At 41.3% G+C, this 123,712-nt stretch overlaps 2 protein-coding genes across 5 annotated transcripts; one reads left to right on the top strand and one right to left on the bottom strand.

Annotated features, from left to right (window-relative positions):
- The first annotated feature begins 16,349 nt into the window (after positions 1-16,349).
- Positions 16,350-58,971, top strand: LOC140731800 (BICD family-like cargo adapter 1). 3 transcript variants are annotated; one of them, XM_073053615.1, is made up of 11 exons: positions 16,350-16,654; positions 16,905-17,160; positions 22,201-22,416; positions 37,026-37,142; positions 40,538-40,684; positions 43,550-43,729; positions 43,863-44,021; positions 45,719-45,841; positions 47,713-47,843; positions 52,657-52,777; positions 56,610-58,971. In XM_073053615.1, exons 2-11 carry the CDS (start codon positions 16,942-16,944, stop codon positions 56,790-56,792), a joined length of 1,596 nt encoding a protein of 531 aa, XP_072909716.1. In that variant the 5' UTR covers positions 16,350-16,654; positions 16,905-16,941; the 3' UTR covers positions 56,793-58,971. The 3 variants fall into 3 exon arrangements, with proteins under 3 accessions (XP_072909716.1, XP_072909715.1, XP_072909717.1); XM_073053614.1 differs by having other exon boundaries at positions 16,350-17,160; XM_073053616.1 differs by lacking the exons at positions 16,350-16,654; positions 16,905-17,160 and adding an exon at positions 19,144-19,200.
- A 13,775-nt stretch (positions 58,972-72,746) lies between these two features.
- LOC140731799 (caspase-1-like) lies at positions 72,747-116,711 on the bottom strand. 2 transcript variants are annotated; one of them, XM_073053613.1, is made up of 9 exons: positions 116,473-116,711; positions 109,336-109,511; positions 108,528-108,800; positions 106,142-106,254; positions 100,144-100,320; positions 94,668-94,902; positions 87,033-87,161; positions 81,774-81,883; positions 72,747-76,234 (listed from the first exon to the last, which is right to left on the bottom strand). In XM_073053613.1, exons 3-9 carry the CDS (start codon positions 108,721-108,723, stop codon positions 76,142-76,144), a joined length of 1,053 nt encoding a protein of 350 aa, XP_072909714.1. In that variant the 5' UTR covers positions 108,724-108,800; positions 109,336-109,511; positions 116,473-116,711; the 3' UTR covers positions 72,747-76,141. The 2 variants fall into 2 exon arrangements, with proteins under 2 accessions (XP_072909714.1, XP_072909713.1); XM_073053612.1 differs by lacking the exon at positions 109,336-109,511 and having other exon boundaries at positions 116,473-116,701.
- Positions 116,712-123,712: the final 7,001 nt, after the last annotated feature.

The following is a 123,712-nucleotide window of genomic DNA, read 5'->3' as shown; positions in this document are numbered from 1 at the left end:
TGTAGGGCAGTGACTCTAAAGAAAGGGAGATTAGATGGAGTGGTGGAGGTAGGAGGTGACATTAAATAGTCTAGATAAAAGAACTGGCTGTGAAAGTATCAGGGTGATTACTACTGAGTGGTTTGACAGGGTTGTGTATTCGGGCTAGCAAGGCTGGAAAGATGTGCCAGCATCAGTTTAGACTAGCATGGCAAGGATGAAATGGAAGATGGAGCTGTGGATGAGGAACGAACAGAGGTCTTGGGATGGAAATGGAGGGATTGATTAGGAATGAGTGATCAAGGATAAGGTGGTGAAGTTGTAGAAATCAAAGGAGTAAAAATGACACCAGTTAATTGTAAAGGAATACATAAAGATAATGTTGGAGACTGGATGTCAAGAAAGAGATTAAGTGTGAGGAGGGCAATGACAACAAGGATACCTGCTGATTCTCTTTATACATCAGCTCCTGAAACTTTAAAATAATCTGAGAATGATAATTGCAGGGGTCCTCATTAATTAACATTTGTTAATGCCACACAATTAACCAACAGGAGTACTTGCAACAATTGTTGGCAGCCCTAAGGAATCCAGCACTATGCTTTAACCCAAGCACCACCAATTTTAACATTACCTTGCTGCTTTTGTGATATTCTCTCATAAAATTACATTACTTTGATATTTGCTGTCTTACTGTGAGGGCCAAAAGACGTGGAGGTAAATTGGCAAGTAATGGGGATATTAACAGAATTGGGTCACGGGCAGAGTTTAGGAAAGAGAAGAGACGTGAGTGTATTCAACAGGTTTGATGTTATTGAAAAGACCTAGTTACAATAGGTAATGTGAGGTTTTACTTAAGCTTGTGGATGGTTCATTGACTTAGAGTGAGTTGATTATTTGGTCAATAAAAAGACTTAAGTTTTAAAAAATGACAAAACTAGCAATGAAATTGGGTTAAGAACATTTCATTGAGCTGTTTGTTTTACTTGTCCATTAATCACTAGAAGCTCTTTGCAGGCATTTTCGTGACTACAAAGCTGGAGAATGGTTGGGGATTCAGAAGCCCTGAGCAAGGCTGCTAAATTAACGTAATATATGTGTAGAGTAGATGGCCTGATGCAAATTGCACTGCAGCAGCCATTTGTGATATGATGAGGCAACATCAGCAACCTGAGGGAGATGTAATCACGAGGGCTTCTCACTTCACTGACCCTAAAACTAGAGGCAATACAAAGGGCCGGTCCTCCCCCACAGTGTTTTGAATGCTGTTCATGCTGGGCCATTTGCTCGGTAGTCCAGAGTTCAAGAGATCTTGTTTGCCAAAGTGACTTGTTTTGAGAAACATAACTTATTGAGTGCTCACAGACGTAAGGGAACTACTGGATCATTAAAATCTAGCACTGCTCTGAATTCCAGGAGAGGTGCAGGCTGTCGCACAGGATGAGCAAGGACGTGTCAGCTATGCTGGTCCATGCACTGATAAAGCTTTGGAAAGTTTACACATCCTCATCAGAATTAGTTTTAATATCAATGATTATTGTTGTGAAATTGGTTTTGCAGCAGCAGTACAGAACACTGCATAAAATATGAATTACAATAAGAAATATATATATATATGATTAAATATGTAGTGCAAAAAGAGAACAATAATAGTGAGGTAGTGTTCATGGGTTGGTTCATGGTCCATTCAGAAATCTGATGGAAAGGGGAAGAAGCTGTCCTAATATGTTGAGTGTGTGTCCTCGGGGTCCTGTGCCACCCCTCTGGCACCAATAAGAAGAGTGAGCATCCAGGTTGATGGAGGTCCTTAATGATGGATGCTGTCTTTTTGAGGCATTGCATTTTGAAGATGTCCTTGGTGCTGGGGAGGTTGCTGATTTTGCTATCCTCTGCAGCTTTTTTTTGTGATCCTGTGCAGTGGCCCCTCCATACGAGATAGTGATGCAACCAATCAGAATGCTCTCCACCCAACATCTGTAGAAATTTGCTAGTGGCTTTTGTGACATACCAAATCTCCTCAAACTCCTAATGAAATATAGCTGCTGTCATGATTTCTGTGTAGTTGCATCAATATGTTGGTCCTATGATACATCTTCAGAGATGTTGACACCCAAGAACTTGAAACTCTTCCCCCATTCCACTGCTGATCACACCCCACTCCACCCCCCAATAAGGACTGGTGTGTATTCCACAGACTTCCCCTTCTTGAAGTTTGCAAGCAATTCCTTGGTTTTATTGACATTGAGTTCAAGGTTGTTTTTGTGACACAACTCAACCAGCTGATCTATATCACTCCTGTATGCCTCCTCACCATCTGAAATTCTGCCAACAAAACTTGGTACTGGCAAATTTATAGAGGGCATTTGACCTTTGCCTAGCCACACAGTCATAGCTATAGAGAGAGCAGAGCAGTGAGCTAAGCACGCATCCTTGAAGTGGGCTGGTGTTGATTGTCAGTGAGGAGATGTTATTTCTCGTCTGCATTGACTGTGTGGACTCCAGATGAGGAAGTCAAGAGAGGTACAGAGGCCCAGGTTTTCAGCAATGTTTTGAAGCCTGCATTGTAATTAATGGTTTGAAATCCTATTCCCTTCAGTCTCGTCTCTATTTTCCTAAAGGCAATGGTTCTTTTTGGACAGCACAAGGTCATAGAGTTATACACTGTGCTAACGGGCCTTGTTCATGGCAATCAAGTTGTCAAGTTCAACTAGCCGATTTGTCTGCATTTCTCCCTATCCCTCTTAAGATTTTCTAATCCATATACCTGTCTAAATGTCATTTTAAATGTAATTAAACCCACCTCTTCTGACAACTGATTCCATATATTCTTTGTAGGAAAAGTTGTGCTTCAATCTTTTAAATCTTTCCCCTCTCATCTTAAGTTTGTACTCTCTAGTGTTAGACACTGGGAAAAAGACTGACAATTCACCTTGTCTAAAGCCCTCATGATTTTATATACCTTTATAAAGTAATGCCTCAGTCTCCTATGCTTTAGGGAAAATAGTCCCAATTTATCAGGCCCCCTCCTTATAAGCCAAGCATTCCAGTCCTGGCAGCGACATTGTGAATGTTTTCTGCACACTTTCCAGATTTATGACCCCCTTCCTAGAGTTGGACTCTGATAATGTGCTGAAATATCCCTATTTTCTGGATATGCCAAGATAGAAAATCAGCAGGTAATTCCGTGGTTAGACTAACATGGCTACACCTTATGTTTCCAGCCAGAAGTACTTGGGCAGAAGCATACATCTTGGACTGGATGATAAAATAGTTAACTTCTGCTTGACATCTTTTTGCCAATGTTTAATTCACTACATGTGAGTATAGCAGTTAATTCTAGTGAATATCTGTCCAGTAATCATCTCAAGTTAGAAATTAGATGATATTGAGCTGTCTTTTTTTTCTTGTCTGCACTTTGCAATTGAACCTTAATTTTACTTGAAGCAGGCCATGTTTGTGTTTATTTCTGAATGAACATGGTACAGATTGTGGAATTGTCATAGGCACTTCCAGCCCCAATCTGTGTTGTGTTGCGTATGGCTGAAGCTTTCTTGGTGTCTGTCATCATTTATTGCAAATTTCATCCCACAATCACATAAATTGGAGCTGATACTCCATGTATCAACTTTCATGAAACAGTTTCAAGAGTATCAAGAGCACTTTTATGATATATTTATGCTTTTCTCCAGATACTTCACTGGATAGCTCTAATGCTGACTGCAAACATTCACATTCCAAGATGCGCAATGTGCAATCAAGCTTTAAATACATTTTGTAGACTATAAGACAGAAGATGTTATATTTGACTCCATGATCATCACATGGGTAAAACATGCATTGAGCAGAGTGTGGGCTGACAATTTTTCCTAACTTACCGCATAGCAAACTATTGGCAGCTGTTTTATAATGATACTGCACACCTTGCAGACTGCAGATCATGGTTCAACACCATTTGGGGCGGAAGTCAGGCTAAAATTGTTTTATGTTTGCTTTGTCCAATTCCAAGTTTTCTCTTTGTGGGGGACTATATTACCAGCAGAATTATATTCAATGTTTTAAATCATTTGGAAAGTGCGTAGCTCAGGTGGTTAATGGTTGTGTTGTTCTCTGATCTAGGCAATTTACTTGCAAACATTTCAAGACATCATCAGTGTGTTGTTAATTGTGGGCTGTCCTCTGAATGTTTGGCCTTTATATACATATCATCAGCTGATTGGCTGTCATTATGGATCCTCCCTGCATCACAATTGAGTTTCCATAATGACGATCAATTGGCTGATTGATCTGTATATAAAAGTCAAGAATTTGGAAAAAAGTGCATCGATATCTCCTCGTATAGTGATGAAACATTTGCCAGTAAATTTCCAAGATCGGAGAACAACTGAACCCAACAATGTTTTAACACAAAAGCAAGCACAGTCTACTTCCTAGCCACTAATGTTCATTGTAATGTATTTCAGCAGAGATTTTGAATGACTGTTAAGGTTAGTACAAAGAAATGAAGCTGTCCTGTGTAATTTGGTTCTGATAATGAAAATTAAAGGGATTTATAGAAGTTGGAAGGCAAGTAATAACAGTTTTATGGATAATCCAAAATGAACGTTTCTTTGAAAAACAAAAATACCCTTCATAGTCCTGACGAAGGGTCTCGGCCCGAAACATCGACAGCACTTCTCCCTAAAGATGCTGCTTGGCCTGCTGTGTTCCACCGGCATTTTGTGTGTGTTGTCTCCATAGTTAATAATGAACCAAGGCCCTTTAAAGAATGACTATTTCAATTTTCCCACACTTCACTCTGCTTGCTGTCACTGAGTAACAAATGGGTTCTGTTTTCACCGATTCCTTAAGTCAATTTTGTCCACGAGTCAGAAAATACATAAAACTCATTCAATAGTATCTATACCTCTCACCATAGTGTTGTAATAAATGGCATAAGAAAGAATAATTACTAGAAGTGGACAGAGGGAGGAAACTCGTTCTGCTATCCAGAGGGATGAATGTCTGTACATACATTGGACTTTTGAATTTAATAATATTATGGGAATTTGTATGTAAGACAAGTTGTAGGTCTGTCATCTGTATCTCAGAGACCCTTGCACTAAATTAGTACAAGATATCAAAAATAAATTTCATATACTCTACATTTTAAATTTTAACCAGAAGGGGGCAGCCTTGACTATTGCAACAAATGAGAGACAACTGGTTTGATTTGTGGATTGACAAATTCACCTCCAGCACGGAACCAATTTGGTCTGAAACTGGTACACAAGCTAGGGGATAAGTTGTGGTCTGCTGTACACCATCATCTGCTACCCTCAGTAGCCTGATGTTCATACGTGATTAGTGGCAGAGTGTGGAAGCTTTTACTGCTGTTCCGTCAGACTCAGACCTGGTTTGATTGTAACCTCAGGCGCTGTCTGTTCAGTGTTTCCTTCTTTTCTGTGACCACATGGGTTTTCTTCAGATGCTTTCATTACCCCCTCTTTCCAGTGGTATGCTGATAAGTTAATTGGCTACTGTAAATCATCCCCTAGTGTAAATTATTGCCAAAAACAATGAGTTGGAGGGCATGTGTGAGGCTCAATAAAGTATTTTTATATGGAAAGTTTGCAACAAACAAATAGGATTTGCTGTGCCAAGAGTTGGCATGGCCTTGATGTGCCCAATGTCCTGTTTTAAGACTAATCACAGAACTACAAGCAGACAAATCATCAGGACGCCAAGGGCTGAACACAAGGGTTTGAAACGAATTGGCTGCAGAGGTAGAGGACTCATTGGCTGAAAAATTTTTTAGAGCTCACTAAATTTTAGGAGGGTTTTAGAAGACTGGAAAGTAGGCAGCGTGGCTCCCATGTTCAAAAAGAGAGGACAACAGGGAGCAGGGAACAGTCGGCTAGTTAGTTTAGCATCTATGGTAATCGAACAATGTTTTATAAAAGATAAATTATGTCTGACAAGTTTGCTCATTCTTTGAGTTGAGCCGCTGAGAGTTAATAGAGGAACCTGTTGATGTAATGTTTTTAAGTTTCCAAAAGGCATTTGATAAGATGCTACATTAGAGGCTGGTACATAAATTGAGAGCCCAGAGCACTGGAGGAAGTGTGTTAGCAAGGGTAAAGAGCAAGTTGTCACGTTGAAAACATTGAATTAGAATAAACTGGCCTCTTTCCGATTGGAGGCGTTTAATTAGTGGAGTATCTCAGTTCTTAACGCTCAATTATTTAGTATTACATTAATGACCTGGAGGAGCGAATAAAATGTAATATTTCCTTGCATGGTAAAGGTTCCTTACACGCTAATGATAAAGGAGATAGATGGAATAGTATAAAACATTGTGATTCTGAATCATGTTTATTATCACTGTCTTGCATGACGTGAAACTTGCTGTTCTGGGAAAGCAATAGAATGAAAGGACATAAAATTACTATAAGTTACAAAATAAATAAATAGTGCCAAAAAGAATAACATGCACAGTTCAGAAATCTGATGACAGGGAAGAGCCTCTTGAAGATGTTCTTTATGGGGTGTGTGTGGGTAGGGGGCAGAGTAGGGGTTGTGCCCATTATGTAGCTGGCCGAGTCTTCAGTTTACGTGCCATCGAAGGCAGAAGTTAAGCATGCACTCGATGTATTGAGTGCCATGATTAGCCTACAAGAAACAACCTACACCGACACCTTTCACAATCATCAGGAGACCACAGTCAGTACAGATGGGAAATAACATCTCCTCCTGACTGACAATGGTGATGGAACTTATCAACTCCTGCCTGAGAAGCAACTTAGTCCTGCTCCAATTTGCTACCAGAGCAGTAGGTTCACAGCAGATGCCATCTCCTTGGCTCTTCACTCAACCCTGGAACATTTGGACAGCAAAAATGCATATATCAGGATGTTCTTTATTGACTACAGCTCAGCATGCAATACCATTACCCTCTCAAAACTAATCAATAAGCTCCAAGACCTTGGCCTCAATACCTCCTTGTGCAATTGGATCCTGGATTTCCTCACTTGTAAACGCCAGTCAGTTCAGATTAGTAACAACATCTCCTCCACATTCTCCATCAGCACAGTTGCGCCACAATGTTATGTGCTTAGATCCTTGCTCTGCTTGCTTCACACTTATGACTGTGTGGCTAAGCACAGCTCCAATGCCATATCCAAGTTTGCTGATGACACCACTGTCATAGGCTGAATCAAATGTGATGAATCAGCATATAGGAAGGAGATTGAAAATCTGGCTGAGTGGTGCCACAACAACGACCTCTCACTCAATGTCATTGAGACCAAGGAACTGATTATGGATTTCAGGAGAAGAGAACAAGAGGTCCATGAGCCAGTCCTCATTGGAGGATCACAGATGGAGAGGGTTATCAGCTTTAAATTCCTAGGTGTTATTATTTCAGAGGACCTGTTCTGGGCCCAGCATGTAAGTGCAATTACTAAGGAAGCATGGCAGGTCTCCATTTCCTTAGGTGTTTGTGGAAATTCGGCATGACTTCTAAAACTTTGACCAACTTCTATAATTGTGTGGTGGGGAGTATATTGACTGGCTGTATCACAGCCTGGAATGGAAATATCAATGCCCTTGAATGAAAAATCTAACAAAAAGTAGTGGATAAGGTTCATTCCATTGAGCACGTTTACATGAAAAACTGTCGCAGGAAAGCAGCATCATTATCAGGGATCCCCACCACCTAGGAAATGCTCTCTTCTCACGGCTGTCATCAGGAAGAAGGTGCAAGAGCCTCAGGGCTCACATCATCAAGTTTTGGAACAGTTATTACCCCTCAACCATCAGAATCTTGAACCAAAGGGGATAACTTCACTCAACTTCAAATGCCCCTTTGAAATGTTCCCACAACCAATGGACTCACTTTCAAGGACTCCTCATCTCATGTTCTCAATATGTATTGCTTATTATTTATATTATTGTTTATTTTTGCATTTACACAGTTTGTCTTCTGCACCCTGGTTGAAAACCCTAGTTGGGTACTCCTTCATTGATTCTGTTATAGCTACTGTTCTATAGATTTGTTGCGTATCCTCACCAGAAAATGAATCTGAGTTGTATATGGTGATATATATGTACTTTGATAATAAAATTTACTCTGAACTTTCAACTTCTTTCTTGAATCCCACAAAGACATTAGGCAAGGGTGTTCAATGTTTAGACACAGCAACCATGAAGAAATAGTGGTACATTTCCAAAACTCAACTGTATGTGAGTTAGAGGGGAGCTTGAGCGTGGTGGTGCTCCTCTGCAGCTGTTGCCCTTGTCTCTCTAAGGAACAGATGCTCAATGCTTGGGAGGTAGTTTCAAGGAAACTCTGGCAAGTTACTTCATTGTGTGTTGGCAATGTGCAAATTGCTACAAGTGGAGCTAATGGACAAGTAAAGGCAAACCAGACTTCCCACCTTGGATTGCGTTACGCTGCTATGTGGCTGGGATTGCATTCATGCAGTGATGTACTACACAAGCACCTTGCTTGTGGTAAAAAGGCTTTACTAAATCAGGTGAGTTACTTGCCTTTGAGTATCAGCCATTAGTTCCTGCAACTACAGCGTTCATTTAGTTTCCTGCACTGGTCTAATTTAGAATAATTGTGGCCTCTATGCCAGGGATCAACAGTCCTTTCATTTTTCTGTAATTTCATTAACATCTGTTTCATTATGCCATTTGGTCCACCAAGTCTGGTCTGCCAAGTCTGCTACATCAGACTTATCTGTTACATCAGACTTATCTTCTGAGAATCCTGCACTAGGACCACTAGCCCCTTTGTACCTCCCATTTCTGGATTCTTTCCCCATTTCGAAAATAATCTACACTTTTATTTCTTCTACCAAACTTTTCCCTATACTGTATTCCATCTTCAACTTAATTGCCAGTCATCCACCTGCTTCCTTAACAATAGCTGCCTTTGTATCATCCACAAATGTGGCCACAAAGCCATCAATTTCATAATCCAGGCCATTATTCCCCTTCCTGTAATAGTATGCACTCTACCCTGTTTAGCAGTCTCATGTAGAGCACCTTATTAAAGGTTCTCTGAAAATCCAAGTAAACATTGGTTTTCCTTTGTCTATCCTGCTTATTACTTCCTTAAACCAAACCCAAGGTTTGTCAATCAAGATTTTCCCTTAAGGAAACCATGATGACTTCAGCTTATTTTATTGTGTGCCTCCAAGTACCTGAAATCTCATCCTTAATAATGGACTCAAAAATCTTATCAAGCACTGAAGTCGGGCTAATAGGCCTATAATTTTCTGTCATTTACTTCCCTCCCTTCTTAAATGGTGGAGTGACGTTTGTGATTTTCCAGTTGTCTGGAAACATTCCTGATTCTAGTAATTCTGGAAAGATGACTACTAATGTTTCCATGATCTCTTCAGCTACTTTTTTCAGAACTCTGTAATGTAGTCCATCAGGTCCTGGTGATTTGTTCACTCTAAGACCTTTCAGCTTCCCAAGCACCTTCTCCTTAGTAATAGTGACTGCACCCACTTCGTTCCCATGACATTCTCAAGTTTCTGACATGTTGCCAGTGTTTGCAACAGTGAAGACTAATGCAAAATGCTTATTCAGTTGGTCTGCTGTTTGTTTGTCTCCATTATTACTACTTCAGGTTCATTTATCACCACTCTTGCCTTTCTTTTACTCTTTATATATCACAAAACACTTTTGGTATCCCTTTTATATTATCGGTTATATTTTTTCTCTTTTCTCTCCTTTTTTTAAAAAAATTGCCTTCTGTTGGTTTTTAAATGTTTCCTAATCCTTTAGTTTCCCACTAGTTTCTGCATATTGATTGCCTTCTCTTTTGCATTTGTTTTCTTTGACTTCCCTTGTCAGTCACAGTTGGCTACCCTTCCTTTAGAATGCTGCTTCTTTTGGATGAATTGACTCTTCCAAATTACTCCCAGAAACTCCTAGTCTACTATCATCTCTGCTGGTGTCCCCTTCCAATCAACTTTGGCCAGCTTCTCTCAAATGTCTCTGTTGCTACCTTTTACTCAACTGTAATATCAATACATCTGATTTTAGCTTTTCCCTGTCAAACTGCAGGGTGAATTCTATCATACATGATCACTGCCTCCTAAGGGTTCTTTTAGCTCCCTAAACAAATCTTGTTCATTACACAACACCAGATCTAAAGTTGTCTTTTCTCTAGTGGGCTCAACCATAAGCTGCTTTAAAAACAAACATCTTGTAGGCATCCTACAAATTTCTTCTCTTGGGATCCTGTGCTAACCTGATTTTCCCAGTCTATCTGCATATTAAAGTCCCTCAACTACTATAACATTGTCCCTTTGCATGCCTTTTCTATCCCCGTTGTAATTTGACCCAATAAACTAGCTACAATTTGTTATTCTGCATTTAACTTTCATCAGTAGCTTTTTACCTATTCCATTTCTTAACTCTGGTTAAGAACTCTACATCTTCTGATCCTATGTTACTTCTTAATAAAGATTAATGATCTCCTTCCTGTCATTTGGTGGTATGTAGTAAACACCAAAAAACACAATAGTTCTTCAATTAATGATTACTTCTGATCAAATAAGTATTTGCTTCACCCTGTAACTCAATCATTCATTCATTTCCAAAATCAGAAGCAGGTTGACATCACTGGCACGTGTCATGAAGTTCGCTATTTACCTAGTGGCAGCAGAACAATGATAAATATAGAAAAATGATTGAATTACAGTAAGTATATTCAGTATATACGTATAGTAAATAGTTAAATTAAAAATAGTAGTGCAAGACAGAAATAATAAAAGAAAGGTGAGGTAGTGTTCATGGGATCAATGTCCATTTAGGAATCAGATGGCAGAGGGGAAGAAGCTGTTCCTGAATCACAGTAAACAGTGTGCCTTCAGGCTTCTGTACCTCCTTCCCGATGGTAACAATGAGAAGAGGGCATGCCCTGGGTGGTGGGGTCCTTAATAATGGACACTGTCTTTCTGAGGCACTGCTCCTTGAAGGTGTCTTGGATATTATGTAGTACCCATGGTGGAGCTGACTGATTTTGTAACTTTCTGTAGCCTCTTTCACTCCTGTGAAGTAGCCAGTCAGAATGCTCTCATGCTCTCCACAATACACCTGTAGATGTTTTTGAGTGTTGTAGGTGTCAAACCAAATCTCCTCAAACTCCTAATGAAATATAGCCGCTGTCTTGCTGCCTTTGTCGCTACACCGATATGTTGGGACCAGGTTAGATAGTGCTATTATGATTTTTAAATCATTACTGGTGCTACCCATACTTTATGAATATCTCATATGAAAGAATATTAGCATCCTAATCTTCTTTGATGTAACAAGAGTAAAAAGCATAGTTCCACAAAAAGTTGATGGCAGAGATGAGTAAATAACTGCAGTTACTTTAAGTGCTTAGATTAATGTGGCAGCACCAGAGAATAATGTGCACTAGTTGTGCTGTCCAGGGCACATACCTATTCATTCACAAAACACAAATGACAGCAGGCATGCATCTAGAAAGCCACACACCTTTATAGGAAATTGCATAGCTTCTTCACAAGGTAGAATTGTGTAATAAATCTTTTTGTTAAATACAATATAAGTATTCATTTAAAATACTGTAATATAAGTAACTTAAGTTGAGATGGTTCCTTAAGGTTGTTATAGCAGAGGTGGCAATGGGAATAAGCTCCTACTACCTATTGAATGGTTTCTTAAGTTTGTTATAGCCAGAGATGGTAATGAGGACAAGCTCCCAATTGAACGCTCCCAATGGTGTACACCTCAAGTAGCCTCTGACAACCAAGTCCAGCTCCTGGCCTTCACATGAGGCTTAGCACCTAAGCCTGGTGGAACCATTTCTACAGACAGGGGAAGGGGCAAAGGCAGGTTACTGGTGCCTTAAAACCAGTTGCTTCGGGCAGATTGGGCTCGTCGGCCATGCTCATTGAGAAGGAAAACTTTGATCTCAAACCTCCGGTATCTTGTGGGTATACCACTCATGAGGAGGGCTTCAGGAGTAAACCCCAAGGGAAAAATCTGGAGCTGGGGTCCCTAAGGCAGTGCTACATTGAGTTCAATGTAGACTGGCAATTCCTGTGATGAAGCTGGTACCAAACTGTATTGGTCTCTGTTAATCCTTTCGTGTTTATCAGTTGTGTGGAGAGGGGGAGGTTGCTACATGGGCAACAGCTTGCTCTCCATTTTGTACTGCCCAGCCTTGCATATCTAGACAGCTAGGACACAATATCCATCATCAACTCTGAGTGACGGAGGCCTCAGAGAAGTTGAGATGGCAAGATGCAGGCAGTTTCCAGTATACGAGTTCCAAAATCCCATTTAGTCTTCATCTCCACTTCTCCTGGAGAGATCTTAATGATCATATTTTCTTTTTGCCGTCCAAGATATTTGGCCAAAAGTATTATTGATGTGTAGTTGTTAGCCAAGAGCCCTGCTCCTGCTTTTAATAACTATTGAAACTATAGAATATTATTCATTCTTCCGTGAATGAGTCACAGCATTGTGTATACCTTTAGCTTGACTCATTGCTACTTGTCCACATGGGATTTGGCTTGCACCATGTGTGAATCTGCTGACTGAGATCCCAAATATAGGCAGGGATGTTGTTCTCCATACTTTATGATTGTGTTTCCTGAGTGTACACTGACAGAGTTGACTATTTAAATTAGGTTGTTTCCTCCTCAAAAATTTTGAACAACTTTAACCTGGAATGTTAAAATTGAAGATATATCAGAACAACAGTTCTATTTGACTCACTGGCCAATTTGACTCTTGATGAGTTGGTTAACCTTAGAGAGAGCTACTTGAAACTGGAAAAGATTATATTCTAATTTTAATAGTCTGATATGACATGAATGAACTCTATATGACCAAGTTATAGTTTTAATTAGCATCAACAAGTCAGAAACAAAGGATGTTTCTTCAAATGAACAAGTAAAACAAAGAAACCAGATTACAACAGTGAAAGTTCAAATTAGCCTTCAATAATTCCTCAGATATTCCCACCTCAAAGGAACATAAGCAATAGAAGAATAGAGCATTAGGCCTCAAGCTGGGAAAGAGTGCAAAGAAGATTTACAGGAATGTTGCCAGGACCCAAGGGTTTAAGTTATAGGGATAGGTTGGTGGGCGAGGACTTCATTTGTTGAAATTCAGGAGACTGGGGGGTGGGGGGGGGGAGGTGAGCTTACAGAGGTAAGTAAAATCAGGAGAGGCACAGTAGAGTGAATACACTCAGCTGTTTTCTCGGGGAAAGAGAACCCAGGTCTAGAGGGGAGGGATTAAAGGTGAGTGAGGAAACTTTTAAAGGTACTTGAGAGGCATCTTTTTCACTTGGAAGGTGGTACATATGTGGAACAAACTGCCAGAGGAATTGGTTGAGGCAGGTAAAAGTTATAATATTAAGAGCCACCTGCATGGCTACATAGATAAGAAAGATATGAGCTAAACTCAAGTACATGGGACTAACTTAGATGGGCATCTTGGTTGGCATGGGCCAAGGGCCTAGTACCATGCTTTATGACTCATGCCCAAGCTGCTGTTCAGTAAAGTCAAGGCCAACTCTTTGGTGAAACTTCCCTGCAGTAAACCCATATCCCTGGATTTTCTTAATATGTAAAAATCTACCAATCTCTATCTTAAATAAACTAAGTGACTAAACTTTCTGTGGAGAGAATTTGTAATAATCACTGCCTAGTACCTGAGGATATTTCTTATCCCTGTATTTGAGACTGTGACTACATCCAGCCAGGGAAAATATCAACGCTGTGAAAGTAATTGATGTGGAGGTAGGCTAAAGGCAGGATATCATAGGGCAGTTAATCTGTCTTAAGTGATTGGTAAGATGTTAGAGTCCATTATTAAGGACAAGTTTTCAGCTTATTTGGAGGCACATGATAAAATAGGCTGAAGTCAGCATGGTTTCCTTAAGGGGGAAACTTGCACGACAAATCTTTTGGAATTCTTTGAGGTAACGATAGGCAGGATAAACAATGGAGGGTCAGTGGATGTTGTTTACTTGAATTTTCAAAGGCTGTTGACAAAGTACTGCACATGAAGCCACAAAACAAGAGTCCAAGGTATTGCAGAAAAGATACTAGCATGATAAAAAATTGGCTGACTGGCAGAAGGCAACGAGTGGGAATAAAGGGGGCCTTTTCTGCTTGGCTGCCAGTGACTGGTGGTGTTCTGCAGGGGCCAGCATTGGGACCACTTCTTTACATGTTATATATCAATGATCTGGATTACAGAATTGATGGCTTTGTGGCCAAGTTTACAGATGATCCAAAGATAGGTGGAGGGGCAGATAGTGTTGAGGAAGCAGGGAGTCTGCAGAAGGCCTTGGACAGATTTGAAAAATGGTAAAGAAGTGGGAGATGGAATACAGTGTAGGTAAGTGTATGATCATGCACTTTGGTAGAAGGAATAAAGATGTGGACTGTTTTCTAAATGGGGAGTAAATTCAGAAATTGAGGTGCAAAAGGACTTGGGAATCTTCACGCAAGGTTCCCTAAAGGTTAACTTGCAGGTTGGGTTGTTAGCAAGGAAGTTAAATGCAATGTTGGCATTCATTTTGATTGGACTGTAGAATATAAAAGTAAGGATGTGATGCTGCAGCTATATAAGGAACTGGTCAGACTGCAGTTGGAATATTGTGAGCAGTTTTAGGCCCCTTATCGAAGAAAGGATGTGCTGGCATTAATGATGGTCCAGAGAAGGCTCACAAGAATTATCCTGGGAATTGAGGGGTTAACATATGGGAAGAGTTTGATGGCTCTGGGCCTCTACTCATTGGAGTTTAGAAGAACTGGGGTGGGGGGCAGGGATGATCTCATTGAAACCAATGGAATATTGAAAGACCTAGACTGGATGTGGGGAAGATGTTTCCAATAGAGGGGGTGTCCAGGACTAGAGGACACAGCCTCAGAATACAAGGACGTCCATTTAGAACAGAGTTGAGGAGGAATTTATTTAGCCTGAGAGAGGTGAATCTGTGAAATTCATTGCCATAGACAGCTGTGAAGACCAGGTCTTTGCGTATAAATCAGAACTTGATTGGATCTTGATTAATAAGGACAGCAAAGATTATGGAGAGAAGGCAGGAGAATATGGTTGAGAGGGATTTTAAATCAGTTATGATCAAATGGTGGAGCAGACTCGATGGGCTGAACAACCTAATTCTGCTCCTATGTCTTATGAACTATGTTGCAGGTATGTGGGCAAAGGATTGAAAAAATGGTTTTCAATCCAAATAATTGTGAGGTACTGTGTTTTGGGAGATCAAACTAGAATAGGACTTGTACAGTGAATGGTAGGGCCTTGGGGTGGGTAATAGAACAGTAAGATATGGGAGTACTGCTGTATAGTTCACTGAATGCAGTGTCATAATTAGATAGAGTGATAAAGAAGACATTTGGCGACCAAGCCTGCATCAGTCAGGGCATTCAGTTTAGGAATTGGAAAGTTACGGTGCAGCAAGAAGACATTGGTTATTAAACTAAAAAGAGTGTAGAAAAGATTTATCAGGAATTTTCCTGGTCCTGGGGGCCTGAGTAATGAGAAAAGGCTGCAAAGATTGGGACTTTATTCCCGAGAATGTAGGAGATTGAGGGATGACCTGATAGGGGTATATAGGTAAATCATAAGTAAAAGCACATAGTCTTTTTCACAGTGAGGGTGTTATAAAAATGAGAGGACATAGGTTTAAGATCAGAGGCAAGAGATTTTACAAGGGATATCAGGGACAACTTCATGCCAAGGGTGTTATGCATTTGTGATGAGCCACCAGAAATCGTGGTTAATGCAGTGTCACTGGCAGCATTTTAAAGCCATCTAGATAAGCGTATAGATAGAGGAGAGACTTAGAGAGCTATGGACCAACCACAGGCAATGGGACTAGCTCCTTGGGCAACACAAGGGCTAGGGTAGCTGGGCCGAAGGGCCAGTTTGACTCTAGGACAATGGTTGGAATTGGTTTGTAATATGAGGGAGATGTAGAACTCGTGCAGGGCAACGAAGATGCTGCAGAATAGGAGACACAAGAGATTCCGCAAATGCTAGAGATCTTGACAACACCCGCAAAATGTTGAAGGAACTCAGCAAGTCAGACTGCAGCTATGAAGGGAAATAAACAGTGGACCTTCAGGGCTGTGGGTCTGAAATGTTGACTGTCTATTTTCTTCCATAGATGCTTCCCGACTTGCTGAGTTCCTCGAGCATTTTCTGTGCGTTGCACCGTGGATAGCGTTTGTGCATTGTTCTGGGATGTGTTGGGAGTAGCAGAGCTTTCCACAAACTTAAGTCAAGAGACAATAACAACAACCTGTATTCTTGGTTCAATGTCCAAAGAACAAAAGTGTTGACAAACTAAACGACCGTGCAGCGATTAACATTAATATCTGACACTCGGTCAGAGTATTTCGGACCGGGCAGAGCGACCAGACAGGCTTGGGGCTTTGAACTGCCCCAGTTGCTTTCACGCTGTGCGGAGATTTGACGACTAATTGAAGGCGGGGTGCCACTAATTCGCAGCTCTGGGACTCCGTCACTTCATCTCGGACGCTCTCTGGGCGTCAGTTTCATCGGAACCGTGCGTCCTTGCAGGTGCCGAGCGCCTTCTGTGTGTTTCCGAGTCCCGAAGCGATCAGCCTCTCAGTGAGGAACGCGGAACTCCCATTGAAAGGTGCGGAGTCTGAACATCGGATATATCTCCAGCCCTGATCTTATCTTTCCTTTCCCCTCCCTCTCTCATACCACCATCTGTCTCCTGTGGGGAAAGACGCTGCTCCACTGACGCTCATTTCCATCGGCGTTAAGCTATATATTAAAGTAAAATCAAAGCCCAGCACATCCCAGAACTGGGACAGACCGGACCAACAGCTCCCGTCTCACTGCAAACTTCAGGCTAACATTTGGTTGGATCCACTTTCCAGGACTCGGAACCCGTGACCGCTTTCGGGGGCTCTGGAGATGAAATCGCCTTTGGAGGAGGATCTCTTCCCATTCGCCCGCGACCGTGTCAAGGAAGTTTCCGATCTCGTGGACCCCGCCGACCTGCTCTCTCTCCTCAGGGAGAGAGAGAAAGATGCTCAAGTGGCTGCTGAGCTGGGGAAGACACTGCTCACTGAAATCCAGGATCTGAAGAGGGAAAACGACAGGTTAGAGGAAGAATACAGCCAGAAACTAGAGGTGAGTGGCCACGCGCTTGCGTGTGAACTTATTTTAGATATCATTGAACCTAACTTCAAAAGGGTTTTTTTTTTTAAAAATCGCTAGTCTTTAGTATCGAACACGCATCAGAGTTTATGTGATATCTCACGTTAGTCCCGCCAGTCCACAAGAGTGACCCTGCGGTCAGGTTACCCACAGACGCCTCACATACTGATTGAGACTACAACTGGAGGTCCGGAGGAAGGGTCTCAGCCCGAAGCGTCGACCGTTTATTCATTTCCACAGATGTTGCCTGACTTACTGAGTTCCTCCAGCACTTTGTGTGTGTCGCTTTGGATTTCCAGCACCTGCAGACTTTCTCGTGTTTATGACCATAACCTATGCGATTCAATCTCTTCCAAACCTTGAAGATTAATACTTCAGCTGACTCCATCCCGGAGATTTGCTGATTGACCGATCCCTGGAGGAGGCTTGGGACAGGTTCATTGTTTGGACTCGTTGCGACATGGACCAATGGAATATACTGATTGATAAAGGAACTGGTGGTGTAACTTTAAAGGTGCATGATTAGACCTAATGGGTAACGTTGTTCCCATGATGGAGTGTTCCTTAAACCACTAAATACTCGTTGCAGATGCTGAGTCCACATACCTTTGACTGATCAGATAAGAGTTAATCAAATTTGATCTGGATAGGTGCCCATTTGGTGGTTAGAATATAGAACGTGACAGCACTGAAACGGGCCCTTTGGCCCATCTAGTCCATGCTGAATTGTTTTTCTGCCTAGTCCTATCGAACTACACCTGGAACACAGCCTCCCATACCACTCCCATCCATGTACCTATCCAAATTTCTCTTAAATGTTCAAATCAAACCCTCATCCACCACTTTTTCTGGTAGCTCATTCCACACTCTCATCGCCCTCTAAGTGAAGAAAGTCCCCTTAAACGTTTCACCTTTCACCCTTAATCCAAGACCTCTAGTTCTTTTCTCACCCAGCCTCAGTGGGAAAAAGCCTGCTTGCATTTACCCTATCTGTACCCCTCATAATTTTGTACAAATCTCCCCTTATGCTCTTATGGTTCTCCTACAGTTCCTAATGAGAATGTCGGCTTGTGGCTATTGTACAGTGAGAGGATTTGATTCAGCTCCTGACAACTTGTCTAATCTATGTAGCATGAATGGAGAAACAATGCAAAATGTTCTGTCATCTAACCCCATGGAGTAGGAAAATGAACTTTTAATTTCATGGAGTCTTTAGTTTAGTGGGGGGGGGGGAAGGCTTGCGTACAAAGAAGAAAATTTTACACTCCACATGGAACAAATGTTGTAACTAGGAAGCAGTCAGTGTGTCCCCAGCAAGGTCATACAAATGGAAACATGATCATCATATTGTCATCTGTTGTAAACGTAAAGTATTGGCTGGAGCACCAGGAAAATAAATCCCCCATTCTTCAAGGAAGTGCCTTGGATTTTATTTTTAGTAATACTTCCTAAAGAGCAAGGAAGTAGTTTAAGATCTGGGAAAAACTGTCATTTATTGCTATATCTGATGTGTTAATCTAGAGTTTTTACACTAGGGTTCTGGAGTGAAATAAATCCACAACCTTCTGAGCCAAAGACCGGAGTGCTACCAATTTAGGGACAGATAATAAGTCAATTTATTCCCTTGGAATTTCATTTCAGACACAATTTAAATAGATTTATGATCTATGTCCACTAAAGTTTGAAACAATAATTCATTAAACAGAGTCCTGTCCATTGAACTGTTGGTGTGTTGATAAAACTTACACCAGTGCTTTATTGGGTTTATTTTTAACCCCTTTTTTTAATGAAAAATCCAGCAAAATGCTAAAGTCCATGAAACGATTACCAACTTTGGAAAGAACCAATTAGAAAATGAGTTAAAATGTAAAAAAAAAAACTTGGCTGGAAATCTTATAATATAAAAGGAAAGAATTGCAAGGACAATGTGACCTTGACCTCCTAGCCAAAAAAAATGTTTGACATGTAATAAATCCTGATTGTGCCACAAGATGCAGGGAAGAACGAAGACGTGTAAGTAAGTGTATTGGGACTTGGAAGAAATAAGAGCAGGATGTTGACAAGAATATATGGAAATGTATCAGGTTAGAAAAGAAAAAGCTGGATGTTAGAGTTGAGTGGAATATGAGCTATTGAGCAGATATATACTTTACATATAGTATATACATATTCTGTGTATAGGAATTTGAGAGAGGAAATGTGTATGAGTAGCATTTAATTTTATTTGAAATAATTTAATATCTTTTGAATATAAGAAAATCCTTGATGTGAAAAAGAAAACATCTCTTTATTCAGACATTGTGGTGGAAGAGATGTGTACTAGGTCTGAGATGTTAAAGAATAAAGCTATCAAATAGATCAGAGGAATTTCTTAAAATGTTCCCGCTATTTTTTTTACAGCTGCATGGACCAACCATTGCTGTAAGCAGGAAACTTTAAATGCCTTTTTTTTGCAATATACAGATCAAACAAACACAAAGCACAACTCACACCACAAGTAAACAATGCCAGGCAGTCAAAATAACTGAAAGGCACAATGGCAAAAGCAAAGATGGAGTTGCCGTTCAGCAGGCCAAAAGTTTATTAGCAGTGAGCTATTGACTTCCATTCTGTGTTTATTGTTACAATTTATAACAGTGTTGTAACTTGAAAACATTGACAATGTAAATACGTTAACGCTAAAATGTTTCAAAGGTTGTGGTATGTTTATTATTTAGACAATTTACGGATTATATTCATTAGCATATAATTAATGACTGGTTATTTCACAATTATATTAACATAGATTTCAAAATTATATTATATATATATATGTAAGGGAAATGGTAATAGAGAAGCACAAATGTGGGGAAGTGTACAAGTTCATCTCTAAGGCACTGAACATACCTTGGATCTCAGAGCAGTTCATCATGAAAAAGTGGAAACATTATGAAACCATAGCCACACTGCCTTGGTCAGGCTGCCCCTCTAAACTTAATGACTGGAAAAGAATGGCACTTGTAAGAGAGGCTACTGTAATGCCAACAGTCACTCTGAGTGAGCTGCAGAGGTCAATGACTGCAATCGAAGATGAAGTACTTGGCTCCACAATCTCTAAGGCCTTGCACAGAAAGTGTATTTATGGAAGAATGGCAAGTTGTAAGCACTGGCTTAAATAAAAAGCATATTCTTGCCCACGAAGACATTGCAAAGTGTCACTTAGAAGATGCTTTAAAGATGTGGAAGAAGGCCTTATGATTGAATGAGACTGAAGTTGAACAGTTGGCCTCAACACTAAGTTGTACATGTGGTGTAAATTTAATATTGCTCTTCAGCCAGGTAACACTATCCCTACTGTAAATTATGGTGGGGGTAGCATCATGCTTCTGGGATGCTTTTCAGCAGCAGGAACTGGAAATCTGGTCAGGATTGATGGGAAGATGAATGCTGCTAAATACAGAGAAATCCTAGATAAAAACCTGCTATTCTCTGCCAGAAAACAGGGGATGCAGTTAATCTTTCAGCATGACAATAACCCAAATAAAGCTACCAGACCAACCATCAATGAAAATTGATGTCCTCAATTGACCCATTCAGGGTACTGAACTAAACCTGATCAGCCGTCTCTGGTAAGACCTCAAGGTTGCTGTACACCACTGCTCCTCAACGAACCTGGCATAGCTTGAGCAATTTTGCAAGGAGAAGGAGCAAATCTTACTCCATCACATTGTGAAAAGCTAATAGGCACTTACCCAAAATTACTAACTGGCTGTAGTAGCTGCAAGAGGTGGTTCAACTAAGTATTGAGCAAAGGGGGATGAATACTTTTGAACTGCTGACGTTTCAGTTTTTGAATTTTTAGTTTTTCATGTTTTATAAGTTTCGCTGTTTTTTGGGCTCTGCTGTGGAAAAAAAAGAAGCATGTGATTCACAAATAAAAATTCAGTTAATTTGATGAAAATCACTGGTTGTAATACTCATTTATTTTTTCAAGGCACTGTACATCTTTGTATGTTAGATTGCTTTTATTTTTCATCTTGTTTCAAAAACCACTAGAAACTAATGATAGAGCACAAAGCAGACAGCTACTAAGAAAGTAGCTGATTAGTTTAAGTAACATGAAAGTAACACCATGCTTGCATGGTGCAAACACAGTATTTAATTCACTGACGCTCCTGATTTTCCCCTCTCATTAAACACACATTTACTCCAAATAATTGAAGAGAAATTGAATTAATACCAACACAAACAATGTTGTATTTACTGAATGTAAGCATCTATGAAAATTTTTGAATTATGTAAACAATAGCGCCAAAGAAGTTGCATTAGTTCTTAGCTGGAGTTGGTGTATAATTCCACTAATCATAGCTAAAGTATCTTTCTGCTTGAGCAAATGCAAAGGAACATTAAATGCAGTTTCACATATGAAAAATTTGTATTGTGAGTTAAATTTAAGGAAGTTGAGCTGAGAATTGTGTTTATGGTTCATCATGAAGTAAAGGAGACGTTCAGGCACTGGAGGCTGTGAGCAGCAGAGACTCAACTCTGATCCCTAATGGTAAAGATCTGCAAATGAGACAAAACATGATTATCTTGTTTATCCAAGTTTTGTCTCATGTGGCAGAGATGGACTTACTGAAAACTACTTAAGGCAAAGCAAAACATAAATCCAGAATCAAAATGAGTGTGGCAAAGAATCAAATTTGCAAACTATACCTTAAAGCATGATAACAGGAGTTTTTTCACACAAGGAGTATTTAAGGTCTCCAATGGACATTCAAGTGAAGTAGAGGAATGACCCTTGCTGATATGGGAGAATGATGTAGCCTTCCTGAATGAATGGAATATAATGAGCTAAATTGTAGACCTTGGTCATAATTACTTTGTAATTAATAATTGGTGTTATGATTTGCTCATGGCCTCTTCCAATGGAAGTATTTTCCAGGAGTCGGTTAGATATGATATGGGCACCAACTGTGTTCACAATGATGTAATATAACTTGTCTGAATCTCTTCTGACTGCCTTCCCTTTAGGAGCTTGAACAGGAGAAATATACCTCGCGCATGAAGTATGAAATGAGGGAGAGTGAGTGGGAGGCTCGAGTGGCAGAGCTGGAAGGAGATGTGCAAAGGCTGCAGCTGGAGCTCCAGAAACAGCAACAATACGTGCGTGAGGTGGAGAAGGTCAAAGTAGATATGGAATGTGATCTAAGTGAACAAAACCAGAAACTCATGGAGCAACTGAGAGAAGTAAGGCCTGGATGAATTAAACACATTTCTCTTAATTAACTTCTGCAGCATAGACTAACCTAATGCTATCAACCACAGGGTTGAATTCATGAGAAGGAATTTGCTAGATCATTGCCAGTCTTCCCCAGTTCCAAGTTAAACCAAACACTATGGTTTTCAGTGTGGGTGAAGTAGAGATCCTATCCTCAGGTCTCTGTTATCCTGGAGTACATCTTTTAAACACCAGTATCTATAAAGAGTTTGTACGTTCTCCACAAGATCCACATGGGTTTTCTTTCTTTCCTGTATCACAAAGACGCACGGATTGGTAGGTTAATTGCTCAAATGGGTTTAATTAGGCAATCCAGGCTCAATGACCAGAAGGGCTTGTTACCATGCTGTATCTCTAAGTAAATAAATAAACCTCTATTGATGGGAATTGACAGGATGGATACTAGAGCCTGTGTTGAAAGGAGAATCTAGAACCAGAAATGTCTGTTCAGGATGATGACTTTGCTCAGGATTGTAGATCTCCAGAATATCTGTCTCTGGAGGACAGTCAGTCATTGAATATGTTCAGGACTGAGGTCAGTAGATGCTGTAAGGGAAGCAAACAATGTGCCAATCCAGTAGAAATGGGACTAGGGATACAGTGCCAGGCATGATTTTATTGAACAGTGCAGTAGGATCAAAAGATCAATCACTTACTTCCTTCTTCTGTCGATTATGTCCAAAGTTCAAAGTTATTATCCAGGTACATATATGACACCATATACAACCCTGAGATTAATTTTCTTGTGGGTATTCAGAGTAAATACAAGAACATGAGATAAAGAGTCTTTGAAAGTGAGTCCATGGGTTGTGTGAACAGTTCAGCGATACGGTGAGTGAAATTACCTCCTCTAGTTCAAGAGCCCATTGACTGTAGGGTAATAACTGTTCCTGAACCTGGTGGTGTGGGTCCTAAGGCTCTTGTACTTTCTTCCTGATGGCAGCAGCAAGAAGAGAGCATGGCCTGGATGATAGGGGGTCCTTAATGGATGCTGCTTTCCTGTGACCCCACTCCATGGGGAGGGCTTTACCTGTGATGGACTGGGCTGTGTCTACTTCTTTTTGTAGGCTCTTCTGTTTGAGGACATTGGTGTTTCCAGTGCCATTTCTACATTCTTAATTTTCTCTTTAAAAGCAGCTCCTTGGAGTGCACTTCTTGTCACAAATGTTTTCTTTAACAGAGCACAAAGCACAAAGGTATATGTATTTCATTAATGACGACTTAATAAAATGCTGCAAGTATTTGGCAAGTCAAGCAACACTTCTGGAATGACAATAGTTCTGTTGAAAATTCATTACCTGAGACATTAACTTTGTTTCTCTCTGTAGATGCTATCTGCCCTGTTAGGAATTAACAGCATTTTCTGGTTCTAATTTCAGATTTTCAGCATCTGCAGTGTTTTGCCTTCTGATTATGTAAATACCCGCTGTCCTCTGATCCTTCTGCTAATCCAATTGCAGTGTATTGCCACAGTTGGATATTTATTAACAGCCATCTTTTAGGCTGATGTTGTTTGTTTTCTGTTGCCCATTAGAGCAGCCTACACCCCTTCAATTCAACCCTTCCCACTTGTACGGAATGTTGTATATGCAAGATGGAAAAAAAATCTTTTTCATTGTCTTTATCATCATTCATTTCCAATTAGCCTCCCCAGGTGGTGGTTTTGTTTTGAAGAAACACTGTGCTTAATTATTCTGTATTGGTTTCGGAACATTCTGTGGGCAGACAGGAGGTTAACTAACAAGTGAAAGGCCTTAACTTGTAGATTGCACATTTAGAAAAGGGTACATAGTTTCTGTTTCTTTAATGTTCAGCTTGGTCCTTAACAGTTCAAATGGGTGAAATCATGCATGCTGCAATAACAGGAACGTAAAAAATGAGCTTTAATTAAGTACATTCCAGTAGCGATTCAATCATTAACTCCCATTAGGGAATGGACCCTTTGAAGTGAATAATTTTGCTTTCATGCTGACATCATCCTGGCAGCTCTGACTGGCCAACTAGTCTCTCACGACAATTTGTTGTGATTCCACTCGTTTCTTTTATAGATATAAAGATCACTGTTTGTAGGTTTTATAACGTATTGTTAACTAGGAAAGGTCTCTGATAACGTCACAAATCCTTTTTAGTCTTGATAATTCTTCAAACGTCATACTATATAAAGCTGCAAAGGTTGCATTCCCCCACCCACTATTGTAATGTAAACTTCCTCGAGGCAACAACCTGACTTGTTCTTTCTACCGTGCAATTTATAAATAGACATGGTGGGGTTATTGCTTGCTTTTTAATGTGTTCAGGAAGTCTCCTGAGCTGAAGAGACAAGAAACCCCCCTCGTGAAACCACAATGGCAGCAGACTGCTTCATTTTCCCATTAGCTGCTTCGCACTGAAATATTTTACTTAAACTAAACATTTCTCGGGGGAACCACCAAAGAAATGTTGAAGTAAAATATCCAAGGAGTCATAGAGTGCTAGAGCACTGAACCAGGCCCTTCAGCCTATCTAGTGCATGCTGACCTGGTCTGCTGCTTAGTCCCATCTATCTGCATCCAGTCAATAGACCTTCATACTTCTCTAATACAATTATTTATCCAAACTTCTCTTAAGCGTTACAATTTAACCACTTCCACTGGTAGCTCATTCCACACTTGTATCACCCTCTGAGTAAAGATATTTCCCTTTAGATTCCCTGTAGATATTTCACCTTTCACCCTAAACCTATGACCTGTATCTTTAGTCTCACCCAGCCTTGTCTAAACCCCTCATAATTTTGTATGCCGCTAAGAGATCTCCCCTCATTCTCCTGCGCTCCAGTGAATAAAGTCCTAACCTATTTAACCTTTCCCTATAACTCAGGTCTTCAAGTCCCGGCCACATCTTTGTAAATTTTCTCCATACTCTTTCAAGCTTATTGATATGTTTCCTGTAGTTAGGTGACCAGAACTCTACACAGTACTTCAAATTTGGCTTAACTAACGTCTTAAGCAAATTTAAAAAAAACCCAACTTCTGTACTTGATTTATAAAGGCCAACATGCTGAAAGCTCTCTTTATGACCCTATCTACATATATTGTCACTTAGAAGAAATTATCTATCTGTCTTCCCAGCCCTCTTTGTTCTACTACACATCCCAAGGCCCCACCATTTTCATCATGTAAGTCTTTCCTTCAGCTTGTCCCAATACTTTTAAAATTTTGACTGAATTTAACCTTCACTGGTTGATACTGCTTTTGGTAAAATTTGAACAACTAGCAAGGGCAACAGCAAAAGTCACTAATAGTTAAATGAATCAAAGCATAAGAACTCAAGCATTTGACTAGAACAAAGTTTGATGTAGGCTAGGAAGATCTAAACAAGAGTCTCTCATCATGTAGTGTCAGAATTGTGGAAGTATTTTCTAATGGGAGTTGAATACTCTATACCAACAGAGCTTCTGATTCCTTTTAATAATTTAACATTCACATGATGTCAGATCTCTGGTAACTTATTCATTTCTTGCACCATTGCTTTGAGTATACTTCCTGTGCACAGCAGATGGTGGACCACAAGGAGACCATAGTCCGTGCCATTTTATTGGTGCCAAGTCAAACTAGTACTCACGATTTTATTATAACACATTGAAATTTAAATGGGTTTAATTGAACAAAACTAAACATGAAGAGCTGGGACCCCAGGAAATGTCAAACTCAATATGGTATAGTTTCTTTAAAAAAAATCAGTTGCTTTTACAATCACTTGCTCATCAGGTAAACTGTGTTTAAGAATCTGGAATTGGGAAAATTCTTGGATTTTTAGTATGACCCAAAAAAAATGCAGGTTAACTTTGACAAACATTCAAAAATTAATAATGGAATAATCAAAAATAAAAGTTAAATACCCACAGAAATCAGCATTAGCTGAAAGCATATAATCAGGGATCTTTGGGCTTGCTCCTTCCTATTGGTTAGTCTAACTCTGGTATCAGATGGGTCGTGTTGAGTTGGGCTGCATTTCCACTCTGTACAATCTAGTTCTCAAGTGATACTCCTATATTTAGAAACTGCATGTGTACTCCCTTGATAAACTGCCCTTTCTGCATTACCCATGTGCATTACTTGCTGTGTTGTAGCAAGCATTTGCTGTACCCAGTACGTGTTTTACAAGTGTGTGTTTCACTGGGACCAGTGGGTGTAATGCCTTCTGTGCCGTGTCCAGTACATGGTGTGCCTGATAAGTATTAGGCTATGCCAGTATGTCCAGTACTCCTTTTTAGCTTCAGACTGAGTGCATGGTGTCCTGCTTTACTAATCCCAGCATATGCCTTTCTTTGTACATTGTATCCTGTGCTTTGTGTAACCTGCTGTACGTGTTGTACACAGAGGATGATTTATTGCCATACCACATTGTGTGTCTTTCTTAAACCTCCCTTGCTCTATTTAGTACTTGCTACTGTTATACCAGAACTGCACAATGTGTACTTAACTTGATGTTAACTGAGGTGGACTCTCTTAAAGGGAAAGCACAATTGTTAAGGTTGTCCAGAATTATTTCTTTCTATTATGTATATCTTGACCTTTGACTTTAGATATATATTTTATTGATCCCAAAGGAAATTACAGTGTCACAGTAGCATTACAGGTGCACTGATATACAAATATCAGAAGAGAAGTAAGAAAGAATAAAAAATAAGTTATGTCAAACAGTCTAACAGGAGGGGGTCATCACTTCCCTGACTATAGGTTATAGAGCCTAATGGCCGAGAGTAAGAATGACCTCATATAGCGCTCTTTGGAGCAACATAGTTGTCTTAGTCGGTTACTAAAAGTGCTCTTCTGTTCAGCCAAGGTGGCATGCAGAGGGTGAGAAACATTATCCAGAATTGCCAGGATTTTCCATTGGGTCCTTTGTTCTACCACAGTCTCCAGTGTTTCCAGTTTGACTCCTATAACAGAACTAGCCTTTCTAAGCAATGGATGCGCTTGCTTTAACATTAGCAAATTTGCTGATGACACAAAGCTGGGTGGCAGTGTGAAATGTCAGGAGGATGTTATGAGAATGCAGGGTGACTTGGACAGGTTGGGTGAGTGGGCAAATGTATGGCAGATGCAGTTTAATGTGGATAACTGTGAGGTTATTCACTTTGGTGGCAAGAACAGGAAGGCAGATTACTATCTAAATGGAGTCAAGTTAGGAAAAGGGGAAGTACAGTGAGATCTAGGTGTTCTTGTACATCAGTCAATGAAAGCAAGCATGCAGGTACAACAGGCAGTGAAGAAAGCTAATGGCATGCTGGCTTTTATAACAAGAGGAAATGAGTATAGGAGTAAAGAGGTCCTTCTGCAACTGTACAGGGCCCTGGTGAGACCCCACCTGGAGTATTGTGTGCAGTTTTGGTCTCCAAATTTGAGGAAAGGCATTCTTGCTATTGAGGGAGTGCAGCGTAGGTTCACAAGGTTAATTCCCGGAATGGCGTGACTGTCATATGTTGAAAGATTGGAGCGACTGGGCTTGTATACACTGGAATTTAGAAGGATGAGAGGGGATCTGATTGAAACATATAAGATTATTAAGGGATTGGACACACTGGAGGCAGGAAGCATGTTCCCGCTGATGGGTGAGTCCAAAACTAGAGGCCACAGTTTAAGAATAAGGGGTAGGCCATTTAGAACAGAGATGCGGAAAAACTTTTTCACCCAGAGAGTGGTGGATATGTGGAATGTCCTGCCCCAGAAAGCAGTGGAGGCCAAGTCTCTGGATGCATTCAAGAGAGAGTTAGATAGAGTTCTTATAGATAGCGGGGTCAAGGGATATGGGGAGAGGGCAGGAACAGGTTACTGATTGTGTATGATCAGCCATGATCACAGTGAATGGCGGTGCTGTCTAGAAGGGCCGAATGGCCTACTCCTGCACCTACTGTCTATTGTCTATTGTTCTATAGAAGATATAACAAAGCCCGAGAACCACTGTTCCTGAGCTATGAATACTAGTTTCCACACATGGAAATGAGGTGGGAAGCCTTGTGTAAGCATTGAGAGGAACAAGTTAACTTCAGACAGACTAAGAAGTACAGTTTGAATTCCACTTATAGAAAGGAAAGAGCATGTTATTTGTGGTTAATTATTCACCCTGTTTTGGAGAAAACCTTGCAGAAGCTCTAAAGTGGGTCTCTCTGTGACTGATCCATTTTCCGTTACATATTTGTGTACCTCTCTGTCCCTCCGTATGTGTGTTGGTGTTCCACTTCTCACATGTTAACCTCAGAAATGGGTACATGAGTGAGTCATTCTCGTGTTGCAGAGCCTCATGTGATAGAGGAGAGTGTAACAGCAAGACCGAGAGCAGTGCCAGGCTCTGTTAATTACATTGACTGAACAAACGCAGCACCGTCAAGCCGCTCCCACAGTGCTTTGTATTTCTGAGAATCAATTCTGAGGTTACAAAGCTTTCACAGATGATTGCTTCGGGTAAAAATAGTTGAATCAGGCATTGGTATTCTTTCTTGTCCAGTCGACAGGCATCAGTACTGTTGATGCTTCCTGAGTATCACATTTAATAAAAGTCTAGACCTAATTCTCTTCATTCACTGAGTTTCTTTGTGTTTTTCTTCAGTGAGTTTGAATCATATTTCAGTAAATCTACCAATTTCATTTTGCATACACAAAACCCTTTTGGAAGTAAGGCATACTGATAGTATGTCTTAGTACATTTTGCAAGGAATACTTCGAAGTATGTATCATTTACCACTATCAGTTTCTGTTAGGGAGTTAAGTACATCCATTAGTGGCCCAGAATAAGAAATACAAATTTATTATTGACAATGTTTCACGAATATTGTCTGGAAATGTCCAAGTACTTGGGTATCTTCAGTGGTCTGGAATATTTTGCCACATACCCAGATTGATGTGATATTGCCTTAAAGTATTGAGCAAAATACTTCATATCCAACATGGCAGGATTCTAGACTGGGATATCTTACTTGGATAAGAATTTTACTAACTGAGCCAATATGACACATTTGGATAAACTCTGTGTATTCCTGAAGGATTCGGCATTAATGTTCTCTCCCTAACATTGCATCAAATGAGTGTCAAAAGTAGTTATTAAAGTCAAAGGATTTTGTCAGTCTCAATCCATTGCCTAATGGATAGAGTTACACAGAACAGAATTGTTTTGTGTAAAAGAAATGGGTACTTGTTATCTCCTGTGCAGAAAGCACAGGTTAGACAACAGAAAACAGCTTCTCTGATACAGAATAGCAATTTTATATTTTTGTAGTAGGAGTACTAGTCTGTGTAGAACCATGACACAATTACATGTTACATATTACATATTACATATTTTCTTTCAAACTTATAGTCTTTTAACATCTTTGGACTATTTTTACTGTGTCCATGGTCTGTTTTTGATCAATTATGCTGTTGTTTGCACTGTTGTAACTATATGTTGTAACTATGCGGTTTTGTGCAGGTCTTGTAGCTTTATTTTTTGATCTTGTGTGTCTGGTGGGATTGGAGCTCCTTTCCGGGGAGCACGCTATTAATACGCAGCAGCCTCTCTGGACTCTGGATTGGGGATTGCCAAACGTTATGTGGATTTTCTGGTGTAGTCTGTTTTGTCATGCGTTTTTGTGATTTCATTCTGGAGGAATGTTGTCTCATTTTTTAAACTGCATTGCATTTGTGGTTTCTAAATAACAATAAACTGAATCTGAATCTGATATTACATCTAGCTACAGTGTGGCCTATGACAGGAGGGTAATGAATGAGATCCCAGTATTTAAGAAAGAAAGGAAAGGGAAAACAAGCAACATTGACCTGTTAGATAAACATAAATAGTTGAGAAAATACTATAACAAAAGGTTTATTAACAGATTATCCTGGAAAGAGTAATCAGGTTGGGCAGCTCAATATATGGTTCTGAAAGGGAAGTCAAGCTTTATCTGTTGGAGTTCTTTGAGAATGTGACTTATAGGATAGAAAAGGAGAATCGATCAATATGGAGATGAGATTGGTCGACAAAGTTAGAGCACGTGGAGCTGAGGGTGATATGTTGACCTGGACTGAGATTCCTGTCCAATACCCAGTTCTATCTCAGGATGGCAGGGTATGTCCTGGGGTGGGGGGGAGCAGGATGCATTACGACGATTTGAGTGCGGCAACCAAATATCATATTTCTACTTTTGTGCAACGAAACAGAGAAGCTGAATAATTTTTTTATATGGTGAGATATCAGGTGGTGCTGATGTTCAAAGGGACCTGGGTGAACTTGTACACATCACTGAAAGGGAAACTACAGCTGCAATCAATAATTAGGAAGGCAAATGTTCTGTTGGCTTTCATTGCAAGAGGATTTACGGACAGGAATAAAGATGTCCTGCTATAATTATGAAGGTTCTTTTGTGAGATCACACCTGGAGTAATTTGAATAGTTTTGTTCTCCTTACCTTAGAAAGAATGCACTCGCATAGAGTGGATGCAGAGAATGTTCCCAAGTTGATTTGCTGCAACAAGAGACGTTAAACAGACACTTTGTAAAATTCAGAACAAAGGGCGATGTCATTGAAACTTACAGAATCCAGGGTGTATGTTGTAAACATTTCTCTGATATTAAATGTACTATTGAAACTTACTGAGACCTTACAGGTTGGATGCAAGGAAGATGCTTACCAGAGGTCATAATATCAGAAATAAAGTTAGGCCATTTGGGACTGAGATGAGGAGATTTATTCACTCAGATGTGGTGAATCTTCTCTAGAGGGATGTGGAGTCTCAATTGCAGTCTGAACAGAAATTGATAATATCAAAAATAAGGGAAAATGCTTAAAAAGGGCACTGAGGTAAAAGATCAACCATGATCTTAATGAGTGGCTGTAGTTGCATGGGAGAGGGTGCAGAGGTTCTCCAAAATGTTGCCTGGATTGGAGGACTTTAGTTATGGAGAGAGACTGGAAGACTGCATTTGTTTTCTCAGGAACAAAGGAAACTGTGGTATGATCTGACAGAGGTAAATAAAATTATGTTGTGAGTCCTTAAAGAAGGTTCTCAGCCCAAAACGTCTACTGTTTATTCATTTCCATAGATGCTGCCTGACCTGCTGAGATCCTCCAGCATCTTGTGTGTGTTGCTTGGATTTCCAGATTTTCTCATGTTTATTAAGGATAGATTTTCAGAATCTTTTTCCCATCATGGAGGTATTTTTAAAAAAAAGAGAGGTTTAAGGCGTGAAGAAAGAATTTTTTTAAGGAGTTTTTGGGAGAAAGAATTTTCAGAGTGTGGTTGTAACCTGGAATTTGCTGCTACAAGAGATTGTGGATTCAGATACAATCACTACATTTAAGAGACTTTTAGACAGTTATGGAAGGAATCAGGCCTAATGTGAGCAAATGGGATTAGTGTAAATGAGCAAAAAGGTCATCTTAGAGCTGACACGAGTGAATCTGCAGATGCTGGAAATAAATAAACACACAAAATGCTGGCAGAACTTAGCAGGCCAGATAGCATCTATGGGAGGAGGTAGTGACGATGTTTTGGGCTGAGTTCTGCCAGCATTTTGTGTTTTTATCTTAGAGCTGGTTGGCTGAAGGACCTTTTTCTGTGCTCTACAACTCTGCGACTCTATGAATGGCAGAGCAGTTTCAAAATGGCCCACTCCTGGCCCTATTGCTTATATAGTTTTGTTGACACTGTAATCACAAAGCGTTCAATTCACAGTAAAAGTGTGAGGCAAAAAGTTCACTACAAGAAAATGTAGCTGAAAATATGCGGCATGGGCACCGAGGTACGTGGATTTCTGGTGTAGAGTCAGAGCACCATTAAAACACAGGGCAGACTCCTTAGGGCTGTGGTGTAGAGGCATAAGCCTTGGATTTGCTGCGTGGGAATATAGGCTGCATTTGTAGACGTGCTCTGCTTTGCCCCTATGACAGAAAAGTCATGGGATAGGGGAACCTTACACAACAGGGTAGCAGAGAATATCATTTTCAGGTCATCTGCCTGAGGAACAAACAATGCAAAAGAACCGGTTCAGGATGATCCGTTCCTGGTGTTGTGAAAAGACGTTCCATTGTAACCTTGAAAGAAAACAAATTTATACTGTTTAATCTGCTTCTGAAGGTGAAGAACGTTATACAGGTTTACTCCATGTCGTGTTTATGCTGTGGGGATACTGGGCAAGACGCTGGGGTTGCAATTGTGACTGTGCTGAGACTTCTGGAAACGTTTGGGTTCCAGATGGTACAGACGTGGGTTAAGTCCTGGCAGTCTTTCAATGTTCAGAGGTTCAGACGTAATTGAAGTTATTCCTAAATACGAGGAAGGTTTGCAGGTGCTGGAAAGCAGAACACTGGAAGAACTGAGCAAGTTATGCAGCGTTGATGGAAAAGAGTAAACGGTTGACGTTTTGGACAGAGGCCCTTCAGGACTGAGAAGGAAAGGAGATAATGCCAGAGTAAAAAGGTGGGGGGTGGGGAGGAGAAGGAGGCTCGCTGGTAGGTGATGGGTGAATCCAGGTGGTGGGAAAGGTCGAGGGCTGGAGAACAAAGAATCTGATAGGAGAGGAGTGGACAATAGGAGAAATGGAAGGAGGAGGGGACCCAGGAGGAAGTAATATGCTAGTGAGGAAAAAGTGAAAGGTCAGAGTGGGGAATAGAGGAAGGGGGGAGAGGGATTTGTTCACCGGAAGGTGAAATCGATATTCATGCCATCAGTTTGGAGGGTACCCAGACGGAATAAAAGGGGTTGCCCCTCCACCCTCAGGGTGGCACAAGAGGAGGCCACCGACTGACACATCGGCTTGGGGATGGGAATTAAAATGTTTAGCTACGAGGAAGCCCCGCTTGTGATGGATGGTGCAGAGGTACTCAGTGAAGCAGTTCCCCGATTTACAGCGGCTATCACCAATGTAGAGGAGGCTGCATCAGGAGTCCAGACTCAATGGACAACCCCAGTAGATTCGCAAGTGTGAAGGGTCGCCTCACCTGGAGGGACTATTTGAGGCCCTAGATGGAGGTGAGCGAGGAGGTGAATGGGCAGGCGTAGCACTTTGGCCCCTTGCAGGGATAAGTGCTGGGAGGGAGATTAGTGGGGAGGGACGAGGAAACAAGGGAATTGTGGAGTAAGGGTGGTAAAGCTGTGCTTAGTGGTAGGATCCCTTTGGAGCTGGTGAAAGTTGTGGAGGATAACGCACTGGTTACGGAGGCAGATGGGGTAGTGGGTAAGGACAAGAGGGACTATTATGGTGGGGTGAGCATGGATGTGTGGGAAATGGAGGAGATGCAGGTGAGTGCAGCATCAATAATAGAGAGAGGGGAACTCCACCTTTAAAGAAGGAGGGTGTCAGGACAGCTGTGTCCTGTGAGTAGATTTGGCAGAGGCAAAGAAACTGAGGACAGGGAATGACCTGGAGATAGGGTGGGAAGAGGTATCGTCAGGATAATCAGTAGGTTTATAAAAGATGTCAGTTGATAGTTTGGCTCCAGAGATGGAGACGGAGAGAATGAGAAAGGGGAGGGAGGTGTCAGAGATGGACCAGGTGAATTTAAGGGCAGGGTGGAAGTTAGAGGCAAAGTTGTTTAAAATTGATTAGCTCAGCATGGGTGCATGAAACAGCACCAATGCAGTCATTAATATAGCGGAGAAAGAGTTGGAGAGTATGACCGGGGAAGGCTTTGAACATAGACTATTCTACATTGCTGACAAAGAGGCAGACCTAGCTGGGACTCATGCTAGTGCCCATGGCTACCCCTTGAGTTTGGAGAAAGTGAGAAGCTGAAGGAGATGCTGGCCATGGCGAGATCCAGTTCTGCAAGATGGAAAAGGGTGGTGGTGGTGGAGGAAGACTGGTTGGTTCTTCTGTCAAGTAAGAAGCAGAGAGCTTTGAGGCCTTCCTGATGGGGGATAGAAGTGTATAGGGACTGAACATCCATGGTGAAGATGAGGCGGTCAGGGCCAGGGAATTGAAGGTTACTGAGGACATCGAGGGCATGAGAAGTGTAGTGGATGTAGGTGGGTGGGAAGGGACTGAACCAAGAGGCATAGAATGGAATAGAGATGTGAGGACACAAGTTCAGTAGGACAGAAGCAGGCAGAAACAATTGGCCTACCCCATTATTCCTATTTTTGTATTGAAATAGCAGGCTTTAAATTTCCAGCCCTAAATACCCCCTCTCCAGCTCTCCAGTAGATAATGTTCATATTTATAAAACACACTAGTTTGTCCTTCCTTCCTTCCTGAATCACTTACAATGCTTTTCATGAGCACCTCCCACACGAATCTAGCAAATAAAGGACGTGTTGTCCTGCTGATCACAATGTTTTGAATTAATAGAAAGCTAGTAACACTTGCTATTGTTGTTTACTGTTGAAAATACTTATAAGGAGATAACAATATCTTGGTGAATTGTCAAACGGATGTAATAGCCCAAAGGGAGAATAAAGGTGGGCCGTATTTTTGCGTCAATGTCACATGCTGAGATAATATCAGAAAACAGGATTGGGAGTGATTGAATCAGCACAGAATGTACTGAAAAAAGCATTCATATGGCAACTGATCACTTTGTATGCAAACATTGTGCGGCCGTAGCAACTTCTGAACAGGTGGCTTTACGACATAAGGGAATTCCTTTGCACACTGGCTATAAAGTGCATATCTGATCTCTAATCTGCTGGGGTGAATCTTACTGTGGAACTGAGCCACTGGCTTTCATCTAGTGAAATGACCCAGGCTTAACAAGCAGCCAATGTACCACCACGTACCAGCTCTAGTGTATGGATGCAGAAGCCAGTCTTGATATGATTCCCCAGAATAACAGTCCAAATTTAAACCAGGTCACAACCCACAACCCACGTGGGATCAGAGACCTCGTTCTTCTCAGTGGAGATTCTAGACCTGTGAATTATGAGGCGAAGCTGGGGGTTTGGGATTGTGGGGGGGGGGGGGGGAAGGGGAGGAGAGGTGTATGGTTACTAATTATTTTGTTTCACTGTAATCTTTTTTAATTACTTCTAAGTGTTATGTCTTAGATTAACAAAGTGTTAATTTTTTAAAAATCTTTTTCAATCATTTACTTCAAGTATGTGTGTGTGTGCACCCTTAACTCCTGGTGGAGTCGTCGGGGTGCCGTCACGACAAGCTTTTTGCACCGATCTTTTTGGTGATTGCTCATCGTACGGCGTGTCTTGGGCATCTGAAACCTGGCAGAGACCCATCCCTCTCCAGGTTTTTTTTTACGAGGTCGAGTTGCTAGCTCGACACTCAACCCAACCAGATTCAAATTTGGGACCTCTCTCCCCAGAGTCCAGCGCTGATGCCACTATGCCACCAGCCGGAACTTCAAGTATAGTACCCAATAAATGGCACAAGGACAGAAACTTTCAAGACCTATTAACAGATGAGAAATCAGTCCATCTTGCCTCTGTCAAAGGCATTGCAGAGGTAGTGAGCCACCCACAGCACGGTGGACATTCAGCAATGATGCCCCATGAGAGGGTACAGATAGCCAACAAGGTCAGCCCTCAACAACCAGCTCTGAGCAGCTGTCTGGGAACGGAGGGCAGCAACACTGGGCTGCAGGCCGCATCCAGCACAATCTAGCGTCTTTAATAGATTTTAAAATTTATTTAAAGCTTCTGCGGAAAATTTGACTTGACACATAACGGACAGAGAATTTACTCCATTGTGGGAATACATTAGGAGCTAATGCCCATGGATAAACAGCATTTATATTTTAGAATTCATATTCTTGTTTGAGAGCTTGTTACAAACAAAATCCCCTATTCTCCCTCTCAAACTGCCTCCACTAACCCTTCAATCAGATGACCTCATTTACAACATCCCCATGGCAGCCCTGGTGTCATCCAATGAGAGATATTCCATTAGACCTGTCGATTCCTACCCTGCCTTCTAACTTTGTTTCTCCTCTTCTCACTTCTGATGAAGGGACATTGACCAGAAACATTAACTGTTTCACTCTTCATAGACCTTGACCCGCTACATCCCATGACCCATGCTCCATCATCTGGGATCCCCACCACCAGGTCATGCTCTCTTCTCGTTGCTGCCATCAGGTAGAAGGTACAAGAGCCTCAGGACTCACACTACCAGGTTCAAGAATAGTTACTACCCCTCAACCATCAGGCTCCTGAACAAAAGGGGATAGCTTCTCTCAACTTCACTTGCCCATCATTCCAATAACCAATGGACTCACTTTCAAGGACTCTTCATCTCATGTTCTCATTATTTATTTCTATTTATTTATATTTGCAATTGCACAGTTTGTTGTCTTCTGTACTCTGGCTGAAAGCCCTAGTTGGGCAGTCTTTCATTGATCCTGTTATAATTACTATTCTATAGATTTGTTGAGTATGCCCACAAGAAAATGAATCTCAGTGTTGTATATGATGACATATATGTACTTTGTTAATAAAATTTCCTTTGAAGTTTTTACAGCATTTTTTTTTGCTTTTATTTTGGATTCCCAGATCTACAGTTTTTAAAATGTCCATTCAGGTGTTATTTAAACCATGGTATAGTAGCTTTGCATGTGCATGTTCCTTTGGAGAATGGTGCGCTCTTCAGTAAATACAGTACCTCTTTTCACCAGGCGACCAAAGCGGAGCAGACTCTTGCCCAGGAGATCCAAGCACTGCGAGGCATGTTTATGGGAAAGAAACTTCTGTTGACTGACAATGCGACAAGGGCTCAGAGTCTCCAGGCCGAGGTGAGTACACAGGGCAGAGCTGAAACATGGAGCCTGAGGATTGAGGTGGCTCTCAAAATGATGTGACTGCATTTTCAGAGACGTGATTTAGAAAAGACAGTAGATTGTCTAGCCTGTGACTCATTTTTTGGTCTCACCCAAGTGTTGATTTAATGATCTGGAGATGCAAGGCCTCATCTTGAGAGATCAGACCTGAGCATCTCTATTGAGTACTGATTTAGTTTAACAAATATCTCATCAGAAAAGTTATTGGCAATAATATTTAAAGCTGGCAAAGTAGTTAAACTAGAAGCTACTTTATTAGATACACCTGTACACCTTTCTAATGCAAATAGCTAATCAGCCAGTCATGTGGCACCAATTCAATGCATAAAAGCATGCAGACGTGGTCAAGAGGTTCAGTTGTTGTTCAAACCAAACATCAGTATGAGGAACAACGGTGATCTAAGTGACTTTGATTGTGGAGTAATTGTTGATGCCAGATGGGGTAGTTTAGAGTATCTCAGAAATTGCTGATTTCCTGCAATTTTTATGCACAGCAGTCTCTAGAGTTTACAGAGAATAGCATGACAAAACACACATGCGCACACACACATCCAGTGAGTGGCAGTTCGGTTCTGTGGGCAAAAATGCTTTGTTAATGAGAGCGGTCAGAGGAAAATGGCCAGATTGGTTCAAGCTGACAGGAAGGTGACAGTAATTCAAATAACCACATGTTACAACGGCAGAAGAGCGTCTCTGAATGCAGAATATGTTGAACCATGAAGTGGATGGGCTACGGCAGCAGAAGACCATGAACATACACTCAGTGGCCACTTTATTAGACACAGGCGGTACCTAATGAAGGACCATTGAATGTATGTTTCTATGGTCAGAGGCCTGAGGTCACTTCTGAGTGTTCGGGTCTCTGTAACTGAAGCACCAAATACCAACAGAGAGACAAGCCTGCACTGAGTGAATACAGGAGCGAAATTGTTCCATCATCACTCAATTTCAACAAACTGTCTTATCCAATTGCTCATTCGAGGAGGAGATGTACCAGACTGATACGCCATTACAGTTTCTAACCAAGGTAAACAGGCACACATTTAGAAAGAAGTGAGCTGGGTCTGACAAGAGATAGATAACAGAAATACTACCATCACCAACCTGGCTGGTCTTTATATTTCCCCCATCTCCGATGGAGAGGAATGTTTGCTGGAGCTTGTGTGATGATGGAACAAATACTTTCCCATGTTCACCTGGGTCTCAACTGTCTGGATCAGGTGGGCAGGGTGACCTGTAGTAGATCTGACCGATAATACAAATGCAAAAGTACTTCCCAGGTGCCGTTTCCTGCTACAGGAAGTGTATTGATCTCCAATAACAAACCAATACAGGTACCTGAAATATCTCAGAAATATTCAGCAGTTCAGGATGCATGAATGGGAGAGAAACGGAGGTCATTTTTACAGGGAACAATTTCCAGTATTTTGTATTTTATTTTGAAGTTAAAAGTATGCCAGTCAGTTAATTAAGAGAGCCACTGTGTTTTTGACATATCAGTTGTGCGCACTAATGGGAGCTATAACACTAGAGATTGGAAATGAACAATAGACATTTGGGGATTATTTTGTTAACCATTTACCAGCTGTATGTGGCCAATAGACATTAGTGGGTATTTGCCTCTTTCTGATTTCTCTCTGCATCATCTCACAAAGGCAGTATCATCAACAAATGGAGAGAGAGGCTATCGCTTCTCGTTCTTCACCCCTTCCCCACCCCCCCCAAAAAAACGGTCTTTATTATGTAAGCTTGGCAGTAACGGTAACCAAACTTTTTAATAAGGCACACATGATGGGGTTGAGGGTAGGGTGAGGAAAACTGAAGTTGCACAGATCAGTATAGGACAAACTCAGATTACAAAGTATCCCACAAAGGAATTTGAAAACAATAATAATTTTAAATTGTATCATTTATGGGTTGTTTAAGGAACCAATTTTCTAATAGTTATTCAGAAACATTGTGACAGTGTGATTCAAATTGTGACTGTCAATGTTTTAAAGGCCCCTGTATGTTCCATGGCACAGATAAATCTGTTTTCTGCTGAAGTGTGCTTTTGCAGAAACAGAAAGCTGGTGATTATTGGCAACACTTGTACCTCAATATTTTTTTTTAAATTTGAACATCTGACTAATTATGGAGTTTGAAATAGTCCTGTGAGTTCGGTGCGTCTACTGAATAGGAATCCAGCTTTATCCACTCTTCTGTAATTTTAAGTACCCTTAACTGAATAGAAGAGCTACAATTATGCTCTGAGTTAGAAAAGGGAAGTAAAACCTATGATGTATTTTACAGTAAGCTGGTTTTACTCTGGTATCCTACTCCTGCTGCCAGCTAATCTGGTGAGCCTCTGAAATTGTCTGATAGACCATGACATGTAAACTGTTTAAGGACCTGAAGTGTGAGACTGAGCCTGGTTGTCTTGTAAGTCCCGACTGCCCTATCTGAAAAATGATCCCTCAATGTTTAGCCTGTGGTATGTGATCTGTTTGGAACATAGGAGTCTTGGATGAACATGGAGATAGCCACCTAAGGTCAGATCAGTCCCAGTGGTTAATGTAAACACAGGAGTATCACACCCAAAATGCTGGGGGGTACTCAGCAGGTCAGATAGCATCTATGGAAATGAATAAACATTCAACACTTTGGGCCAAAGTCCCTTCATCAGGAGAGGAAAGAAAGTGGGAAGATGATAGAATAAGGAGGAAGACAAGCTAGAAAGTCAAGTGGGGTGGGGGGGAGGATGAAGTAAGAATCTCAGAGGTCATACTTGGAAAAGATAAAGGACTGGAGAAGAAAGAACCTGATAGGAGAGGAGAGTGGACCATTGGTGAAGGGGTAGGAGAAGGGACACCAGGGAGAGGTGATAGCCAGGTGAGGAGAAGAGGTAAAAGTGGGGAACTGAAGAAGTAGTAAGTTGATTTCTCCACCTTATGGTAGTTTCCCCCCTCCCCCACCCACCTTCCCCCTCACCTGGTCTCACCCATTACCTGCCATCTTGTACTCTTTCCCCACCCCCACCATCTTATTCTGGTTTCTAACCCTTCCTTTCCAGTCCTGATGAAGGGTCTTGGCCTGAAACTGTGATGGATTATTCTCCTTCATAGATGCTGCCTGACCTGCTGAGTTCCTCCAGTACTTTCAGTATGTTGATCCAGCAGTTAACAATTCCTTTGACAGTGCTTCGGAAGTGCTCCAGCATTTGCTAATGATACAGATCATGTAAAACTTTAAAAATACTGTGTATTTACAATGTTGCTATGAAGATGTTGGCCTTCTCTGGATTAATTAAAACCAATTCTTGCAAAGGTTTTAAGGGAGTGATCATGAAGATTTTCATTGCTTCTTGACAGATCACCCTGTTGTCAGAACAGAAACACAACCTGGAGCAGCGGATGGTTGCAATGGAAAAGGAAAACCTGTCACTGAAGAGCAGCCACGACTCAATACAAGAACAATGCTTACAGCTGCAGCAGAAGAACCAGGAGTGGGCATCGCAGGTACGATCCGTAAGATGGACTGCTGGACTCGAAACTGAAGCTTAACAGGAGTCAGTGAATAGAACAATAAGACAATCATAAAATCATTCCTTAGATCAGAGAAAATAACAAATGAGAATCTGAAATTTCAGACGTTGGCAATATAAACAAAATTTTGGGAATACTTAGCAAGTCACAGGCAGAGAAACAGAATTAACCTATCAGGTGTGAAACCGTTCATCAGAACTGGGACTGAGAGGGGAAAAAAATATTTAGTTTTCTTTTGCAGAGAATGTGGGGAAGAGGTGGGTAGATCAGTAGATCTCCGATGGGCTAGTGTCATAGTTACAGGTTATGCTTTTTTGGCTGTTATGTTTTGCTTCAGCAAGGCTCTAGATCAGCTTTGCTGTTGGCTGCCCCAATGAAGGAAGAAAGACTGTGCCAAAATCATAGTGGATAGAAACAGAGACAAAGAGCAATTTACCCAAAGTTAGAGTTCAGTTTCGAGTCTGTAAGATAATAAGTGCCCTGACAGAAGATAGTATTCATCAAGTGTGTGTTGGGCCTACTCATAACAGTGCAAAAGTACACAGACAGGCAGGCCAGCATGGGCAAGGGACAGGGGGAGGTCAAGGTCAGTCCTGAGGAAAGAACCCACATATTTTGCAAAGTATATTTGCTGTTTCCAAAGTAGAGAACACTGAATGCAGTACACTAAAGTGTAAGTGCTTTGGTGAGGTGCGGCTTCACTTGGAAAGACTGTTTAGGTGATTGTTCCATCGTTTAACGTCTGTGCCATCACTCTTGCTTTGTTCTGTAAAAGTGAAATGCCAAACTGCTATTAATGGACAGACAGTACAGATTTAGAATATATTTTAAGAAATTACATGATGTATTGACAGTGTAATAGCTTTTTTGTGAACAAATTAAGGTACATTGTAGCTATTTGTACTGTACACCTAATCTTCTGCCTACAATAGAAAGCACCAACCTCTCATGAAGAGGCAAGCAAACCCACAGCTTGTACAGGACCACACTTGCATCTGAGCATGCCGACATTGACATGGGTAGCACACAGAAGGTTATGCAGCTGTTTAACTGCTCCAGGGACGGAGTTCAATTTTGAACATCGATTTGTTGAACTTCCAGTAATTGCCCCCACTCTCCTTCACCATTCCCCATTCCCATTTCCCTCTCTCGCCTTATCTCCTTACCTGCCCATCACCTCCCTCTGGTGCTCCTCCCCTTCCCTTTCTCCCATGGTCTTCTATCTTTTTCTGTCAGATCCCCCCTTCTCCAGCTCTTTATCTCTTTCACCAATCAACTTCCCAGCTCTTTACCCCCTTCTCCATGCCTCCCTCCTGATTTCACCTATCAACTACCAGCTTGTACATCTTCCTCTCCTCCCCCTACCTTTATTCCGACTTCTCAGCATCTTTTCCGGTCCTGATGAAGGGCCTCAGTTTGACGTTGACCGTTCACTCTTTTGCATAGATGCTGCCTGGCCTGCTGAGTTCCTTTAGCATTTTGTGTGTGCTGCTTGATTTCCAGCATCTGCAGACTTTCTAGTGTTTCAATTCGACCTTAGCTGCTTGTTTAGAGCTTCAGCCTTCTCCCTGTGAGCACACAGGTCTCTCCTCCCTCATCCAGAGATCTGCTGGTTCGTAGATCAGCTGATAGGTAACCCCCAGTGTAGGTGGCTGTTGGGAGTATCGGGGGGTGATGATAGATGTGGATGAGAGACTAGATCACAGGAAAGTAAATAGGGGATGTAAATGACTGGAGTGCTCCAAGGGTTAGCATAGATTTGATGGTCTGAATGACCTTTCCCCCTGCTGTCAGAAAAAAATACACAATGGACATAAAATAACTATGCATGCACACATCTACGTTCAAACGCACACTCACACTGGTGTTGTTGATTAGTGTCAGCCAACTAATTCTCTGGAGAGGAAATGGGACTTTCAGAAGTTTCCACAGTTGGGATAGCTGCCATACTGAGAGCCTTCATTCACTTTCTAGGCAGCTCTTCATTGTACTTCTGTGAGCAAGAACATCTATAACCCAAATGTGAGGACAAGAGACTTCTCACCTGCTATGTACTCAGCATGTGGATGGTTACCTGCTGTGTGGCTGCGCAGTTATTTTTATTCAGCTTTGTGATCCTCGCTGGCTTCAGTTTTCCTTCTACGGTAGCCGGTAATACTGTGTGTGTGTTGATTAGCCCAATCAAAACAAGCCGAATTAAGCTCTAGTTAATGACTAGACATGTAACAGGGACAAACGTCGTAGTTGAATTACCTCAGTGCAGATCTCGTGCCGCAACAGTCAGTGAATTGCTTTGCTTCCTTTGGGGATTCTGAGAATATGTCCAGGGAACTCAATTTTAGGAGATGCCATGATCAGATATTTGTGGCCAATCAAGTTCCAAGTCGGTATCTACTCAGTCCCCGGTTCAAACATTCATCAGTATTTCCCACTCCTTTGTGTTTACTGCAGTTTTTCTGAGGTTCTCTGGAACTAAAAGGAAGAACAGCACTCCCAGAGCGATTCAGTAAATCCCGCTGGAATGTGAGCATTGATAAAGGAAAGCTTTGACTCTCGTATAACGTTGCCTGCGACGGAATAGCTGATCCTTGCTGGCTTTGAACATCAGGACCGGCCACTGAATTCAGGCTCTTTTCAGAGGAGGTCCTCCGTGATACGCAGTGGCTTTGGCAGGAGATTGGAAGGGAACACTGTGGTAGAAAAGTTTGTGGGAAGAAAGTGTTATCGTAGGCCAGGTGGTCCCACTTGTGTGGTTGTACCAATAGTAAATAATCATTGCTGAGGAGATGACCTCTCTCTGAATATTGCTGATACATTTTCTTTGCCTGCCATTGATAGCTAACCATGTCACAGGAGGATTACAAGGAGGTGCAAGCACTGAACCGACAGCTGAAGAGCCGACTGCAGGAGCTGAGCGAGCAGCAGACAATGCAGGAATCCACGAGCTGTAATACATCCCTGCTTTCGGAAATCGAGCAGAGCCTGGAGTCCGAGGCCTGGGAGACCGAGAAAGATCAGGTACGGATGCTCACTGGACACTTCCACGCTAACAGATTATACTGCCCTAAACTTTGCAGGAGAGCTGATAGGCAGGGAATTGCTGAACTCGTTACTTTCTTAATCAGCTGTGCTTTTCTTTGCCTCAATCCAGATAAGGACTGAAATTGAGAAGCTGCATCAGGAGTTACTGACCTTGATGGGTACGGACCGCTCTGGTAGTCTGACTGGATCTCAGACACCCAGTCTCCAGGCAGCCCTCTTGCACCTGAAAGACTTGGTATACAATCTGGTGCATGGCTCAGCTATACCGGTAAGGAAATTCTTATACCTATCAATCAGTTGATTTCACTGCAGCTGGAATTGACCAGTAGTTAAGGGTCACATTGAGTGAGGTGCAGGGAATCCAACCTGACTAAAGAATTAAAACCTTCTCTGTTTGTCAGCTGGAAAGGAATTTGAACTATTCCAATCCGTGTCCCAGTGGGGATAGGCTCATAGGCCAGAGCACTAATTCAGCAGTCATCTTACTTGGAGATGAAACTCAGAAAAATCTCTCCATTACATTGTGGAATTTTTTTTCTGTTATTGGGTCTTGAAGCATATTATTGAGAGGTGAAAGCTTTAATTCCACTTAATCTCCATGCATGGCCGGATACTGGATGGCTGCAGTGAGAACTTCCCACCAAAGGTCCCTTCCCCCATGTCTGACAGTTGTTCTGCAGGGTAAGCTGATCCATTTCATGGTGACAGCTCCAATCATGTCTCTCTAGACTATTTGATGAATCCAGTTCTCTCCACAAAGAGAATGAGGTTTCAGCTCATACCTGTCAGTGATAAAGAGCAAACTGTTGTTTTCCTTGACATTTGAGTAGAATGAATGCAGGCCCCAGTAAGGTTTGCACAGATGAGCCACTGTGTAACCTTCCCCCTCCCCAACACAGTTACATTGCATACGTTTCTGAATGAAGTACTAACGGAGCCCAAGTCTCTTCAGCTTGTCCCAAGAAGCTCTTCCAGGACATCAACCAAACCTGTTGTGAATGTTATTCTATCTAGTCCTCAAAGACCGCTTTGTTTGGTCTCGTGAAGAAACTGGGACAACTAAAACAAAGGGTTTGAGTCAGCAGGTTTTCAAAATGCAGAGTACAAACACACCTATCGCCAGCCTGTAATAATGGTCCAAAGGTGCGAGTTCAGATCGTTGGCAGCACTTTGATATAAAAATAACATTAAAGTTAACCTGCTGACAATAAGGACTTTGTGATGCAGGGCTGGGAGCCACAGAGGACATGGTGAAGCAACTGCATAACAACAACATTGACCAATAAGGCAACAGCTATAAAGGCACATTACCATAGCGAATTGTTGGATTACATAGTTCAATTCCTCTAGCCCAGCTGAGTAAAGTTAATGTCATGACTCATTTATAGGCCTCTGTTGGTTGAGGTCAACTATGGATGTTGCACCCTAGCTGGCTATATTCAATACGTAAACCAGGGCAGCACAATGTGGAGAGCAAGCCATTCCCCTTGCTGCAGGCTCCCCCTCTCCATGCAGCTGATGAATCCAAAGGAACGGCAGAGACCGACCGATACTATTCAGCACCAACGGTGTCATAGGAGTTGCCAGCTAGCATTAAATTCAATGTAGGACTGCCTTAGGGATTCGAGCTCTGGATTTTTCTCTTGTGTTTACTCCCAAAGCCCTTCCCATGAGTGGGTATAGCTGCAAGGCAGCAGAGGTTTGAGATCAGAATTTTGCTTCTCCAAGTCACACATGAAGGCCAGGAGCTGGAGTTGGTTGTCAGAGGCAATTGGAGATGCATGATGTTGGGGACATTTAATAGATAGTGGGAGCTTTTCCCCACTAACCCCACCCCACACTATGATATGCATAAGGAATTTTAATGGCACTTGTACAATGACTACCATGCTACATTTGTCTGCCTGCTGTTGGATACGTGCTCTTCCTGGGAATTGGTTAATCATTTTCTAACATTTTCCCAAGGTTCACCTAGAAGATGATCCAAAAGGATTGGAGGAGAAGCTGAAATGGCAACAGCAACAATTCCAGCAGGAGAAAGCATTGAACAAAGAAAAGCAGCAGATGATTGAGGAGCTTCAGAAACAGGTAATACTGTGCAGAAAATGACATAGTCCACAGGCTAGTTTCCACATGGCCTGATGGATGCATGAAGCAGCCGTATGAAGGTGCTTGGACATTGAGATCATTTTTGGGCAATGGAGAAGGTAGATAGAACATAGAACATAGAATAGTACAGCACATTACAGGCCCTTCGGCCCACAATGTTGTGCTGACCCTCAAACCCTGCCTCCCATATAATCCCCAACCTTAAATTCCTCCATATACCTGTCTAGTAGTCTCTTCAATTTCACTAGTGTATCTGCCTCCGCCACTGACTCAGGCAGTGCATTCCACGCACCAACCACTCTCTGAGTAAAAAACCTTCCTCTAATATCCCCCTTGAACTTCCCTCCCCTTACCTTAAAGCCATGTCCTCTTGTACTGAGCAGTGGATCAGCCAATGTTTCTATTCTTACATGCTAGTTAGCCAGAAAGTTAGAATCTACACTACTAGGAAGGATTTGCTCCTCGAACACACCAAGCTGCGAGCTATAAAGCACAGACCCTGGCCACCCAACCAGAGTCCAGCAGCGCTCATCTGTGTGCTCGGTTCAGATTGACAGGACGTTGGAATTTATATGTAAATGTAATTAGGGTGGGTGAAGTCGGGTAGTGCAACCCCAGAGGGATTATCTAGGTCATGATGATCTGCGTAATGTTTCTGCTGAACATTACTGGGTGGTCAAAACAATGAAAAATGGGAATAGAATGGGAATGAGCTCTAAAAGGAGTACAGATACTAGGAGATCTGTGGGTAGGTGTCCATAAATCATGGAACATAACGGGTTAAGGTGAGGAGATAATTAAGTAGGTAGGCTTTATAAGTAAGGTCAAAGAACAACGAATTCATGATGAGTCTTTGTAAAACACATTTGTCTTTTTACATATTATAAGAGAGATGCGAAGGGTTTGCAGCGTTTTATCAAAATGATTCCATGCGGGGCTCGTTATGAGAATAGATTGAAGAATATAGAGTTGTTTACCTTGGAAGAGAAGGTTGGGAGGCAATCCGATGAAGGCATTTAAAACCATGAATGGTTTCCTTCCATGCTCTTATCACCCTGAATTCCTGTGACTTTGGTGTTTCACCCTTTAATGGAACAATGGCATGTTTGAGATCAGCAGATTAGACAAAGAGAAGCAGTTCCCATTGGCGGAAGAATCAAAGACTAGAGGATGGAAAATGTAGATGATTGTGGAAAGAGCCAAAAGTGGCACAAGGATATGTTTATTTTTCTGTCACTGTGTGGTTAAGAGTCTGCAGACTATTGCAGACGTGGTGGAGGCAGGTTCAATTTTAGAGTTCAGACGGGAGCTGGAGAAGGAAATAATTTGCAGGGGTAAGGTGAGCCATCAGTGGAGTGGATCTGGCAGGTTTGTTCTTAGACAGCCTCAGTACAGACTCAAGAGGCTGAACGATTTCCTTCCTTGCTGTAATCATCTTGAGATCCTGTGATTTGGTGTTTCACTCTCAGACAGAACAATAGCATGTTTGAGATTATTATTGGGTGTGGCAAAACCTATAACTGCCCGGGTGTGGTTTGTGTTTTCAGTTGCCAGCAGAGCAGACCTCTGTTTGAGTGGCAGAGAGCCACGTCATTTGCAGTGAACACCCAATCAATCTCGAATGATGAAAAAAGGTCCTTTTCTGAAATAATCCTCCAGTGAGGATCATTAAAAAAGTTATTGAAGTCTCAGTTTCTGTTCAAAAGCATTTACTGGGGTTGCAGGGTGTTTCTGGGACAGAGCATGGTCCAAGGGAAATGCTCTCAATGGATTTGGTACTGCAGTTTTAGACACATGAAATGTTCGCGTTATTTTTTTCACATAGCATGATGGTATGATTGGATTTTTAGGTGCAGTTGCAAAGCGCTGATCTGATGAAGCTCAGGAAGGAAAATGACAGCCTGAGATGCAGCCTAGAGAACTCGTCAGATCATCAACCTCTCCAGCAGGCCATTCGCGAACGGGACACCGCGATTGCAAAGTGAGTGTCAGAGCATATCGTGTTTCACTAACCTTTTCTAATCTGCTTCTAGTTGTTACAAGCTTCCTATGTCTTGATGCAGCAGAAATGCACATTATAATTTCTGGTATCTGATCCCACACATCTTTCATAATTAAGACTATTGAATTCAATCCCCCTCACGCTGCAGGACTCCACCCCACCTCAGTTCCTGCAGCCAAAACTCTCATCCATATTTTGTTACCTGTGAACATGGCTCCCTTCAGCTCACACCATCCACACTGCACATTTATAACTGCTGTTGCCATCCTATCTCAATCAGTCCCATCTGCCCCTCACCAAAATGTAAACCCAGTCATCTCAGCTCCCAGTTAAGCAACATCATTACTTTAAAGTGCTAACTTTAATTTACCTGAAATTAGCGGCTGTTGAAGAACCTCAGCTCAGTTTTTGCAATACAACCATAAGAGCCATAGAGTGAGACCTTGAGTGAACAGCCTGGGGATATGAGACGGTGGATGCTGGGATCTGGAGCAATAGATTTGCTTGAGGAACTCGGTGGATCGAGCCACAGCTGTGTGAGGAAAGGAACTGTTGACATTTTGTCAAAACCCTACATCGGGACCCAAATTCTGATGCAGGGTTTCAGCTTAAAGCATCAACAATTCCTGTCCTCCCACTGATGACCCTCAACCTGCTAAGTTCCTCCAGCAGATTGCTTGCTTTTCCACGGAAACAGGATCCTCGTCATCAAGTTTGCATTGACCACCAACCATTCTTTTACACTAAGCCATGTTTTCATACTCCTCACATTCCCATCAGCCACTCCAAATTCTCCCACTTTCCCAGGCATTAGGGACAATTTATCATCGTATGTTAATATTGAGATGTGGGAAGAAACTAGAGCAACAGGGGAAAGCCTGTGTAGTCACAGGGAGAATGGGTGAACTCCATCCGGAAAGCCCTGGAGTTTAGGATTAAACCCTAGTTGCTGGAGCTGCAGCATTCTACTGACACAATGTCAACCTTGGGAATATCTGTTACTTTGCTTTAGTTATGCCACAGTGCTGATTTTAAGTTTTTTGCCAATTAAGACCATAAGGCCTAAGACATAGGAGCATAATTAGGCCACTTGGCCCATCAAGTCTACTCTGCCATTCTAGCATGGCTGATTTATTATCCTTAATCCCATTCTCCTGCTTTCTCCCCATAAGCTTTTAGATAGATAGATAGATAGATAGATAGATAGATAGATAGATAGATAGATAGATAGATAGATAGATACTTTATTCATCCCCATGGGGAAATTCAACTTTTTTCCAATGTCCCATACACTTGTTGTAGCAAAACTAATTACATACAATACTTAACTCAGTAAAAAATATGATATGCATCTAAATCACTATCTCAAAAAGCATTAATAATAGCTTTTTAAAAGTTCTTAAGTCCTGGCGGTAGAATTGTAAAGCCTAATGGCATTGGGGAGTATTGACCTCTTCATCCTGTCTGAGGAGCATTGTATCGATAGTAACCTGTCGCTGAAACTGCTTCTCTGTCTCTGGATGGTGCTATGTAGAGGATGTTCAGAGTTATCCATAATTGACCGTAGCCTACTCAGCGCCCTTCGCTCAGCTACCGATGTTAAACTCTCCAGTACTTTGCCCACGACAGAGCCCGCCTTCCTTACCAGCTTATTAAGACGTGAGGCGTCCCTCTTCTTAATGCTTCCTCCCCAACACGCCACCACAAAGAAGAGGGCGCTCTCCACAACTGACCTATAGAACATCTTCAGCATCTCACTACAGACATTGAATGACGCCAACCTTCTTAGGAAGTACAGTCGACTCTGTGCCTTCCTGCACAAGGCATCTGTGTTGGCAGTCCAGTCTAGCTTCTCGTCTAACTGTACTCCCAGATACTTGTAGGTCTTAACCTGCTCCACACATTCTCCATTAATGATCACTGGCTCCATATGAGGCCTAGATCTCCTAAAGTCCACCACCATCTCCTTGGTCTTGGTGATATTGAGACGCAGGTAGTTTGAGTTGCACCATATCACAAAGTCCTGTATCAGTTTCCTATACTCCTCCTCCTGTCCATTCCTGACACACCCCACTATGGCCGTGTCATCAGCGAACTTCTGCACATGGCAGGACTCCGAGTTATATTGGAAGTCTGATGTGTACAGGGTGAACAGGACCGGAGAGAGTACGGTTCCCTGCGGCGCTCCTGTGCTGCTGACCACCGTGTCAGACCTACAGTCTCCCAACCGCACATACTGAGGTCTATCTGTCAAGTAGTCCACTATCCAATCCACCATGTGAGAGTCTACTCCCATCTCCGTTAGTTTGTGCCTTAAGATCTTGGGCTGGATGGTGTTAAAGGCACTAGAGAAGTCAAGGAATGTAATCCTCACAGCACAACTGACCCCAGCACATCCTTCCTTATACAAGGAGACCACAACTTCTCGCAATAAGAGCAGAGTGACAAGTGCTTTATTAAGACTCAGCATTATATCCTTACTTTTATATTTTAGTCCTCTCAAAATGAATGTGGACATTGAATTTCCTTTGCTTACCATCAACTCAAACCACAAGTTAACCTTTAGGGAATCCTGCATGAAGACCCAGAAGCCCCTTTGCAGTTCTGATTTCTGACTTTGCTGATTTCTGAAGGTAGTCTATGCCTTTATTCCTTCTAACTAAGTGCATGACCGTAGACTTCCCTACACTGTATTCCATCTGCCGCTTATTTGCCCATGCTTTGAATCGGTCTAAGTCCTTCTGTGGACTCCCTGCTTTCTCACCTCCACCTTTCTTTGTATCATCTGCTAACTTGGCTACAAAGCCATCAATTCCGTCATCCAAATTATTGACATAAAACGTGAAAAAATGTGTTCCCAGCACAGAACGCTGCAGAACAGCAGCTGACCAGAAAAGCCCCCCTTTATTCCCACTCTTTGCCTCCTACCAGTCCACCAATTTTCTTTCCTGTAGTATCATGGGCTCTTGTTTAGTAGCCTCACGCGTGGTACCTTGTCAAAGGCCTTCTGAAATTCCAACGAAACAACATCCTTTATCTCTCTTTTATCTATCCTGCCTGTTATTTCTTCAAAGAATTCTAATAGATTTGTAAGTCAAGATTTTCCCTTGAAGAAACCATCCTGACTTTGACCTATTTTATCAAGTGCATCCAAGTACACTGAAACCTTATTCTCCTGCCCTTGCGGTGCATAAATACAAAGCTATGCAGGAGTTAAACACCTTCCCAAAAATCAGCCGACACAGAAGCTTCCTTCAGGGATTTTAACAAGATCTGACTTGCGGAACTGCAGAAAGTTCAGCAACATATGCAATGAATTCAATACAGAATTGTTATGCATCTGAATATATAAATACAGTGATTATTCTTGCAGTTGGTGTTAAGCAAGGTATTACACACATGCAACACTACATAACCACACAGTGTAAACATCAGTAAACTCATGGCATAACAATATCTTAATAACAATAAGAAATAAATAAATATAATACCTCCTTCAAAATACTGAATGTTTACCAATACAGTGGATTCGGGTTAATTGAGACATCAATTAATCATTGGCTATTTGGGACAACTCTTAAAGAACAAAAACAAATCAAGACAATAGGTGGGATTCCCTTAGTTTATTTGGGATAATATATCACTTAGTTGAGACCAGAGTTTGTCACCGAACATTTTCTAACTAGAGTCAGTCACATGCATTTTGTGTGACTGTTAGACACTACACATGCTTAGATTGAATTGTTTCTAAATAGCACCATTGTGTATTTGTGTTCAAAAAGCAGTGACTTTTGTCACTGATATTTGGCAAGCCATATACAGTAAGACAATTCAGAACTGTTTTGGTCACTGTAGTTTCAAGCATTCAGACTTGGAGATGCCCAAAACAGCTGGAAGTGAAAATGAAAGGATTTCAGTACTTCATAAAGTTAGGGACCATGTGGAATTTGAAGGTATTGACAATCATCTTGAAAGCCACAATTAAAAAAAGATTTGGAGGATGCAATCATCCAAAGCACTGCTTGAAGGCAGTCCATTATCTGCACTGATTTTGTTAATTTATAGACAATCATAAGAACACATTGGTGTATGTTAAATGAATTCCTCCATCAATAACATTTAGAAACTAATACAGTTTTATAGTACTGTAGTAGTCTTGATAGTATTCTGATTAATTCTGTATTTCATTTAAATACATCTGTTACTCAGTTAAATTGTAGTTTGTATTTTCTATTCCTTTTTAACTATTTCCATGAAACTTTGGCTAATTGGGGCAACTACTTGATTGGGTCAAAATGTGCTGGTCCTAATTTGTCCCAATTAACCGGAAACCACTGTATTAACAAAACTTAAGATTCACAGATATTGCTGTTTCAAGGGCAAGTAAAGAGTGGATGGAGATGGACATCTTTCCACTGTGCGCTTCAAACCAAAATCGAAATTAATCCACACAGGAAATGATATAAAAACACAGCTTACTTACCGGAAGTGATGATCATACAAATAGAATGCATACGAAACAAACTGCACCTCCACAGGCCAGAACATTCATGCTTAATAATGGACTCTGGCCTTTTCCCAACCACTGAAGTCAGGCTAACTGGTCTATAATTTCCTGTCATTTACCTCCCCCCCCCCCCCCTTTAGATGACCAATAGGATTGGATGTGGCACCAGCTCCTTTGTGTGAGGCTAAAGGAAGGATGGTTTGTTTAGCCGAACACTAGGATGAACAGCAAATGCTTCTGTAACTTTTCCCCCCAGGTATAGTAACAATGGGTTATTTTTTCCAGGAAGAACGCTATGGAAGTGGAGCTGGCCAAGTGTCAAAGGGACATGAAGTTGTTGAACTCCCAGCTTCTGGAAACTATTCAGCAGAAAGTAGATCTGTCACAGGAGCTAGAAGCTTGGCAGGTATGTTCAAAGCCATTGCAAAGGATGACTTATGTAATTACAGTCTTCAGAATCATGAAATGTTGTGATGTATGTTTTCACTAACTAATAAGGCAATAGGAAGGTATCGCTTCAGAGTTAATTGTAAAGATTATAAAACTTAGTTTAAGACAAGGAGTTTTCTACCACAAACTATTGACAAAAGAGCTAATGGAACGTAGAACAGTAAAGCACAAGAATAGGCCCTTTGGTGCTGGTGTGCTGAGTTAAGTAAGGTAGAGATGCTTAATCAACTATTTAAACTCCTAAACAAATCCCTTCTGCCTATCCAATGAACTTATGCCCCATTATCTGCACATTCATGTGTCTATCGAAGAGCCTCTTAATTGCCTCTACAGTATCATGTTTGCCTCTACCACCATTCCTGGCAGTGCATTCCCTTCACCCACCCCTCTCTGTGTAAAGATACATTTTCCCCTCACAACAACATGCACAAAGTGCTGGAACTCGGCAGGTCAGGCAGCACCCTTTATCAGGAGGTGTGATTGCCCCTCACATCTCCTTTGAACTTACCCCCTCTCCCCTTAAGTGCACACGCTCTAGTGTTAGACATTTCGACCACAGGCAAAAGGTACTGCTGTTTACCCTTTCTACGCCTGCATAATTTTATAAACTTTTATCAGATCTCCGCTGCCCCAGAGAAAACAATCCAGTTTGCCTACTCACTCTTTATCGCATATGCCCTCTAAACCAGGCAGCATCCTGGCAAAACTCTTCAGTGCCCTGTCCAAAGCCCCCACGTGTTCCCTGTATTGGAACAACTGGAATTGAATGCAATACTCCAGAGGCACCCTTACCAAAGCTTTATAAAGCTACAACATTACTTCCTGACTCAGGGTCTTGACTCAAGCATGCCAGACACCTCCTTCAGCACCCTTTCAATCTGTGCAGCAATTGGACCATCTGCTCATCAACATTAGGGACAGTAAGGGAAAATTATTTTGAAAGGAAATTTCTTGGGGGGAAAAAGGAATGCACTAATGAAAAATCAGAAATATTATGGGAAGTGAAGAAACTGGATGTCTCACAGAAAAAAAAAATCAATTTACTCTGTTGGCCCAAGGGAGCTGTTTCTTCCAGTGCCTTATAATTTCCATGTCCATTTATTCAGTGCATCCGCATTAACACACTAATATATCTAACGTGTGGAGAGTCACTTGTATAAACAAGCTCTGAAATGTTTTTTTGATAACGAAGTGAGGCTACTTTAATTGGATTAAGATGTTCATGAGACTTCTTTTCACTGCATTAAGTTATAGAAAGAAGTTTGAAGATGAGTATATTGTACATGAGTATATTGAAAGAAGTTTGAAGATGAGTATATTGTACACGAGTATATTGAAAGAAGTTTGAAGATGAGTATATTGTACATGAGTATATTGAAAGAAGTTTGAAGATGAGTACAGTACATGTACACACAGGTGCAATGAAAAGCTGACCTGTGGCAGCATCACAGGCACATCGCATCAGATGCACAACGTTCACAAGTAAAACAAACTAAACATAAATTATACAAAAAAATTTACAAGAAATAGTTGGACCTCTGTTTAATTTCTGATCCTTGGGATTCTTCCAGGAGTCAAGAATGGCGTGCAGTCTTAATTCCAAAATTTCAGTTTATTTTAAGAGTTCAAACAAACATATAAAATACTAAGCAAACTAAACAAAGAGCTGAGAGAAGATGCTAAAAGGGTGTTAATGCTAAGGGGTGTAAGACAAAGGAATAAAGATGGCTCTTCTGAAAAATCTAACACAAGATAAAGAAAATTCCTTAGATAGATAGAGATAAATTAATTATTAGGCTACATAATTAAACCAATTACATCACATGGGCAATATGCTGATAATTAGCCAATGAAAAATGAGAAAGGTGATAAACTTACTTTAGCTGCCAGTGAGTTTTCTTAAAAGTATGAATCTTATAAAAAGTATTATTTTAAAAATTGTTGTTTCCAATAGAAGTATACAATTAGAACATAGAAACAGATTTCATTATAGTGCAAAGAGTTCTAAGTGGTCACAGTGTTGCTATACTGAGGAGTTGATTACAGTTGTACAGGTTGGCTCAGGAACAAGTAGATATTACAGGTTGAAGACAAGTAGATATTCTTGATGGTGTAGGATCTTAGGCCTCTGTACCTTTGTGAAAAGATGGCATAGCCTGGATGGTATGGGTCTTTGGTGATAGATTCAAAGATTCAAGATTCAAAAACTTTATTGTCATTCTAACCGTACATCAGCTCTGCAGGGCAGAATGAGACAGCGTTTCCCAGGAGCAGTGCAATCATAACATAACAAACACAACACTAAATAATAAACACAACAATAAATAGTAAAACACAACAGCCACATGTCAGTTAAAAACAAGTTATAAGTGTCCAGTGCAAGTTAAAAGTGTCCAAAGCAGAGTCAGGTAGAGCAGTCTGACTGCCTGTGGGAGGAAGCTGTTTAGTAGCCTTGTGGTTTTAGTTTTGATGCTCCTGTAACGTTTACCTGATGGCAGAAGACCAAACAGTTCATGGAGAGGGTGTGAGGGGTCTTTAATGATGTACCGAGTCTTCTGGAGGCATCGACTCTGAAAGAGGTCTTGGACAGAAGGTAGGGAGACCCCAATAACCTTCTCTGCTCCCCTAACCACCCTCTGCAAGGCTTTTTTGTCGGCAGCACTGCAGCTGGAGTACCAGGCTGTGATGCAAAAAGTCAGCACACTCTCAACCACGCCTCTGTAGAATGTAGTTAAGAAGTTAGTGGGGAGATGTTGCCTTCTTGATGCAGCTCCTCATGTAGACAGTACAGACGGCAGGTATTGATGTGCCCATGATGAATTAGGAGTTGGGAATGGGAAGATCACTAATGGGAATGTAAGCTATTGATGGGGGAAATCAACCAAGATTACAAGGGAAAGGCTAACTTCAGTACATTATTTATGGGAGAAAAGGACTTCACTTGGACTTTAATTGTGAGCAGGTCTAAGGAGATTCAGCAATGATAAATCTGGATTGAAATAGACAGAGTGGAAAGCTGTTGTAGACAAATGTTTAATATATGGAGAGTGTAGACATAGACTGATATCTGAGGAAATGGACTGGACTAAAACACAGTTACATTTATGTATATGGCATCTTTTATGGTCCTGAATACTTGAATGCATTTCAGCTGATTCTGCACATCTAAAGTGTAAATTCTCATATTGCACTATGACATGGAAGGATGCCATGCCTATGTGTCTAAGCCAACTCTCAGAGTATTCCTGTCCATTCCACTCCCCTATTTTCTCATCAACATCCCCCCCCCCCCGATTCTCCTTCCAACCATCTGTACAAGTAACCAGCTAAGTTGAAAACTAGCACATTGTCGAGACGTGAGGAATCCAGAGCACTCAGAGGAAACGCAGAGTTACAGAGAGAAAGTACAGACTCCATGTAAACAGCACTGAACATCAGTTTCAAACTGGATGACTGGAACTATAATATAACTACAGCACTACAGTTTGTTCGTAGGGGCACACAACAACCAATTTTAAATGTAGCAAGGCCCACAAACATCAGGGAATTAATTAAATCGCGTGCTTTAATATGTGTGAATGAGAGATATTCTACCCACCAGTAGTTTAGAAAGTGCTAAAGGGTCATTTATTTCCATTTCAGCATAATATGCTGTGGCTGGTGAGTTGATGGTTCTACAGATAGCTGAATGGATTAATGGCAGATGAATTCAAAAGCTTTATAGACACGTGGATATTTGGTCAGGTTACCGGACTGACAATATTGTTATTTGTGCTATTATTCTGCAGGATGACATGCAGTTTATAATAAACCAACAACTGAGAAACCAGCAGCAAGCGGAACAAACCTGGCCTGCTTCTGCCGAAAATCCCAGCGAGAGCTCTGATTCTAAACATCATTCTTTCTTTCTCCGAAGGACCAGGAGTCAGATTCCGGAAGGAAAAAGCTTCCTTTCATTGTTTAAGAGGTGAAAACTGCCTCAGATGTCTGTTTTCCCTTGAGACATTTGTACCCAAGTATTAGATTTCATCTACTTTTGGTGCGTTAAAACATTGTTACATGCAACGTTGGTGCCACTTTAATTCCCATCCTTAATACATTGTTAAATTGTATGAAGAGAGTTTTGGAAGTGTGCTTTTGTACCTTGCCTCAAAAGATGAAAGGAGTCTTGAGCTGCAAACTTCCCAATGTGAGTGTCATGGACAGCTGTAAACTTCCGTAGTGATCTCCAGAGAGGCTCATCAGATCTTATGGAACCCTCTCCCAACAGCAGCTTTAAAGCAAGTGAGGGAGTACATGGGAAGGAGACTTGCAGTGATCCTCAACACACTCCATCCCCCATGCAAGGATCTGCTCTGATGAAATGATGTGCCGTGTGTGGCCCCTTGCTACTGTGCGGAGTGATCAGTGAGTTAGGCACTGCGGCGGACTATGCTGGGCCGCTTAAGGTAATCACCGATGGAGCAGACAGTAGTGATTTGTTAATATCTTGAGCATTGCAAAATAAGCTGGCAGATGCTGTGTACAATATCACAATGGAGTCTATTTAATCTCTATCTCAGTGATGGTTTTGGTAGGTTGTGCTTCATTATTTTCTATGGTTGTCTTCTGACATTCATTTTCTCTCTCAATAAAAGAACCAACCAGTTCCCCTCCACCACCATCTCTGGAGACAAACTGTCGACAGCTTTGATAAACCTACCAATTCCCACGGCTATCTTGACCATATTTCTTCCCCCTCTGTCTTCTGTAAAAATGCTTTTCCCTTTTACTAAGTTCTTTTGCCTCTGCTGCACCTGGTCCCAGAATGATGCTTTCCTTTCCAGGACATCAGAGAAGCTGGCCTTCTTCAAAGAACAGGGTTTCCTTTCCTACACCACTGATGCTGCCTTCGCCTGCGTCTCCTTCATTTGCTCGACATCCACGCTCACCCTGTCTTCCCACTGCCTCAACAGTGATGGAATTCCTCATGTACTTGTATACCACCTCGGCATCCAGCACATCCTTCTCTGCAACTTCCAAAGGGACCCTACCACCAAACACATCTTTATCTCCCCCCACTTTACGCTTTCCAGAGGGATCACTCTCTTTGTGATTCCCATGTCCATTCATCCTCCTCACTAATCACCCTCCCAGCATTTAACCCTGCAAGTGTCTAAAGTGCTACACCTGCCCATTCTTTACCTTCCTCACCTCTATTCAGGGCCCCAAACAGTCTTTCTAGGTGAGTCAACACTTCACCTGCAAATTTGTCAATTTCACCTGTCTATTGTGTCTGGTGCTTCCAATGCAGCCTTCTCTACATTAGTGAGACCCGTGGAGACTCGTCTCTTCTCACCTGCCTATCACCTTTCCCTGGTGGTGCCTCTTCTTCCTTTCTTCCTATGGTCCACTCTCCCCCCCTATCAGATTCCTTCCTCTCCAGCCCTTTACCTTTCACACACACATGGGTTCACCTATCACCCTCCAGCTATCCTCCTTTCCTGCCCCCTCAACAGGTTTTTTTTATTCTGGCATCTTTCCCCTTCCTTTCTAATCCTGAAGAAGAAAAAATTCAACATGATTGCTGCCTGATCTGCATGTTCTTCCAGCATTTTGTGTGTGTTGTCTTTTTCCAGTTGTGGGAGGTCAAATTGGGTTGATGGGCTATAAACGGTGAGTGCAGAAGTTGTAATGCACTTTTGACACAAAAGAAAATTTGACTACACAGACATTGATACTGACCAGTTATTAATGAAAAGCAAAATAAATGCCAATGCTAGTAACATGAAACTTAAAAAGCTGGATGTTGAAAATAGTCATGAACATACCTGTAGGGGGAAATAGGGCTGATGTTTTGAATAAATTACTTTTCAGCAGAATATTTCAAGCATCTCTTTTAATTCCCGACCAGAAGTGCCCAAAACAATTGTGCATCAATCAGAATTTCACCTGGAAATTGATTTATACTCCAGCTAAAGTCAATTTTTGCTTACTTCTAAACCAAATTTCTGGGCATTAGCCGATAGTTATTCAGGAGGTTATTTACACCATGGAATTAGTCCCTTGGAATATGTAATTTCTTATCAGAGATTATTGATCAAATAAAACAAAATGAAGCTGGGTACATGGACTATCCGTTACTGTTAAAATAAAAAGGGGAATGTTGTTTTTTAAAAAAAGCTGAACATTTACTGTATGTATAAGAAATTTTGGCTTAAAAGAGACCCCGGCTTTGCAGTGTTTTCTGTACTCATGAGCTACAGGAGTGATTAAACGGACTAAAAAAATCCATTGTCAAATAAAGAGAACAATAGAAAATAAAATACTTGACTTAATACAATTTACACTGGATCTTCTAAACTATCAACCAGCTTGTTTGAATCTGAGGTGGTGCTTGGTATTGTCCTAGTTGGTGATTATTAAAGGTTTTTAAGAATAATGTTTTTAAGAGTTATGCCATTGATAATATGTAGTAAAATGTGAATAGCTGGTACTGGGCACAGTTTCATCACCATCTGTAAAGAGAAACAATATTGATTGTAAAGTTTTATCAGAACAAGTATACACAGGAAAGGAATCTTCAATATGTACTCATTTATACAGATGTAACAAAATTATTCTGTATTTCTTATGCTTTTATTTCCAGCATTGGCATTTTTCATTTAATTTATCTGTAATGTACATAATATAATGAGGTTAGAGACACTCAACAGTTTCTCCAGTGCCTGGATGCTGCTATATTTGTTTATTAAATAAAATATTATTTATTACTAAAGAAATTCATTTCATTATAAAACAAAAGCATGAATTATTTCTAATGTATGTCTGTAATAGATTTATAGTGACATACACTGTATGTGGAGACAATCATACTTTCTGTAATAGAGTGTTACCTACAACACAAATTGATATTAGTATGAAAAGAATTTACATTTGGATCTACACTGTCTGCAAGGCTGTGTAGTGTATTATTATTTCCAATGTCTATAATTGAAGAATATGTTTACACTCACCATTTCAGACAGTCTCTACCTTGCACTATCTATAAAAAAGTTCACATGCACGCTATATAAAAGATAGTCATATATGCTGATCTTTGAAACCACTGAGACAATGCCTAGTTTGAGAAAGTAAACAAGAAATTGGGAAATATGCAGTGGAGCCAAGTTTCCATGACAAGGTGTAGGCTAATTTACCCAGGGTAAGGTTTGCCTCTGACTCACTAATTTGGGAGCTTACAAAGGACTAAAAATAGAGCATCAAAGAACTGCAAGACCTATTAAACCTTAGGATAACACTATTGATGAATGTCTACTCTGAGCTTAACCAACAATCTGTTTAACCATCCATTACTAACAATAAGTAACTAGATGCAGCAACTAACATAAGAAATAGTGCAAGAGTCAACAGGAGTAGCACCAAGAAAATTTTGAGTAACACACACAAAATGTTGGAGGAACTCAGCAGGTCAGGCAGCATCAACTGAGAAGAATAAACAGAGGGCCTCTTGGAACAAGACCCTTCCTCAGGAATGGAAAGGAAGTACAAGAGGTCAGAATAAGAAGGGGTGTGGGAGGGAGGGAAGGAGTACAAGCTGTTAGATGATAGGTGAAACCAAATGAGGGGAAAGGTAGGTGGGTGGGGTCAAGGGAATGAAGTAAGAAGCTGGGAGATGATAAGTGGAAGAGGTAAAAGGATGAAGAAGGAATCTGATAGGAGAAGACAATGAGCCATGGAAGAATGGGAGAACAAATTTATGCTGATCGTCTACCTCAGCAACTGCCCTGTCTGCATATCATTTGAATCTTCAAACATCCAGAAATCTCTCACTCTCCGTTTTGAATGTCGTCAATGACTGAGCCACAACAGTCTCCAGAGTTGACAATCCAATTCCCTGAGTGAAAAAATCTCTCCACATTTCAGTCTAAAATTGCTGATCCTTTATCTTTCCAAAAGGTTGTTTTTTCCCCTCAAAAATTGGCTGTGCTACCAGTAAAGAACATACACATTGTTTCAGCTGTAAATGAATAGTGCTACTCAGATTCCCACTGGTCAGCAAAGGAACTTGTAACTTCAGAACTTTACACACTGAAAGTCAGCTCCTTCAAGAGAGATGGAAAAGGAACATATTACAGTACGGTTCCTTCAGCTCATGATGTTGTGCTGACCTTCTAACCAACTAAGTTCAATCTAACCCTTTCCTAAGACATAATGCTCAATTTTTCTATCACCAATGTACCCATAGAAGAGTTTCTTAAATGTTGTTAATGTACCTACCTCTACCACCACCCCTAGGTGTTCCACACACCCACCACCCTTTGAGTAAATCCCTGTGGCCACACACTTCAATTCCACAGACCACTCCCACTCCGACATGTCTGTCCATGTCATCTCTACCGTCAAGATGAGACCACACGCAGGTTGATGGAGCAATACCTTATCTCCCGCCTAGGTAGCCTCCTACCTGCCGGCATGAACATTCAACTCACTGACCTCCGTTGATACTCCTGCCCCCCCTTACCCCATCCCTATCTATAATTTTAGTTTGGTTCTCTTTCTCTTTTTCTCCCCTCACTATAATCTCCACCCAGCCCTACCTTTCTTTCTCTCTTATTTCCCATAATTCTCCACCTTCCCCCTAGCCCATTTCCATTCAGCCTATCACTTCCCAGCTCTCTACTTCATCCCTCCCCCCACTTCTTACTCCCCTTCCCCCCCGACCATCCCATGTTACTTCACTCCTGATGAAGGGTTTCGGCCCGAAACGTCGTTACTACCTCCTCCCATAGATGCTGTCTGGCCTGCTGAGTTCTGCCAGCATTTTGTGTTTTTATTTATTTCCAGCATCTGCAGATTCACTCATGTTGCCTTTGTGTAAATAACTTACTTCTGACATCCTCCCCCTATACTTTTTTTCCAAACACCTTAAAATTATGTACCCTTGTATTAGCGATCTCCGTCCTGGAAAAAGTCTCTGGCTATGCCTCATGTCATCTTGTACACCTCTATTAAGCCATCACTCTCTTTGCTCCAAGGAGAAAACCCTTAGCTTGCTCAATCGATCTTCATATGTCATGTTCTCAAATCCAGGTAAATCTCCTTTAAAGCTTCCATATCCTTCCTATAATGAGGCAACCAGAACTGAATAAATGAAAGTGGAGTTTTTTGAGGAAGAAACATAGCTAATGGAGAAATATTCAATCACAAACAAGAGAAAATCTGCAGATGCTGGGAATCCAAGCAACACACACAAAATGCTGGAAGAACTCAGCAGGCCAGGCTGCATCTATGGAAAAGAGTATTGTCCATGTTTCAGGCCGAAACCCTCCAGCAGGAATGGAGAAAAAAAGCTGAGGAGTCGATTTGAAAGGTGGGGGGAGGGGAGAGAGGATGATGGGTGAAACCTAAAGGGGAAGGCGTGAAGTAAAGAGCTTGGAAGTTGATTGGTGAAAGAGATACAGGGCTAGAAAAAGGGGAGTCTGATTGGACAGAAGGCAACAGAAGAAAGAAAAGAGGGGAGTTGCACCAGAGGGAGGCGATGGGCAGGCAAAGAGATAAGGTGAGAGAGGAAAAAAGAGATGGGAAATGGTGATGGGGAGGGGGTTATTACTGGAAGTTTGAGAAATTGATGTTCATGCCATTAGGTTGGAGGCTACCCAAATGAAATATATAAGGTGTTGTTCCTCCAACCTAAGTGTGGTCTCAACATGACAGATAAGGAAGCCATAGATAGACATAATAGAATGGGAAGCTGAATTAAAATAGGTGGCCACAGGGACATCCAGCTTTCTAATGGAGAAAGGTTGTTTATTTTACTTCTGATTAGACTACAACGTGTTTTTCATGAGAAAAGCTGACAGCTTTATTTAAGCTTTCTTATCTGCTGACATCAGTTTTTGTCACCAACACATTTCTCAGAAACTATTAGTGGAATGTAATATTCAATCCCAGCCTTTAGAAACATAATAAATTACATAAGCTGTGATGATGTATGAATGTAAACAGTCTGTAACCTACATAGGGCACACTGCCAGTCTTTTAGTTCGTGCTAAAAAACTAATATTTGTTCAATTTTGCATGTAAAGACACCATTCATTAGCCATTGCTTTCCATTGTGAGCCAACTTTGTAAAGCAATGCAGACTTTCTAATGAGGACACTGCAAATTGCTATCAGGTGGTTAATTCCAAGGTTTATATCTAGTGTTGATTAAAAAAAACTGGGTTGATACTCTCTGATCTGGCATTTTGTGGTACTGCAAATTCTGTAGTCCCACATGTTTTGAATCTGCACTAATTAACCAATTCCAGCTAGAATCTAACCAAGATCTAAATTCAACTGAGATTGGTACCAATCTGTAGCTGATTAATTTAACAGTACAACTATTGCAATCTCAGCTGTCAGCACTTGCAATTTGCCGGGATGGTGGGTTATGTACGTTTCTTGGATCCCTCCAGCTTCTATTTCCTTACAACTATCCAATCATACTTACAGTTCGATCGAATGATTGCTTTTCTTCTATTTGTTTCAAATTCTTTTCGTAATAGGTTGAGATTGGAAGTGTTGTAAATTCTTTGACATCTTTGAATAACATTGGCACAGTAAGGGCTATTCCCAAAGGGCATTTAGTGCTTGTACACAGTCAGAGTTTTATAGATATAATTGCTGAAGTGTCCTCCTTGTGATAGATGCATCTGTACACGATGGTACCGACCCTCTACCCCATCCTTGTGAGACAAAATCCTGCTCTGTCTGGTTTTGACTATTTGATGCTTTCGAGAAATTAAAGCCCAAAGAGATGCAATTGCTGGAAGGTCCTTCCTTCTAAGATTTGTTAAACTCCCACCAGAGGACATTTGATCAGATCATTTTGAAGGAGACAATTTAAAGGAAGATTGACTTAAAGTGAACATCAACCTTGTTGACTTATTGGCCGAAAGCTTTAAGAGTATCCACGGAATAAAAATGCCCATTGTTGTTGCGTTGCTGTGGATCTCTAACTTTAAATTCCAAACATACTGTTATGAATGATGGACAGACCTGATGGAAAATGGGGTGCAGAGTTAATCATTCCCCCCCCCCGAGAACTATGAACTATTGCTATTGCTATGCTGCTACTGAGAGAGAGAGAGATGACACCCAGGCAAGAACATCTGCTGCAGATAAGAGGGAGAGAGAGACTGTTGATTTATTGTATTTTGACTCTTCCTGGATTATTTACCTTTCACTACAAGGACTTTACTTTGCTCGTTAACATTCCTCAGGAGATAGCAGGAGTGGCCTGATTTGATGGACACAGTCATTCAGAGTTGATGGATAGCTGAGACCCCGTTAGTAGGGATAAAAGACAGGTCTGGAGAGACCCCCTTCAGACACACCAGTGGACACTGACTGAGTGTTGTGAACCCACAGAAAGGTGGGGGTTTCGGAGACCGCATCAGGAGATCGGTCGATAAAGCTCACAGTGTTACGGTGGAACCAGTGGGGACTTGTGTGTGTGTCCACTCATGCCAGAGTGATGAGTCCACCACAGAAGAAGGGTCTAGCTGAAGAACAGATGGGTCACAGCTGAATGACCACAACGGTACGACGGAAAAAGAAAGCAATAGAAGGTTTGCCTGCTGCAGCTGTTACATCTCGCTCGCTCTCTCTCTCTCCAACGATTAGAACACAACAACCATAACTACCTCAGCACATATGAACTGAACTTTATACTTTTCTCTGACAATTCATTTACCCCTAGACATCGATAGAGCTTGTTTATTATTGCTTATTATTGTTCCTACACTTTTAGGTTTATTATTGCTAACTTGTTTTATATGTTTATTTGCATTTTTGATACTGTATTGTGTAGTTTACTAATAAACATTTTTGGTTTTTGGTACCACCAGACTCCAATGGATTCTTCTTTCTCTGCTGGTCTGACACCCAGTTACGGGGTAGGTAACACATACATAAACACATCCATCTAGATATTGCTCACTGAGCTCATTGGTAACACTATCACCTCTTCGGTTAGTGAGATTATGTTGTTCCATTAGCTCGAGAACAGAATCCAGGACCGTCCCAGTGATGCACTGAGGGAAAAAGGCAACTTCAGTGTGTGGTATTTGTGGAAGGTCCCTCTCAAGTGGAAGTAAATGATCCCACGGCAGTATTCAAAGAGAAGCCTTCAACGTTTCAGGCCTCAAGATGGAGGAAAGATAAGACATAACAGGAAACTCCTGACAGAGCTACTGCAGGAGGGCACTGCAGTAGCATATCAACTAACACAGTGCTTTACAGTGCCAGCGTCTGGGGTTCAATCCCTGCCAGAGTTTATATGTTCTCGTCATGACTACATGGGTTTCCTCCAACATTCCAAAGACGTATACATTAGTAAGGTTATTAGGTTATGCACATATTATATTGGTGCTGGTAGCATGGTGACACTTGCACCCTAGCACATATTCAGAACCATATTGGTCCTTTACGCACATGACGCAATTCATTGTATGTTTTGATATTCGTGTGACAAATACAGCTAATCATTAGATATTATAATGTAAAGTTTCTCATAGGGTCCCACAGAAACAAGATCAGGCATTAAGTGAGCAAAAATGCAAAGTGTGAGGAGGGGTTGAATATAAGGGACAAGTGGCTTAAGTCCAATTGATTTAATTAGAAAATGCTCACAAGGGCGGGCTTTTCTACTGGAAAATTCAGAGGTATTGTAGATCATGTGAAATTGAGAACACGGCGGAAATAGGCAAGATGACGAATGTTCACCTGGTTCTCAATTGCAATTAAAATGTGGTCAGAAGTTAATAATCTGCATTCAATCAGAATCCCCAGGTAACAATACTATCGGGTGCTTTTGAGACAGAGGGTGGCGCCAGTAATCAGAACTTTAGGACAAGTAAAAGGGGAGTAATCATTGGGGAATAATTTAGAGAAGGAACCCCAGGATTCGGGCAACGATTGCTGATGGAGGAAAGAAGTTGCGTGGTAGCAGTCCAGAGATATGCAATCAGTGTATGTATTGTAGTATGTGGAGCAAGTGAGTACTCAGAGGTGGGTTCCCTGAGGCGCTGAAGGGTGTGGGGATTTAATGATGATGTACTGAGTTACAATGAGTAAATAGAGATCTGCGTGAGCATTGCAATTACTTGGGCTTTGAATTGTCTGATGATGGAATGATGACGAAACTTGATCACCTAAAAATACTGCAAAAGAATTAGGTGCTTACTGACCTTGTTCCACTACATTCCTTCACAAGCAGTTCACCGTCATTGGCAATACCTCTGTAAGGTGATGGAAATTGAAGTTTACAGGGCTTGGTCTGCATTGTGGCAGATGTCAGAGCCTATAATTTCTCTCTCCATCCATTTCCTGCTCTTGATGCATTGACTAATGCCAGACAATTGTTTCAGAAGTCCCTGTGATTTCTCAGCCAAGTTTCAGCTTTACCGTAACGATGAGAATATGGATCCAACCACCTCTTATTTGCTTCTATTGCTGCTGTTTGCTCCACTATCCCTGGGAGCCTGTCCCAAGCACCTACTACTCGCTGTGTTTAAAAAAAACCTACCCTGTACATTTCCTTTGAACTTGCCCCTCTCACATTCAGTGCATATTTATATTTCTACCCTGGGAAACAGATTCTCACTGTATACTCTAAATAAGTTTCTCATAATTTTATAAACTTCTATCAGGAGTCCCCTCAGCCTCCAGAGACAACAAACCAAGTTTCTCCAACATCTCTTTGTAGCTCATCCCCTATAATACAGGCAGCACCTCTGTACCCTTTCCAAAACTCCTAGAATCATGATTCAAGATTGTTTAATGTCATTTCCTGTACACAAGTATGAAGGAGAACAAGATGATTGTCACTCCAGATCTGATGCTACACAAAAACACACTAAAGATAAAGAACACAATAAATATGAATACAAAAGATAGCTTATATGCATAGATTGTCTATAGATTATATGTCTATAGAGTGATGCTAGGCTGTACACAATGTGACTGATAATGAAGTAGTGGTGGAGTTAGAGGCATTGATCAGTTTTACTGCTTGGAGGAAGTAACTGTTTATGTATCTGTTGGATGTTATTTAGCCTCTTCCGTGATGGGAATGGGGCAAACAGTCCACAAGTAGGATGCAAGGTTTCCTTCATGATGTTACTGGCCCTTTTCCAGCACCTTTCTGTATACGAGTCCTTGATGATGGATTGGATGGTGCTGGCAATGTGCTAGGCAGTTTTGATTACGTGTTGTAGAGACTTCCAGTCCACTGCCACCTGTCAGGATCCTCTCTACTGTGCAACAACATGTGCAAAGTCCAGCTCTCTTCAGCCTCCTCAGAAAGAAGGGGCATTGGTGAGCTTTCTCGACTGTGTTGGATGTGTTCTGCAACCATGAGAGGTTGTGTATGATATATAGTCCTAGGGGTTTGAAACTGCTTGCAGTTTACACTGCTGTACTGCCAATGTAAAGGGTGTGAGTTCTTCTGAAGTCAACAACCATCTCCTTTGTTTTGATGCATTAAGGAAGACGTTATTTGCCTGGAGCTCTCTCAGTTCCTCTCTCTCTAGGCCCTCTCATTGTTGTTGATGATGAGCCTCACCGTCGTGTCATTGGCGAACTTGACCATGTGATTTCTCGGCTGTTTGGCCATGCAGTCATGTGTGAGCAGAGTGCACAGTAATGGGCTCACATACAGGCCTGGGGGGCACTGGTGTCAAAGCCGATGGGGTGGGAGGAACAGTTGTGCATCCTGACTAACTGAGGTCTGTCCATCAGGAAGTGCAACACCCAGATGGAGTAGGAGTTTCCTCACCAAGGCCTGTGGGACAATAGTGTTGAATGCTGAATCGAAATCCAGAAACAACATTCTGACATATGTGTCCTTGTTTTCTAGGTGTGTCAGGGCCTAGGTACATGCTAGGTGCTATGGCATCTGCTGTACTGCAGTTCTATTGGTGAGCATCCAATTTGGCAGCAATGGAGTTTTGATATGTGCCATTATCAGCCGTTCAAAACATTTCTGTAATCTCTCTGAAAAGTATATCCTTTATGTAATGGGATGAACAGAAGAACAGACAATAAATGATACAAGTTATTTTTATTTTGCAGATGGGAAAAAAAAGCCCTTGCCAAGTACGCTGAATGAAATAATCACTTCCGCATGGATGAATGTTATCTAAAGGCAGTGTCTCTAGTTGATATCGCCCTGTAACCACTCCAACGTTCCTACCACAAACACTAACTACCACTATAATACATAAGGACAATAGATTATTTAGCCTATTTGGAGTATTCTTTGCACTAAACATGAGTCAAACAGGCAGGTTTGATAGAGCTGTTGGGGAGGGTTTAAACTAATTTGGCAGGGGGAAGGGAACTGGAGTGATAGGGCTAAGGATGGGGCTGTTGGTTTGCAAGTAGGCGCAGTGTGTAGTGAGACTGACAGGAAGGCAGGCAGATGATTAGGCAAGGTTGCAGTCACTGGGATGAGCTGCATTGTAAAAGGGGACAAAATCAAAAAGGGTCCACAGATACAGGACTGGAGGTGTTATATTTGAATGCACGCAGTATCTGGAGTAAGATAGATGATTTTCTCGCGCAGTAAGTGAACGACAGGTATGACATGTGGGCATCACTGAGTCATGGTTGAAAGGTCATAGTTAGGAGCTTAACATCTAAAGATACACATTCGATTGAAAGGACAGGCAGGTGGACAGAGGAGGTGTAAGGCTCTGTTGGTAAAAAAAAGTAAAATCAAATTCTTAGAAAGAGACGACATAGGATCAGAAGATGTAGAATCCTGTGAGTGGAGTTAAGAAGTTGCAAGTGTAAAGGGACCCTGATGGAAGTTATATACAGGCCTCTGAACAGTAGCCAGGATGTGGGCTACAAATTACAATGGGAAATAGAAAAGGCATGTCAGGACAATGTTACAATAGACATGAGGGATTTCAATATGCAAGTAGATTGGGAAAATTACGTTTTTGCTGGATCCCAAGAGAGAGAATTTGTAGAATGCCTACAAGATGGCTTTTTACAGCAGCTTGTGGTTGAGTCCACTAGGGGATCAGCTATACGTCACTGTGTGGTTGTGTAATGAACCAGATTTGATTAGGGAGGTTAAGGTAAAGGAACCCTTAGGAGACAGTGATCATAATTTGAGAAGGAGAAGCTAAAGACAGATGTTTCGGTATTACAGTGGAGTAAAAGGAATTATAGAGGCATGAAAGCAGAGCTAGCCAAAGTTGATTGGAAGGGGACACTAGCAGAGATGACAGCAAAACAGCAATGGCTGGAGTTTCTGGGAACAATTCAGAAGGTGCAGGATAGATACAGTACATTCCAAAGAATTATTCTAAAGGCAGGATGCCGCAACTGTGGATCAATCATCACTGTGAAGGACATTAGCAATAAGCCGGAAGTTCGAGAGTGTCGGGGCAGACATGAGTGTATTCTCTATAGCTAAGAAGGTGCTTGGGAAACATTAAGATCTGAAGGCAGATAAGTCACCTGGGCCAGATGCACTACATCCCAGGCTTCTGAAGGAGGTAGCTGAATAGATTGTGGAAGCATTACTGCTGATCTTTCAATAATTACTAAATTCTGGCATGGTTCTGGAAGAAACTGGAAATTGGAAATGTCACTCCACTCTTCAGGAAAGGAAATTATAGGCCAGATAGCCTGACTTCAGTGGTTGGGAAGATGTTGGAGCCAATTGTTAAGGATCTGGCTTCGAGGTACTTGGAGGCACATGATAAAATAGGCCACAATCAATATGGTTTCCTTAAGGGAAAATTTTGCCTGACAAATCTGTTGGAATTGTTTGAAAAAATAACAAGCAGGATAGACAAAGGAGAATCGGTGCATTTTGTGTACTTGGATTTTCAGAAGGCCTTTGACCAAGTGCCACATGAGGTTGACTAACATGCTTAAGAGCCTATGGTATTACAGGAAAGATAATAGCAGAGATAGAGCATTGGCGGATTGGCAGGAGGCAAAGAGTGGGAATAAAGGGAGACCGTTCTGGTTGGCGGCCGATGATTAGTGGTGTTCTACAGGGGTCAGTGTTTGTTTCTTTTTACGTTGTATGTCAAGTGTTTTGGATGGCTTTGTGGCCAAGCTTGTGGGCGATACAAAGGCAGACCGGTAGTGTTGAGGAAGCAGCAAGGTTGCAGAAGGACTTTAACAGATTAGGAGAATGGGCAAAAAAGTGGCAGATGCAGTACAGTGTCGGGAAGTGTATGGTCATGCACTTCGGTAGAAGGAAAAGCATAGACTATTTTCTAAATGGGGAGAAATTCAAAATCCCGAGGTGCAAAGGGACTAGGGAGTCCTCATGCAGGATTCCTTAAAGTTTAATTTGTAGGTTGAGTCAACTGTGAGGAAGGCAAATGCAATGTTAGCATCTGTTTGAGAGAACTGGAATATAAAAACAAGGATGTAATGCTGAGGCTTTATAAGGCATTGGTGAGGCCTCACTTTGAGTATTATGAGCAGTTTTAGCCCCCTTATTTAAGAAAGGACATGCTCACATTGGTGAGAGTTCAGGGGTGGTTGACAAGAATGACTCCAGGAATGAAAGGCTTATCGTATGAGTTGTAATTGATGGCCGTGGCCCTTACTCACTGGAATTGAGGGGGGTTCTCACTGAAACCTATCAGATGTTGAAAGGCCTAAAAAGAAATGTGGAGAGATGTTTCTTATGGTGGGGGAGTGTAGGACCAGAAGGCACAGCCTCAGAGTAGAGGGACATCCATTTAGAACAGAGATGAAGATGAATTTCTATAGCGTGAGGGTGATGAATATGTGGAACTCGTTGCCACAGGCAATTGTACAGGCAAGGGCTTTGGGTCTATTTAAGTCGTAGATTGATAAGTTCTTGATTAGTCAGGATGTGAAAAGTTATGGGGAGAAGACAGGAGAATGGGGTGAGAGGGAAATGAATCAGTCATGATCAAATGGTGGAGCAAACTCAATGGGTTGAATGGCCTTCTTCTGCTCTTTTGCCTTATGCTCTAAGAGATTTCTTCCTGCAAAATAATAAAATACATATTTGGGAAAGAAGAAACATTTTATTATTCTCAAAAAATAAAACATGTTGACAGATTTATGAATCTTCCAATATTATTAAAACTGAAACAATTTAAATAATGTCAAATCAAATTTCACTATTATTGAGGTATTTTAATGTCAGCAAAAGTTTCTGATTTAACCACAAAATTTTCCACTTTCGATTATCTGAAATACTGCTTCTGCTGATTTTGGGAATTTACAGTTAATTGTTACTAATGGGATCAATGAGTTTTACTGAGTAGAACAAAAACGGAAGGGAACCCTCAGTACAGGACAACAATGTGCATCAGCTACTCACGTCAGCAACCACGCAACTGTGACCTCAATATGGACCTTAAGAACAGACACACACACACACGCAAATATTCACACTTGAAAAGCGATGGAGGAACTCAGAGGCTCAGGCAGCATCTGTCGAGGGAAATGGACATTTCCTCTGTAGGTGCTGCCTGACCTGTTGAGTTCCTCCAGTGCTTTGTTTCCTGCAGAATGAAGCATCTGCAGTCTTTTATTTCCATTACACATTAGCAAAGCCTGAGTAGTGACTGCCCTCTTCTGGCAAAGACATGTATTGACCCCTTTAGCTTGACTCACGCAACAAATGAGTGTATTTTTCAGCACAAGGAAACAGATGACTGTCTATATTTTTGTTCCAATTACTGTTCAAACAGACATTGAATGGAGACTTATTCTGATCTCATCTGGAGAACAATATTCTGTTTTGTGCACAACACCTCATAAAGGATTTCTGGAGATGGTATGATGCAAGACACCAGAATTATTTAGAGGGTTAAGTTTTGAAGAAGGGTTGTTTCAACTGACTTATATCCCTTGAATACAGGGTGTTGAGAAATGAAATAATTGAGAAGTTCTCAATTATTCTCAATGCTGATAGAATTTGTCTGGGAAATGAAGAATAAGGAGGCACGAACTAGGGTTCTAGGTTTATTAGAAGTGAAATCTGGCTGATTGTTTCCTCTATTAAGTGCAGCAAATGACAGGAATTCCATTTGCTCCTGAAAAGCAAGCCACATCACATACCTACAGGAAAGATGTAAATAAGGTTGAAAAGCGTAAAGAGAAAATTTACAAAGCTGTTGCTGAGTCTAGAGGACCTGAGTTATAAGGATAGAATAGATTAGGATTCCTTGGAATGTAGAAGACTGAGGGGAGATTTGATAGAGGTATACAAAATTATGAGGGGTATAGATAGGGTAACTGCAAGCAGGTTTTTTACCACTTAAGTTGGGTTGGACTACAGCTCAAGGCCAGGGGTTAAGGGTGAAAGGTGAAAAGTTTAAGGGGAACATGAGGGCGAACTTCTTCACTCAAGAGGGTTGTGAGAGTGTGGAATAAGTACGAGTGGTGCATGCAAGCTCAATTTAAACATTTAAGAGAAGTTTGGATAGGAACATGATGGTAGGGGTATGGAAGGCTATGGCCCCTATGCGAGTCAATGGGAGTAGGCAGACTGAACGTTTTGCAACAGACTAGATGGGCCAAAAGGCCCGTCTGTGTTGTACTTTTCTATGACTCTATAAATTGGGGTTTTCAAGACTGACCTCAATTATATTTTTTATGAGCAAAGAATATTCAACATACATGGAACTAAGTCAAGTGAGCAGAGTTTACGTACGGACCAACAATGACTTTGAAGAGGAGGAGCAGTGGGGTTATCCACTCTAGAGCCTACCTCAGTACTCATCAGGCTTGAAAGTCTACATCCACATCATGGCCTGGCCCATCTCCATATCCCTGGATTTCTTCAGTGTGTAAACATCTAGTCTTGAATATACTTGAAGCATGCATTGTAGAGAATTCCGAAGTTCCACGTGTAGAGAAAGAATTTACTACAAGCCTCAATTCTAATAGATAGATAGATAGATAGATACTTTATTCATCCCCATGGGGAAATTCAACTTTTTTCCAATGTCCCATACACTTGTTGTAGCAAAACTAATTACATACAATACTTAACTCAGTAAAAAATATGATATGCATCTAAATCACTATCTCAAAAAGCATTAATAATAGCTTTTAAAAAGTTCTTAAGTCCTGGCGGTAGAATTGTAAAGCCTAATGGCATTGGGGAGTATTGACCTCTTCATCCTGTCTGAGGAGCATTGCATCGATAGTAACCTGTCGCTGAAACTGCTTCTCTGTCTCTGGATGGTGCTATGTAGAGGATGTTCAGAGTTATCCATAATTGACCGTAGCCTACTCAGCGCCCTTCGCTCAGCTACCGATGTTAAACTCTCCAGTACTTTGCCCACGACAGAGCCCACCTTCCTTACCAGCTTATTAAGACGTGAGGCGTCCCTCTTCTTAATGCTTCCTCCCCAATAGCAAAGATCTTGTCCTCACTCCTAACTCTAGGTTTCCAGCCAAGGGAAATAGTGATTCAGCATCGACCCTGTCAATCTCCATAAGAATTCCTGTTTCAATGAAATGGCCCCACATTCTTCTGAACCCCAGAGGATTGTTGAACTCACAAAGAAACATAGAATACCTACAGCACAATACAGGTCCTTCATCCCACAAAGCTGTGCTAAGCATGTCCCTACCTTAGAAATTACCTAGGGTTACCCATAGCCCTCTATTTTTCTAAGCTCCATGTATCTATCCCAGAGTCTCTTAAAAGACCCTATTGTATCCACCTCCACCACCGTCGCCAGCAGCCCATTCCATGCACTCACCACTCTCTGCGTAAAAAAACTTACGCCTGACATCTCCTCTGTACCTACTTCCAAGCACGTTAAGACTGTGTTCTCTCGTGTTAGCCATTTCAGCCCTGGGAAAAGGTCTCTGACTATCCACAAGATCAATGCCTCTCGTCATCTTGTACACCTCTATCAGGTCACCTCTCATCCTCCGTGGCTCCAAGGAGAAAAGGCCGAGTTCACTCAACTTATTCTCATAAGCCAGGAAACACCTTTGTAACTCTCCTCTGCATCCTTTCTATGGTTTCCACGTGGGAAAGAAAAAGCAAAGAAGATTAAAACTACCTCAGTCACTACTGCAGCTCAACCTGCTCCTCCTGATTAAACACTCAGCAATGAATTGCTAAGCTCTGAGGCAAATGACTTCACTGTCCAACCTGCAGGGGACAACACAATAGTGCTGTAGTCTCAGAGCTGGGCTCAGTTCAGTGATCTGGGTTCAATTCTGATCTCTGGTGTTGTCTGCGTGAACTTGGAACTCTGTATTTGTGTGGATGTGCCCTGGGTGCTTCGCTTTCCCAGACAGTAAAATGCCCCAGCATATATCAGCAGTAATGGAATTGTTAATGGCCATGGGAGAGAGAAAATGGGATAATAGGTCAAATTGAGACCCAGTGTGGATTCAATGGATTGAATGGCCTCTTTCTATGTCCCGAGGAAATACTCTCCTCCCGATAACCAATTGTGTGAACTCTTTTGGCTAGGCAGCATCTGTGGAAAAGAGTAACCAGTCGATGTTTCGGGTTGAGACCCTTTTTGAGTGAGTTGCTTTGTGTTTTCCAGCATCTGCAGATATTCTTGTGTTTGTGCTACTACTACTCTGCGAAGTTTATTCCAGGGATGCCTATCCTGAAGAAATTTTTAAAAATTTCCCTTCAACTGTTTAGTGAAACCCTCTCTCACTGATTTGGAAGGGTCTCCGCCCCGAACCGTCAGCTGTTTACTCTTTTCCATAGATGCTGCCTGGCCTGCTGAATTACTCCAGCGTTTTGTGTGTGTTGCTTTGGATTTCCGGCGTCTGCAGATTTTCTCTTGCTTGAACCCTTACCATTTCTCTCTTTGAGCTTGTGGTCTTTGAGAAGGTATGAGTTGCTGAATGACGCACGCCTGCACCTATGTCACGCTGGACTGCACAAGGTGGAATTTTATGCGAAGGAATAGAAATACCTTTCAAGTTTTTCAGGCAACAGGCACTGTGAGTGCCACCTTAAGAGTTCTTAAAGTGAGGATTTCTGTTGGCTGGAACGTGTTGTGCGTTTTGCTGAATGTAGGCAAGGAACAGCTGGCGTGTGAAGGAGTGGGGTGGGGGCAGTCTGCATGAGCCTGCGTGACAGTAGCGAAGATCACAAAGCTACAAGAGGAAATAAGTGAACATTAGACGAAAATAAACAAGGAACAATGACTACCGGCACAAATATCCTCATAAAGGTCAGTACGAATGTTTTTAAAGCTAGCACCCTATGTTTGGGGTCCAATTTGACCCTAATCCCCTTACTGCCTTGTTTGGTATTATTGCAAATGAAGATATAACTTTAAATACTCCTAACCTACAGGTTTTAGTTTTTACCTCTCTTTTAGCAAGAAGAGCAATCTTGCTTAAATGGAAGGAGTCTACCCCTCCTACACATCTTCAATGGCTACGTGATATCATGTCTTATTTAAATTTAGAAAAGATCCGCTGCTCAGTCTTAAATTTGAAACAATCTTTTTATATTTGGGGACCTTTCCTAAATTACTTTTCCAATCTATAAAGTTTAACAGTGCACAGACTTTTATGTATATTTTTATCTTCTCTTCTTAAGTGAATATTTTTTTTTCTAATTATCCATTGTCACCCATCAGCTTTTTTCTTTGGTAGTTGGTAGGGAGTTGACTTTTTTTTATATATAAAAAAATTTCTTTCATGATGTATGACCTATCTTTAAATTTTTGATTACAGAGTGGTATACCTGTATGTGTTATGCTATAACATTTTGATCAATTTTATTACAATATATGAATGTACACAAGTTATTTTGAGATGTATCTATGTGTTGCACTCTAAATATTTTTTTTTCTTCTGAATAAAAATATTGTAAAAAGAAAAAGATATATAGTTCTTCAGAGAGTGTGGATCGGCAGCAATGGTGGCCTTTGCCCTCTTGGACAGGCTGAAGAACTGAGCTCTAGCTTCACTGCCAGTGCAGTGAGAATTGAAAATTGTACAAAATGCAGAAGACTAGTTCACTTTGCTCTCCTTGAGACTATCTGAAGTAATATGCAATCAATCAAAGCAAATTAAAAGCCCCCAATTAATTTAACATGAACAGAAGCAAACAGGCATCAGGTATCTAGGTACCATGGATACCTTTCACCTTGCCAGCAGGAGATAACCACCCACTCCTTCCCAGCCCATCAATCTACATCCTAAGGAATACTTCAAAATAATCTCCAATGTATATTCTGATATTCTACTGCAGAAGTAACTCAGCTGAGCTTTGATTTCTATAATACAGTGCTCTGGATTTCGGGGTTGGTTCACTTCCGGGAACTGAGGTGTCAAAAACCAGGGAACAGGTAGAATTTCTTCATCAGTGTGCCTCTCTCCTTCACAGGCAGTTGTCTGGTAAATTCCATGAAGGACTGCTGCACCTGGGGGGGTGGGGGGGAAAGGAGAAATTCCAGTTACCAAATGAGATTTACAGCAAAAGGTCCTAACAGTGTCAATGGTGCCCATGAATCCAGAACACAAGCTTAGCATGGCACCAGGCTATACATTCCTAATCATTCAGTATCTCAGTCACATACTCCCTACAGCTTTCATTATTTTTGCTAATATTTCCCTTTTCTCACACAGGGTACTTGCCCGTTCCTTTCTGTTGCTCCTTTGCTCACTCTCCACAATGCACTGTCAGAGTAAAACTAAAAATGGATGTACAGGGAGATACGAACTATGTTTTAGCCTATTACAATAGCAGTCTACAGGAGTTGAATTCTGCAGTAAACTTCAATTATTTAAAAAATATTTTGAACGCGAAAGTTCTTTAAGCAATTTTACTAACTGCTAATTTTACTTTCACAGTATGAAAGCTACTGTGTGTGTCACGTACAGTTCTGGTATCCACTCCAGACAGTAAGGCAGCAAGTCTCAAGTCAAGTCAACTTTTATTGTCATTTCGAACATAACTGCTGGTACAGTGCATAGTAAAAATGAGACAATGTTTTTCAGGACCATGGTTTACATGACACAGTACAAAAAACTAGACTGAATTACGTAATAAAAAAACAACACAGAGAAAGCTACACTAGACTACAGACCTACCCAGGACTGCATAAAGTGCACAAAAACAGTGCAGGCATTACAATAAATAATAAACAGGACAATAGGGCAAGGTGTCAGTCCAGGCTTCGGGTATTGAAGAGTCTGATAGCTTGGGGGAAGAAGCTGTTACATAGTTACATAAATTGCACAAAACAGTGCAGGCATTACAATAAATAATAAGCAAGACAATAGGCACAGGAGAGGGCAATCAATTGGTGTCAGTCCCATCTCTGGGTTTTGAGGAGTCTGATGGCTTGTGGGAAGAAACTGTTACATAGTCTGGTTGTGAGAGCCCGAATGCTTCGGAGCCTTTTGCTATGGAGCTGCTGCTGGTGAGGGACCAGGTGAGATTCTCCGTCAGGTGAACACCAAGAAATTTGGTGCTCTTTACGATCTCTACCGAGGAGCCGTTGATATTCACCGGGGAGTGGTTGCTCCGTGCCCTCCTGAAGTCAACAACCATCTGTTTTGTTTTGTTCACATTAAGAGACAGGTTGTTGGCTCTAAATTTATAAGCTGGCAGCAGGTTTTCACTGAAAAAGGGAGGGTATGCACCAATAATATATTTCATTTATGAGGAGAAACTGGTTGACTTCTTTGGATAAAGGAAGGCTGAGAGGTGGGGGGTGGGAACTAAGAGATATAAAAAAACTATGAAAGACACAAACAGGGCAGATAGTAAGGCACCAGGGACTGCAGATGCTGGTATTTGGGCTGGTGGAACTCTGTGAGTCATGCAGCATTTGAGGAAGGAATTAAGCTGTTGACATTTCAGGTCAAAACCTTGCATCAGGACTGAGAGTGGAGACACAAGATGGCCAGTATGGAGGGAAGGAGAGCGGCAAAAATGGATTTTGAGGTGATTAATGGACTGCGAAGGGGTGTGAAATGAAAGGCAGATACAGAAAGTGAACAGGAATGGAGTAAGACCTAAGGCTGATGTCTCTAAAGCCAGAGGCTGAATTCAGCTTGTTTTCTTAGAGGGGAGATCTCGCCTGCCAAATCTGTTGGTATTCTTTGAGGAAATAACAGGCAGGATAGACAAAGGAGAGTCAGTGGATATTATTTACTTGGGTTTCCAGAAGGCCTTTGTCAAGGTGCCACGCATGAGGCTGCAAAACAAGATAAGAGCCCACGGTATTGCAGGAAAGATACGAGGGGTGATTGATAAGTTCCTGGCCTAAGGTAGAAGGATTCAATTTTAGAAAACCTAGCAACATTTATTTTTCAACATAGTCCCCTCCTACATTTACACACTTAGTCCAGCGGCCGTGGAGCATACGGATCTTGGACCTGCAGAAAGTATCCACAGCAGGGGTGATTGATAAGTTTGTGGCCTAAGGTAGAAGGATATGAATTATACAGCTCTCATTACATGCACATGCAGGTCAACTCATTGAGTAATTATGCAGAAAGTTTGAAGTTAATAACTCATCAGTTAATAACTCATCAGGGGTGAATGATAAGTTCATGGCCTAAGGTAGAAGGAGATGAGTTATTAACTCATTATTAGTTCATGGTGGCATTCTAAGCCCAGGAGGGAGCAGGGAAGGCAAGAGGCAGGGTTGTCACTGGTGTTCAGGTAAAGGTGATGCTGGTGAATCTGAGCTTGATGGAACTTTCATATTGAAGGTGATGGTTCTTTACAGTTCCTGGTGGATGATGAACAAGTCTTAGGGAAGGTATTATTGAATGTCAGAGTATAGTAGTTCTTATCTTTCTCTTCTCATAAGGACCTAATGTTAAAGCAGAGCATCTTCAATCATGTGGCCACATCTTATGCTGCTCACCATATTGGAATGTTTGTCTTTGAAGTTGACAGCTTGTCTCTGGAAGCCTTTTCATTCTGACGTGTTTTGATGGCAGTGGTTCTACACTGTGGCTGTTTGCTCCTCGGTGACATCAAGTTCTAGAAGATTGCTTTTGAGCCCATCACCATGTAACGCCAGTAACTCCTCTGCCACCAGGCATTTCTAGAAATGCTTCTATGTCATCCTTGTCTGCGTCCTCAAATCCTGCCCTATGTGTCAACTTGATCAGACTTCTTGGAGATTTTCAGATTCCTAAATTCATGGAAGTCACGCAGACTCTGGCCATAACCTACATCATATATAATCACAAGAGGCACTGACACAGTCAATGACAATCTAGTTCTGGTTTGGTCATTGCCACTTGACTCCAAAATGCATATGCCTCATACTCAAAGACACAGCAAACCTGAAACACAACTACAGCGTCTGATACACATGGGTAGTAACAATGGAATGGCATTAAGGGGCGACAATGCAACCTTGATGTTGTTAGTCATGTTTTTAATGTTAACTTGATGACATTTTGTTTGTTGACAACAAACAGGACTTTGTTGCCAAGGTTTTTCCTTATGCAATATTGCTTGGAGAAGCGTGGGAAGAGAATCAAAGTAGGATAATCTTGGTAAACTAGCACTGACACCCAGGTTCTTTGGTTTGATTGCTACATAACTAGAGGGATGGCCTTTGAGTTCTCATTTAGAGCTCTCGGGTTAGGAATGGTAAATTAAGAGAGGCTTAAAATTTCAGCAATGGCTCCAAGGAGAAAAATAAGTTGAACTTTGGCAGCTTTGAAGCCTGAAGTAGTTTCTCATCCCTGGAGATAAATGTGTGCGAGGGTATCCTCTTCCAAACAGGCAGCATCTCGTCTACACTAAGCACTTGCTTAGAAGAGTAGCTACTATCATCAATCATTTGTTTCAATACTTTTGGAAAAGTTCTCCTCTCACACTCTCCATCTCTTCAACTAGAAAAATAATTAGATAGATAGATAGATAGATAGATAGATAGATAGATAGATAGATACTTTATTCATCCCCATGGGGAAATTCAACATTTTTTCCAATGTCCCATACACTTGTTGTAGCAAAAACTCATTACATACAATACTTAACTCAGTAATAATATGATATGCATCTAAATCACTAACTCAAAAAGCATTAATAATAGCTTTAAAAAAGTTCTTAAGTCCTGGCAGTTGAATTGTAAAGCCTAATGGCATTGGGGAGTATTGACCTCTTCATCCTGTCTGAGGAGCATTGCATCGACAGTAACCTGTCGCTGAAACTGCTTCTCTGTCTCTGGATGGTGCTATGTAGAGGATGTTCAGGGTTTTCCATAATTGACCGTAGCCTACTCAGCGCCCTTCGCTCAGCTACCGATGTTAAACTCTCCAGTACTTTGCCCACGACAGAGCCCGCCTTCCTTATCAGCTTATTAAGACGTGAGGCGTCCTTCTTCTTAATGCTTCCTCCCCAACACGCCACCACAAAGAAGAGGGCGCTCTCAACAACTGACCTATAGAACATCTTCAGCATCTCACTGCAGACATTGAATGACGCCAACCTTCTAAGGAAGTACAGTCGACTCTGTGCCTTCCTGCACAAGGCATCTGTGTTGGCAGTCCAGTCTAGCTTCTCGTCCAACTGTACTCCCAGATACTTGTAGGTCTCAACCTGCTCCACACATTCTCCATTAATGATCACTGGCTCCATATGAGGCCTAGATCTCCTAAAGTCCACCACCATCTCCTTGGTCTTGGTGACATTGAGACGCAGGTAGTTTGAGTTGCACCATATCACAAAGTCCTGTATCAGTTTCCTATACTCCTCCTCCTGTCCATTCCTGACACACCCCACTATGACTATGGCCGTATTAAGCAGATTGGTACATTTCTTGAAATGCTCAAACCACTTTCAGAAGATACATTGTCCCTTTATATTCTTTCCTTACAAGCACGCATCTTTCCTCATCAAACTCAAGGCACTTGCAATTGATTCTGGTCTCCTAACTACACTCTTAATCTTTTTTCAATTTCCTCCTGATTATGTATCTGCTCTTTGTAGCATGTGATTCATTTCCTGGAGGAACATTGCTCCACACCCAATTAAATTTTATTTCTGTGTCCACAGTCAATTATATCAATCACCTGTGGCTTATTTAATATATATTTAAGTCAACGGTCTACTGTAACAGCAATGTACTCTAGAGCAGCCATCAGTTGAACAGTGACCTTTCTTAAAGTGGCTGCTTTTATAAATAGTGGATATGTATTGTACCTTAATAAGTCAATTGTATGGCACAATGTGCAGCTGTTAGTGTCGCCGTCATGTAGCACTAACAATGTGGGTTTGATCTTACTTCCTGCCTTATCTGTTTGGATTTACATTTTCTCACTGTGACCATATCTGTTTCCCCTGGTGTACCAGAATGTACTGGTAGGTTAACTGGCAGGTATACTGTTAATTTCTCCAGTGAATAGCAAGATAATTAGGAGAGAATTAAAGAACATGCAATAGAAGTTACAGGAAAATAACAGGAGCTGGGACAAATGGCAATGTTCTGAGATCCAGCATGGGTTTGATGGGTTGAATGGCCTCTCTGTATCATCAAGAATATGAAAACTGAAGTAGATCTATGAATCAAACATTCATAAATCAAGGGAGACCTGTAATCTTTAATCAATTGCATTCATTATTAAGATTCCAGAATTGGATTTTGGAGGGATTACATTTGAAGATTGGAATTTGCAGGTGATGGGTTTGAAAGTATTCTAAGAGGAGCTCAGGCATGGAAACATGCTGTAATGCATAATAGGTCTTTACTTCTCTCCCACTCTTTGATTCTGCTTGTGGCAGGAGAATGAACTGAAAAATGCTGTGGATTGCCCAGGCACATTCCAGAGGGAAGAACAAATTGAAAATAACGATACCACCTGCCTCCTGGCTGGTGGTTAGTTCGAAGGAGTAGTGTTGCTGGAGCCTATGAAGCAATTACCTTGTCACTTCCCATCCCACAATGATCTCAATAATCCCTGCAACAGCTATTCGTCCTCTCTTACCTTGAAGAACAGCTCCTCAATATGATCGTTGCATGCGTTTTGCCTCATAACGTCAATCAAGTTCTGGATGAATATGCTTCCCTTCTCAGGATGCCTAAGGGCCACGCTGTCTGCAGAGACAAGATCATCAGTGTTAGTACTGAAAAAGGAGAATTTCTGTCAGCCGTCAGAGGCAAAGAAGCCACAACAATGAACCAGCTTATGAATGGTGCCAGTTGATTAGATGATTGATGAGCAGCAGAACATCAGTAAAATCACTCGGCTGCCAGCTTATAATGCAAGGTCACCAAAATTCTCCTTTGATACACATAATGGAATATACGTCATGTACTTTCAGAATTCATCCAGGTTTCCTGAGATAACAGTATAGCATTAAAAGTAAAGATTTTTTTTTCCTAATCACTAAAATGAATTGAATAATATTCAGTTTAGCAGTTTACTGTACATTAAACTCAATTATTTAAAAAGTAAAATACATGCGAACTTGGATTTCATTGTGCTAATTGGTAATGAGTTATTATTGTCACATCTACCATGCAATAGGCTTAGTTTACATGTCATCCAGACAGACCATTCCTCACATAAGTATATCAGGGTGGCACAAAGGGAAAACAATAATAGAATGCACAATACAGTGTTATAGTTACAGAGAAAGTCTAGTGCAAGTGAACAAATATGGTGCAAAGGGCATGATGAGGTGGTCTGAGAGGCACACTCAGATCCCTTACAAAAATAATAGTACAAGGATACATTTAAAAGCAGCACAACGCTTTTTACACTGCTAAAACAAGAACTATGTGCTCTGTCACAAGCTGTATGAGAACTTACATAACGCTGTAGGATTGCTGCATTCCCTGCTGGGAAGAAAGCCAGAGCTTAAAGTTGGCGGTAATTTTCTTATCAATGTATGTATATCACCATCAATTCCCTGCTCATAGCCACCTTGTGACTTTCATTTACGTCTGTAACCCTCCTACGTCATTTACCCTCCTTAGTCTCTACTAGTTGTTAAAGTTTTATATGGTCAACGGTATTAATTATTCTAATACTGTATAGAGTTCAATATTAATGTTTTAACAGGTTATAGGTATTACTATATGTTAAATATAATTTTACCGATGCATAAGAAAAGTAAAACTGTTTCAAAGCTCTGAATAGAATGTTTTATTTATAACACACGTAATATTTTTCCAACCAGCAACAAAAAGCACGTATTACTGTTACTTTGGGTATTTTGAGAGATCCTTGTGACTGATGTAATCCAGCGAGTTTTTGGTTGCAACTTGGTTAAAGATAATCAAAGATCACCTCTTTTCACAACATCACCACAGTTAAGAGTTTTTGATAGCAGGTGAAGAGCTTGACTAAAACCACATTCAGCTGGATAAGAGGTGGGAAATCCCATATAAAACAATCCTGCTTTCTCCCAAAGCGGTGGTAACTTATTTTGAATATCACGAGTTATCCAGAAACGTTGCTTGCAGTGTTTGGATTTTGCTTGAGCTGTAACATCACTCTGCAGCTCAGTAAGATGTACTTGCAATGTGGTGTCAACATCATTCACATTGACCCCAGATGGATCCACCACCCAGTCGGGAAGATGCATCTCCAGCAAGTCTCTGAACTGAAATTCCACATCAGTGTTTCAAATGGTCCAGATGTACAATCAGTTCAGCATCTTGCAAATCTATTTTAAGAGTGGCCAGTGAAGAAAATTGCATAAATTTGAGACATCCAATATCGCTGCTGAACAGGTTGAGTTTTCCAAGGAAAGCAGTAATAGCCTTTTTGCATGATACGAGATTGCAATTTTTTTCTTTGTAACTGTTTGTTTAATAAATTCGTTTTCAAATATATCCAACAGGTAAAATTACATCAGAGTTAGCAGCAACAATTTGTTCTCCAAGCAGCTTATCACTTAGAGAGGCTACAATACTATCCTAAAGTGCAACAAAACGACCAAGACAATTGCCTTCAGATAACCATCAGACCTCATCATGTTTAATGGCCATTCAAAATCTTCTTAGCTTTCCGCACAAAATTGTCGAAGAAGATGATCTGCAAGTGCATTTGATTTGATGAAGTTGTCAGGCGTTATTACAGGAGCAAGGGCGTTGTGCAAACCTCCCCTCAATATTTTTGCAACCAAATGCTGATGGTGAATGACACATTATATGGAAAGAAATGTCAGGCATAGCATTGCTAAATGAGCAAAGAATGTTCTGTATCTTCCTACCGTTGAAGTAGCACCATCAGTTCTACAAGCCATTATATTTCCTGCCTGCAGTTTCTTTCGTAATTTTTACTGTTATGAATGAGAGTGCATATGACACTATGCAAGCCATTCCCTTGAGCAAGTCATCAGTATTAAGACGTGTTGATGGAAGTGCCGGATGATGTGGAGAAACAACTACGGTAGTTGCACAACTGCAAGTTAAGAAGTTTTTCCTGCAAATCGATTGAATATACATCTAAAAATAAAACTAGTTTTTTAGGCAGTTACCAGATACATGAGATAAATATTTTTAATGCTATTATATATGCAAATTCTATTTGGCAATAAACAGTGTGTACTCACTAAGTATGATAAGTATCAAAATATGATCACTAAAAATAAAATAATTCAAAATATGATGTGTCAGGGATTCAACAGAAGTTGTAGCGTTAGATAGTGACTACACGTGTTCTCTCCTCTCTGCAGTTTCGTCGTTTCTGGCAGAGGACTCCACTGCAATAGGTGCAGCCTTCATGTCACGTTTTATAAGTATTGTAACACACGCAGGTACGGAAGGCAAACAGAAGAAGCCTCTTGCTTCACACTCGCTGATTGGCCTTGCTGCAGGCAGCCCCACCCAATTCTCAGTAGGCTTGCAATACTCATAGCTGTTTTAAATAGATTACTCCAACATGGGTTATGCCAGGCTTTCTATATTAGTCACTTTCTGATAAGGGTTTTGATACGGAAAACCTGGCAATCTCTGGCAGTCTTTCAGTTAGAATTAGATATAGATGCTTCTCAGCAAACATGTAATTATCGATAACCAAGTAACCGTAGCTGGTGGACCACGTTGCAGGGTCACGCCCGTCCGCTCACTGTCGAGTCAGTGATTTGGGGGTGGATGTGGAGCAGGGCTCAGGGGGCTGCCTGTAAGGGTGTGAATGGTGAATTGTGCGTGATCTTGCAGGAGCAGAGATAATGACTGACGTGCTGCCTCCCACCCCCTACACACACACACACACACACACACACACACACACACACACACACACACACACACACACACTCACACACACACACACACACACACACACACACACACACACACACACACACACACACACACACACACACACACACACACACACACACACACACACTAAGCTGTTTTGCTGCCTAATTTGCCATATTTTCCCAATACTTTCATTTAGGGTTCCAATTAAATTACATATTTTAATTTATTTTTTATTTATATATTTTAGTAATATTTCATTAAAACAGCAAACTTACTCAGAAACTCCTGTGACCCCCGTTTTCTTGATTTTTACTTGTGGGCACTGGGATGATGGTAGTGGAGGTGAGTCTGTGGGGACAGTGGTCTGATTCAGGGAGATGTTAAAGATGTCAGTGAAAACATCTGCCAGCTGGGCTGCAAAGTCTCTGAGCACACGGCTGGGTATGTGGTCAGACCCCACAGCCTTACGTGGGTTAATCCTGGCCAGGATCCTCCTCACAGCATTCTCCAGCCTGACAGAGTGCCTGCACCATGGTGGGAGGGGGAGTCTTTCTCGCCAGCACATCATTCAGTCCATCAAAACGTGCACAGAAGATTTTCAGCCCGTCAGGAAGACAGGTGTCACTGTCATCGATGCACAGGGTGGTCTGATGACGGTGGTGTCGTCCGCAAACTTAAATATGGCATTAGAGCTGTACTTAGTCATACAGTGCTAAGTATAAATTGAGTAGATCAGGGTGCTAAGCACACAGTTGTGGTGCACCAGTGCTGACGATGATTGTGGAGGAGACGTTACCAATCCACACCAACTGGGTCCTGCAAGTGAGGAAGTCAAGGATCCAGTTGCACAAGGAGGTATGGAGGCATAGGTATTGGAACGTAGTGATTAGTTCCGAGGGGATGATAGTGTTGAATGCTGAGCTGTGGTCAATGAAGAACATCCTGGTGTATGTACCTTCATTGTCCTGATGTTCCCGAGCTGTGAAGAGCCAATGAAATAGCACCTGCTTTTGATTTGTTGTTATGGTAGCCAGACTGGAGAGGATACAACTCATCCCTCAGGCAGGAGTTGATATGCCCAAGGCGAACCTCTCAACGCACCTCTTTAAAGTGGATGTAAGTCACGGGATCCCAACCTGGGATCCATGGACCCCTTGGTTAACAGTACGGGACTATGGCATAAAAAGGTTGGGAACCCCTGATGTACAATAAACACTGCTGCAAGATGGTCATTCAGGCAGGTTACCACATTCTTCTTGTGACTGATATGATTGAAATAGGTGGGTACTTCAGACGGTCAAAGCAGAGGTTGAAGGTGTCAGTAAACACCCCATCCAGTTGATTAAAGAATCATCTCCACACTGGTTACAGAGCAGTTCCAAAGGATGCGCGGCAAAAACAAAGGAAAGGGAGGACTCTGTGTGCCTGGGAATTTCCTAAGTGATAATCTACCCTACCTAACTACTTGTGGTGATTGACCCCAATTTTCTGAGTTGGTACACTGATCTCGGGGCCACGCAAACTATCTTTTGAACCACATGTAAAATACTATAATCTTTTTAGAGCTTTTTTAGGGTCACAAGAAATAAAATCCCTGAAAACTGGCAAAAGTCTTTTTTCAATACTACAAGTCCCTGTTAAGATCATCTGTAAGTGATGTTGAATAGGAAACACTAGAGAAAAAAAACTTAGCTGTTCTACTTTAAATTGTGGCAAGGTAGACTTCCTGTGCACTTGAGTTAAGAGCCAAGTATATTATTTTAATGACAGGTGTAAGTATTTACTCTTTTGCTAACAAGCCTCTCCCACTCCTAATTGTGGTAAATTGAAACAAAGCTTTGAAGGACAGAAGATTTCAAACAGGTCCAATCTCTCCGATCCCTGTCACTTCTACAAGGTTCCTGCCAGTTCCAATCTCTTCAATTTTCTGTTACCTTCTTTAATGGCTAACCAAGTTAGAATGTTCCCAGAACTGAACTCAGTCATGCTGTTGCAAAACACACTTACTCATGAAGTGCCTAGTTACCTGGTGTGGTGGAACAGAAACAGATGAAATCACTTTCCTTGTGTACTTGGTAAAAAGGGCCTTCTTCTTCGTATTCAATGTGGGGCTGAGGAGTTGCTGAATCACTGACATAGGCATGACCAAGGCTCCCTGCAAAGCAATTGCACAACTTAATGATGGAGATTAACCTGCAGCAATAACACAGACGTCATGTCATGACTGATTAGTATTTTTCCACTCAGTAAAATTATTTACAGGAACACACCAGATCACCAGGAACAGCCTTTCTGGTAATCTTATCAACATTCCCTCTCTCTGACTAATTTAAGATGGAAAATAAAAGTGCAGCAATATTGCACTATTTTTTATCTACATTGAACCAATGAAATTGTAAAGGATAACCAATGTAAAATGGATGCTCTCATAAAGGTGAATTCTTGGAGCCTCGGGATCAGTTGCCATTTGGTACAGTAAGTGATTAAATAGTAGGAATTCAGCATTTAGAGTCAGTGCAGAAGCAGGCTCTTTGGCCCATCTAATTCATGCCAAACTGTTATTCTGGCTAGTAACATCAACTGTAACCTGACCATAGGCCTCCATAACTCTCCCATCCATGAACTTATTCAACTTCTCTAAAATGTTGCAATCGAACCTGTAATGTAGGGATCTATTGCTTTTCAAGCAATACCCCCCCCCCCCCCCCTTAGCACTATGTATTGATCTGTTGTCTGTGAATGCGCTGTTGCCTACACATGCACATTGTGCTCTCTTTCTCTGGTTGACTGCAATGTGAATACACCAGTTAAAGCTATTTCCCTTGCGTGTGCTTTTATTTAATTGATATGTAGTTGTGTACAGACACAACGGAACCCACATCCACCATTTCCTCTGGCAGCTCGTTCCACAGTTGCACTATCCTCTAAGTCAACGGTTCCCAACTTTTTTAATGCCACGGACCCACCCCTCAATATTAATCTAGGGGCCTGTGGACCCCAAGTTGGGAATTCCTGCTCTAGGTGAAGATGTTTCACCCTAGGTTCCCTTAAATATTTCACCTTTCACCCTTAACCTGTGACCTCTTGTTCCAGTCTCATCCAACCTAGATGCAAAAAGCCAGCTTGCATTTACCCTATCTATACCCCTTATAATTTTGTATGCCTCTATCAAGTCTCACCACATTCTCCTATACTCCAGGGAAAATATCCTATCTTATTCAACCTTTCCCTATAACTCAGGTCCTCAAGTCCCAGCAACATCAGGGATGATGCCTGAGTATGTCCAGTTTTTATACCCCTGTATTCCGTCCCTCCTGATTGGTTAGTCCTCATCCAATCAGGTTTCCACTCTCCCACCTTGTTTACAGTTGAACTCCCGTTCTTACTTAGTGTGAGACCTTGGTCTTTGTTAAAATTCTTTTCCTCTAGTTTTATTTCACTGGCTTCCTTTACCTGGCAGTCTCAAAAGCCATTGGTGTGGCACAGTAGTTTTGTGCTGTCGAAGTCAATCCTACGGCCAATCCCAATTTCCCCTTGGGATCAATAAAGTATGTCTGTCTGTCTGTCAAATGCGACTTTCTGCTATCGCTGAATTCTCCAGGTAACCCAAACGGATACACCTCTTGTGCTCCTTGATGCGCGCTTCCACTATGTGTCCCACCTGGCCGATGAGTTCCTCCAGCTTTTTGTGTGTGTTGCGTGTGTATTTCCAGCATCTGCAGACCTACTCTTGCTTGTGATCAGAATGGGGAAATGTGATTTAAGTGACTTTAACCACAGAACGATTGTTGATACCAGACGAGGTGGTTTGAGTATCTTAGAAACTGCTGATCTCCTGGGATTTTCACACTCAGCAGTCTCCAGAGTTTACAGAGAATAGTGTGAAAAATTTGAAAAGAAATCCAGTGAATGGCAATTCGGTGGGCAAAAATGACTCGTTAATGAGAAAGGTCAGAGAAGAAGGCCCAGGCTGGTTCAAGCTGATAGGAAGGCAACCGTAACTCAAGTAACCACGTTACAATAGCGGTGTGCAGAAGAGCAACTCTGAACACACAGCACATCAAGTCTTGAAGTGGATGGGCTACAGCCAGTAGAAGACCACAAACGTTCACACAGTGGCCACATTATTAGGTAGAGGAGGTACCCCGTAAAGTGGTCACTGAGTATATATGGAAAATTGTCACTGTGTTGTTTCAGTTTGAAGGGGGAACAATTAAGGAGTAAAGATCAACATAAAACTCATTCTATGATTAAGAAAGGAAAATATGTAAAATTGTTTGGGAAATTAAACTAAAAGGTTTGCTAGTAGATAAGCACCAATTTCACAAAATATTACAGAATTCTTCATGAGCATCCAATCTAAGCAGTAATCAAAACTCCACATAAATATTGATCCATCTATGGCCAATTAGGTTGAGGATGCCATTAGATAAAAAGAAGATGCTCATAGTGTGGTCAAGGAGCAAATTAAACCCAAGGACTGGAAGCGTTTTAGGAAGAGGTAACAAACTGCCATGTATCTTATAGAAATGACAGACCATTAGATCAGAAAGAAATGGATTATCAGAAAGGAAAAGAATCAGAAAAAATAAATCTTATTTATTAGATTAAATAAATAGAAGAGATGTTATGATGGAAAAATTAAAAAATAATAGAGGCATTAAGCAAATAGCTGACTACATTGCAGCATAGTAAATATAGCAGAGATTGTCAGGAGTTCGGATTTAAAGGATGGTGAGGCACAGAAAATCATTCTTATCACCAAAATAAATTACTGGGGCAACTACAGTGATTAAAAGCTACCACATTCCTTGAATCTAATAACTTGAATCCTAGGAACCAAAACAGTTGGCGGTAGTGATAGTGAAAGTATTAGTTATGATCTTCCATAATTGTGCTGTCCCAGCTGACATGTAGAGCATTTAAGATTGCATTTAACATTTATGGAACAATGTTAAACACTGTTAGTTAGTCAAATGTTTTTTTTGTTCCTGCCTATTAATAGGCACCATTTGCTGGGCCATAATCCATTCGTAAATTATATTAATGACCAAAATGAAGAAGTAAAGTGTAATGTCTCCACGTTTACTGTGATACAAAGCTAACTAGAAAGGTAAGCCAATAAGGAGGACGTAAGGAGTCTGCAATGACAGGTAGTTGCAGTTAGCAAATGGACAAGAATTTTGAAAATGAAATATTGATTTTGAGACTTCGGTGGGAAAACTAGAAAAACTAATTTTGTTAAGACAGAAAGAAGTAGTAAATGTAAATGCATTGATGAATCTTGTTTTGCATACAAACATTTAGGAAGGAAGCTGTTTGTCTCTCTCAGAAGGGAATGCAGGAGGAGGTCTTTCTGGAGTTATGTAGAACTTCATAGAGAACACATTTGCCAGGATAAGTAGGAAACTGTAGTTTAGATTCATAAGACTGATTCCTTAGATGAGGGGAGAAGAGATTGAACATGTTTGTTCTGCAGTGACTGTGGCAAGATTCATAGTTAGATGCTGATTAGATTTTTACTCATATAGTAGAATCTGGAAATAGGGACATGGTCTCAGGATAAGGAAACGGATATTCTGGACCAAGATGAACTGACAAAGTTTTGAAAAAGGAACTAGTGCTCTCCCAGCATAAATAAACTTCTCTCAGACTTGAAGCTGTGAACAGGTATTGATTATAACCGATGTGTTGATGACAAAGTCTGCTATCTTCATCAAGTCTTGACCCAAAATGTCAAATGTCTTTTCCATTGATGCTGCCAGGTTCCCCATTCTGAAGTTTAGTCTGAACAACAACTAAACCTCAGTAGTTTCTGAGATACTCAAACCACCCCATCTGGCACCAACAAACATTCCAGAATCAAAAGCAGTTACATCACATTTCTTCCCATTCTGTTGTTTGGTCTGAGCAACAACTGAAGTTCTTGATCATGTCTGTATGTTTTTATGCATCGAGTTGCAGCCTCACGATTGGCTGCTTAGGTATTTGCTGTAATGAGCAGATGTACAGCTGAACCTAATAGAGTGGCCACTGAGTGCATAATCTCTTAGTTTATCATTAGTTCACTGTAATCAGATACCCTCAATAAGATTACATAGCTCATGGTGAAACAAAGCTTGATTGAAAACTTACGCTTACAATTTCACAATAATGTGGAGAGCTATATTGCATGTCTGTAATCAAGGTTTCAGTAAGTTGCAAACATGTAAAACGTTATTCATCAATGATTTAGACAATGGAATTGATGACTTTGTGGCAAAGTTTGCGGACTATACGAAGGTAGGTAGGGGGGTAGGTAGTGCTGAGGAAGCAATGCGATTGCAGCAGGACCTTGACAAATAGGAAGAATGAGCAAAGAAGTGGCAGATGGAATACAGTGTGGGAAATGTATGAAAATGCATTTTGGTAAAAAGAATAATAGTGCGGACTATTAACTAATGGGGAGAAGGTTCAAACTTCAGATGTGCAGAGGGACTTAGGAGTCCTCGTGCAGGACTGCCAAAAAGTTAACTTACAGGTTCAATCTGTGGCAAGTGCAATGTTGGCATTTATTTCAAGGGGAATAGAATATAAAAGCAAGGAGATAATGCTGAGCCTTTATAAGGCACTAGTCAGGCCGCTCTCGAAGTATCGTCTACAGTTTTGGGCCCCATCTCTCAGAAAGGATGTGTTGTCATTGGAGAGAGTCCAGAGGAGGTTCAAGAGGATGATTCCGGGACTGAAGGAGTTAACATATGAGGAGTGTTCGGCAGCTTTGGGCCCGTACTCACTGGAATTCAGAAGAATCCGGGAGGATCTCATTGAAACCTACCGACTGTTGAAAGGACTAGATCGGGTGGATGTGAAGAGGATGTTTCCTCTGGTGGGGGTATCCAGAACTAGAGGCACAGCCTCAGAATTGAGGGGAAACCCTTTAGAACAGAGGTAAAGAGGAATTTTTTTTTTAGCCAGTGAGTAGTAAATTTGTGAAATGCTCTGCCACAGACTGCAGTGGAGGCCAAGTCTGTGGGTATATTTAAGATGGAAGTTGATCATTTCCTGATCAGTCAGGGCATCAAAGGATATGGCGAGAAAGCAGGTGTATGGGGTTGAGTGGGATCCAGGATCAACCATGATGGAATGGCGGAGCAGACTCAATGGGCTGAATAGCCTAATTCTGCTCCCATGTCTTATGTAAGGAAGCTCTGATGTATTTGTTACTGCAAACAAGCTGGCTTAATTTAGCTGTGTCCTCAACAGATGTTTGTGAAGGTAAACATCACAGGAAATATCTTTCAACAGGTTTTAGACAGCTGGTGAACTCAGACTTTTCTCCATCAAAGCATATGTGATGTGCAAGTGATGGACATAGAAAATTTCTACATTGATTTTTATTGTATACATTTCTCTGACATTAAATGTACCTATTGAGGATGGAGATGGTTCAATTAAAAGGGAAGTTGTGTCACTCAGATTGTTGGGGATGTGATTTTTAGTATAAAAGGGGAAGCAATCTACAAGGATCCCCAGCATGCAAGGTAATTCCAAATAGAATTGTCTACATCAGATGAGGGGTGGGGGGTAGAGAGGGAGAGGGAGAGATTAGAGCAATTCCAGGAGCTGCAGTTAAAAGGGTTAAAGTAAAATACAGAACACAGAGATTTTATGATCTTATTAGAGTACAATAGTATTTATTGAAATATTTTGTATCATTCCCTTGGTACTTACATTTAAAATGCTATTAGTAGTGTTGGTATTATTTCATTTGTTGAAAAACTGAAAAAGGGTTCTTGGCTTTCCTGCCCTGCCAGCCTTAATTGGTTTTCCCACACATCTGGGACCAAAGGATTAACTCAAAGGATAGTTGTTGTATATACCACATGCACAACCTTTCCCAATTAATTCAATGATGTTCTGCTCCAACAGGCTGTTCTAAATGCATTCCATGAACCGTCCCCCAAACTATTTCTTTGAAAATGATTCAGCCAACCTGCATTAGGTTAAAGTCCCCCCACAATATTTTTTCTACTTCTGCTGAAATCCCTTTAGATTAATATAGTTAAGTAGGTCATAAAACTATACTCACTTGCACTTTTAACCCTTCTTATCTTGTATCTCTACCCATAGTGATAGCGCTTTCTGAATTTCTGGACAAAGATTAGTTCCAAATACTGTCCTCACCACGTTATCACAACTAACATTTATAACTGCAAAAGAGGCCATTTGCCTGTTTTGTTCATACCAGCTGAGAAATTGCAACCCAGCTTAAACCCCAGCACTTGTAGCTCTATTGGGTACAGCTCTCTCACTATATATCTAGCACTTTTGATATGTTTTGCTTCTATCATCCTGTCAGCGGGATCCAATAATCTGCAGCATTATGTCATTCAACTTGTAGGCAAATATCTATCCACCTAACTATACTGCCCCTTACCGCTAAATGTTTCTTTTAATTCCTGCCCTACTTGTACCACAGTGCCATGATCCCACTCACCTTCCTCCCTGTAGATTTTGTTCTGACTTGTACGGGCACATGGACCTTGTGCCTGTTGGACGGCAACTTGAATCTGTACCGAATATCCTCCAGATACAGACATTCAGTGCAGATGCATTTGCCTAGGTAGGACACAGGTAGGACATACGCAATCCACCTACCTGGCATCCCAATTACATGTTTTTCCTATTTCCAGTTAATTTATAAGTGAATTGTGAGCAGGACTTTTGAAAAACATTGGGTGATTTTCTGGGATAAGTTCTATTTGAGGAAAGCCCTTTGGCTTTTACCTAGGAAGAGTAAGTGGTGTGCTACCAAACCTTTCCAGTCCTTTTATGGAGGCATAAGAGCAAGGGCAGGGTCAGTCATGGGCATGGGGATGGATTGAGTACAAGATCTGGGATGAGATAAGGCAAAAGCTGGAAAGAGGATTAGGGGAGTGAAACCATCTCCACTGGACTGTTTCACCAGGACTTTCAATGCTACATCCAGACGTCAGAGAGGTTCCTTGTGGGCCACTGTGGATCTCTTTCAAACGAGGACCCTCCACAGTACCAGTCAAAGTGGAGGTAAAGTGACAGTGTCTGAAAAGCACGATAAATCTGGCAGACTCTGATACTGTATATTAGCTGCAGGCAAACTCAAGTTATGGTAATGCATACTCAACCCTGACTCTCAAACTAGTGACTCTTACAATAGCATCTACTCAGCATTGTTTTTCCCCTCATGAACAAATAATCCCTTCATCTATTATGTTTCAAAATATATGTGCAGGATATTATTCTTGGAATGTATATGTACAGTATTTCCTATAAAAGCATCTCTATTACAATTCCTACAACATGCAAATGTTACTCTCAAAGAATACGATTTCTTTCTAATATATACAGTGCCTGTTATTCCCCATATATTAAAAAAAGATTAAGTATTTGGCCACTAAATTCTTGTGCAAGTCTCCTACACATTTGGGTCAATTGATTTTAGTACACGGGATTACAATAGGTATTCAATACACATGAATAGAGCAAATTCTCTCCCAAGGATTTATTTTACAAAGGGCTGCTATTTTCTTTTTGGAACCCATTTTCTGCTAAACATTATTTCAAGAATCCCTGTTGTAATTTGTTGCCTATAATATGCCTGCGCTGAGCCGGTTTGTAAGAAGAGTTTTCAAAGAGCACTCACTTCCACGACAGGCCTGGATGATGATGATCTTTGGCTTTCCTCTCAGCCCTTTGCAGTTCTTGTTGTTTAAAATATCGAAAATTTGGTCAATGTGAAAAGTATCTTCCTCACTTTCACTGTGACGTTTGCCACAGATTTTATCCCGGAGTCCATGGGACATTAAAACTATAAAGGTGCTATCCGACTGCATGTGCTCCTCTCGATTTGAAAATGCAATCAGTGCTTCCTTCATCGCCTGAAACATAATTTTAGGTATATCATTATTTTTGAACAGTGCATATTCATTCCTGAAATCTACTTAGTCCATTCTATAAAATATAAGGTTGGTACTTAACAAGAACATTATCAATAGCAACACTCACAAAATGCTGGAGGAACTCAGCAGGTCAGGCAGCATCTACAGAAATGATTGAACAGTCTATGTTTTGGGCCATGACCTAGAAGGCTCTCGGCCTGAAATATTGCCTGTTTATTCATTTCCATTGATGCTGCCCAACCTGCTGAATTCCTCCAGCATTTTGTGTGTGTTGCTCTAGATTTCCACCATCTGCAGAATCTCTTGTGATTATTAATAAAGAATTTTTTAACATCCAATGATCCATTCATGTTATAATATGGCTATATAACACAAACTATAATGTAAAATCGTCTGATACAATGGAACTCCATAAATGTGTTTAGTGACGGAAGTGATGCTGTAATCCAATTCTGTGTTGTGTGAGATTAGGAAGTCTATAGAATGTATTATATTTTCTCCATATCCTGGAGATAACATTTTATGCTATATAATTTAATACTTTAAAATGTCACCATCCATCACAAAGAATCAACTAGAATGTACAAGTTTATTCAGCAAGGGTTAATTGTGCTACACTGTAAATAAAGACTGGGAATTCTCGAATATTGTTGAGAAATTCTGTTCACAGATATACATGGGCTCACAGGATCATAAAAAGCTGCAGAGGGTTGTAAACTCAGTCAGATCCGTCATGGGCACCAGCCTCCCCACCATCGAGGGCTGTTTCAAAAGGTGATGCCTCAAGATTGGAGTTAACTATCTATTAGAACAAAGCACACAGAACATAGAACAGTACAGAACAGAAACAGACCCTTTGGACCACAACGTGTGTCGAGCTAATCAAATGCCTAACAAAACTAATCCCTTCTGCCCTCACAATGTCCAGATCCTTTCATCTCCTGCACACTCACACGGCTATCTAAGAGATTCTTAAATGCCTCTATTGTATTCTCTCCACCACCACCCCAGGCAGCATATTCCAGGCACCTGCCATTCTCTGTGTAAAACACTTAACCCTTCACAACTCCTTTGTACATAAACCCTCCCACCTGACATGCATGTCATCTGGTATCAGACACTTCAATCCTGGGAAAAACACACTTGCTGTCAAATCTATCTATGACTCTCATAATCTTATAAATCAGATCAGATGATAATCAAATCTCTCAACTTCTGCCACATCCCAAACCCTCCTCTTCTTATACCACATGTCTTCTAATCCAGGCAGCATCCAGGTAAACATCTTTATTCTCTCCAAAACCTCACCACCCTTCCTATAATGGAGCAACTGTGACTGAATACATACTTCAGATAATGGTTTATAAAGGTGCAACATCTCCACTCCTGAACCGTTCCTCAACTAATAAAGGCAAGCATGCCAGACATCTTATTTACCATTCTATGAACCTCTGTAGACATTTTAATGGAGCTATGGACTTGAACCACAAGTTCCCTTTGTACATTAACTTTCTATTCTGATATTCAATATCAGGGGAAGCTGCATCAACCAGGTTCTGGCACGGAGTCTGGCTCTGAGGCTCAGAAGGGATGGAGGGAGAAGAGGAGTACAGTAGTGATAGGGGATTCCATAGTTAGAGGAGCAGACAGGAGATTCTCTGGACGTGAAATAGAAGCCCAAATGACATTTTGTCTCCCAGGTGCCAGGGCCAGGGACATCTTTCATCAGGTCCACAACATTCTAAGAGGGGAGGGTGAGCAGCCAGAAGTCGTGGTACATCTTGGTGTCAATGACGTAGGAAGTAAAAGGGAGGGCCCTGAAGAGAGAACACATGGAATTACATAAAAAGGTGAAAAGCAGGGCCTCCAGGTAGTGATCTCTGGATTGCTGCCTGTGCCACGCGCCAGCTAGAAAACCAGACGTTAGGGTTGAGGATGGGGCAGTGTAGTGGTAGTGAGATTGTGAGGAAGGACAGGCAGATGATAGGGAAAAACTGCAGTCAGTGAGATGAGTTGAAATGTAACGGGGGGAAATATCAAAAAGGTTGATGAAAGCAGGACTGAAGGTGTATTATTTGAATGTATGCAGTATACGGAATAAGGTAGATGATCTTGTACAGCAGTTGGAGATTGGTAATTATGATGTTGTGGGCATCAGTCATGGCTAAAAGAAGTTCGTACTGCGAGCTTAACATCTAAGGATATTCATTGTATCGAATGGACAGGCAGATAAGGAGAGGGGGGTGAAGGGTGGCTCTGTTGGTAAGAAGTGAAATCAAATCCTTAGAAAGGTGTGCCATAGGATTGGAAGATGTAGACTCCTTGTGGGTAGAGGTACGAAGTTGCAAGGGTAAAAAGACCCTGATGGGAGTTACATACAGGCCTCTGAATAGTAGCCAGGATGTGGGTTACAAATTACAATGGGAGACAGAAAAGGCATGTAATAATTGCAATGTTATGATAGTGTTGGCGGATTTTAATACACAGGTAGATTGGGAAAATCAGGTTGGTACTGAGGGAATTTGTAGAATGCCTTTGAGATGGCTCTTCAAAACAGCTTGTGGCTGAGCCCAGTAAGAGAAAGGCAAATCTGGATCAGGTGTGGTGTAATGAAAAAGATTTGATTAAGGAGCTTAAGGTAAAAGAACCCTTAGGAGACAGTAATCATAATATGATAGGATTCACCCTGCAGTTTGAGAGAGAGTCAGATGTATCAGTAACCCAGTGAAATAAAGGGATTTATAGAGGCATGAGAGAGGAGCTGGCATTTCTGGGGGTAATTCAGAGGGCATGGGATAGATATATCCTAAAGACGAGTAAGTATTTTAAAGGGAGGACAAGGCAACTGTGGCTGATCAGGGAAGTCAAAGACAGCATAAAAGCAAAAGAAAAGGCATATAACAAAAAATAGTGGGAAGATAGAGGATTGGGCAGCTTTTGAAAAGCAAAATGCAACTAAAAAGTCATAAGGAGAGAAATATGAAGGTATGCTAGCCAATAATACTAAAAAGGATACCAAAAGATTTTTCAGATATATAGAGTAAAAGAGAGGAAAGAGTCGGTATCAGACCGTTGGAAAATGACACTGTAGAGGTAATAAAGGGGGAACAAAGACATTTTGGACAAAGTATTTTACATTATTCTTCACTGTGGAAGGCACATTCAGTACACCAGAAGTTCAAGAGTGTCAGGAGGCAGAAGTGATGTAGTTACTATTACTAAGGAGAAGGTACTTTGGAAGCTGAAAGGTTTGAAGATAGAACCAGCAGAACTACACATCACATTCTGAAAGAGATAGTTGAAGAAATTATGGAGGCAGCAGTAATGATCTTTTAAGAATCACTAGATTCTGGAATGGTTCCGGAGGAATGTAAAATTGCAAATATCATTCCACTCTTTAAGAAGAGAGGGATGCAGAAAACAAGATTATCGGCCAGTTAGCATGATTTCTGTGGGTGGGAAGACTGTGGAGTCCATTATTAAGGAAGACGCTTGGGGCTACCTGGAGGCACATAATAAAATAGGTCAAAGTCACCATGGCTTCCTTAAGGAGAAATCTACCTGACAAATCTGTTGAAATTCTTTGAGGAAATAATAGGCAGGACAGACAAAGTGGATGTCGTTAACGTATTTTCAGAAGGCCTTTAACATTGTCCATACATGAGGCTGTTTAATAAGAGCCATGGTATTACAGGAAAGGTACTAGCATGAATAGAAGATTGGCTGACTGGCAGGTGGCAAAAAGTGGGAATAAAGGTGGCCTTTTCTGGTTGGCTGCTGGTCACTAGTGGTGTCCCGCAGGCGTTGGTATTGGGACCGCTTCTTTTCACAATATGTCAATGATTTGGATGACGGAATTTATGGCTTTGTGGCCAAGTTTGCAAATGATACAAAGATAGTTGGAAGAGCAGGGAGTGTGCAGAAAGACGAAGGACAGACTGGGAGAATGGGCAAATAAGTGGCAAATGGAATATAGTGTAAGGAAGTTTATGGCCATGTATTTTGGTAGGAAAAATAAAGGCATCAACAATTTCCTAAATAAAGAGAAAATTCAAAAATTAGAGGTGTAAAGGGACTTAGAAGTCCTTGTGCAGGATTCCCTAACGGTTAACTTGCAGATGAGTTAGTGGTAAGGAAGGCAAATGCAATATTAGCATTCATTTCGATAGGACTAGAATATAGCATCAAGGATTTAATGCTGTGGCTTTTAAGGCATTGGTCAGGCTGCACTTGGAGTTCTGTGAGCAGTTTTGGGCTCCTTATCTAAGATGTGGAGAGAGTCCAGAAGAAGGTCATGATAATGATTCTGGGAATGAAAGGGTTAATAGGTGAGGAGCATTTGATGGCTCTGAGCCTGTACTCGCTGGAGTTTATAAGAATGAGAATCTCATCAAACTTATCAAATATTGAAAGGCCTAGACAGAGTGGATGTAGGGAGGATGTTTCCTATAGCAGTTGAGTCTAGGGCCAGACAGCATAGCCACAGAATAGAGGGACATTCATTTAGAACGCAGATGACAAGGAATTTCTTTAGCTAGAGGGTGGTGAATCTGTGGAATTCATTGCCTCAATGGCTGTGGAGGACAATTCACTGAATATGTGTAACGTGGAAGTTGATAGGTTCTCAATCAGTCCAGCCGCAAAAGTTTACAATGAGAAGACAAGAGAATGAGATTGAGAGGGATAATAAATCAGCCATGATGGAATGGTGGAGCAGACTCAATGGGCTGAATGGCCTAATTCTGCTCCATTGTCTTATGGCTTCTGGTCTTGTTAAAAATAAAATGAATTTTGCTGTGTTTGAGGAGTCAAATATCATATCATCAACTTGGGAAGAAAGAGTTTTTGCTTTATGCCTCAAGTGTGTTTGAGCATCTCAGAGTCATCACTTTCAAGGCTGAACTGTCCTGACCATGTGGATTCTGTGGAGCAATCCACATTCAAGACTTTTCCTAGCTGTTCTGTGGGACCGAAGTTTGTCAGGTCCCCTTTGTGAATTTTTCTTCTGACTTCTGAATCCATAATATAAAGCACAGAAATAAAATAGTCCTTATCAGAAAACAGCATCAAATCCATCCGTAGCAGCTGAGAAGGATATCGGAGATGGTTATACAGAGGACACCTTGAGGAAAGAAAACTTATTGAGTTGGAGAATGCAATCAAACAGATGGAGATTTACGGGGCGTACTGAGTTGTCTGCTGCATGAAAGAGAGCTTTACCTCTGCTGTTAAATTATTGCGCCCTTCCACTTCGTACCCAAAGCCATTCAGCAGTTTCTGCATTTGTTTTTCATCCACCTCTGCACCACGCCTTGCCATTTTAGGATTCGTAAACTCAATATTGTTAATTATTAGGGCCAGTCGTTTCCTGGTGTTCTTTGGCAACACTGGGTATACCTAGAAGAAAAGTTAAGGATGTTTATTTGGGAAAATAACTGTGCGATAAGTGCAAATTTACTTGTAGGATTGGTAACTCATCTCAATCACACAATCTACTATAACCATGTCAATGATGTACCACTTGTGAATTTGCACTGCACCTTCTCAATAAAGCAGTGCCTAGAGCTGTTTGTAGTGTCAACCTGTGGTTTAACCAAAGCTTTGTGATGATACAGTATAAGACCTAGTTTAATCAGATTGCCAATGCACGTAAAAGCTAAAATTACCCCTTAAAGTCTTTTAAGCATGAAATTATGTTTAGAGCTCGGCTTAATATTGAAGTTTTGTTTAAAATCTGTATCATTTTATATACAAGATTTTACTAAGTTTATTTAAGTGTGGCTAGTTTTAAAGGGTCCTGCTGTCTGCACAGGAAACAGGTAGACTTAAAGAGTATCCATGGTAACAGCTAGCTATTCATAGAACAGTATGGGTCTTTCCCTTATTTGGGCAACTGACGGTGCCCAAAAGCAAACTCAGGATGTGGCTTAAATATTTTATTTGTGCTATAAGATGCCTTGGGTGTTGCTGACTCTAAGTGTCATGTTAGACATACTGAGCATGTCATCAGAGGATCTATCCTGGGCTCACCATATTGATGCGAACATGACAAAGGCACGCCAACAGTTACACTTCATGAAGAGTTTGAGGGCATTTGGCATGCCACCAAAAACTCAAGCAATCTCCACAGGTGTACTGTGGAGAGCTTTCTGGCCGGTTACAACACTACTTGGTATGGAGGCTTCAAAGGGTTGTAGACCCAGCCAGAGGCCTCCACTTCATCATGGATACCTTCAAAAGGCAGGGCCTCAAGAAAGTGGCCCCCATCATCATTGATCCTCACGTTCCAGAACATGCCCTCTTCTCTTTCTACCAGCAGGGAGGAGGTCCAGGAGCCTGTATGTCCACACTCAGCTTCTTAGGAGCAACTTCTTCCCCTGTGCCATCGGATTTCTGAGCAGTCCAGGAACCGTGAACACTACCTCACTACTCCTCTCGTGCACCGCTTGCTTGCTTGCTTGCTTATTTATTTATTTATTTATTTATTTGTTTGTTTATCTATTTATATATATATATATATATATATATATATATAGTGACGTATAGTGATTTGTTATGCCTGCATTGTACTGCTGCCACAAAGCATCCTGACTTCCACAAAATTATACAACTTAGGTCAGTGACAATACCTGATACCTGTCCTTGTCAGAGCTAAGATGCTAAAGAGTCCTAGGTTATTACACTATTATCCTTGCTCAACTTTCCTTGTTTCTGGATACGAAGTGAGTTGAGCTGTGGGCTCTCTCACAGCTGAGTAATCCTCCTAACACATGGAGGAGGGGCTTTCATTTGATGGAAAGGGGCTGATACACATCCCAACAAAGTGAAAAGGTGAATCAAAAATAAATCTTATGGGTCACAAAACTGTGCTTGCGGACAATGCACCATCGTCTGGAGAATGCACACCTTCCAATTTTGGCTGCATTGGTGTAGGCAAGATCAAAGTTCACTTCCTCGAGTTAAAAGCAGAAACCTTCACGGTTCAAGCATTTAGTCCATCGGTTAGTTACCAAAGCAATGATCCAGTTATTAAGTTTGTTCACTCGGGTTTACAGGCTGGTGGTGAGGCTACATCTAAAAAGTAGACAAGTTTGCTCCAACAATCCACAGTGACATCCTGCAGACAGCCACTTCCACTTCCAAATTCTTTTAAAAATACTTCTCATGAACTGCGATCGATTGCAGCCCGTAACTTCCATTTTGTTGATTTATTTTTAGGCCACCTGAGCAATCTGGCGCTTTTGCTATCCGCTGGGAAATATGGCAAGGTTGGGAGTGGAGTGTGCAGCCATCGTTTCCTAATGGCGGAACGCAAACCCATGGTCACCACCATTTATCCTTGCCAATTAAAACATCAAGTAAGATTGAAATCAATGAGGAGAAGAATGGAAGACAAGTGGGTTTTCAGTGCCGTCTGCCCACGTTTGACCGGCCCCCTCTTGCTGCTGCCAGAGGAAGGCGCAGGTTCGATTACCTCAGCGCAGCTTGTGGCTTGGGACTCTTTGTGGTTTGATGTTTAATGTCCCCATCACCGAACATGCTCCGTGACTGAGGACTCATTTTTGGAGGACTCTGCGGTTCATGCTCCATGTGTTTCTGGTCACTCTTCTGTTGCCATTTGTGCGATTTGAATGAAGCTCTTCGGCATGGAGCTGGTTCCGCAGCCGGGGCCTGCAGTCACAGACCTTGCCACGCTGAACTGATTTGGTGGCCATGGCTACTGGACCATTTCAGGGACTCTGGCGTTTGATGTTTAATATTCTATGTGTTATTTGCCTGCTTTTTTGCTGTTTGAGTGTTTTGTGTTTTTTTTCTTCGTGTGTTAGATGTCTGATGTTTTCTTCAAATGGGTTCCGTTGTGTTTCTTTGTTTTGTGGCTGCCCGAGTCTCACCGTCGTATACTATATACATACTTGGATAATAAATGTATTTTGAAATTTGGAATACAGCTTTGGTCCCTTTACTTAAAGGGAATATACCAATTTAGGAGGGAGCCCCAAAAGAGGTTATTCGTAGAGTGTGGGGATTGTTCCATCATGAGTGGCTGAAGAAGTTACACCAACATTCTTCGGAGTTCAGACGCGTGAGGGGTGTTCTAATTATAACACTTAAGATCTCAAGAGGGTGTGATAAGGTAGACATTGAGATGTTTTCATTAGAGAAAAACAATCTGAAATGAGAGGACACAGTTACCAATAAAGAAGCAGTCATTTAAATCTGGGATAAGCAGGAATTTCACACAGTGGGTGACGGCCTCTTAAATATTCACTATCCCTGAAGGTTGCGGAGGATGGGTCAATGGGCGAGTTTAAATAAGCAGTAGATATTTTTTCCCCAAAATATCAAGCAAGAGCTAGAGGAATTGATACAGAATAGGGGATGAGGCCTGATTCAGATTAACTATGATCATATAGAATGGTGGTGCAGGTTCAATGGGCGGACTGTCCTGCTCCTCCTATTTGTTTGTTTTTTTATGCTTTATCCCACTAAGAACAAATACTTTGCTTTGTGTCAACTGAATTCAGAACTAAAACTTGGCATTGGCCTGTTGGTAGTATGGAACTATCTTGGATGGAAGTTTGCAACTCAACTCGATAATCAATTTCTTGAGGCACATATTGTGGGGAGAAAGAGCATGCGAAGCAGAACAACTACCGGTAGTTTACATTGCCATAAGTGTCTATTTGAGGTAGGAAGAATACAACACTTAAATCACTATTTCAAATTGTAAGCCATAACAGGAGCTGGGGAAAGAAACAACTTTTTGATAAGGTCTCCAAAGAGGAGACAAGATAGGATTGAAATAGAAGCCATAATAGCATCAACAGATGAATGGACAATCATTTCTCCTTGTCTCATCACCTACCGCTCTAACCCCCCCCCCCCCCACCCATCTCACCTAACTCTACCAACAGGCATTTTCTTATTTAAATTTAAATGTATATTTATGAAAGTTTATTTTATGTTAGTTAATTTAAAAATCTACTGCACAGATACAGTATTCCATTTATTTTTATTATGAGGAATGTCAAAAAGAATCTATTTTGTACAATAACATGAAAAAATCAAACTTGGTTAAAATAGTTTGACCTCAAGTCACAAGAATATATTAGGTTAAATATATAATCACTGTACATGTATACTGTATTCCTCCTTGTTGCTTCTTCAGTGCATACTGCTTATTTTTTGGTGGAATATATTTTTCTTCAGGTCTTTTGATAGCTTAATCTTTAATTGTTTCCCACTGTTGTCCTAAAGCATTTTGTTTCCCAGTTTTTATTCACAAAGTCAGATTTTCTCCAATTACCTTACTTTCTGCACGTGTTTTTTTCTCATCTATTCTCCTAAGTGCATTACATTCTGATCACTATTACCTAGATTCACTGATGGTATCTTCTCTGGTTCACTCCCTAACATAGTGGTCGCCAACCCGTCGATCGCGATCGACTGGTCGATCTTTGAGACTTTCCCAGTAGATCCCAAATTTTTTTTTAAAAAAATACACAAATACTGTTGAGAGATTGTTTCTGGGTTGCGGGGTTTTAGTTCCGTTCTTTCTGCCCAGTGCGTATGCGTGTAGTTACCCCGTCGCGCACTACAGTGTACTTCAGTGGTCCCCAACCACCGGGCTGAAAGGAAACTATGTGAGTCAGCTGAACCTTTCCTCATTCCCTGCCACGCCCACTGTTGAACTTGAACCCCTGCGAGGTCATCAGTCACCTAAACGCCGTGATACCCTCGTGCCAGGGATCACTGGTTGGCCTTGGGTAACTGGCCACCTCGCGCAGCCAGCAGGAAGTGCCGTTGCTACTGGCCCGGAGCGCGATCAGATGGGCGCCGCCTCTAAACCTGTTTACCACACCGAATGTTCGTGGGGAACCCGGTGCTAGAATATCCGCAGACGACCTAATTTGGGCTCAGCGTTCCGTAAGTAGCAGAGCAGCTAACTAACTGCGATCTACTGAAAGTCATCCCTTGGCCGATAGATCCTACAAGGGGGGTGCGGGGCGCCTTGTCGCACTCCTCGCTTGGTCGGTCGCTCTCTCTGGACTGCAACCACCACGCCCCCGGTACGGGAACAATCGCACCTGGCCAAGGTGTCTGGCGGCGGGCGGGCTGGAGGCTGTCTAATGAGGCAATGAAGCCCTCAAAACTGCTTCGGCACCTTGAGAGCAAGCACCCTGCACTTAAAGACAACCCCACTGAGTTTTTTCAGTGGAAAAAACGTGAGCAATGGGACAGAAGCTAAGTGCTGATAGCCACGTAAACTAAATTGTGGAATAGACAGGACATAAGGAACCTGCTTCGAGTATCGCTGTATTCCGGTCGTGTTTAACACCCCCCTACCCCCCCGTTGGCCGGTCCACAAGAATATTGTCAATATTAAAACCGGACCGCGGTACAAAAAAAAGGGTAGTGACCCCTGGTGTTCATACGTTATTTCGACTTCCGGGTTGAGGGGTTTTACTTCTGGTCTTATCTGCCACGGTGCGCATGCGTGTAACTAATTGATTTGGGGTCGATCTTGCCTTTCACTAAGGCCGAGGTAGGGGATTTTGGGCTTAAAAAGGTTGGTGACCACTACCCTAATACCATCTGCAGAAATAAATTTGCCCTTGTTTGATTCGTATGGACACTATACACACAATATTCTCTGATCTCCTACTTATCTCTTCAAGACAATTATTTTTGGAGTAGTTGAAATAACTAAGATAATTTTCTGCACATTTCCTTAATTAATTTGACTTTTCTTATTTCATTGTTAGGTCAAATTATTTTTTATCTCTTATTTCTATGCTGCAGATTTATTTCTATGCCATTGATGAATACATTACTTCTGCTGACATTTAATTCTATTGACTTACACTCTGCATTATTTGATAAGGTATTAACAAATCGCAGTAAGGAAAAAAAAGCACCTGACCCAAAAAAGCAGGAAAATTCATGAGGCAGTTCTGAAATGACACCACTTTATGCAGAGTCCAGATTGCTCCAATGACTTCTTCCATGTGAGTCTATCATTCCAAACATGTAAGTTAGTTCCACATGATACTTTAATTTTATACTGCTAGGGGAATCGACATAGTTATGAAATGAAATTTGTTCCAAGCGCTTTTCATTGCATCCTTCAATATGCTCAGAAGCCGCATTAATCATTTGTATTGAATGTATCTCACTGACTGCATGATTTTAGTAGCTCAGAACATTAGCACAGTACCTCCGTCTTCTGAGAAAGCTCATCATACTGCTGCTGTACACATGGAGTTATCCACTCACCAGTTGTGGGGATCACTAGAGCTGGTGGAGTGGGTGGGACAGATGATCCCATGTCTGTAAAGCACAGAAATAAGAGGTTCTTTATTTACTGCAACTTACAAACATGGAGCAGCTGTACACATGCATGTAGTTTCTTACAAACAGAGCATCCTAATTTCAGTCCTGTATCAGTACAGAATCTGCAATAAGAAATTTACCAATGGAGCCTTGAAGGTGTGTAACTGTACAAGCTAACCTTATTTGTTCCATATTTAGAATTGAGACATTAAGACCCTTAACATACTAATGACCGTTAACCATTGCAAAGACAATGAACATGAAGAGAAAATCTGGGTGCACCAGAAGCTTTCAGTGGGGAGAAGGAATACTGAAAGATGAGCAATTGCAGCAAGTGTTGGCAGAGAATGATGACCTGAGTGCCCTTGGAAAGTTTCACTGTCCGATGCAACACGCATAACTGCTGAGCTAGCCAGGCTCTTGGAATATTCAGACCTGAGAGCCCAAATGCTGATCTGGTAATAATTTGGAAATGATAGATAGCAGGTAATGATCTGATTACTTGGTGGCCCATGGTCAGAGTAACAGCTGTTGGACAATTATGACTTGAGAATGATAAGATTCTCAGTTGAAGCAGGGTTGGACTGACCACCATGGCAGACTGGACTTGCAAGTTATGGTCACTGGGAGGTCAGGTTCTGGGATTGACTGACTTTAGGACAGATTATGGCTTGGACGCACTTTATACCTCCTTGCAACTTTATTCACTCACATGTCCATCAACTCTTCTCTGATTCCTTTGCCACTTCTGGCTAAGAATGAACCTACAGCAGCCAATTAACCTAACGGCATATCTGTGGGATGTCAGTGGGATCTGGAACACCCAGCAAGTCATGGGGAGACCATTCAAACTCAATGCAGGATGCACACAAGGTCAGAATTGACCTGGTCCCGGGAGCTGTAAAGACAGCAGTGTTAACCTCCACCACCAGCAGTGCTCACTGTGGTGGAATAACTTGCTCCTGAATGAAGCATGGATGAAGTGAACAGATACAGGTGGGTCAATAGGCTTTAAGAGTCAGTCTGTTAGGTTGAATCTAGTTCTGATATAGAATTAGTACTGAAGGAATTATTTGCTGAAATTGACTCTTTGGGCAATGAATTTGTAATGGCAGGATGCTTGATGTTTTAAGACCTGTGACCGGCCAAGAACTGGAGGGTTTGGGATATAACCTGCTGGAATTTGTTGGTTTCTTACCACATTTCTTCTGGCAAAACTCCAATGCATATATCATTACTTCATAGAATATGATTTTATTATGTACACAAGGGATCATTAAAAAGATTAAAGTTATCAACAAATTCTGGTCCTGCACCTTAAGTATTTCTTTTTTGTAAGTAATTTACAACTAACTACATCCACTTCAGATCCATCAGAAAGATTTACAATATTTTCCTTTGTGATTATAATATTCAGAAACTTATTTGAAAAGAAACAGAATATGCGATGGCAATAAACTGTCAGATCAGCTCCAGATTATTTAGAGATCAGACATTGCCAGCAAAACTTGTCTAAAGACAGCTGCCAATCACTTGGGATGTATGAAAATGCCTCAAACATATAAAATGAGGAAATACATTAAACACACGCATTAGACAGATTTAAAATGTAAGGGTTCAGTTCATTTATTTAAGAAAAGCTTTTGTGGCAGATTGGGATTGGGCATTGAACAAAACTTCAGTACACAACAAGACCAGATCAAAGAGCGAGGTGCCTGAAATACAGTTATACAGGGGAAGAAACATCCGGGCAGATCATCTGCCCTGAGATGCCTGCAACTGATGTGCACATTTATTTTCTCACAAATCCAAATGAGCACTGTGCATTCAGATAGGTACATCCATTCTTAAAATGGAACATAGGCAGGGAATTCACCTGGTATTATGTACAATTAGGAAGTCAAAATACAATGTCTGGTGATTGGTCGTGACGCAGCTCATTTGGTTTGGGACTAACAGCTTGAGCACATAGGTCCAGGTCTAGGATTGATGGTACATGCACTCAGTTCTTAGTCTAAAACTCGCACTGCTCACACACAGTCTCTTGTCTGGGACTGACAGTATGAGCACACAGGTCCTGGTTCAGACTCAGAGTGAGTACACATCTACCAGGCTTGGCACCAATGCTATGACTACACAGCCCATCGCATGGGATTATTGTTTGAATGGAATTATCACTTAACAAGAAATCATTTCAGTTCTTCTCTAAATACTCTGTTCATATTTGGATAATAATCCCATGATCATTTTTTTTTAATTGGTTCACCTACTTTCCACCGGGGAAAGTCCCAGCTTGTTGCACAGCTCTTTATCAGAATTATTCAGACTCTGAATTAGTTTTTCACTAGCTCGAGGTCCCTTTCTTGACACAGTATCAATAAGACCTCTAGCCTTGTCTTTGGTTGTTACATTTGCTTGGAGAATCTCTTCACATTCAGAGGTGTTGATCACTCCTTCTCCTTGCATTTCATCCACCAGATCAGCAATGACACCTTTAGTGAGACCATTCACCAGGTCGGTCCTCAGCCTTTTCAGCCTCTTATCTGAAATAAGATAACAAACTTTTTATTTTTTTGTTGTTCTATGTCATTTTAAATACAACAGAGTAAGTGTATAATATTAATATGCACCTTCAATTAGTGAAGATTTACACAGACTGAATGAGACGAGTAATTAATAACTGTGTTACTGTACAAAATCTGCAATGTGGAATTCACTCAGTGACTGCTTACAGTTCTGAAGTCAAAACACAATGCCTGGTAATTTGTGATACACCAGTGGAAGGTTTATACGAAGTTATTACATAACAAAATCCAACATTGCTGGACAGGATTACTTGCACAGATATTATTTAGATTTTAGGTGAATTATTGCCAACAGTGTTAATGTAAAGTAGAATATCACTGATAACGCCACTCCAGAAGTGTGAATTAATAAGAGACTAGTTGTGATAATGTACAAGTTTGGTGAGTTAGATAGAAAGATACAAACTGTGTTAATTTACAGAATTTCTGAGCAAGACCTTTAGTCAATATGATTGGGAAACATCAGTATTTGAAATATTACTAAAGCTTTTACCTTACAGCATCACTGAACAAATTATTACTAAATCAGAACTTCTTCCTGGACTGAGAATATTATGGCAGAGAAGGCTGTAGGTTTTAATGACTCTGGCTACTTCATCCAGAATCTCATATTCTTGATAGGGTTACCCATGAGGTCAGGTCGCAAGACTGCACAGCCTCCAACATCCCCTGTGGAAAAACATTGAGATCCCAGTTGTTGCTAAGATAGATAAGAGTAATAGATGGGGATCTCCAGTTGACCTGGATTCTCCTTACCACAAAGTAGTGGATCTCCTTCTTACAAGTTTGTTACTGTTCGGACACTAGCTGCCACAAACCAAAGCAAATTACTTGCAGGCCTGCGGCAGGAATCCACAAAGCTGCAAAAGAAAAATTCTAGCATTGTGGCAAAAAAACAACAAATCTCACACTGTACGTAATGTGATAATAGATCGGATTTGGATTCGGACTGTGCCAGGACCAGTGAAGCTGACGGCCTCCTGCGTATCCATACATATGCGACTGTACCTGAACTGAGCAAGGTTGTAATTCGGCAGGCGGTACGGTCATAGGACACAACCGCAAGAACATCTGCAGATGCTGGAAATCCAAGCAACTCATACAAAATGCTGGGCTGCTGAGTTCCTCCAGCATTTCGTGTGTGTTGATTGTCACAGGACAGCCCTTTTTGGAATTCCCTCTTCTCAGACCGCTAAAAAAAAATAACCTAAACCCTCTCAGGACAACCATATCCTGGATGGATATCCACTTACAGTGATCATATTGGGTTAACCTGCCAGGCCATTGTTATATTAAAATAAAACAAAGAGAAACTGGTATAGTTACCGGGAACTTGCATGATGAAATAATAACTTTGTGGCCACAGATGAGATGAGGTAGGTGGATGTAGAAGTTAATTAAGAGGTCCTCACATGATCTTCATAGCATGGATCCTAAAGGAATTGTACATAAACCCAAGACATTCTCTTGATTCTATAAACTGTGAAGGTTTGTAAGAGAGGATATCTGACAAAACTTAACTGAGGTCTTAAGGCTCCTGTGTAACTAGATGACAGTATTCTTGATTGTGGTTTGAAGACAGAATTGCTTGTTAGTTAACCTAGAGTAAAATAATAGCTAATTCAACACCTACATAGCAATTATCATTGACCTCAGTAAAGAAAGTCTTCCCTCTGGAATCACCTTCAAATACAGACTGGATACAGAGCACTTCGGCCTCCACTTGATAAGTGAATTTTCCAATTCATCCTGTTTTTGCACACGTGACCTATAGCCCACTCCAGAAAATTACTGAAACTTGGAAATTTTGGTCAATATTAATTATACTAAAGCTCCTTTGTCAGACTGTTCAAAGGCTCACAAACAGCCCCTCACAACTGAACATCATGGGACAGAGCCCCGAGACGGTCAAGCATTTCCTGAAGGTAGGTGGTCATCCTTCCCCACAACTTCGCTGCAGTGTTATGATTCAACAGAGTTAGTGTTTCACAAAACAACAACATCCCAGGAAGTAATTTGCTTATCATCCTTACCCTTCTTTATCAAAGTGAAATTTGAGTTGTATAATGAGGTATAAAGAGACTGGAGAGGTACCACCAATAATGCCTTCAAAATGCTTTATGGGAAACTCATCATAATATTGTTTGTGTTCTTCTCAAAGCTATCAACAGTGAGTCAGAAAATCTTCAAGTATCAATTAGATATGATCTTCATATGTCTAACCCCCACAATTCCCCAAACAAATTTTATACTTGTCAGCCAGTTATGGCCAAAGATCCTTGGTAAGCATCAGAAACACCAGACATGATAAAGGCACACTTCACTTAATCAGAAAAGAATATGAGCTGCAAAGAACAGACCACCAACCAGTCCACCCATGATAGGCCAACAAGGCTGATCAACCGGGAATCCACCTCTCCCCTTGTCCTCAGAGCCAAAAGACAAGAATGAAGAGAAGTTAAGGAAGTTTGGCAGCACACTCCTTTACCACATGAAAATACTACAATTTCTGTCAACAAATTTCTGGATCTAAGTGTAGGTTACTGAATGACATCAGAAGCCATCAGTAAAACATGTCACAAATTGCTTTCTAATTTATTTACTATCAATAACAGCTAAAATTTGTTCTGCTAGATCTATCAGTGAATTATTGTTATTGTTATTAATATATGATTTCAGCAAGCAGTGTATTGCTGACAGTATTATTATACAGGTTGATTAAGTGGTGTACTTCTGACAGTATATCCATACAAATGCAGTGAGAGGCCTATTACTAACGTCTGGTTGTACATTCTTGTACTATGGTAACATACTATACTTGTTTTCCCTCTCAAGGACAAGTCTTGCCCATGAGCAGAGCAAAGAGGAGGTAAGGCCATAAGTCACTAGAGCAGAATTAGGCCGTTCAGCCCATCTATCTACTACACATTTGATCATGGTTGATTTATTTTCCCTCTCAAGCATATTTTCCTGTCTTCTTCCTAAAACCTTTGACACCCTTATACATACAGAATCTATCAATCTCTGCTTTGAATCTCTGCGCTGAATTCCACAGATTCACTGCTGGCTAAAGCTACATCTAAAACTTGCAAAGCAATGAATCTCAGGGCAACATATGGAACATATACGTACTTTGATAAATTTATTTTGAACTTTGAAGAAATTCCTCCTCATGTGAGTTCTTAAGGGATGTCCTTGTATTCTGAGGCTGTGCCCTCTGGTCCTATATTCTCCCAGTACTGGAAACATCCTCTCCACATCCACTCTATCTAGGCCTATCAATACTCAGCACGTTTCAAAGGGATCCCCCTTCATTCTTCTAAACCCCAGTGAGCCATCAAGCATTAACCCTTTCATTCCTGGGATTATTCTTGCACCTTGAATGCTAGGCCATACTTTCTTAGCTACAGGGCCCAAAACTGCTGACAATACTCCAAATACAGTCTGGCCAACCCCTTATAAAATCTCAGTTAATAATGATGTTCATTGTCCAATTCATTTGGCCATTAAAACTTCATGTGTCTGAAATTCCTATATTGTCACAGAAAACATATCCTAGTTGTATTTACACTTTAATTAAGTAAAAAGAATATTTTCTTTAGATTACCAAAATACATAAATAATTCCCTTCTGAGGGAAACTTCAGAGGTAGAATGAAAGGCATTTTAAGGATTATGAGAGAAGAAGAGTCACTGGGAATTTTTAAAATGTAAAAATGTTTGCTCAGGTGGAATGCAGTATAATAGAAGTCTAAAATCAAATTCAGAGAGGAATGAAAGCACTTAATAAAAATCTATTTTTGGCAATCAATTCAGAGGAAAACTAAGATTCAGATGACCTAATAACACAAAATGGGAACTTTATACAATATCACTTTCAGTGAATGAGCTAATGCTAACATGGTGGAGGACAGCATTTCCTGTTAGACTGTGCAATGATTAGGCCAATTGTGACATCAAGTGTTTCACCAATTATATGGTTCTGCAATCACATGGAAGGCATGGAAGGTTGTTGAAAATTTTCTTGCCAACTACAGTGCACCAAACTGCATGCAGCTGGTTGACAACATGCTTCAAGCATACAAACCATGAAATGCAACATGTACTAAAGATTCATTTTCTGCATTCCCATTTAGACTTCTTCCCTGCAAATCATGGCACTGTCAGCAACGAGCATGGTGAAAGGTTTCACCAGGATATTGTGGTCGTGAAGAAACGATATTGGTGCAACTGGAATCCATCAACGCTGGCTGATTCTTGTTGGATACTTACTCAGACTTTCAGTACAAATGAAAATCATCAACAAGACATTTTTAACTTAGTTGAACTATTGCAGAACATCAGCACTGTACGCAATTAAATGCATTACTTTCAATAAAAGTTAATTTCTTATTTCTCCAAATTCCTACATGATACAAGTAGTCTGAACCTATATTTGCGTCCTACCATAACCAGACAAAAAATTCTGAAAAAGAAAAACTTATGAAAAAATGGCCAATCAGTGGAATTCATTGAACTAAGAGGATAGTCTATTAAAATAAGCTTATGTACTTTGTGGACTTTAGCCCCATCTGCAGTTCATATATCTAGAACACAATTACTCCTGTAGAGCTTCAACTTGGATCTCTACTCCTACCCAGACCAAGCAGAGCATTGTTAGCCTCTCCTCTCTACACCTATGCACGTATGCTCTGTTTCGCTGATCAACACCATTCACTGTGTACCACTTCATTACTTTGTTTACTTAATATTGTCCCTCAAATATGGTCACCATGTAATTCCCACAACACTTTTTTGCTTTCTCAGTGCAAATAATCCAGTCCTGTATGATTTGGGAATGCTATTTAAAAACAAAGGCAGCAATGAGCTTGTTCTCACAGTGTGTACTCAGCCTCTAGAACTATCTGCCACAGAGTGTGTGAAGTTTGGATCAATAAAGAAGTTATTTTGAAAGAAAAAATTTCTTACTTTATTGAATCATGTAAAAAGGATATCATTAAATTGGTCACCCCTTTCAATATCGCTGAATGGACAAATTAATTCTATGAAAATGAATATTCTACATAAATTTATATATCTTTTTCAGGCTTTACCCATTTTTATTCCTAAATCCTTTTTTGACTCTCTCGATTCTACTTTATCCTCTTATATATGGAAAATATATGGGGAAAAAAATCCTCATTTAAATAAAGTTCATCTACAAAAATCTAAAAAGTCTGGAGGTTTAGCCTTACCTAATTTTAGGTTTTATTACTGGGCAGTTATCTTACATTTTGGCTATATTATATTAATTGTATAGATTGTCCAGTATGGGTTTCTTTAGAAGCTAACTCTGTTAATAAATTTTCTATTATTTCTCTTCTTGGATTCTCACTTCCTTTATCTGTAAGTAAACTAACTGATAATTTAATAGTTAAACATACTATGAGGATCTGGGTACAATTTAGAAAACACTTTGGTTTATTGAGATTTTCCCTTTCAAGCCCCATTTATATTATTTTTTTTAGTATAAACCCTCCATGACTGATTTAGTTTTTAAGGAATGGGACAGGTTGGGTATTAAATGTTTTGGGGATCTGCTTATTGGAGGAAACCTTTCTTATCTGAGCAATTGTCAGCTAAATATAGTTTACCCAAAACTCACTTTTTTAGATATTTTACAAATTAGAGACTTTATAAGATCTCAATTATGTACATTCCCTATAAGCTCAGATAAGAACTTAATAGACGTAATTTTTAGTTTGACACCTTTTCATAATGGTTCAATAGCTAAGATTTATGGTATGTTACTGGAGACAAGGAATGTTCCTTTAGACAAAATTAAGAATTAAGAAGTTTCAAGGTGGGGTTAGATCATTGTGAAAGAGCAGAGAAAAAAAATCATTATTGGGAACTGGTAGGAAGAGGAGATGAGGCTTGGGACAGATCATATTTCAGGGCAGGCTTGAGGGGGACTGATTGGCTAACTCCTGCTATTTTCTTATGTTGTGTTCTAATGGTCAAAGTAATCTGTATTCAAGTTCCCACAGATAATTCATTAAATAAGATTCCTTTAGCTATCCTCAATCTGCTTAATAGAACTTGTAAAACTTTCAATAAATGGAAAACTTCAGAATTTTGTTTTCTCAATGAGATTAAAACCTATCGAATACTGGAAGGCCTAGATAGAGTGGATGTGGAGAGGATGTTTCCGATAGTGGAACAGGTCGAGGAGCATTGGGTACAGCATCAGAATACAAGGACATCCCATTAAAACAGAGATGAGGAGGAATTTGTTTAGCCAGAGGGTGTTGAATCTGTGAAATTTATTGTCACAGAGGTCGGCGGGGTCCAAGTCTTTGGGTATATTTAAAACAAAGGTTGTTAGGTTATTGATTGGTAAGAAAGGTTATGGAGAAAAGGCAGGAGAATGGGTTGAAGATGTAATAAAATCAGCCATGATGGAATGGCAGAGCAGAATCGATGGGCCGATTGGCCGCGTTCTGCTCATCTGTCTTATGCTCCTGTGGTCTAAGTAACATCAGACTCTCGATAACTCTCAAAGTAACCAAGTCATTTCAGGGTGGACGTCATCATAGACCACAAACTGTGATGAAAGGGACAATCCTTGTCCCTCCCCCCCCCACAAAGAAACCACTCAAACATAAGAAACGTCCTGAATTTATGTAAAAGAATTATGAAAGGAGCAGTTAATCTAATGAAAGGCAGCAAAGATATATAAATATCAGATTTCTGCAAGCACTACAAGCCCCATACTCCGTCGGCTATATTTACTACATGCAACAAAATTGTGGCTGTTGTAAGGACCAAATTCCATTCCTGAGCTGGTCTCTCTCTGTCGCATTTGCTCCGCACGGGTACATCTCATCTACTTCCCCCACCTCTGTTTTCATCCCTCCCTCTCTTCACGGACTTGGGAAGTTTCCTAGTTCCTCGCTTTCCAGTTTACCATTTCTCCATTCAAACCGTAACCCTCTGCAACTTCCGCCACCAGACGCATATCCCCCTTTCTTCTCAGCAATTCCAAGAGATCACCCCCCCCCCCAAACTTTACTCTCTTTGTTCTCCCCATGTTTTCGATGCTGATCTCATCCCGATGCAATGGCACGACACGACCTCCCTTTTCTTTTTAATTTGCATATCAATTGAAATGATGGATATGCTTAAACACTCAATCCCCACCCAGATCTGGTCGCCTCGAAGGCATTTCTTCTATTGTTGTCGTTAATTTATCCACCTTGTTGCGAATTCTGTATGCATTTGATAAGAAGCCTTGAATATCAGGCTTATTTCCGTACTTTTACTTGCCTTTGTTCACCCTGCCTACTTACTTCCCTCACAATTTTTTCTCAAGTACCCCTTTGGCATTATTCCCTCCCCCGACTGAATTCAAGAAATTCCGTGGAGATGGCAACAGAAGCTCCCAACAGCTCACTGAATGCCAGGCAGGACGGCGTAGATTTACGCGTCTAAATTATTCAGGCGCCAACCTGAAAAGTTTCGCCGTCAAACTGTACGACATAAATTGCACTCCGTGGGAACTTTATTGCCGCCCTTCCAATACCTCGCGGCCCTAACGCCAACTTTCCTTGCCCACTCTGCAGTTGAACGCTCCAGTTGTAGAAATTTACCTGCTGCTTCCATCCTCCGTCAATGCACTCAGTAAAGCCGCCCGAACAAATGCGGTTGCTGCTTTCTCCCGGACACGCGTTAAAACTTGCGATTTTGCGTAATTTCCGATTATTCGAAGTTCCTGGAATCAAAAGTCTTGTCAGCTCAGGGATCTGAGATTTCTTCCCGAGGACAATTTGGAGTCAGTGCTCATATCATTTAATGGGCGTTTTACTTTTCCCGAAAACTTTGAAGTTTAAAACAGAAGGAATGCAAGGGCATGAAGGCAGATCTGACGATTCGAACTGCTGAAGGATAAGCCATAAAGTTGCTGTAAAATAAATGCCTATTATGTTCGAAGGAAATCTACGAATGGTAAGGGACCTGCAGGTGTGACTGGACTAAACAGGTGAAATGATGGGCGGTTTGGCACTGAGGGCAATTATCACGGAACGTATCAACCATAGACAACGTTTCCAGTCAAAGACGAGGGTCTTATTTTCCTTTACAGCTGTTTGCACTAAGTTCAGCAGTCCTCTCATATGCTTTCGGGGCTGGACTCCTCAGTTCCATTGCTTCTACAGGTTTGGGGACTATCTAAACACTTTTACATCAAGCTTTGTTTTGGAGATCATGGATATATCAAAAACGAAAATAAAAAGAAAAGCAATGGTCTTCAACTTGAAACGTCGACTCCGTTTCTCTTCCTACAATTTTATAATTCCAATATTTTCTGTTCTTAATTTCAGCAGTTATTTAGTTTTCTAGTAAGACGAACAACTGTGCCAAGTCCATAGAAGTGGTGCTGAAACTGCCCAGTTTAAACCACTCAATGAAATGTCTGCTAGTTCCTGTAAATCCCCCAAACCAATCCCAAAAACAGCCAAAATGTAAGATATAGCACAGAAAAGAGTCATAGGGCTGATGCCTAATTTCATCACTTTGTTTTCTAATAGGACATAGAATAGTACAGCACAATGTTGTGCCGACCTTTAAACCCTGCCTCCCATATATCCCCCCCCCCCCACCTTAAATACCTCCATGTACCTTGTCTAGTAGACTCTTAAATTTCACTAGTGTATCTACCTCCACCACAGACTCAGGCAGTGCATTCCACGCACCAACCACTCTCTGAGTAAAAAACCTTCCTCTAATATCCCCCTTGAACTTCCCTCCCCTTACCTTAAAGCATGTCCTCTTGTACTGAACAGTGGTGCCCTGGGGAAGAGGCGCTGGCTATCCACTCTATCTATTCCTCTTAATATCTTGTATACCTCTATCATGTCTCCTCTCATCCTCCTTCTCTACAAAGGGAGCCCTAGCTCCCTTAATATCTGATCATAATGCATACTCTCTAAATCAGGCAGCATCTTGGTAAATCTCCTCTGTACCCTTTCCAATGCTTCCACATCCTTTCTATAGTGAGGCGACCAGAACTGGTCACAGTACTCCAAGTGTGGCCTAACTAGAGTTTTATAAAGCTGCATCATTACCCCACGACTCTTAAACTCTATCCCTCAACTTATGAAAGCTAACACTCCATAAGCTTTCTTAACTACCCTATCTACCTGTGAGGCAACTTTCAGGGATCTGTGGACATGTACCCCCAGATTCCTCTGCTCCTCCACACTACCAAGTATCCTGCCATTTACTTTGTACTCTGCCCTGGAGTTTGTCCTTCCAAAGTGTACCACCTCACACTTCTCCGGGTTGAACTCCATCTGCCACTTCTCAGCCCACTTCTGCATCCTATCAATGTCTCTCTGCAATCTTCAACAATCCTCTACATTATCCATAACACCACCAACCTTTGTGTCGTCAGGAAACTTGCCAATCCACTCTTCTAACCCCATATCCAGGTCATTAATAAAAATCACGAAAAGTAGGGGTCCCGGAACTGAGCCTTGTGGGACACCACTAGTCACAACCCTCCAATCCGAATGTACTTCCCCCACCACGGCCCTCTGCTTTCTGCAGGCAAGCCAATTCTGAGAGCACCTGGCCAAACTTCCCTGGATCCCATGCCTTCTGACTTTCTGAATAAGCCTACCATGTGGAACCTTGTCAAATGCCTTACTAAAATCTATGTAGATCACATCCACTGCACTACCCTCATCTATATGCCTGGTCACTTCCTCAAAGAACTCTAACAGGCTTGTTAGACACGATCTGCCCTTCACAAATCCATGCCAATTGTCCCTGATCAGACCATGATTCTCTAAATGCCCATGGATACTATCTCTAAGAACCTTTTCCAACAGCTTTCCCACCACAAATGTAAGGCTCACTGGTCTATAATTACCCGGTCTATCCCTACTATCTTTTTTGTAAAAGGGGACAACATTCGCCTCCCTTTAATCCTCCGGTACCATTCCCATGGACAACGAGGACAGAAAGATCCAAGCCAGAGGCTCAGCAATCTCTTCCCTCGCCTCATGGAGCAGCCTGGGGAATATTTCATCAGGCTCTGGGTACTTATCCATCCTAATGTATTTTAACAATTCCAACACCTCCTCTCCCTTAATATCAACATGCTGCAGAACTTCAACCTCATTCATATTGTCCTCACCGTCAAGTTCCCTCTCATTGGTGAATACCAAAGAGAAGTATTCATTGAGAACCTCGCTCACTTCCACAGCCTCCAGGCACATCTTCCCAACTGTATCTCTAATCAGTCCTACCTTCACTCCTGTCATCCTTTTGTTCTTCACATAATTGAAGAATGCCTTGGGGTTTTCGTTTACCCTACTCGCCAAGGCCTTCTCATGCCCCCTTCTTGCTCTCTTTAGCCCCTTCTTAAGCTCCTTTCTTGCTACCCTATATTCCTCAATAGTCCCATCTGTTCCTTGCTTCCTAAGCCTCATGTATGCTGCCTTCTTCCACCTGACTAGATTTTCCACCTCACTTGTCACCCATGGTTCCTTCACCCTACCATTATTTATCTTCCTCATCGGGATAAATTTATCCCTAACATCCTGCAAGAGATCACTAAACATCGACCGCATGTCCATAGTACATTTCCCTGCAAAAACATCAACCCAATTCACACCCACAAGTTCTAGCCTTATAGCCTCATAATTTGCCCTTCCTCAGTTAAAAATTTTCCTGTCCTCTCTGATTCTATCCTTTTCCATGATAATGTTAATGGCCAGGGAGTGGTGGTCACTGTCCCCCAGATGCTCACACACTGACAGATCTGTGAACTGACCTGGTTTGTTACCTAATACGAGATCTAGTTTGGCATTCCCCCTAGTCAGTCTGTCAACATACTGTGTAAGGAATCCATCCTGGACACACTTAAGAAACTCTACCCCACCTAAACCATTGGAACTAAGGTGCCAATCAATATTAGGGAAGTTAAAGTCACCCATGATAACAATCCTGTTATTTTTGCACCTTTCCAAAACCTGCCTCCCAATCTGTTCCTTGGTATCTCTGCTGCTACCAGGGGCCTATAGAATACCCCCAATAGAGTAACTGCTCCCTTCCTGTTCCTAACTTCCACCCATACTGACTCAAAAGAGGACCCTTTTCTGTAGCTGTAATAGTATCCCTGACCAGTAATGCCACCCCCATCCCTTTTAAAGCACTGAAATCCAGGAATATTGAGAATCCATTCCTGCGCTGGTGCCAGCCAAGTCTCTGTAATGGCCACTACATCATAATTCCATGTATGTTCATCACCTTTGTTCCTGATGCTTCTTGCATTGAAGTACACCCACTATAGCCCTTCTACCTTACTACCTTTACACCCTTTATTCTGCTTCTCTTTCCTCAAAGCCTCTTTATATGTTAGATCTGGCTTTACTCCATGCACTATACTTGCAGTTCTTGCATGACCTTTATCCTCCTCCACCTCACCATCTGCTCTAACACTCTGGTTCCCCTCCCCCTGCAAATCTAGTTTAAACCCCCCGGATTCTGATGAAGTATACAGACAAATGGGCATTTCTGCTTGACTTCCAGTGCCTTGATGTGCCGAATGGGAGAAATTGTGGCTGAAATAGTCCTCCTTGTCCTTAACTTGACTGTTAAAGAAATATTCACTTCCTTCATACTAATATTGTGAAGGACCTCTTTTCGTATTGAATTTTCGTGAGATAATTTGATAATGAAATGGGAACAGTGACATTAGCATCACGCTGAAAATAAAGAAATCAGGGATTATGCATGGAGAGGAAAAAGCAAGGAAGCAAAGGACAAACATAAATGAAGGGAAAAAGATTGATGCAGATTTTTCACCCGAAATGTCAACAGTTTCTTCCCTCGCACGTGCTGCATGACCTGCTGAGTTCTTCCATTACATTTGTTGTTGTTGCAAAACATTGACAGTTTTAGCCAGCCACTGTCATGGATGGCTGTAGGGTTGATCTGGAGGGTACACACCCTTCTTCAATGACCTAACAGGCCAGCGCACATCTTAAAGTACTAGCAATCCACATTCCTTTTGCATCACTGTCTGTAAGGAGTTTGTATATTCTCCCTGTGACCGCACGGGTTTCCTATGCATGCTTCAGTTTCCTCTCACAGTTCAAATGCATGCTGATTGGTAGGTTAATTGGTCATTCTAAATCGTTCTGTGATTAGGCTAGAGTTAAATCGAGTTGTTGGTGGTGTGGCTTGAAGTGCTGGAAGGACTTTATCAATAAATAAATGAATGAATGAATGGATAAGTAAATAATCAATTGATCCTTTTATTCCAACATGTCAGTCTGGGTGGAAGTCAGAAATAGGAAGGGATCAATCACTGTGCTGGGAGTAGTCTATCGGCCCCCAAGTAGCCCTCGGGACACCGAGGAGCAGATAAGCAGGCAGATTTTAGAATGGTGCAGGAAATACAAGGTAGTAGTTATGGGTGATTTCAACTTCCTTCATATTGACTGGCACCTCCTGAGTGCAAGGGGGATAGATGGGGCTAAATTTGTCAGGTGTGTTCAAGAAGGATTCCTGACACAGTATGTGGACCGGCCAACGAGAGGAGAGGCTATACTGGATCTAGTTCTGGGTAATGAACCTGGTCAGGTGACAGACCTCTTGGTGGGGGAGCATTTTGGTGAGAGTGACCATAACTCCCTTAGCTTCAGCATAGCTATGGAAAGGGATAAAATCAGACGAAATGGTAAAATGCTTAACTGGGGAAGGACTAACTTTGAAGGGATGAGGCAGGAACTAGTGAGTAAATCGGAAACAGATGTTCAAAGGGGAAAGCACAGAAGTAATGTGGGAGAAGTTTAGGGACCACTTGAGCTGGATTCAGGATAGGTTTGTCCCACTGAGGCAAGGAAAAAATGGTAGGAAAAGGGAACCGTGGCTGACGAAACAAGTGAGGCAATTCGTCAAGGAAAAAGAAAGCATATGTTAGATATAAGAAGCAGGAAGTAGGAGGGGCTTATGAGAAATATAGGGTAGCCAGGAAGGAGCTAAAGAAAGGACTTAGGAGAGCTCGAAGGGGGCATGAGAGGGCCTTGGCACGTAGGATTAAGGAGAACCCCAAGGTGTTCTATGCGTATGTGAAGAATAGGAGGATGACGAGAACAAAGGTGGGACCGCTAAAGGATAAAGAGGGCAACGTGTGCCTGGAGGCGGAGGAGGTTGGGGAGGTCCTAAATGAATACTATGCTTCAGTATTCACAAGTGAAAAGGATCTTGATCAGGATGAGGTTGAAGTAGAGCGGGCCTGTGTGCTGGACAATGTGGAGATTAGAGAAGAAGTAGTGCTGGATCTTCTTAAAAACGTTAAGATTGATAAATCCCCAGGGCCGGATATGATATACCCCAGGTTGTTGTGGGAATTGAGAGAAGAGATCGCAGGAGTATTAGCCATGATCTTTGAATCCTCTTTGGCTGCAGGCGCGGAGGACTGGAGAATGGCAAATGTAGTTCCCTTGTTTAAAAAATAGGGAGAAACCTGGGAACTATAGACCGGTGAGTCTTAAGTCAGTGGTATGAAAACTACTGGAAAGGATTCTTAAGGATAGGATCTATGAGCATTTGGAGAAGTACAGACTACTCATGGATAGTCAACATGGCTTTGTGAAGGGAAGATCATGCCTCATGAGCCTGATTGAGCTTTTTGAAGAGGTAACAAAAGAAATTGATGAGGGTAGGGCAGTGGATGTGGTCTACATGGACTTTAGCAAAGCATTTGACAAGGTCCCTCATGAGAGACTCATCCAGAAAGTCATGAGATATGGGATAAGTGGAACCTTGGCTGTTTGGATAAAAAATTGGCTTAAAGGAAGAAAGCAGAGGGTAGTTGTGGAAGGAAAGTATTCTGCCTGGAGGTCAGTGACTAGTGGAGTGCCGCAGGGATCTGTCCTGGGACCCCTGCTATTTGTGATTTTTATAAATGACCTGGATGTAGAGGCGGAAGGATGGGTGAGTAAGTTTGCGGATGACATGAAGATTGGAGGAGTTGTGGATGGAGCTATAGGTGGTTGAAGGTTACAAGAGGATATAGACAGGCTGCAGAGTTGGGCAGAAAAATGGCAGATGGAGTTCAATCCGGACAAGTGTGAGGTGATGCATTTTGGAAGGACAAACCAGAAGACTGAGTACAGGATTAATGGTCAGTTACTTAAGAGTGTGGATGAACAAAGGGACCTTGGGGTTCAAATCCACACATCCCTCAAGGTCGCTGCACAAGTTGATAGGGTAGTTAAGAAGGCCTATGGGATGCTAGGCTTCATTAACAGGGGCATTGAATTCAAGAGTAGAGAGGTCATGTTGCAACTCTACAAATCTCTGGTGAGACCGCACTTAGAGTATTGTGTTCAGTTCTGGTCACCTCATTATTGAAAGGATGTGGAAGCTATGGAGAGGGTGCAGAGGAGATTTACCAGGATGTTGCCTGGTTTGGAAAACAAGTCACATGAAGCAAGGTTAGCAGAGCTGGGACTTTTCTCTTTGGAGCATAGAAGAATGAGAGGAGACTTGATAGAGGTCTACAAGATCATGAGAGGCATAGATAGGCTGGATAGTCAGTACCTGTTTCCCAGGACTTCAATAGCAAACACCAAAGGGCATATGTACAAAATTAAAGGAGGGAAGTTTAGGGGAGACATCAGGGGTAAGTTTTTTTACACAGAGGGTTGTGAGTGCCTGGAATGACTTGCCAGGGATGGTGGTGGAGGCTAAAACATTAGGGGTAATTAAGAGCCTCTTGGACAGGCACATGGATGAAAGAAAAATGGAGAGTTATGGGGTAGTGTGGGTTTAGTACTTTTTTTTAGGGATTATATGGATCAGCACAACATGGAT

The sequence above is a fragment of the Hemitrygon akajei genome, chromosome 8 (assembly GCF_048418815.1).
Source record: "Hemitrygon akajei chromosome 8, sHemAka1.3, whole genome shotgun sequence".
Classification (NCBI taxonomy): Eukaryota; Metazoa; Chordata; class Chondrichthyes; order Myliobatiformes; family Dasyatidae; genus Hemitrygon; species Hemitrygon akajei.
The sequence above is the reverse complement of the archived record's forward strand: the minus strand, read 5'-3'. Positions and strand labels throughout refer to the sequence as shown.

Coding starts and splice junctions, on each gene's coding strand:
- LOC140731800 (XM_073053615.1), top strand. CDS start 16,942: ATGAAATCGCCTTTGGAGGAGGATCTCTTCCCATTCGCCCGCGACCGT. Junction 37,143..40,537: donor CTCAGAGTCTCCAGGCCGAG/GTGAGTACACAG, acceptor GCTTCTTGACAG/ATCACCCTGTTGTCAGAACA. Junction 43,730..43,862: donor GGGAGACCGAGAAAGATCAG/GTACGGATGCTC, acceptor GCCTCAATCCAG/ATAAGGACTGAAATTGAGAA.
- LOC140731799 (XM_073053612.1), bottom strand. Junction 106,255..108,527: donor GGGACTTTCCCCGGTGGAAA/GTAGGTGAACCA, acceptor TGTGCTTTACAG/ACATGGGATCATCTGTCCCA. Junction 81,884..87,032: donor TTTCTGTTCCACCACACCAG/GTAACTAGGCAC, acceptor TTGTCTCTGCAG/ACAGCGTGGCCCTTAGGCAT.